Raw genomic sequence first — 144,179 nt, forward strand, 5'->3', positions numbered from 1 at the left:
CACCAGCAGGGGGGCCCCGATATCGCGAGTGGCTCGCACCTCTTAAAGGCAGTCTGCACCTCTTATTTGCACAATATAAGATACGGGTCCGCACGGAGTCTGAACGGAGATCAGACGTCGTACACACAAAACACAGATGCAGGTCCCGTCCCTATGTGTACAAACTGTTGAGTTATTTTAAAACATTGACTAAAGGTTGCGCACTACTAAATCCCACATCGTCCAATCTGCACGCTAGACCTCACCAATGTGCTGATCTGAGTTTGTATCAGGCCTGTGAGAGAATGTGCAGCAAGGTTCTCTGATGATGGACTAGAGGCCTTGATGCAAGAGGTGGACAGAAGGAGGGGCATGCTTTATCCACATTGTGGGGGGCAAGACTCCCTCCAGACATATGCTCCCGAGGCAGTAGGGGACGAAGTCAATGTCAGGCGCATAGCACCACAAACATGGATGCAGTGCAGGAAGAAGTTCAATGCTTTGACGCGAGTGGTCAAGGTGGGTGAAATCAACTGTCAACTGTCATCTCCTACCAACTGCACCACTAGCAACATCTACTGCTCCACGCACTACACCCCCCATCACCCACATACCAACAAACTCTTTCAATCAGTACTTAACTCTTCCAATCAGTTGCTTCCTCTCATCCTCACATATTACCACTGTTGTAGGCCGCACACCCACAAGTCACAGGTCACGCACACTGGCAGCTATTCAACCATGACAGCCACATCACCCATACATCTTGCAGGACACTCACCGACACAAGTCCCGTTCTCTTGCAGGAGAAGGCGGCGCATAACAGAAGGCAGCAAGTGGCAGTGGCTCCATGGAACATGAACCTGCTGTCCTCTCTCAGGATGACAGCAATCCTGTCCCACCCCTGCCACTCTGCCAGTGCCCTTGCTGTTGTCTGTCAGCTAGCCAGCCCACTCTCTGTAGAGTATTGAAACTTTATTATAGGAAGATAGGAACACGAGTAGGCCACTTAGTCCCGCGAGCCTGTTCCGCCATTCAGTGAGATCATGGCTGATCTGTGACCTAACTCCATGTACCCGCCTTAGCCCCATATCCCTTAATACCTTAGGTTAACAAAATTCGATCAATCTCAGATTTAAAATTAACAATTGAGCTAACATCAACTGCCATTTGTGGAACAGAGTTCCAAACTTCCACCCCCCTTTGCGTGTAGAAGTGTTTCCTAACTTCACTCCTGAAAGCCCTGGCTCCAATTTTTAGGCTATGTCCCCTAGTCCTAGTATTCAAGTACAGGAAACCTCCAAAAACAAGTACGAATACATTAGCAGCCAGAAGCAATAATCTAGCAACTAACCTGTGACTCCTGCATGATCCCTTTAAATAGCCCTGGTTGGGGGAGGTCCTCCATGCCATTTAAGACCTGTTCAGCTGCGCGAGGTTAAGACAGTGTGTTGGCTGGAGTGTTGAGTTCCAAAATCGCATCCGTCCCTTTAAATCAGCGTTGCACACTGATCTACCGCATATTCTCCCTGCTTTACATGGTGCCGGCGTTTGTTAACCGTGCGTGTGCAAATACCTTTACCAAGATGGCGTCTGGCGCACGTCATGCTAGAAGTGTGCGTATGTATTCCCGTTGCCATTTTGGGTCCTTAGAAGTCCGCATCGCGCCTACAAAACGGCTATTGCGCAACCCAATTTAGCCCCTGTATTGTTTAAGGTTATATTTTGTTATCTGGAAATGTCAGTTACTTAAATGGTATTAAACCTGTTGACAGTTCTGGCTTACATTAGTCAAGAAAACACATGTGATTGATCAAAGAGATAAAACTCACTTGTCTTTTTTGACACAGGTCAAAGTTTTTTAAAAGTGCAGTTTTATGAAGAAATGTTATTTTAATTCTATAGAATATTTTTGAACCTTATATTTTAACCAGTTACGTCAGGAGCTACATATTTTGTTAAAACTAAGTTTGTATTAATATACTATAATCATTTTTAAACAAGCTCGTTATTAGGATTTTTTTAAATAAAGTAGCACCTGTTACAAACAACGATAAAGCTTTGGTATCTTGATACAGTGACATGAGTTGAAAACCTAGTCATGTCTGATTGATATATATATATATGTGTATATAAAGGACTATTAATTTCATGAAAGAAATGCTTTGCAAAAGTGTAACCACTTGAATAAGTGACATAAATCATTGAAATACATCATCACATCATTTATATGTGGTCTGATTGTGTTGAAAATGATGCACATGTGCTGTGACTTTCTTCTCAAATGCAATAAAAAAATTCGCTAAACATTTTTGCATTAAGACAGTGCTTATTTAACAAAAACAACAGAAAGACAATCAATCACTGGCATAGCCCCAAAAGGTGGCTGTCCTTACTTCAAAGGTGGCCTAATGTCCTAACTTTCAGGCCAGGCAGAGCTCTTTCTGTGCCAAAGGAAGTTTTATGCCTAGATTTTTTAAAAAAAATAACAGTCACAGAGGACAGTAAGGGCCTAGAAAGAAAGTGGTCCTGGCCACCACTATGCTCCATCGGTGACTTGCTGTCACTGCTATCCCTAATATTGACAGGCCTGTCAACGGGTGGCTGCATCCAAATTTATGGATGAGTAAAACGTTCTCATCAGATGGCAAGGTGAGGGATGCTGCTAGAAAAGGTTCTGGTTTTCACTTCATACGGTATTCTCCAAGATTCCAGGCATTCCTTTGGATAGTCAGAGAATGCCCATACCATGGAATTTTTTTCACCTGCAGAAACAGCTGTTTTCCCAGGCCATTAGGCAGGATACCTTACACTAGATAAACTCAGGGTTCTCACTCTGCTACCTTGTAATTCTCAAGAAGATTGGGGGTGTCATTTTTTAAAAAAGGTGATTAGAGCAAAGAAATGGGTAACACAACAGAATACAATGATTCTTCTCTGCCTTCATCAGTAGAGCAGGACATACTTGGTACACCAATTAAAATTTCATATTTCCACCAAATTATAGGCTAGTAATTCTTAATATATTCTTACACTGTAGAACAATTACGTTCGTCGTGATTCTGTACTAGGCGGTCTTAGTGATGGAGAGGATATGGGATCAGAAGCTTAGCTCAAGGTAAAATAGGATGCTGAAGTCACAAAACAGTTTGGATCAGCCTGAGACAGTGGCTGGGGAAGGGGATGGAATCGGTGGTTAGGGAACGGAGTTTGTGGCTTATATATAAAGCTTAATCTATTTGGTCTCAAATCAGCACCTAGTGTGTTCACAGTGCTGTTCTGCAATGGCAGCCTCCCTTGGGGTATTTCACTCGACAATTCTACCTCTGTCTAGTTGATTTATTTAAACTTTTCTCAAGCCACAGATAGCTGTCCAACAGGTTCTGATTTCCCAAGGAGACTGGGCTTCCTCATAAATCAAGAAAAGTCACTGCAGAATCTGCCCTTCATTTTCGCCCAACTTCCAAATAACCTTAGGCATTGTGTGGCAATGAGAAATACTGTACTTATGATCTGTGGCGAGTTATCTGCCTTTTTTTCATTCAGTTGAACAAAAATGTAAATTGTGTATTTCTGTGGGGCACAGGGGTTAAACTTTGAAAGTCAACAGTAACGTAATCAGTGTTACATTCAGTGCCATCAGCAGAACCTAATAACATTATTGAGTGCACCGGCATTTTAATTACTAATAAGGTGAAGAAAAAAGTTGCTGGTGAATTACATTTAGATACTTTATTTCCTTTGGGAATAAACTGATTTACTTGTAACTGAGAAAAAAAACAGCAGCCATTTCACTTCACTTTTGTTTTTTAATAGGTCACAGCTCATGCAAAAAGTAGGATTCACAACTGTTCTGAAGGTTAATAATTTTATTTAATTAATTGGCTTGTTCTGGACATATTACAGCACCATTGTTCATGGTTAAGGCATCTAATACTCAACTAAACAGAGCTAAGTACAGAGAACCTAAAGAAAACAAAGGCTGCTATTAGATCAGAACTTAAGATATGAGGGTTGTCCTATGAGGAAAGATTGAGTAGAATGGGCCTATACTCTCTGGAGTTTAGAAGAATGAGAGGTGATCTCATTGAAACATATAAGATTCTAACAGGGCCTGACAGGGTCGATGCTGAGAGGTTGTTTCCCCTGGCTGGAGAGTCTAGAACTAGGGGGCATAGTCTCAGAATAAGGGGTTGGCCATTTAGGACTGAGATAAGGAGGAATTTCTTCATTCAGAGGGTTGTGAATCTTTGGAATTCTCTACTTCAGAGGACTGTGGATGCTCTCAGCCGTTGAGTATATTCAAGGCTGAGATCGATAGATTTTTGGACTCTAGGAGAATCAAGGGATATGGGGATCGGGTGGGAAAGTGAAGTTGAGGTCGAAGTTCAGCCATGATCTTATTGAATGGCGAAGCAGGCTCGAGGGGGCGTATGGCCTACTCCCACTTCTATTTCTTATGTTCTTAAAGATGCTTGAGGGTATCATTAGGGATGTAATATATGACTACTTGGATAGGGAGGGATATATTGGGGGCACCAAACACGGCTTCCAAAACAGGTCACGTCTAACAAATTTGATGATATTTTTTTGAAGATGTCACCAAGGTGGTGGATGAGGAAAGCCCAGTAGACATTATCTGGTTAGACTTCCAAAAAGCGTTTGACAAGGTACCGCACAAGAGGCTCCTCTACAAGATCGAAGCCTTTGGTATTAGTGGTAATTTATTGAGCTGGATTGAGAACTGGCTGGAAGGCTGTAGGCAGAAAATAGTTATAGACTGATCTGGATCTCCTTGGAGACCGGTCACCAGTGGTGTCCCACAGCGATCGGTGTTGCGACCGTTGCTCTTTACTATTTTTATTAATGATCGAGATGTGGGTGTTGGAGGCACGATCTGCAAATTTGCAGGTGATACCAAGATCCGTGCGAGTGTCAGGACTGTAGACGATACTCGACTGCTTCAGGCGGATCTTGAGGTGTTGGGGGACTGGGCTCCTGACTGGCAAATGATGTTTAATTTGGAGAAGTGCAGTGTTATGCGTTTGGGCAGGACAAATGCTCAACATACATGCACCCTTCAGAGAACAGCATTAAAGCAGGTGCAGAGATCTGGGCCTTCTAATGCGTAGATCTCTAAAGGTACATAAGCGATGGCTGGAGCAAATAGGGTGTTGGGGTGCATTTATAGGACAATTGACTGTAAGATGAAGCAGATGCTCCTATTTCTTATGTTCTTATGTTCAGACTATTTTATCCTTGTACAAGATCTTGGTCAGGCCTCAGTTAGAATACTGTGTCCAGTTTTGGTCTCCTCACATGGTGGGTGATATTGAGGCTTTGGAAAGGGTGCAGAGGAGGGCCACTAGACTAATTCCCAGTTTAAAGCATCTTAGTTATCAAGGTAGGATAAAAGAGCTGGGACTCTACACTGTAGAGAAGCGTAGACTTAGGAGTGATTTGATCGAGGTTTATAAGATGATGAAAGGAATAGATTGTGCTCCAGTTAACACTTTGTTCCAATTAAATACATTAGGGAGGACCAGGGGTCACAATTTTAAGTTGTACAAGGCCAGATCTGGGTTCGTTGTCAGGAGGTGGTTCTTTTCCCATTGAATAGTGGACCTCTAGAACAGGCTGCCGGCTCGTGCGGTGGATGCTGATTCGCTGAATTCCTTCAAGCGAGAGCCGGACCTGTTTCTGGCTGGGGCAGAGATCACCTCTTACAAAAGGCAGGTAACGTAATCCATGGAATTATCCGGGCCAGAGTGATCTCCTGGACTAGTTTCGATTGCCAAAGGGGTTGGAGAGGAATTTCCCAGATTTTTCCCCCCCAAATTGGCCTGGGTTTTTATCTGTTTTTTTCGTGTCTCCCAGGAGATCACGTGATGTGGGATGGGGAGTGTATATATTGTGATACACAAGGTATCATGATTGTGTGGGACAGGCTGGATGGACCAGAGGGTCTTTTCCTGTCCATCATTGTTCATCTGTTTGGAAATGATTTGTTTTGCCAGAAAAGGTTTTAGAAAATATGTAGATTCTAATGTGAGCTAGGGGTGTAGGTTATAAGTGAAAGTAGTTCGTTGTAAAGGTTGCTATAGGAGCTATCACAGGCTGATAACTACCCTGACAACCCTTACAAAGCTGCAATATGCTGATAAGTGACAAAGGGGAGCAATTAGTCAAGGTTCACACTCTTACTAACTGTCCAGTGACCTCTGCTGGCAATACTTGTTTATCCAAATCGTGTGAATAAAGGCTGTGATGAAACTGGCGAGCCAATAACATTTGTGTCATATAAATGCCAGGTAATGACTGCCTCTACAAGAGAAAGCCCATCCTCCCCTTGATCGTCAATGGCACCACTATCGAATTCCACCCCCCTCCCATACTAACCCCCTAGGGGTCACCATTGAATAGAATTGAACTGGACCAGCCATATCAACACCAAAAGCAGGACAGAGGCGGGATACTCTGTGCAGTGTGGATTACCTACTGACCCCTCAAAGCCTCTCCACCATCTACGAGGCTCAAGTTGGGAATGTGCTGGAATACTCACCACTGATCTACAGGATGCACTGCAGCAACTCGCCAGTTACTTTGACAGAACCTCCGTCCCCTGCAACCTGCAAGAGTAGCAATGTTGTGGGTACACCACCACATCCACATTCACCTCCAAATCACACACCATCCTGACTTCAGCGCATGTCGCCGTTGCTTCATTGCCGCTGGGTCAGGATCCTGGAATTCCTAATGGTATTACAGCCATTAGAACGGCTGTAATACAAGGAGAAAGCCCACCACCGCCTTCTCAGAGCAACTAGGGATGGCCAAGAACAAATTTTTTAAAAGCCTGCCATCATTTGGTGTCTAGAACACTTACAGAGAGTGACCACTTGAATGAATTACTGAAGGGCTACCTGCACCCATACTCTTTGCCTTCAGGAGAGTAGGGCTGGAGGGAGAAAATTAAAATGACAAAGATTGTTTTGCATGCTTTTGTTCTGAGTGTGACTGTTATCTTTTCTCTTGGATAATGCTTTGTGACATGGAGTTGTTACTGGTGGGGTGAACTTCAGCTTGGCTACTTTCAGGCTGAAGTGGTTAAACTTCAACACAACTGGCTATGATGAGAAATTGTTCGGGTAGCTTGTGTGGAGGAAATCTCAGCACAGATAGCGTGGAGGGGGAATCACCAAAAGTAGTGATCATGGAAGGCTAATCAGATTGGTAGTGGTTTTTTTTACACTTAACATGTTGCCTGTACAAAATGATATGAGGAGACACTGTTTGTCCGACATCCTGCACTGGATGAGCAAAAATTTCCTCCAACTAGATATTGGGAAGACCGAAGCCATTGTCTTCGGTGCCCGCCACAAACTCAGTCCCATACCCACCGACTCCATCCCTCTCCCTGGCTACTCTCTGAGGCTGAACCAGACCATTCACAACCTTGGCATCCTATTTGACACTGTAGGACTGTTTTGTGTAAGCGGAGGGGGGAGGCTGGCGTTGGTTGTGGTCATTCCAGGCGGTCTGAGTACTTTACCATCTTCAGTTTGCAGATCTCCTTATGAGAACCTATTGGGTATGAGTGACTCCCTGGCATCACGAGCAGCCAGGTGTGCTGCTGCTCTGCCGATGGATTGCCTGTCGTTGTCCTCCTCCTCGTCTTCAATGTTGCTGGCAGATGCAAATGCTTCATGAGAGCATGGGACCTCATCCATCTGTAACCCTCTCTGTTGAGCGATGTTGTGCAAGATGCGACATACGACTATTATTCTATACACCCTCGCTGGTGAGTACTGAAGGGCTCCCCCAAATTGATCCAGGCACCTGAAGCACATCTTGAGCATTCCAATGGCTTGTTCAGTGACAGACCTGATGGTGATGTGACTGTCGTTGTACCGCTGCTGTGCCTTGTTGGTGAGGTTTCTCAGAGGTGTCATGAGCCACGTCTGCAGGGGTTTATCCCTTGTCTCCAAGCAGCCAGCCCTTAAGCCTGCCTTGTGCGTGGAAGAGGGCCGGGATGTTGGACTCGCGCAAAATGAAGGAATCATGACAGCTGCCAGGGAATTTGGCACACACCTGCAGAAACCTCTTCCAGTGGTCACAAACCAGCTGCGCATTAATGGAGTGATATCCCTTTCAGTTGATGAACAGTCCTGGCTCGGGGGAGTGGGACTAGCCAGTGCAGGCTCGATGGGCCGAATGGCCTCCTTCTGTGCCGTAACCATTCTATAATTCTATGTGCAGGTCCTCGGATTGCTACATGCTTGCAATCAATTGCACCCTGCACCCATGGAAAGCCAGCCAGAGAATGGAAACCCACTGCCTTTTTGGTCTGGCTGATGTTATCGCAGGGGAAGTTAACGTAGTCGGATGCCATGGCAAAGAAGCCGTCCATGACCTGTTGTATACACTTATGTGCAGACGACTGAGAGATCCAGGTGATGTCACTGGTGGCGCCCTGGAAGGACTTGGAGGCGAAGAAATTGAGGGTAGTGGTTACTTTGAGTGCGACAGGCAATGTGTGGCCACCAGGCCCAGCCAGGAGCAGCTCCGCATGAAGGTGGTCTGTGAACACCCAGCGACTCAAACTGAGCCTTCGTAGGCACTGCTCCTCAGAGAGATCCAGGAAGCTCGGCCTCTGTCTGTAGACCCTCTCATATGGGTAGTGCCTCCTGTGACCTCAGCCCCTCTGTTGTTCCCCTCTCTGCTCTTCTCCAAGTCCTTGTGGCGCACCTCTGTCTTGTGGACCTGCAACTCCCAGAACTGCACGTCTTGCCTGCCGTGGATGGTGATGTGCCCCCTCCTCAGATGTACTGTGGAATAAATCCATCCTGATGTTGTCAGTTTGAGGGTGTCCAAAATGTAGGTGAATATGTGTGAACACAAGAATTCTTAGTGTGAACAAAGAAACCTCAGTCTAAACACAAAGAACTCCCAGCCAAAGGTTTGTCTGAGAGAACTGATTGCCCTGCTGCAAAAACTCACCTTTTCTTCACATGTGTCAATCGCTGCTTTAAAGGTCCAAATGAGGGCCGGCTGGAACTTGCCTCCCTTTCCATGGCGTGTTTCAGATGCCACGGGAGATATATTCAGAAGCAGTTAAAATGGCTTGCGTAGGTCAAACCACAAAATGTTAACATCTTTAAGTACTTTAAGCAGGTCAGTTTTAAGTGCCGGTGGGACTTCCGGGTTTCAGAAGCGCGCGTGCACCCAGACGCATCTGGGTCAAACCCGGAAGTCAGCGGGTTGGATGCTCCTGCTCCGAAATCGGAGAATTTTCACTTCCAACCCGCCTGTTCTTCAGGGTTAAAATTTACCCCTGGTAGATAACAGGTAATTACATAGAGCATGTATTTTTCATTTTTTTGTTCCAATTTTCTCTCCTCCTCTTTTGAAAACGCTGTCTCTAGCTTGATATGTTTCCATGATGCCAAAGCCCTCAAGTCACCAGATTGATACAGATAAGGAAAGCCTTTCAACATATCTTAGCTTATCCATGCAGAAAGACTCAATAGTTTCCCCATCATGGCATCTAACTGCTTCTAGAATGCACCTTCACTGGTCTACAGAAAGGCCATTTCCATCTATTGATTACTCTTTTTGTATGAGGAAGAATTTCCTGGCATCAACCCTAAATTTGCTTTTTATTGAACCTATGCTCCCTTGTCCTCTGTTCTAAACAGTTTAGTTTGAAGTAATGTTCAGGATCCTCCTTTTCGATACCATTTACTGTATTATATACCTATATATGATCACCTCTCAGTTGACTCCTTTCCAGGCTGGAAAGTCTAAGTTTCTCTAGACTTTCATCGTAACTCAACCCTCTGAAGCTAGGGATCAGTCTTGTGGCAATTCTCTAAAATATCGCCAGGGATTAAATGTGTCTCCCTTGTATCTCTGAACACAGAACTCAAGGTGCGATCTGACCAGATCACTATAGTACTTGACCACAACTTCCTCCATTTGCCATCTAATGTTTTGGCTATATGGTTCAGCATTCCAATTTCTTTGCTGATTGCTTCTTCATAATGATGTTCTGGTCAGTATGACTTAGTGCTATACCAGGCTACACCTTTACCCACAAGGCCGTCAGAGTGATATGTCATTATTTAAAGACATTATCATAATTGGAACTTTATTTGAAGATTAAATTTTGCTACACCAATTTATATTTAAGATGGCAAACTGCATCATTTATGCAATCTTCAAAATGCACATAATGGTTTCGATTTGTAAATGAAAAAAGTTAAGGACTCTTTTGGTTTCAATATATTTGATATGCTTAGGATTTATGAGAATTCGTACAACAAAACAATATGCATCATATTAGTGTTGTAAATCTTTTCACTGATAAGGATTCTAAAGAAAACGGGGGGAAAATTGGATAAGGGTCTGTTTCGGGTGGTGGTAGCGCGATGCGACGAGCTTACCACCCCGCGCCCGACGGACCCTACGCAGGTAGGACGCAAGTTTGAACTCACCAGAGGATTTACCTGCAATCAGCCTTCATTTCCAAACCTTGCACATGGAATCAATGCAGTTTGCACTTTCCACCACCAGAGGGAGCTCCATCTCTTAAAGGGAGGATGATTCTTAGAAATCTCTTAAAGGTAGCTGGTACCTGTTATTTGCTGAAAATAACAGTCTACTATGCGCACGGAGTCTGAACGGAGATCAGACATCGCACACGTAAAGCACAGTTGCAGATCCCACCCCGATGTTTACACACTGATGAGTTATGTTAAAACATTGAATAAAGGTAGCACATCCTCCAATCTGCACGCCAGACCTCACCAATCTGCCAGTCTGAGTTGGTACTAGGTCTGCGAGAGTGCATGCACCAAGGTTCTCTGCTGATGCACAAGAGACCTCGGGTGCAAGCGGTGGACAGAAGGAGGGACATCCTATATCCGCAGGGGGGGAAGCAAGAGGCCCTCCAGACGTATAATCAAAAGGCAGTGGGAGGCAGCAGGGGACAAAGTCAATGCCAGGCACACGGCATCATGAACGTGGATGCAGTGCAGGAAGAAGTTCAGTGCTTTGACATGAGTGGTCAAGGTGAGTGAGGTCAACTGTCAAGTGGCGTCTCCTACCAACTGCAACACGCACTACAAACCCCATCCCCCACATACCAACAAACTCTTTCCATCAGTACTCAACTCTTCCAATCAGATGCTTCCTCTCACCCTTACACATTACCACTATTTCAAGCTGCCCACCCACAATTCACAGGCCACACACACTGGCAGCTATTCAACCATGACAGGCACATCACCCAGACACACGTCCCGCTTTCTTGCAGGAGAAGGTGACGCATATCAAGAGGCAGCAAGTGGCCGTGGCATTTAGCCCCTCGAGCCTGTTCCACCATTCAATGAGATCATGGTAGACCTGTGACCTAACTCCATATACCCGTCTTAGCCCCATGTCCCTTAATACCCTTGGTTCACAGAAATCTATCAATCTCAGATTTAATATTCACAAGTGAGCTAGCATCAACTGCCGTCTGTAGAAGAGCATTCCAAACGTCTCCCACCCTTTGCATGTAGAAACATTTCCTAACTTCACTCCTTCACGTCCTGGCTCTAAATGTTAGGCTAAGTCCCCGTGTCCTAGTTTTGAAGTCTAGGAGACCTCCAAAAACAGTTACATACAAATGTCTTGGCAGCCAGAAGCAATAATCCTGCCACTAACCTGTGAATCCTGCATGGTCCCTTTAAATAGCACTGGTGGGGAGTCTGCCAGGCAGTCTAAGACACGTTCATATGATCGGGGTTAAGACCGTCCGTTGAGTTGTGCGTTAAGTCCCAAAATCACTTTAAATCAGCGTTGCACACTGAAGCCATTTTCTCCCTACTTTACATGATTCTAGTGTTTGTTATCTGCGCCTGCGCTAACTCCTATACCAAGATGGTGTCTGGCGCACGTCACGCAGGAAACATGCATGCTCATCCAAGGCGCCATCTTGGATGTCGGAGAGGCCGTGTAGCGCCGAAACAACGGGTGCTACACGGCCCAGTTTCGCGCCCAACATCTTCAATATATTAAATTCAGTTCATGAGGTGCACCACCCATTGAAAGTGCATTGAAATCTCCTATGTCAACATCTTGCTATGATAAGTATGATTATAGAAGTGTTCACATTTACTTACTTATGCCTTTAGGTGTTGCTATAATCGTTGGTTTTGATGTCAAAGGTGTGGTTTTCTCTGCCTGTCACATAATGGCAGTATGTCAAAATAGCCACTATTTTATATATGCGTTTTAAAAAATGCCTTCAGTCTGCACACAGCTGACTACTGGGTGCTGCCGTGGTGTGAATTTGACAACTTCCTCAGCTCCACGGCCGTTTTGTTTTTTTTCAATAACCTTGCGGAGTTTCAGCATAAAAGCTTTTGCTGGAGCTTTTCACTTTAATCTTATTTGTAAAATAGTACGCAGTTGCAACGGTTGTCAGAGCATACCACTCCGCCTCTCTAACTCTCCTCTTTCTTGCCAATTTGCTAATCTCCTGGGCCTTTCCCTAGACTAGCTCCTGAAAAATTATGTCTGCTGCATCCTGTTTTCCTTCTGCTCTGCTTCGCCACTTCTGCCAAGTATCATCTCCCTCTCAGGCGAGTCTCTCTCTCTCCTGCTCACGTCATCAGCATCTGCCCCGGTTAATGTGTGTTGTCTGGGCTTTTCACCTGCTCTGTTCATGGAGCCCACCACCAGTATGCTCTGCCCCACTCTGTGGTGGTCACTGAAGCCTATTATATAAAAAGATTTGCTGAATGCCGATAATCTTCAATTTAAACCCCATCTTCCTTCATTTTCCCCCATCTTCTCATTCTTCTCCATTTCTCTCATTCTGTCCCTCCTAGCTCCCCTCTCCCATTCTTCACACAGCTCTCCCTCTTCTCCATTTTTTCCCCAGTCCCCTTTTCCACTCTTCCCATTATTGCCCCTCATTTTTCTCCACCTCTCGCCCATTCTTCCCATTGTCTCCCTTTTCTCCCCTGAGCTCCTGCTCTCAATCTTTACCCACCATAGGAACAGGAGTAGGCCATTTAGCCCCTTGAGCCTGGTCCATCATTCAGTGAGATCATGGCTGATCTGTGACCTAACTCCATATACCTGCCTTAGCCCCATGTCCCTTAATACCCTTGGTTAACAAAAATCTATCAATCTCAGATTTAAAATTAACAATTGAGCTAGCATCAACTGCCGTTTGCACAAGAGAGTTCAAAACTTCTACCATCCTTTTGCGTGTAGAAGTGCTTCCTAACTTCGCTCCGGAAAGTCCTGGCTCCAATTTTTAGGCTATGTCCCCTAGTATAGGAGACCTCCAAATTTAGATACAAATGCTTCAGCAGCTAGAAGCAATAATCCAGGAACTAACCTGTAACTCCTGCATGATCCCTTTAAATTGCGCTGATGGGGGTTCTTCATGCTGTTTAAGACCTGGTCAGCTGTGCGAGGTTATGACAGTGCATTGGCTGGAGCATGAAGTTCCAAAATCGCATCTGTCCCTTTAAATCAGCGTTGCACACTGATCTACCGCATGTTCTCCCTACTTTACATGCTGCTGGCATTTGTGAAGTGCGCATGTGCAGCCACCTTCACCAAGATGGCGTCCTGTGCAAGTTACGTCGGAAGTGTGCGCGCGCATTCCGGACTCCATTTTCGGAGTTTAGGAGTCCGCGTAGCACCTATACGATGGGCACTACGCGGCCCAATTTAGCCCCCTATAACCCTCGAGGCCCTGTTTTTTAATTTAGCTCCTAGCTCCTGGTACTCTCTGAACAGGACCTCTTGCCTACTCTTTCCTATGTTGTTGGTCCCAACATGGACCACGACGACTGGATCCTACCCCTCCCTCTCCAGTATCCTTTCAAGCCGGTTTGAGATGTCCCTCACCCTGGCACCAGGTAGGCAACATACCCTGTGGGACTCTCGATCCTGCTTACAAAGGAAGCTATCTGTCCCCCTAATTATTGAATCCCCTACAACTACCACATCACGCTTCTTCTCCTCCTCCTTCTCCCTTTGGGCAGCCTCCTGCTCCAGGGTGCCATGGTCAGCATTCTGGCTGCCCTTCCGACAATCTTTTTCCTTATCCTCACAGGTAGCAAGTACATTGTACCTGTTGGATAGGCTCGTTCTCTATCTCACCTAAGTTCCCCTTACTCTGTACACTTTTGGTCACACCACCCCTGTTTTTTTTTATTCATTCATGGGATGTGGGCATTGTTGGCAAGGCCAGCATTTATTGCCCATCTCTAATTGCCCTTGAGAAGGTGGTGGTGAGCCGCCTTCTTGAACCGCTGCAGTCCGTGTGATGACGGTTCTCCCACAGTGCTGTTAGGTAGGGAGTTCCAGAATTTTGACCCAGCGACAATGAAGGAACGGCGATATATTTCCAAGTCGGGATGGTGTGTGACTTGGAGGGAAACGTGCAGGTGGTGGTGTTCCCATGTGCCTGCTGCCCTTGTCCTTCTCGGTGGTAGAGGTCGCGGGTTTAGGACCTGATCCTGTACCTCTCTACCGGGTGTGACCGAGGTCTAGAACAAACTGCCCAGATACTCCTCCCCCTCCCTTATGTGTCAGAGTATCTCCAACTCGCACTCCAGCTCAAAGACTGTGAGCTGGAGCGATTCGAGGCGGAGACATCTGCTGCAGATGTGTTCGCTCGGGACATTCTCGATGTCCACAAACTCCCACATACTGCAGTCCAGACACACAACCTGCTCTGCCATATCTTAGCCTATATTTATTTATAGATAATTACTTTTTAGCCTGTTTTGTTTTTATTTTGTTGATTTTAAAAGAAAAAATTAGCACCTCCTTCCCCCTCTACACCTAATTCCCACTCTCACCAAATTCTCAACTTCCCACTTGTTTTTTTTTATTCGTTCACGGGATGTGGGCGTCGCTGGCAAGGCCGGCATTTATTGCCCATCCCTAATTGCCCTCAAGAAGGTGGTGGTGAGCCGCCTTCTTGAACCGCTACAGTCCGTGTGGTTCACGATCCACTCTCTTCGCAGTGCGCTCCGTGCTTCAGCCTTCCCATCCACCCCCTCCTCCTTTCTCTTCCCCCCCCCCCCCCCCTGCCTTTCACATGCCCTTCTCTACTTTCCCCCTCCCACTCACTCCACTCTACCTGCCCTTTCTGGCCTCTGTTGTCACAGCCCCCCCCCCCCCCCCCCCCCCGGTCCTGGTCCTGATTAGTTAAACCTGTTTGACTTGCAAACTGCACTCGGTCTTGACTCCCAGTGTGCACCGTCACAAGAGATTGACTATTTAAAAATTGAATCTTTTCATACTTGATCCAGGTACAAAAACAAATATAGAACAGGATCTTCCTTGGCAAATCCAGTCAAAGAGACAGGTCCAAAAATTCAATTTAAAGCTCATTTTTTTATTGCTGAGAAACATAGATATAGAGCTCCCACAAGGTTGAAAGCTGATGCCAGGCTTGGGTCTTGAAAGCCTATAGACTGTTAGGAGTTAGTTATGTATGATGATCATATCAGAAAACTAGGGAAACCTGAGGATAGTGGAGCTGACGCTCTGTGGGGGGTTCAGTGATCTCACTCCATAACTCTGGCACAAACCCCCTGAGAAATGGCATGAATGAGTGGAAACGGCCGCCTCCCTGGGGGTTCTGTCAGTCTTCCGTCATACCTCCAAGAACCTCCGTGGAATTTTAGGGTCAGTATCCTTCAGTATGATTGCTCTTTCGTATAAAAGAACCAATCCTTTCAGTTTGGACATGTGTTTCTTTCAGCACCCACCCTTGGCCTTACAAATAGGACTTTCATAATATGTTTGCATGGCATCCTGAGTTATATACGCTGAGGCAGGTTTGAACTCCAAGAGGACTTTGTTTTCTATCAGTGTTTGTACTCTTGCTTACTTATGAAACTTAGATCAGTGTCTAATTATTTTTTTCCTTCTCTCACAGGTATCATTTTTGAAACTGGATTGATGGTAGTCATTACCGGATGGGAGAAGTGTTTGGATTAGGAATGACTACAGACTTCCTCATCGTGAATCAATTTAGAGGATGATTAAGAAAACTGGCTTAGAAAAGTACTGTTAAAAATATTTGAATTTGATATAACAAGCTGGTTGAACACGATTAATGGGAGAACTGTGATCTCAACACAATCATGGCTCACCAAGATAAAATGTAGATTTTGGCTTTACATCACGATGATCAGAAATCAATAAATCTTTTACTGGAATGAATCCCTGCAGTTTTGACGACAGTAGTCAAAAGTGCATCATCACAGCCTGAAACCTAGTAAAGCTGATTATTTAGGACTGTTTCTTACAATATATAGTATATGTTTTATATATCAACAGGGAAAGTGCAGCAAAACTGTATATTGTGATACGATATCAGCTGATGCTGTAATCCTTTAGGTCAGATGTCACCGTCAGCTGTGACCTTTCATCCCTGTCATATCACTTCATCCTCGCAGGCATATAACTTGGAAAATGAATTAAAATGTAATAAATTTACATTTAATAAAGTAACAGTATGATAAAGGTTTCAGTTGACAACCTGGAAGTTATCCAAATTCTCACAATGTCCAGTTTATAGAACAGATGTGTATTATTTAGCGGTCTACAGATTTATAGGAGTTACCTTGCAATATGGACAACCTGAAATGAACCATTTTAAGGCATAAAAGCCGATAGTATTAAACTGACTTTTTAGCTTTACAGACTTAATAATTGAGACTCAGTCATACAGGTTAAAGGGAATTCATATGTCCTGTTGTGAATAATTGTGCAAGATTTGGATGGTCGTCAGGTTTGTGCTTGTGAAAATCTAAACTTCAGAGTCAAATGTACATCATGCAGATTAGAAATGACTGTACGTCCAGTCTGCTTTCAGCTCAATTCTGGCGAATACCCCAGGCTGGGAAAGAGTTAAAGATGAAAGTATTCCTTTCAACACCAATTTTTAAAAGTGAGCTGTTACAAAGAACTGTGATTAACAGTCTTCTATTTTTTTTCTCTTGATTTTATGTGAATATTTCTGTTCATGTGATGTGTTGATTTCATTGTGGGTTGGGGGATTGAATTTACATCAGTAAATTATGGTTGTTTATCCATTAATTATGATGTTTTACATGTACCAGTTATTTCACCTCCCTTGCATTCGAGCTTTTATCAAAGACTTATTTGGCCTGGGGCACAGCCAGGGGATTGAGGTCCCCTACATCTCACCATACTCATCTTCAAGTCAACTTTCCAGGTGTATCTCAAGGCATGAAAGTAAACATTCCACATCAGTTTCCAAGAAAAAAAAGGAATTTTTAGCATATAATGTGTTTAATTTTCAATTTATAATAAATCAAACAATAATCAAAGCAATGTTACATATGAAAAGAAGGGTGGGAAAAGACCATCTGGTCCACAAAGCTTGCCCTATCCAGAAATGATGCAGCCACATAGAACAAGAAAAAAAATCTGTGGCCAATTTAGAAAAAACTCAAAGAAATTCCTCTCTGACCTCCTTAGACGATCAGGCTAGCTCCAGGAGACTGCAACAACTCCCTATTCCTAGATACCCCACAGTTTACCTTTTCTTACTTAAGATTTCTACCTCAGGAATTTGGCTAGCTCACTTTTGAAGGACTGCACGGGATCGATACTCACCATATGCTTTGGTAATCTGTCTGGAGGGCGATAACTCTGAAAATAAATACTTCTTAACATCTAACCTAACATTTTGCCTGTGTATTTTAAATGCATGACCCCTAGATCGCCAATCCCTATCTATCTCAAATAACCTATCCAACGGGACAGAATCTATTCCCTTCAGCATCTCTAATCCTGTGTTGCTCTGATGAAAATAGCTTCTGTTGCTCAAGGCTTTCCTAACAACTAGGTGCCTGAAATTGGGCATCATTTTGGTTACCCTTCTCCGCACCTTCAGCAGGGCTTTAATATTCACCACCCTGGGTCGGGACCAAAATATGACATAATACTCCCAAGTGCGGCCATACCAAGGTCTTGCACAGCCTAAGTATATTATCCTTAGATTTATATCGTATTGTCCTCGCAATACAATCTAAAACCCTACTTGCCTTCCCACCTTCAAGGATTTATCAACTATAACCCCAAGATTCATCTTCCGGTTACTCCTGTGTTGTATAAATATATCTGGAGTTGCCTTGATCCAAATTCATTGCATTTATTCACATTGAACGACAGCTATCGCACATGGACCTATTCCCTTACCTTCTCTAAATTGGCCTGTACACTATTTATATTTGATCTAAATTCCCAATAGCAATTTACACTTTTATGTCATCTGCAAAATTTTGAATGGTTCCATTAATGCTGTCATCCAAATCATTTATGGTGAACAACAATGGCCCCAACACAGCCCTTTGGAACTCCATTCGTGACCTGGTGCCACACAGATCTACTCCCATTGATTGCAACCTTTGTAAGCAGAGGGTTGTTACCAGTTACCTATCCAGCCTAATACCTGACCACCAATCCCATATGTTGCAGTCTTTTCCAATAATCTATATGGCACTTTATCAAGGGCTTTCTGGAAATCAAAGTATGTAACAACTACCAGATTGCCATCATTCACTAATTTGATAACTTCCTCAAATAACTCAATCAGGTAAGTGAGGCAGGACCTCACTAAAATATAGATTGATCTCTTCAAACCTTTAGTAAGAAATGGCAATGTAAATCTTATAACCCATCGCAATATTTTTTTGCCTGAAAATAAAACAGATCGCAGCATCAAAATAAATTGATTCAGTCAATTGAAAATGTGAACTGAAGGAGTGTTCACTATTGACATTGGATGCTGCGAGTGATAGAAATACACAAAACTTATGGGAATCATAAGCCTCTACAGTTTATGAAGGGTCAATAATTTATGAGCTGGTCTGTCATTCCCGTTGACAGCTAGCAAAGTCTCTGCTGCATGTTGCAATTCATGGTGAGAAATCCAAATCTGTTGTTAAACAATTCACCGATCCCACCTATAGGTCTGCCAACACTTGACAATGATACTGTTCAGAAAGTCTCTTCAGCTTTATCAGAGGACCTTATATGAAATCTGCTGTGACATCGATTTGATGCCCTATGTTGTTTCTCGAGCAATTCTGATGTTGCCTTATGATGATACAAAAAAATGGAAATCACTTTCTGTAGTAACTTGTTAACAGAGTTGAATCTCTAGTATTGTTTCAAATAACCATCAATACACGAGTTTCACGCTTTTTCATTTTGAGTAGAACTTTTTGTTCTTTATTACGAACAGAAAGTAGCTGCAAAGTATTCTTATTAAGTTGCCTTAGTGCATTTGCTGGAATCCACATTGAAGGGCCTCAGGGGTATCTGCTTAAGCCAACTGACAAGTTGTATTTATACTGTTAAATCTTTAGCTTTAGCATCATTAAAGTTATGTCCTATCAGAGTGAGAAAAGTTTATGCAACTGTTGAACTAATTGGAATAAATGCACTGCAGTTAATGCACAACATCTTATGAGATTCAAGTGTTAGGGAATGGATGTTCTTATAAGTTTATAAGTTATTCCACAAGATAATAGGGTTCAAAGGCATTTATTGGCTTTCATAGGAATTTAGCATACAATGATAACTATTATTACCAACAGTTACACATATACAATTATAACCATCACTGATAATAATTACACATATACTTGAGACACTTACGGTACAATGTACAAGAGAATTCACCACGACACAGGTTTCGAGCTCGAGGGGATCGGCAGGCCAAGCCTTTTAGAATTCTGAAGTATCTATTCTAACACCTCTCTTATACCTTTTACTCTAGCTGCGTGAGAAACCGCATGTCTCAAAGTATTACCTCATTCAATTAGCTGCAATAACTTCAGTTTTAACAACAATAATTCCCAATAATTTGACTCACTCCCTAATTTTCCAGATCTATGACAGGTGCCTTTTCAAGGCTAGAGTTAACAGAGACAGTTTTGTGTCCTCTTCTTATAAGCTAAAAAACTGATGGAATCCCTTTTACTAACTGAACATTGCTAACAGAAACTCACGTAAAAGCTAAAGTTAATATAAAGAATGTAACCGTTTCCTTACACAAGGAATGTGTAAAATATGGGATTATAATGTTGGGTGTAGTTTCTTCCAGATAGGCAGCATCTTGTGCATGGATTGGTATAAATCTTAATCTTTCAACTGAATTACCACTCTTTAACATTCTATGCAAAAAGATAGCTGGTTGATGTGAGACAGTTCGGGGGTAGAGTTGAATGGTATTTGTTATATTTCATGTACAGTGATGTCTTTATGGACATAAGCTGAATAAATTCAGGTTGAAATAAGGTGGCTGAGATCTCCTTTGCCATCATTTCCAAATTGAGCAATTAGCTCTGATATAATTGAATCAAATCAGTGGATAAGCAATGGGAATGTTCTATTTTTAGGTGAGCCTGTTTGTTTATCATCATCCTGAAAATGGTACAGTTGCTACAACACATTTATGATTTTCTCTCCAGAACTTAACATTCAGTATTGTATTGCTAAATAAGTAGAGACCTTTAAGATTGTTCTATTTTACAGATTTACTCCCAATAAATTCCTGGACTTTTCCAGGTTGATCGATCAATTAAAAAAAACAATTCCTGACTGATTCTAACCTGAAAAAAAACCCAAATGTGTCCTGCTCCTAGCAGATCCCAAAATGTGACATCGTCACCATGTTACATGATGGCGTAGACACACAATGTGGGCAATGACATCACTAGCACAATGCACACACATCCCAGCACTAACTTTCAGCGCCAGATTCTGGAAAGGAAATAGCTTCAGCTAAGTTCAGTCGGTCTGTTTGTTCATAGCCGTTTAATAAGCTCCTCTGTTACTACTGCTTATTTGGAGTAAAGCAGCTGAAAGCAGAAGCAAAGTGTGCTAAAAATTAACTTGAGGTCACCGTCAGCAGAAATGTGACCCATTGAATGAAAAAGTTAATGAGTGCATCAAGTGTATGGAATGGCAGGGGATCTAAACAGGGGAAGCAAATACCTTCGAAACAGGGAGATAATTTTTTTTAAATGTTTGTAAACAGTACGATTTAGGGCCTGTGAGCTGCAGGGCCCAGGGTGACCCGCTCCTTAGAGACCGTGCCTATTTAGATTGATAATTGCCCTGTTCCCATTTCAGGTTGCACTGAAAATGGCGAGAGGATTATTAATGCCAGTCAGGTGCAAAAAGCATTGTCTGATTGCACAGTTAGTACTTCGGAGGGTGGGGGGGGGGGGGTGGCGGGGGGGAGTTCAGAGTGGTGTCGGGATCCAGCACGAAGAATAGCAATGAAATGTCAGTTCAGTGAGGTAACTTACTCGGCTTAAAAAAAGCATTCTTCCCTTTCTGCTTGGTAACCTTTCATATTAAATCATGGAACTGTTGGAACTGCCATTGAGGCCCATAAAAGTAATGATTGTGAACTGTGTAAGTAATTGGGATGTCATTTAGCTTAACTGTGCTTATTAGTATCTTACTTGTTTTCTTGAGGGTTAGTGATGTTTAAAATAAAAACTGATTTTTACTAATTTTATCCAAATTTACCATGGTTTTTTTGGGCTCTGTTTTCCTCCTGTGATTTTCTCCCGGTTTTTGCTGTTAAAAATAAAAACTGAAAAACACCCAATTCCCCCATGTTTTTAAATCGGTAATAAAAACTGACTTTAAAGGTCCTCATCAAGAAGGCGCAATCAACAAATCCAGATGGTTGACCATACACAGCACACTACATCATTATGGCCGGGGCAGTTTACGTGTCCCTTGAGATAACTAATGACGTTCTGCCAGTTATTGATGCCTGTAGTGCTGAGTGCTCGACTTTTAGTGGAAAGCAGCTTGCAAACACAGCAATATGAGGAGCCAGTGCATAAGCCATTCTGTCGTCATGGTCACCCCATTTGCTTTCTTTCAAAAGAAGTGTGGCTTTTGTAGCCAACATCAATTTCAGCTTCGGGCTCAGTTAAAACACTGTCAGAAGATAGAGACTTATGTGGAGAACTGACGTCCACACCATCACTGGAAGCGGACGATCAGGAGGCGATGGTGGTCGTCGGCACTGTAGACAATGATAAGTTGTTCTCTGCTTTCAAACTTCTGTTTTGAAGCTCTTTGACAATTGAAGTTGTCTTTTTTTGCTGATTCTTGTGCTCTGCTGCTCCAGATTGTTTATACCGATACATGATTTCATGCATCGAATAGGACACCGAGGCCCACATTCCTCTGTTTGTGAAGCTATGAAAAAATATGTTGTGCATTAAGAGTAGTGGAACGACAGAAGTAGATGATAATAAATTAATTTCTTGTGTCCTTAACAGGTGTTAGAAAATCATGCACATGCCCATTGAACTTGTTATGGCCCTGTTAAAAGGTGATGAATCAGTACCTAGAATAACATTCCATACAGTTCACACCTGGTGCAAAAGGGAATTACAATCATGGAACAGTTGTGAGTAGGAGGAGAGCATTGATTGGTACCAGATTTTTCTGGCTGAGATCATGGAAGTAGCAGGATCTGGGATTGCAAAGAGCATACCAGACATGAGTCTCAGCAGGTACTAGCCGAGTGTAATAGAATCATCTACCTAGGAAGCAAGTGACTGCTCAATATATTCCTGCTGCTATATCAGTCTCCATTTGAAAGTAGGCCCACTATGCTAGATTCTTGGACTTTTGGAATCTTGTAGGGATAGATGGCTCATTAGCTGCTTCAGAAACCTCGAAAGACCATTATTGCAGATGTGTTATAGGCTGCGTTTTTATTGCTGCTTACGGATTCTCATTTCTCATAGTTGCCACTTGGGAATGCAGCATACTGTGGTGATTTCATTACGGACATGTTAAAAATGTAGAAAATACATTTTTGCACCCATTTTTTCCCCCCCAAATTCAGGTATGTCAGCTCCACAGTTTTTAAGGATGCTTACTTGCAACGGTACCGCAAATTTCACATGCAACCACTGGTAAAGGTCATGATAATGTGATGTACTGTATGACTCCTAAAACTCTTACGTGCATTATCGAATCTCTTGAGTATTTGAAAGTGAGACATGTCAACTTTCTATAGTTGGTTTGGGCCCTTCTTCCTATATCACCCTTAGCATGTGATTAGTTGGTCTGTGCATTAATCCAACACTGTTTAGCTAAGTAGTTTTTGCCAGCTGGGAGTGTTTCATATAACCAAGACTTACAGTTTAAACAAAAATGCAAGAAAAAGATATCAAAAGTTATTTTTTTAATATTTCTGTGGTGAGATTCAGTTTAAGGTACAGTGGAATTGTACAGCAGTATAGAGTTCTTTGCGCATGCTGAATAATTATTTTTTTTAACCAACTAGTTTATCTTTTCCTTAATAGAACACTCCTATCTTTATAAACTGCTTATCAAACCAAATCAGTGCATGATACAGTGTAAGACTTTTCAGTAATTAGTGAAAGAACACCTGAGTATTCAAAGAATATTTTATGTGGAATATGTCAAACATTAAGAAATAGCATTATTTACATATAAATTAAATTTACAGTATTCTGAGTTGCTTTCAGAATGTGTGAGAGTTGTGACTTGTGTCTGATAAATCTCAGCCTGTCACTTCCCTTTTTTCTTCAACCAGTAATCATGCTCCCATTTATACCGAGCCCTGTTTCAAAGGGGAGGGGGAGAAAAGCGCTGCATTATTGTCAACAGGTTTTAATCCATGTATTAAAATGAGTTTCCAAGACAGCATAATACAAAATAAAGTCTTCAGTCAGTTGTTTTTCAGCCATTGGTTCTCCTTGCCCTGTGGCGGTTACTCATGCTGGAGTTTTTTAAAAATTCATTCTTGGAATATGGGTGTCGCTAGCAAGGCCAGCATTTATTGCCTATCCCTAATTGCCTTTGAGAAGTTGGTGGGCCTTCTTGAACCGCTGCAATCTGTGTGGTGAAGGTACTCCCACAGTGCTGATGATAGGGATTTCCAAGATTTTGACCCAGCGTTGATAAAGGGATGGCGATATATGTCCAAGTTGGGATGGTGTATAATAGTTTGATAGATGGCGGCGATCTTTCTGTACTTCATCCAAGTGGCCGTTCTTCATGTGTAATCCAAGGTGGCGAACGTAGACCCAATATTCAACTACGGAGATCTGTAATAGCTGGTTCCAATTCTATTCTCCCTTGATGTCCATGTACACACTTCTAGCTACAGTTACTGGTTAGTGATGAAGAGTAGAAATTCCATTATTTTCCCACCTGTATCCCAGAGACACTGTGGCTAATCATAACGTCTCTCTGCTGCACTATGTAGAATCAGCAGTAACAAAGCACTGAGCACGGGAATTTTAGTGGTAAATCATGTGACGCATTTACCTAGTTGAGTGGATGCTGAAGCTCCTTTCAGTCCATTTTAGATTCAGGTCCAATTAATGAAGTTTCACAGTTTAGTAGTAGTCTGGGACAGTTGGTTAAAAGAAGTGACCCATTACCGTTTAGATCACTTGTGGCAGTTGACAACTGATTTAGTTTTCATGCATGCTTCAAATCTCTCACATTGCCGGGATGGGTATTAAATATAGCTGAATCTGCTAGGAAAAGACTTAATGAGAAACATTGAGAATTGCAGGACTGTTTTTGATAATGTGATGAATTCATTTTTAAAACTGGTGGATAGCACAAGTTAAAAAAAATTGTACTGTTCCCCTGCTGGAGTGTTGAAGATATATTAATTTAAAATCCTTATATATTATAAAAAATCTATTAAAATTTACTCTGACATTGACATACAACTCACACATTTCCCCTCCCCCTTGTGCACAGATTTTTTTTGCAAAATTCAGCAAATCACTTTCAAATTCATATGAACACTTGTACTGGTGGTATTGTTATTTGGCATCCTGCCAGACTTGCTTTGGGTATATTTTGGTGCTAAGGACACTGCGGTAGCAAAACAGCAGCTCAAATCTGTGGGAAACTTGATTAAACAGACAAAACCTTCATGTAAGAACTTAATCTTCCACTACCTGAGGTCATAGGGTAATTGTTCCATTGAATAATACAAATAATATAATGGAAGAGATGTTTTAAAGATCTGTTTAATGCAAAACTAAAAGAAACCAATGGGGGGAGGGGGTGGGTGGCATGCTTTAGAACAGCTATGCGTCACAGTAACTAAGCACAGCTGTAGAAGTGTGTTGAGAAGTTAGGGTTGCTAGAGAAACTACTACATAGCAGCCTGGAAACCATGATCTGTCCTGACATAGACACTGAGGCAGAAGGAAAGTCCAGTGATGAGGATCCTGTAGAAGTAGAAATAGTGTAATTAAAGAATTAATTCATTTTGTATGGTGTATGTTTCTTTGTAATGAATTTAATTTCTCATGTTTTAGAATAGAATAATGCATCATATTTAATTGGCGATGCAGTTAATTATATTTTCATTTAGAGGTAGTTACTTTCTAATGTTTTATCATGAATTAATTGCTATTTGTTTAATTTTCCTCAACATCCAGCATTCACTGGAAATACTGAGCAGCAGATAACTTCCTGCACTTTTCTTTAATGATGTAGCAACACACTGAGTAGAAAAAATCATCCTCACTAAAGCCCTGTATCGGTCCCTTTCTGCTCCTGATGGAAATTAGCTGCAGCGGTGGTCTCTATGCTGCTATTTGCATAAGGCACAACTGTGCTGCACACACACACACTAATTGAACATTGTGATACCAGATGGTTTGTAAAAGCAATGTCCCAGCATCAAGCAATCTCTCAAATGGTTCTGTTGTTTTTATTTGTTATGGTTCATTGACAATTCTGGAACAATGCAAAATGGATATAGTTATAGAAGGAAGAAAGAAAGAATTGCATTTATAAAGTACCTTTCACAACCTCAGGACCTCCCAAAGCGCTCTACAGCCAATAAAGTACTTTTTGAAGTGTAGTCACCGTTGTAGGAAATGGGCAGTCAATTTGCTCCAGGACACCGGGGAGAACTCCCCTGCTCTTCTTCAAATTGTGCCATGGGAACTTTTGCGTTCACCTGAGAGGGCAGATAGAGCCTCGGTTTAATGCCTCATCCAAAAGACGGCACCTCCGAGAGTGTAGCACTCCCTCAGTACTGCATTGGAGTGTCAGCCTAGATTTTGTGCTCAAGTCTTTGGAGTGGTAGGGCGTTGGGGAGAGTTATAGAACAAAGAGATCTAGGAGTACAGGTTCATAGCTCCTTGAAAGTGGAGTCACAGGTGGATAGGGTGGTGAAGAAGGCATTCAGCATGCTTGGTTTCATTGGTCAGAACATTGAATACAGGAGTTGGGATGTCTTGTTGAAGTTGTACAAGACATTAGTTAGGCCACACTTGGAGTACTGTGTACAGTTCTGGTCACCCTATTATAGAAAGGATATTATTAAACTAGAAAGAGTGCAGAAAAGATTTACTAGGATGCTACCGGGACTTGATGGTTTGACTTACAGGGAGAGGTTGGATAGACGGAGACTTTTTTCCCTGGAGAGTAGGAGGTTTAGGGGTGATCTTATAGAAGTCTATAAAATAATGAGGGGCATAGATAAGGTCGATAGTCAAAATCTTTTCCCAAAGGTAGGGGAGTCTATAACGAGGGGGCATAGATTTAAGGTGAGAGGGGAGAGATACAAAAGGGTCCAGAGGGGCAATTTTTTCACTCAAAGGGTGGTGAGTGTCTGGAACAAGCTGCCAGAGGCAGTAGTAGAGGCGGGTACAATTTTGTCTTTTAAAAAGCATTTGGACAGTTACATGGGTAAGATGGGTATAGAGGGATATGGGCCAAGTGCAGGCAATTGGGACTAGCTTAGTGGTATAAACTGGGCGACATGGACATGTTGGGCCGAAGGGCCTGTTTCCATGTTGTAAACTTCTATGATTCTATGGGACTTGAACCCACAACCTTCTGACTCAGAATCAAGAACTACTACCACTGAGGCATGGTTATCCTATATGTAAAGTTAGGCCAGTGACCGGTGTGATTTATAAGCAAGGCTGCTGATTTATGCTGACTAAGTCAAATTCTACTTTTAGTAAATGGGAAGATGGGATTTTTTTACTAATGTTTTGGAGTTAGAATTCCATGACTTCATCCATTTACAATTAGGGGCACTGGATTAAATGAGTCAAATTCTATTTTTATTATATGGGAGTCCAGGATTTTTACAGGTATTTTTGGATTAAATTCTACATTTCTCCCTATTTTTTCTGTGTAAACCATACATCAGTGGCCCTGCTTACCAGTTGGTTTTTATGTTACACAAAAAAATTAGATAATTAGAGGTTTGCTGTATGACATCGAATAGCATTTTGAATTTTAGCATCCAGTGATGTTAGGAATGGTGCCTGGAATTTCTGCGGGGCTTCTTCCGCCATAATTTCAGTGGAGGCTTGGTGGAAACCTTGGAGAAGCCGTTTATGTCATTTCATCGGGTTTCCACTGGTCTTCTGCCGAAGTTACGATAGAAGATCGGGGAACCCCCACAGGTACCTCGGGATACCTATCAGCTGAATGTGCAGCTCTTGCAGTTTGGCCACATTGGGATATATATTTGCAATGCTGGTGCTACAAAAGTTTCCTGGTTATAATACAAGACAGGAAAGGCAATATTATTTTCCCACTAAAGCTATAAAAATGGCTTATATTGACGTGATGCAGTGAGACCATTTATGATGCATTTATTAGAATCTATGGACTTGACTATTCATTCCCAAAAAGTGGATCTGCCGGTTTTCTTTAGCGCAGGGTCATGCTTACCAATGATACCAACTTCATTAAATTCAGTCCGAACCGGTTGGTTGAGGCCTGCACTCCCTCTGGAAGATCTTCTCCCAGTTGATTTATTCTCAGTTTTGGTCGTACAAGGAAATGGTATGAAGATCCGCAGAGATTCTCAAGTGCCACTTGTCAGTTTTACCAGCATTATTATGCACTGGTGCTGCATTCCTTCCAGAAATGTGAAACCTGTTCCAAACTGTATAGCAGGACCTGTCTTGAATGTCTGATTCACTGGAACAGAGGAAAGAATGAAAACTTTTTTAAAAAATCACTTTGAATCAAACATAATAACAGTCCTCCCAAACGATATTGAATTTCTTTATAAAAACAAAATACACAAAATGCGAGCAAGGAACTTGCGACATGTCACGCATCTGTAAGACATTTCGTGCTATCTCCACTGTAAATTTTAAACTAAAATACAAATGACCATTTCAATAACAAAAAAAGTCAAGCTTCACATGGAACTTTTTATTTTTGATTCTGATATTAGATAAGCTGGAAACTTTAACTCAATACTCTATGCACCCGTTAGCTCTAACTTATGAAAGCAATAAGTTAAAGATTTCTTAAGATTTTCCCCCCTCCTTTCATGCTGCAGTACAGTTTCACAAGTGCCCGTTAGCACCTCGTCTATGGCCAAGCCTTGTTTTGAGCAGGAATCCTGGCTAGTTTTCCTCGTCTCAGTCCAGGGATCTGAGCGCAACTATTGCTGTCCTGGTTGAGATCACGTAATTCAGTACAGGCCAAGCATCAAGCCTGAGACCTTCTGGTCTGTACGACTCACTATCCTCTCTTTAATGTCCCCTGCACCGTATGTAGCTTCCCGGGCAAGCCACTTGCTCCCAAGTCACTGGCACCGCGGCTCTATAGCTAGTGCGGATTAAAGCCTTATGATTTTTGTCCTCACCCTGTGAAGTGTATTCCCCAAGCTACTTTTTTCTAGGTAGTTTATACTGCATTTAGAATGAGTTCTAATGTTATTGCTAACGTAGATTGTGGCAGCATCTTTCAAACATCTTAAGCCATTTACAGAGTAATTAACGATTGTACTGTTGCCAGGGTCTATGCTCAAGAGGTATAATTCAAATGTGTTGTTTCTGTGTGATTTGTGCCTCATGCTCTACACTGGATACAACTAGTTTTAATGTATATATTATGACTGACTGTATATAGCTTCTGCTCGTGGCCTGGCGAGAAAGCATAATTGCAGGATTATGGATGTACAGTACATTAAACCGACAAAATATCACCATCAATAGAACATAACTTCATATAAAAATTCTTAGACCCTTTAATTTCAATGTTTTAAAAGCACCTTTGAAATATTTCCTGTATGTCTTTGCTTAACTGTTGACCAGCTTGTCTTTATAATAATTTTCACTGCTGGGATTGTATTCAAAAAATTGTGTGGAACTGTGGAAGTAGATTGTGTTGATAGTAAAAGGTGGTTAATTTGACAGATATTTCATACATCTTGGATGAGTATGGGAGTAGTTTGTAGTTGGTTCCTTAACTACTTGCTGCCAAACTCACATTACAGTAAATATAGAATTGCCTTCTGAATAATAGTGTTACACTAATTAATCAAAGAGCCAGCACAGGTACGATGGGCTGAATGGCCTCCTTCTGTGCTGTAAGATTCTATGATTCTATAATGTTGTCCTCAATGGGATAACCTCTGCCAAGGCTGTGCTCAGTTACCCCTACTGTTCTCATTAGTCAGACAGACACAAAGGGGTCGAATTTAGTCCCTGTTTTGAGGTTGGAAGGGGAGAGTAACAGACCAAAAATTGTGGTGCAGCACTTTCTATCCCATTTCTGCTGATATCCGGCCCACTGCAATTTTGGAGCATGCTGTAAAGCACTCTGGGATGTCCTGAGGTTGTGGAAAGCACAATATAAATAAAAGTATTTCTTTCTTTCTAGAGTGCTCAGGCTAAGAACTTCATACCTGCAGTTTAGTGAGGAGCAGTACATGAGGAGGCTCTAGAAAGTCTCCAGAATCACTGTCATGTGCTGCATGCTCCATAACTTTGCCTGGCAAGGGGGCCAACCCATCAAGCGACCTGCGTAGGAAGACATGGAGGCAGAAGAGCATGAAGAACAGAAAGACACAGAGCATGGCGTAGAACAGCTAGGCCCATCAAACTTGCCAGCTGCATAAATTCTTCAAGAGCAGGTTATCAGGGAACGTTTTGGCTAAATCATCCTTATTCCCCTGCACCAACAGTCTTTCCCAACATCAGTCCCAGCCCTTCTACATTCCTTATACTGCACTCAACCCAAACAGGAGCATAGGTATTTCTGTCAAATTACATTGTCTAATCAACAAATAGTCACCAAAAAAACTCTGCACATCTAAAGTTCCATTTAAAAAAGTGTTACTGATAATTAACAGAAACACATCCAAAAACTAATGATCACCCTGTTGCAAGCTGCTAGTGCCTGTCTTAAGTACTCTCCTACCTATTCTGGTGCTCCTACGAGGTGCTACCTCAGTGGTCTCAGCATGGGAAGTGGAAGGCCATTGCATCTCCAATGAGGACACTTGAGGTGGTCATGATCGGAGATCTCGAGAAGCTTGGATCTGAGAGGGCCTGGCTGCAGACTGCAGCATCTCGGCTACTGCCAAGGCAGTCTGACCCAGAAGGCTTTCTGGCACCAGGATGGGCATTGGTTGAGGGGATGGCGGGGGAGCTGTCATCCTGTGACAGTCTCTTCCCACAGCGCCACTGCCACTCATGGGGCTGCACCTCAGCGCGCGCATTGACCTGCGGGAGAGCAGACTGCAGGGGGCTGTGATGGTACTGAAGCCTCTATCCATGCTTTCTCACAAGCTTTGCAAGCTTGTGAATATGTTGGAGCTAAGAGCTTAAATAGCACCAGTCTGAATTTCAATCAGAGACCAGTGCCGGTGACACAGGCTCCTGAACTGAAGGCCCCGCTCCATGGTTGACTGCTTTGCCTCAATGCCATGTATAAGGACCTCACACAAGTGGACTCCTTCACATTGTCTGACATGCTGCAGAAACACCATGGCAGGTAGCAGATGCTGGTGCTCACATATCAATCTTCTTTTAAAGGCTGGGCCCTGGAGGGCCTGATCCGTACCCTCTAAGGCATAAATAGGACACGAGCTCGCACTTTGGAGAGCTGTGTCCTGTGCTGCACTTCTCCCGTGTCCTATCTCCTGCTCATCTGTGCTTGATGAATCACCCAGTGCAAATACTTGTAAATCAATTCCTACAGAACATGGGATGCTGAATTCTAAGCTAGTGCTTGTGAGGATTGGAGAGAGTGTCAGTGCAGCTTCCTGTTCCTTTGCTTCACTGATCCCGGGCCTGAACCTGGAAAGAGAAGAGAAGAGAGGAGCACTTATCGGCAAGGGAAAGCAGTAGTTGATGAGTGACCACTCAATGGAATACCAGGTCGTCATTCTGAGTATGTGAGGGAGAGTGTTTAGTCTCAAGAGAAAAAGAGGGGAAGGTGGCCTTCGGGTCGCTTCCTCCAGCCTCGTTATCTGCCACGCTTCGTGCCCACCCTTTGCCACCTCCTTCATTGGCATGAGAACCTGCATTGCTGGTAACCCTCCTCTGGTGCTGGTCATCTCCCTCTTGTGTGCTAGCCAGGTGAAGTCTCCAGGGTAGACTTTAACTTTCGCCACCGGATTCGCTGCCTCTTATTCAACCCACCCAATTTTCCTATCCATCAGTCGAGGTACATAACGGTTGGTTGATCCACAATGCCAAATTTATTGCTGGGTGTGAAAGTTAAAATCTACTCCTCCATTAGCTTACAATTACCCAACTCCCAAACATTAAAAGCATACACAGATATGAGCTCACAGCTCTATCTGATCAAGCCGTGTTTAGAGTGAATTACCCCTTGAAGAACAAGTTGCTGAGTGTAAGGGTATAGCAATATTTTGAGAAAGCACATGAAGCTGAGAGAAGTTCTGATAAACTTTGCCTTGCCTTCACCAACCTTCTGGATACCTGCTTGTCTTCAATGTCGCCATTTCCTACAGGCTGTCCTGTACCTCTGGCCAGAATTGAGAGAGCTTTCTCTTCCTGCGGACTCAGTGTCTCTCATTGTGGTGGTCCTCCACCGTTGGCATTTCTCTGGTATTTGTTGTAGGCCAGCTTTTCCTATGGAGGGAATGAAGTCAATGTTAGAGGCCTGCGAGTGGCATGGACAGTTTCCCCACGATGTTGATAATTGGAGGTGCCTTGTCCCTTTAAATGAAGCGTCTATGAAGATTAGCAGTAGCTAGTGAGGTAGGTAAGAGAATGGCTGGTGAGTATAGATGGTGTTTGAACGTTTTGAGAAGTTGCCTTTTGCATTAGTGAGTTCCCTCGGCACCCAAGTGGTGGAAGGGAAAGAGTATGAAAGGTCAGGAGGTGAGTGAAGGCTGCATTAGTGGTAGAGGATATGTGTGGCACAAGTGTCTTGACTTACCTTGGCCACCCCAATGAGGTTATTGAACCACTTTCTGCACAGTGGGGCAGTTCTTGGGGTGGTGGAGGTTGGACTTATTGCCTGTACCACTTCCTACCAGACAGCGCGTACCATTCTCTTACAGGGCTTCCTGCCCTAACTGCCCACGAGACGGATCCTTCTTACCCTGATAACTACCAACAGCACCTTCGCAGATGCATCTGAAAACCTAGGTGCCATACGTGTGACTGCTGTTCCTTCAGCCTTCTTGCAGTGCCTGGAGCTGTAAATGCAAGGTCCCTGTTTAACTAGCTGAAGCCTCTTAAAGACTGCACTAGATCTGTATTTCCCTCCCTCCCAGAGGCGGTAAGTCAATGAAGAGCAGTTTTCTGGTCTCCAAACCATGCTGCGTGACTATTGAGTGTTCTGGGAGGATACTGTGGCAGGTTAGCAGCGGTTTCACATTGGCGAGTGTTGTGATGACCCTGCCTCAAACCCCCCCAACAGGAGGAGAATCCAAGCCCTTGGGTCTTATGCGTGATGACAAAACGGTGGCTAGGGCATCAACTTCATCTAATGCTCGGCCTTCTAATTTGCCTCTCATTAAGTATTGGATTTTGTGCAGTAGAGAAACTGCCATCAATCACAGTGGGACAGATCAGATAGAAACTGCTGAACAAGCTGAATGCAAGCACAATAAAGTTGTAACACAGGATTTATATCCCCTAGAAACGTTTAAGGCTGCCAGGAGTTATTATGAAGCCTTGTGATAACTGTGTTTAGACTGCCAGTACTCTGGTATAAAGCGGGTGCTGTACCCAAGGCTCCTGGGCTGAATTTATCTGCCAGTTTTGTGCCAGGATACATTTATGACAAGGTATTCAGTGAAAAGTTTAATACTTATAACTTATTTACTCTGGGCGATTGCCATTCTGCTTCAGTACACAATGACAATCCTGCACTTTAAGAGAACCATTACGACTCAAAAATGCTTGGGGGAAGGTTAAAATTAAAGTTTCAAACAAAAATATGTTTGATTTAAAGTGCAGTAATACCACCAGCCAAAATGAAAGGTTTGTTTGACAAGTTTAAGAAACACAGCTAAGTGCCTTTATTTGACACGCATCAAACTTTTAACAGATTGTGTTTCTTTTAAGAAGTGCCTGCAGCCGTACCTTACTGCTGTAAGTATCCTCTGCTAGCTGAGATGCGGGTTATATTAGCTGAGCAGATGAACCTTTACAGTACCTATAAAGTCCACAATTCTTTTCATAGAATCATACAGCACAGAAGGAGGTAATTCGGCCCATTGTGCCTGTGCCGGCTCTTTGAAAGAGCTATCCAATTAGTCCCACTCCCCTGCTCTTTCCACATAGTCCTGCAAATTTTTCCTTTTCAAGTATATATCCAGTTCTCTTTTGAAAGTTACTACTGAATCTGCTTCTATCACCCTTTCAGGCAATGTATTCCAGGTCATAACAATTTGCTGAAAGTTACTAGTCCTGAAAGTTACTACTGAATCTGCTTCTATCACCCTTTCAGGCAATGTATTCCAGGTCATAACAATTTGCTCATATAAAAAAAATTCCTCATCTCCCCTTTAGTTCTTTGGCCAATTACCTTAAATGTGTGTACTTTTACCAACCTTCCTGCCAGTGGAAACAGTTTCTCCTTATTTACTGTATCAAAATCCTTCATAATTTTGAACACCTCTATTAAATCTCCCCTTAACCTTCTTTGATCTAAGGAGAACTGTCCCAACTTCTTCAGGGCCAGGTGATGACCTAAGCTGGGAACCATTTGGCTACCTGTGCAATAGTTGCATGAGGGGCAAAGGCACTTCTGCTTTCCAACATAAAATCAGCCATTTCCACACAGGTATGCTGTGTCGTATTTTTCCAGTCATTTTGTTACCTTTCTCTTTAGTACACTGGCACATCTATTTCTCGCTGACAATTTAGCATGGATCAGCTGGCTGTTGATTAGAACAAGAAGAGGCTTACAATGTTGCCAAGAAAAGTAGTAAGCCTGGGGATTGGGAGAGTTTTAGAAACCAGCAAAGGATGTCCAAAATTGATAAAGAGGGAGAAAATAGAATGAGAGTAAACTAGCAAGAAATATAAAAACAGATTGTAAGAGCTTCTACAATTATGTAAAACGGAAGAGAGTAGCGAAAGTAAACTTGAGTCCCATAGAGGCTGCGACGGGAGAAATTATAATGGGGAATAAGGAAATGGCAGAGACGTTAAACAAATATTTTGTATCTGTCTTCACAGTAGAAGACACAAAAAACACACCAGAAATAGTGGGGAACCAAGGGTCTAATGAGAGTGAGGAACTTAAAGTAATTAATCATAGAATCATAGAAAGTTACGGCACTGAAGGAGGCCATTCTGCCCATCGTGTCCATACCGGCTGAAAAATAGCTATACAGCTTAATCCCACTTTCCAGCACTTGGTCCATAGCCCTGTAGGTTACAGCACTTCAAGTGCATATCCAAGTACTTTTTAAATGTGATGAGAGTTTCTGCCTCCACCACCCTTTCAGGCAGTGAGTTACAGACCCCCACCACCCTCTGGGTGAAAACATTTCTCCTCAGCTCCCCTCTAATCCTTTTACCAATGACTTTAAATCCATGTCCCCTGGTCACTGACCCCTCTGCTAAAGGAAATAGGTCCTCCCTATCCACTCTATCTAGGCCCCTCATAATTTTATACATCTCAATTAAATCTCCCCTCAGCCTCCTTTGTTCCAAAGAAAACAACCCCTGCCTATCCAATCTTTTCTCATAGCTAATATTCTCCAGCCCTGGCAACATTCTCGTAAATCTCCTTTGTACCCTCTCTAGTGCAATCATATCTTTCCTGTAATGTGGTGACCAGAACTGTATGCAGTATTCAAGCTGTAGCCTAACTAGTGTTTATACAATTCTAGCATAACCTCCCTGCTTTTATATTCTATACCTCGACTATTAAAGGAAAGTATCCCATATGCCTTCTTAACCATCTTATCTACCTATCCTGCTACCTTCAGGGATCTGTGGACATGCACTCCAAGGTCCCTCTGTTCCTCTACACCTCTCAGTATCCTCCCATTTATTGTGTATTCCCTTGCCTTGTTTGCCCTCCCCAGATGCATTACTAATATTGGTAAAGAAAAAGTACTGGAGAAATTAATGGGACTAAAAGCCAACAAATCCCCTAGACCTGATGGTCTACATCGTGGGTTCTAAAAGAAATGGCTGCAGAGACTGTGGATGCATTGGTTGTGATCTTACAAAGTTCCCTAGATTCTAGAACGAACCCAGTGGATTGGAAGATAGCAAATGTAACACCAAAGAAAGGAGGGAGAGAGAAAACAGGGATCTACAGGCCAGTTAGCCTGACATCAGTCGTCGGGAAAATGCTGAAATCCATTATTAAGAAAATCATAATATGATTAGGCAGAGTCAACATGGTTTTATGAAAGGGAAATCTTGTTTGACAAATCTATTAGAGCTTTTTTGAGGATGTAACTAGCAGGGTAGATAAAGGGGAACCAGTGGATGTAGTATATTTAGATTTTCAAAAGGCATTTGATAAGGTGCCACACGAAAGGTTGTTACACAAGATAAGGGCTCATGGGGTTGGATAGAGGATTGGTTAATGACAGAAAACAGAGAGTAGGAATAAACGGGTCATTTTCAGGTTGGCAGGCTGTTACTAGTGGTGTGCCGCAAGGATCAGTGCTGGGGCCTCAGCTATTTACAATCTATATTATGACTTAGATGAAGGGACCAAATGTAATGTATCTACATTTGCTGACGATACGAAGCTAGCTGGGAAAGTAAGCTGTGAGGAGGACACAGAGTCTGCAAAGGGATATAGACAGGTTAAGTGGGTGGGCAGTCAACCACAAGTCACAGAAATTATTATAAAATATTAAAAACTACATTTCCCTGCACTCTATTGCACAAATTAAAACACATGAGGTAAGTTATGGCCTGCTTTATCCAAAGTAATTTTTCAATTCTAAATATAGCTTAAAATAATAATCTACTTTACAGTTTATTTTATGCTTCCTTCTTGGCTAGAAGTACAAAATATAATGTTCTGAGCAAAATTAATACAAATTATAATACCTTTCAAAATTTAGCAGAGAGGGAGATTACATATAGCAGGACTACCTACAGATATCGAATAAACAGCCTGTTCCGTCGGGCTGTGGGGTGGGTGAGGACCAAAAATCCCAAACTTAAAAGATTAAACTAACTTGCATCTTTCCTTCTTCACCAATCATTCGTGCAACAATACTTACTGTTGTTAAAGAAATCCTGCCTAAATGACATATTTAAATTCAGGACTTTTTATCGAGAATTCACTTTTAAAAAAAATTAATGGTATAATCCTTCCATGATTTCTCTCCTTTAAGTTAATCTTTTTTCTGCTCTTGTTTTTGTGTTCTCGCTCAGATACACACATGTACATGTAAGTAAAAGAGATTCAACTGAGACCACTTAGAAAACATTGCAAAATAAACATTCAATAGCAAAATTTCAGCACAGAAACAGATCATTTGACCCATCGAGTCTGTACTAGTGTTTTGCTCCACATGAGCCACCTCGTCTAAACGCATTAATGTGCTCTCACCCCGTCCTTTAATATTCCTATATTATAAGCAACTATCTAATTCTCAAGCAAGAACAATAGCTCATGACAGGGAATTGCAAATTCTAACAACCCTCTGTATGAAACAAAAGTTTCTAACCTCCCTTTTAATTCTTGTGATTATCTTAAATTTGTGCCATCTTGTCACTATGTTCTTAATCAATGCAAACAAATTATCACTATTTATCATATCATAACCCTTCATAATCTTGATGATCTCCATCAGGTCAACCCCTAATCTTCTCTATCAAAAAAGCCCCAACTTCTCAAGTTTCCCTTCATGACCATGACACCCTCATCCCTGGTTACACAAGTCACCCAAGAGCCTCAAAGATTAGATTTTAATTTTTTTTGGAACTTTACATGTTTTGATTGTATTTTATGAAGTTACACAGCGAAAGTGGACGACAAAAATATTATTTATCTCCATGCAGAAATGGTTCACGCAGAGACATTCATTTGAACAGAAATCACATAAGGATAGAGAAAATAAATATGTATTAAGCAAGCGCCCCCTAAATCACAGAATTCTAAAGGTTTTAGGTCAGCTTTACCAAAAACATTGTTCAGCCAGCACAGGAGGTTGTGACAAGCTGTTGTTTATCGTCGTTTATCACGCAGCACTGCAAGTAGTAAAACATGAAACATTTCTTTTTTTGTGAACCTAGTGAAAGCTGGTCAGAATGATTACCAGTGCTGCTCTTTACTCTGCTCTGATTTGCATAGGACAGGATCTGAATAATAGGAGCAGAGCAAGCAAAGGGCTTTTGTGAGGGAACTTAAAAGAAACCAGCAGTGAGAGTGATTTACAGGCCACATTTTACGTTGGAGAGTAAAAGAATAGCTGTCGGCACTGCATAGTGGACGTAAATATTTAATCAAAGGAAGCGGGCTGAAATAAAATGATTTGTAATGACTGAAGTGCTTTATACTGAAAGCTGAGAAGTGGGACGTGAAGAAGCGTTTGTTTGAATCTGGCTTCTGCTTTGCTTGTTCAGAGAGGTTGCAGTGAGCAGATAACCACCATGCCTGGCACTTGTTATGAAGAAACTAATACCATAAAGCCTATCGCATATATTCCATCTTCACATAGGTTTTCATGATCTATGAACCACTATAAGCTTGTGGCAACATTTAGTGCCCTACATAGAAGTTGCAATGCAACTTTTACTTTGGTGTGACATTTGGGACTAGTTTTTATTAATGCCGTATATAATTCGAACTACTCCTATGATTGCTCCCCTTTTTTAAAAAAAGTACATCATCACGTCACTCAGAAACATCCCAAAGTGCTTCGTTTAATTATTTGAAATGGAGCAACCATTGTTATTCAAGCACACAGCAAGATCTGACAAAGCAAAGAGATAAATGGCCAGGTAAACAGGGTAGATATGGAAGTCCATTCAGCTCTTAGTCTAGACACCCAGAAAGACCTTATACTACTCCCTCTGATCACATCACCCAAGTTTAGTTAGGTGATTCCAGAATTTTGCCTCCACTACCCTTCGCACAACTCCATTCCATGTGTTGATCACTCTTCGTGTGAGGAACTTCCTGACATCAGACCTAGATTTGCCTTGTACTAGTTTGAGCCTGTGTCTCTTGTCCTGCTGCCACAGTTTAGTTTGAAGTATATTCCAGATTCACCTTTCTTATACCATTTATTATTTTATACCACATGTCTACTGCAGCTATCAGTGTCAGACTGGTCATGTCAGAGTGAGCTAAGCTAATATTGGTATGTTGGAAAATTTTGGAAAGTCAGCAGTTGAAAAGAGAAAAGACAGATTTATTTCTCGTATTTGTACTTTGCTTCTTCTTATTGGTTTGTGGAGTCTGATTTAAAACAGATTGCAGATATCTTGGGTTTTAGTTATTTACCTTTATTGTCCACACTTTGTATCTTAAATTACTTGCTGGAGGAAAAAATGGCATTGGTGCTAATTGTAAAAAAAAAATGCTGTATCTTTATAAGCATTTGGATTAATCTTCATTATCTATTGATTCAGTACATTCAATAACCAGATCTGATTCTTGACATTTCTGTGTGGTGTTTATATTCTAAGAAGATTTTTTTTATCAATGTCCCATGAAATGTCATCAAAGGAAACCAACTGGCCAAGTTTGAATAGTGGAGGTGGAAGTGTAGATAAATATTGTGGTGATTTCATTTACTGTCTTTAGGGATCAGGGAGTAGTTATACAGAATTTAGTTCAGAAAAACCAAGTGTTCTGATTGACGATGAGAAGTAACGGGATTGATTGTATATAATCTGCATAAATTATGCGGAAATGAGTGAGCTTGTTGAGCCAAATGGACTTTATTGTTTCATACTTTCTTCGGGTAAATTTGTTCATCCTGTGTACCCAGCATAGAGCTGCACTCGAAGGGTCGGACAATCAACACTACAGTACTGTAGCAGTATCTCTGACTTGCAATCCCTTAGAGTGCAGCTCCCCATTGGAAATTTGGTATCAGTGAATTACCCTTTTATGTTATTCTGTTCTATTCTCCATCATGTTACAACCTTTCCAGAATCTCAGAACAGCATTAATATCAACAGTCTCTAACTGTATTTTCCAAATGGTCTTTGCCTCATAACATTATGCCATGGCACTCGCTTACTGACACACAAAGTATCTTGGGTTGTTGGAAGCCCTGAATCATCATGTAACTTGATCTTCTAATATACCAGCCACCGAGCAGTTATCAAATGTCAACAACTAATTAAAGGGATAATGATCCAAGAGCAAAATAATTTGCTAATTTATTGTGTGTGTGTATATATATATATATATATACTTTTTATTCGTTCATGGGATGTGGGCGTCGCTGGCAAGGGTAGCATTTATTGCCCATCCCTAATTGCCCTTGAGAAGGTGGTGGTGAGCCGCCTTCTTGAACCGCTGCAGTCCACGTGGTGAAGGTTCTCCCACAGTGCTGTTAGGAAGGGAGTTCCAGGATTTTGACCCAGCGACGATGAAGGAACGGCGATATATTTCCAAGTCGGGATGGTGTGTGACTTGGAGGGGAACGTGCAGGTGGTGTTGTTCCCATGTGCCTGCTGCCCTTGTCCTTCTAGGTGGTAGAGGTCGCGGGTTTGGGAGGTGCTGTCGAAGAAGTCTTGATGAGTCGCTGCAAATACTTTTAATTAGCAAATTAGCAAATACTTTTGCTCTTGGATCATTATCCCTTTAATTAGTTGTTGACTATATATATATAAAAATATATATATAAAATATAGTGTGTGTGTGTATTAATGAAAATACAAAACTCGTTTCGGTTCATAAGGAATCAGCTGATTTTAAAAAATGATCCCTACAGGGAAATCCTGGCTCAATGTGAATTACAGTGCAGTTAAAGCCATTCCACTGAATGCAGAGATAGTAGGTCAGATTTACTGCTTATTGTGATCCCTCCCTAAAATCTTACAGGGCAGGAATGGTACCCCCCTGACATCACTCGTGCCGATCCAGTCGTAATTTCCAGGGCCATCTTAATTGGAATAACTTGGACGATCTCCAGGTATTGTAAACGCTTCTGATTGGGAGCTCGCCGGTTGTGGCGGGGGTGGGGGGGGGGAAGGGATGGTGGGAATATACTGTCCTGCTGCAGGATTTAAAGGCCTGCAGCAGCTTAACGGGCTAGGCATCCTCAACATCATTTTGGCTACAGGAAAGTTGCTACTTGCTGTCCAAATGTCACAGAGGTCAGCTGCACCCATCTCCCCACTTTGCAGATTCTGATGTTGAACTATTGTGTCAGGAAATTAGGCTAAGGGGGATGGTGGCTTTGGAACTGAGAAAAGGAAGGCTAGAAGCAAGCGTTAATTGTAAGTGAACCATATGTATAACTCTAAATCTTCAGGAATCCTACCACTCTGTAAAGTTGCAGTGCCCTGTTACTCTGACCGTGGGGAAGTTGATCAAATGGTTCGTTCTAGCAAGAAATGCATCCATGACTTGCTTAATGCATCTGTGCACAGCTGACAGGCATGTGTTAGTAGTCTCTGCATTGGTGGCTTAGATTGTCTCCTCCTTTATCCCCTCCATCTTCTCCTTCTTTCACACTTCTACTCGCACCTCTCTCTACATCTCTTTCTACTTCTCTCTCCCCTCTCTCTCTTCCCTCTCTCCCTCTGCTCTTTCCCCATCCTTCCCTCCCCTTCTTTCCTCCTGTCTCCCCTACCCTTTCTTCTCCTGATTCCCCCATTCGCTTTCCCCACTTTATCCCAATTTCTCTTTTTCTCCTTTCTCCCCATCTCCTTCTCTCCATCTATCCCTCTCTGTCTATCTCTCATCCACCGTATGTCTCTTTCTCCGTTCCCTCTCACTACCCTTTTCCCATTAATGTTCAAGGCAGTTGTGACCTTACCAGCCACTGCTGGTGCATTGTCTAAGGTGGAGGTGGACTATAACAACAACAACTTGCATTTATATAGCATCTTTACCGTAGTAAAACGTCCCAAGTTGCTTCACAGGAGTGATTATCAGACAAACTTTGACACCGAGCCACATAAGGAGATATTAGGACAGGTGACCAAAAGTTTGGTCAAAGAAGTAGGTTTTAAGGAGCGTCATAAAGGAGGAGAGAGAGGTGGAGAGGTTTAGGGAGGGAATTCCAGAGCTTAGGGCCTAGGCATATGAAGGCACAGTCATCAGTTGAGGGGCGAAGGAAATCGGGGATGCACAAAAGGCCAGAATTGGAGGAACGCACAGTTCTCGTAGGATTGTTGAGGAGGTTACAAAGATAGGGAGGGATGAGGCCATGGAGAGATTTGAACACAAGGATAAGAATTTTAAATCTGAGGTATCGCTGGACCGGAGCCAATGTAGGTCAGCAAGCACAAGGGTGATGGGTGAACATTGACTTGGTGCGAGTTATGATATGGGCAGCAGAGCTGGGGATGAGCTGAAGTTTATGGAGGGTGGAAGGTGGGAGGCCGGCCAGGAGAGTATTGGAATAGTCGAGCCTGGAGGTAACAAAAGCATGGATAAGGGTTTCATCAACAAATAGGATGAGGCAGGGGCGGAGACGGGCAATATTACGGAGGATATTACTGTTGGATTTGCAGCAGATGGCATCATTCAGTGATAGCTTCCTTCTTAGAGAGTAGCCTCCACAAGCACTAGCAGTTGGGAGCTGACAATCAAGCCTAGTGAGACTGCTTTTATAACAAAATGCTGTGTGATAAATAATATTCCATCAAAGGAAAATCTAAAACTGTATTCCCATAAACCAGTTATAATGCATATTTTACATAAAGTTTTGCAACAATGTAAAATTTTCAGTCCAACTGGCAACTGCAGAATTAGGGACCCGAACTTCAGCTTCACACGAGCTACAGAACCACTGCAACCAACGCAAAGCACGTTTCCCAAATTTCAACTTTAAACTTTCAAATGTTCCCAGCAAGTCTGCAGAATTGCCTTTAAAGTTTTAAATGTTAGCATTAGCATTCCGATGCTGATTAGCATAGTACTGTGAATGTATTTAATTCTGCACATGTAATGCTTAGCTTTTCGCTGATTTTAGTGCGGTGCACAGCCAGCAGGACAACTTGGTGCTGCTGGTTCATACTGTTCTAATGGTACCCACATATTACAACACTTCTTGTGGCAGCCCCAACATCAGCTGTAACATTGCCTCTGGGGAGTAGAAAACTACTTCAAGAAGCCTTGAACTTCTCTGCTGCCACTGTTACCATGAAAAATGCCCCATAATGGAAAGCTGCTTCTACCTGAAGTGGCTGTACAATATAAAAGCAGGTAGCTAGCCCTCTCATATGATACCTGCAGTATAAAAAAGGAAAATCAGACAATCAGAAAACACACTGTTCAGATCTAAAGTTAATCTGCAAACTCATCAAGTACTGTGACATGTTGACACCGGGGTGTCTGAGATCATTGTTAACAAAACGGCCCTTAGTGTATACAAACAAATGCGATTGTGTGTTGACAGATCTGGTTATCAACAAATCAATGCTTGAGTGCTTCAGCTGAATATACAAATGATCAAGTTGTCCTCTGTTTATGCATAATTAAAAGAGTCACACTAACATGTAAAACAGAGGATAACTTCATCTTTATAAGTACAGCTGAAAGCTTTGGACTGAGATGTTTATTCTCAAAGTTAATTGTCAGTAAATATTCTAATTTATTCCATAAATTATTGTTCTAGTTAATAAAAATGAGGCTGGGGAACTAGATCACTGGGGTGTAGTAAAGCTGTATGTGAGAGGCCACCACAAAATTGTTTTGGAGCCCCTTTTTCAGGGGCTGTAAAGGATTTGATCACTGGCACCTGTAAACACTGGGCAGGAGTCAATACTCAGGGCAGTGTCCTAGACCCAACCATCTTCAGCTGCTTCATCAATGACCGCCCCTCCATCATAAGGTCAGAAATGGGGATGTTCGCTGATGATTGCACAGTGTTCAGTTCCATTCGCAACCCCTCAAATAATGAAGCAGTCCGTGCCCACATGCAGCAAGACCTGGACAACATCCAGGCTTGGGCTCATAAGTGGCAAGTAACATTCGCGCTAGGCAATGACCACCTCCCCTTGACATTCAACGGCATTACCATCGCCGAATCCCCCACCATCAACATCTTGAGGGTCACCATTGACCAGAAACTTAACTGAACCAGCCACATAAATACTGTGGCTACAAGAGCAGGTCAGAGGCTGGGTATTCTGTGGCGAGTGACTCACCTCCTGACTCCCCAAAGCCTTTCCACCATCTACAAGGCACAAATCAGGAGTGTGATGGAATACTCTCCACTTGCCTGGATGAGTGCAGCTCCAACAACACTCAAGAAGCTTGACACCATTCAGGACAAAGCAGCCCGCTTGATTGGCACCCCATCCACCACCCTAAACATTCACTCCCTTCACCACCGGCGCACTGTGGCTGCAGTGTGTACCATCCACAGGATGCACTGTAGCAACTCGCCAAGGCTTCTTCGACAGCACCTCCCAAACCCGCAACCCCTATCCCCTAGAAGGACAAGGGCAGCAGGCACATGGGAACAACACCACCTGCACGTTCCCCTCCAAGCCACACAACATCCCGACTTGGAAATATATCGCCGTTCTTTCATCGTCGCTGGGTTAAAATCCTGGAACTCCCTTCCTAACAGCACTGTGGGAGAACCTTCACCACACGGACTGCAGTGGTTCAAGAAGGCGGCTCACTACCTCCTTCTCAAGGGCAATTAGGGATGGGCAATAAATGCTGACCTCACCAGCGACGCCCACGTCACATGAACGAATTTTTAAAAAATGCCGGGGAGAAGCTGCAGATGATCCACATGCTAAAAGAGATTGAAACTGTCCTGCTACTGAAGGGGAGAAATGGCAGGGGCAGGTTGACGAAGCAGAAGGCCTCCATTCTAGGAGGTCCTCCAGTGAAGAGCAATACCAGAGTAGGTTGGACAGAGGTTCCTGAAAGAGTCTTGCCAGCGCTCTGATCTTGGGAGCAGGTGAGGCAGAGATTTGCTATTGCCCGAAAGGTTGCCACGGTATTCGTCCTCACACTTCGCTACTTTTACAACCTCACCTTACGATGCACGTTAAAATCACTTAACTATAAGCTTGGTGCAACATCACTGGCAACTGTTCGCCTATTTTCCAAATGCATAAGTATGCCCACCTTTGAGCAGGGCACTCTGTTGTTGTGATGGCAATACCTGGCCCATTTAAATGTGGCATGCAACAAACACCAAGCTGCCTACACAAGGCACCAGCATGCTACATGTTCTCAGACTCACATAAAGTAGCTGTTGAGCAGGGCACCTGGGTGACAAACCTCTCAGAATGAAGAATCCATCTGCTTGCAGGAGAAGGCAGCAAATAACAAGTGGCAGCATGCAAATCAGAGGGGATCAACTCACCTAAGATCTTTGACTCCTTATGAGAGGGCACGGGAGATTCTCAGCCTGGAGGTAATAGAGGGAGTGGGGGTGGGGGTGGGCGAAATCGGAGGCCTCCCTCAAGCTAATGGTTATTATCATTATTTGCTTTTAATTGTTTATTTCCTTACTCGCTCACTTATTCACTTCTTTACATACAGGCCTACAGTGCAGTGCTGCAGAATAACACACTAGAATATCTTGCTATGTACACTCTGTTTGAAGTATGTTTTATTATCAGTATTATAAGATTTGTTCTTCTACTCCTCTAGATTCCCAAGAGGAGGAGATGTCAAAGTCCAGTGTCTGGCCTCAACTGAGCACCTCATAGTTATCCGTGTCACTCATTTCTATAGTGCCAAGCACCAACGCAGATAGACCCACTCCTTGGGGGCCACTTTGTTAGCTGTTGAGCATTGGTGAAACACGGCGCATCAGCGAAAAGGAACAAATACAAGTGGATTTGAAGGAGTAGAAACCTGCTGACTGACTGGGTATTAGACCACACGGGATCTGCCTACAAATGCAGTCTGGTAACTCAGCGTCAGCAATTCATGTGATTATTTGAGTTTGGGCCACCTATGGAGAAGCCCACAAGTTGCATCGGTTCAGCACTGCGTGACCATTTCATTGAACTGTGGACCACCATGCCTGGAGCCTCAGGAGCAGAGTCCTCCTTGTCCCTAAGCTTAGGCATATCTTCCGTAACAAATGTTCTGACTTGGGCTATCGAGACTTTGGGCTCCAATCTTGTCTGGATTCGTCATGTTGTGGAATCAGATTGTTGTCGGCAACAACCTCACTGCTGACCACACAGATCTCTGGCCATGCTGAGGGAGTGCCCAGGAGCATGAGAATGGCAGAAGTCTGCACCAACGTTCAGTATCGCCCATCCTCCCCACTCCAATCACTGCAGATATGTTGGATAACATACAGGCCCAAGTAGCCACTGCAGCAGTACCCATGGGATCTGTAATTGCAGTGCCATATACTGACCTGCACAAAGAGGTATTAAACCATCTTCTTTCTCTGGAGACAGACACTGACATACCGTAGCCATCTACCTCACCTCTTCCTCTCGCTTGGCAAACGCAGAAAAGGAGCACATAATTAAGAAGCAGTAGGCCCACACCAAACACTCTTCCTTTTCATGATCCATGACAAAGGACCGTTACAGGATGAGGCTATATAAGGCACAACAGACCTCAATAATCTGGGATACCTTGTCCCCCACTGATGTGTCTTCCTAATGTGTTGAGATATCTTCGCCTTGATTTCAGCATCCCAATGGCCTGCTCCAAAGACCCTGGTAGCTGCATATGCCTCATGGTATGGTCTCTGTGTGTGTCGAAGGATTCATGAGCCAGGGCTCCAGTGAACAGCCTTGGTCCCCTAGCAGCCATCCACGGGGAAAGTAACAAAATCCCTGGAATGCTTTGTAAATTGGCTGGGCTCTATAATTGGTGGGCGATCTGTCACATTGCACCCAGGAGGTGATGGTGTTTAAAACATTATCAGTTCACCAATACTCTGGTATATGTCCCATTGATGTTCAATCCAGATATTGATGGTGGGGGGGGGTAGTCTTGACAATACATAAGGATGCACTTTCTCACTTGTACAATAAATTGCTTCTCACACAACTCACAACACATTGAGAGGCAGGTATTACAAATTGGATAGCCAGGTGGTGAAGGATAGTATACAAGAGCCTGGTCTTCAGTTGCTTCCAAGCCTTTATTCACAGAGATCAACATCACACACACTCTAGATAAGCTCTCTTATAAATGAATACAAGAGAGTCCACAATTGATATGCACCACCTGAATACAATTAACACTAATTGATATAAATCACATGGATACAATTAACAGAAGGGGCAGGCTGACACAGGAGATTGGAGCTTATCCTCAGCTCCCAGCACCAAGAGAAATGATCCAACATCCCCAGAAAAGATACGATAGCCCCGGGTGCCTGTATCCAAACATCTTCTCCTCTCTCCCATTGCCAACCTGATCCTGAAGCATGTAAAACTACTGTAGCAATATGCACACTTAAGCTGACAGATTCCAAATGTATTGTCTTGTCAAAGCCATGCAAAGCAGATATATGACTGCGCCAATAAGCAAACCAGTGAACGAGTTTAAAAAATAATTACCTGGAAATTATCATTGGCAAATTAGTAGATGAATGCCTAATACATTTACACAGCCTTCCTCTGAATGCTATTGTAATGCAGGTATTAACTGAGTTATTTTAAATAGATTAACACCTCCGCTGAAATTGTGGATGAAGGAATGCCATATGGACACTTGGGGCTCGATTTTCGCACCCCTGAGCGGGTGCGTTCGTAGCGGGGGGGCTGCGAAAACCGGGGATTCCCAGGGCGGGTCCGGAGCCCGGCTCCAACCCGCCCACTTCCGGGTTCCCCAGTGACGTGCTGACATGTGCGCGCAGCCCCCGCATGTGGGACTTCCGCCAGCAATTAAAGCCGGCGGGGTGCCACTTAAAGTAATTAACCAGGTACTTCAGGTCGTTTACAGATCTGATTGACCTGTTATTTTACTAGGGGTGGGATTTTCAAGTCAACTGGGACTGTTTCCCGTACTGGGTGAAACACTCCCAGTTGAAATGGACGTGTTTCAGCCATCAGCCTGTGGGAGCTGAAAAGGTCCATTTGACAGGTTGGGTGGGGGGGGGGGAGACCCTCACGCATTGCAGGAGGCCATTCTGTTACTTTGGACAAAGTTTGGCCTCCACCACCCTCCTCCTAACAATAAAATTCACCAACTTGCACATTTCCCCGGTGTCCAGACACATTTACCTACCGTGTGGACCCCCTCAAATGTACATATTCCGGATGGGGGCCGCCGTAGCTGCAGTCATGACCTCCTCGGAGGGCAAAGAGCATCACCAGCCTCGCCGGCCACACTGTCCACCTCTGACACGTGGAGCTCCACAACACAGTGCTGTGACACATCCACCTGCACAGCAGGAGGGAGGGCAACCGCAGAGAGAGATGCGTCACAGAAGGCACTACCCTCGCCACAGGGTCTGCAGACCGAGGTTCAGCTTCCTGGAACTCTCTGAGCAGCAGCGCACACGGAGGCTCAGAGTCACTCGACATGTAGTCGTGGAGATCTGCAGCCTCCTTCATGCCGAGCTGCTCCCGGCTGGCCTGAGCACCATCTCCTTACCTGTCGCTGTCAAAGTCACCACTGCCCTCAACAACTTCTCCTTCGCATCCTTCCAGGGTGCCACCGGGGACATCGCCGACGTCTCTCAGTCGTCTGCACAAAAGAGCCCTGCAAATACACCTACACCCACTCTGCAGTGACACAATGGGTGGCATCAGTTGTGGGTCTTCATAGTGATCCTCAGGAAAGGGCATTATTGCACAAACCAGACAAGATTCGCAAAGACGTGGCAGTAGTGGTGCCAATATAATTTGTGATGTGAGTTGATCAGAAATTAAATATAAGTAAAAACTATGACAAACCCTCAAACACCCTTGTGCATCCCCTTCATGCTCACGACACGTTTGTCTTACGTTTCCTACTACACATATGTGATGCATGCCCTGTGGCTGCAGCACAGGTAGCGGCAGGCTGGGTGAGGCTGACCGTGAAAGAGATGCATGAGAGGGTGAGTATGAGATGGAGCCATGAGATTGTATGATGATTAGGTTGAGTGGTAGTGGTGGGATGAGTACCGGCGAGGTGAGTAAGTGCAGGTAAGATGAGGATAAGCTTTGAGTGGGTGTGAGGAATGATGTGATAGAGTAGTGTTGGCAGTGCAGAAGGAGATGTGGGGTGGGGGCGGTGATGTGGCAGACAGAGTGTAGGGGAATGAATAAGTGTACTCACTTCAGCTGACTTACTGAAGTCATTGAAGCGCCTCCTGCACTGTATGCAGGTGCGCAATATGTTGGTGGTGCAGGTGACCTCCTCTGCCACCTCGAGCCAGGCCTTCTTGATGGCAGGGGCAGGCCACTTCCTCCCGCCCTCCGGGGGGAAGATCTCTGTCCTCCCCCTCCTCCTCACCCCATCCAGTAGGACCTGGAGTGAGGCATCATTAAACCTGGGAGCAGCCTTCCCCCTGGGCTGCTCCATGCTGTAATTTTTCCTATTTTCTGCAGCATCAGTCAGTGGAGGACTGCCCCTTTAAATAGGGCTCCTCCAGCTGACAGCCTATGATGGGCCTGCGCAGTCTGCACGCTGCACAGCTTTCCAGCGCGAAACCCGGAAGCAAAGGTAAGTACCTTCAATGAAGCTGCGATTGCGTGTGGAGCACCCCGATTTCACCGGGCGCGTTACCCACGCGCCCAGTCAACCCCCCGCTGCCCTCCTAATATCGGGCCCTTGGTCTCAATTTTCCTTCATTATGCCATCCAATGTCAGGCAGCACAGTCGAGGAAAATTGGGTCGGGAGGCCTTTTTTTTGTTTCAAAAATATACTTTATTCATAAAATTTGTAACGATACATACAATACAGTTGCCATATCACATTTTAAATGTTGACAGTACAGATTATACAATTTGCAAGATACATAAAGTACTGTGCAAATATGATTCAAACAATATATCGTACATGATCATTACAGTTCATGACACTCTAGGGTGCCTCATTGCATTACAATCAATACTGCTTTTTGATTACAGGTACATTACATTTCATTACATTAATTTGTCATTTTACATTCTGCCTGAGGGTTTTTTTCCTGATTCCAGCCCCTCGGTATACAATGGCGAGAGGGCTCTAAACGGTGGCCTTTTCCCACAGAGCCTTTGAGGTGGCCGCACCCAGCTTCAATGAGTTCCTCAGCACGTAGTCCTGGACCTTGGAATGTGCCAGTCTGCAACACTCGGTCGAGGACAGCTCCTTGCACTGGAAGACCAGCAAGTTTCGGGCAGATCAAAGGGTGTCTTTCACCGAGTTTATATCTATCTCCTTCTTGAATACATCTAATGACTTGGCCTCCACTGTCTTCTGTGGTAGAGAATTCCACAGGTTCACCACCCTCTGAGTGAAGAAATTTCCCCTCATCTCGGTTCTAAATGGCATACCCCGTATCCTGAGACTGTGACCCCTGGATCTGGACTCCCCAGCCATCGGGAACATCCTCCCTGCATCTAGTCTGTCTAGTCCCGTTAGAATTTTATATGTTTCGATGAGATCACCTCTCATTCTTCTAAACTCTAATGAATATAAGAACATAAGAACATAAGAAATAGGAGCAGGAGTAGGCCAATCAGCCCCTCGAGCCTGCTCCGCCATTCAATAAGATCATGGCTGATCTGATCCTAACCTCAAATCTAAATTCATGTCCAATTTCCTGCCTGCTCCCTGTAACCCCTAATTCCCTTTACTTCTAGGAAACTGTCTATTTCTGTTTTAAATTTATTTAATGATGTAGCTTCCACAGCTTCCTGGGGCAGCAAATTCCACAGACCTACTACCCTCTGAGTGAAGAAGTTTCTCCTCATCTCAGTTTTGAAAGAGCAGCCCCTTATTCTAAGATTATGCCCCCTAGTTCTAGTTTCACCCATCCTTGGGAACATCCTTACCGCATCCACCCGATCAAGCCCCTTCACAATCTTATATGTTTCAATAAGGTCGTCTCTCATTCTTCTGAACTCCAATGAGTAGAGTCCCAATCTACTGAACCTCTCCTCATATGTCCACCCCCTCATCCCCGGGATTAACCGAGTGAACCTTCTTTGTACTGCCTCGAGAGCAAGTATGTCTTTTCTTAAATATGGACACCAAAACTGTATGCAGTATTCCAGGTGCAGTCTCACCAATACCTTATATAACTGCAGCAATACCTCCCTGTTTTTATATTCTATCCCCCGAGCAATAAAAGCCAACATTCCGTTGGCCTTCTTGATCACCTGCTGCACCTGCATACTAACTTTTTGATTTTCTTGCACGAGGACCCCCAGATCCCTTTGTACTGCAGTACTTTCCAGTTTCTTGCCATTAAGATAATAACTTGCTCTCTGATTTTTCCTGCCAAAGTGCATAACCTCACAATATAGGCCTAGTCGACCCAATCTCTCCTCATATGTCAGTCCTGCCATCCCAGGAATCAGTCTGGTAAACCTTCAGTGCTTCGGTGCACTCCCTCCATTGGCAAGGACATCCTTCCTCAGATAAGGAGACCAAAACTGCACACAATACTCCAGATGTGGTCTCACCAAGGCCCTGTATAACTGCAGTAAGACATCCCTGCTCCTGTACTCAAATCCTCTTGCAATGAAGGCCAACATCCATGTACAGGGAGGCCTTGACCTGGGTGCCTCCGTTGCCTAGGATCATCACCCGTCTTATGCCCACATCCTTCCTGATGGACTCGGCAAAGGGTTCGATGCAACACATGAACAAGACGGAGGAGAAAGGACAGCCCTGCCTGACTCCAGATTTGATCGGAAAGCTTTCCAAATCTCCACCCCAACTAGATATTCTTCTCCCTGCCCCAGTAGAGAAGGGAGCCAGCCACCCATTTACCGTCCCGCCACATGTAAATGATGGTAGGAAGGTAAAGCCCAGCAACTTGGCACCTCTCCCTTTCCTCAGGCCTGAAAACTTACCTGTTTTGAGAGTTTGACTCAATCTACCTTTCTTCGAGGTTCTTTTGCCCCCTTTAAATGGGCTCTTTTGTCCTGGTGCTGGAGGAGGGAAATCGAGTCCTTTAAGCGTTCAGTCACCAATATCACCATCACTAATTTTAGGCTAATTTGTTTGTGCCAGATTGTTAGTGTCTGCAAACGATGTGTGTCGGGACCACTACAGACAGTGCTTGAAACCAAATTATTTTAGACTGTAATGTTAGAGAAATATGGACAACGGCGCGTTAAGAAAGCAAAAATTGAAAGAAGACAATTGCCTTTGGAATCACGGAATGATATTGAAGCAGAGGTCAAGCATGTGGGTCAGGTTGTCCTGTTGATGTGAGGTTGTTTATATAAATAGTAAGTATTAGTGGCCTGCAGCATACTGATTAAGTGTCAAGGTCGCAGATTTCTTGTTGAATACACTAGAGAGTGCTGGTATTTATTGCTATTCTACTACATTTAAAAAATATATATTTTGACAGGAATAATTGATTTCCTCGGCAATTGACTTGACAGTAGAAGTATTAGTTTTGGACACACTGTTGAATTGCAAAGAGAGAGAGCATCTATTGAAGACAATACAATGGAAACTGAAGTGTAATAGTACGAGTGAATGAGCTCACTCCAGGAAAGGATCAAACATATTGAGGATGCCAGAGTGGCTGCCAGTGAAATCCTAGGTAGGAAAGTAATTCAATACATAGGTTCAGATAATACCATGAACTGTGAGAAACAAGCTCTAGCAAATTCTTCATTAGCTGAACTCTAAGATTGGTTTACTGCCTGGAATCCAAGATCATGGTTACCATCTCATTCAGCTCCTTGACTTGGCAATAATATTTGATTTACAATGCAGCAAACAAGTAGCGAAGGTAGCTCAAAGTTGACAAAAGAATGGAAATTCTCAAGAAAGTTTGGCTCTTCACATCACCATTAGCAATGCCAGTCGTCTAAAAATCCTGCATTCCCTCAGCAACCACCACCCCCCGCAACTCCCCAGTTACTGAATATTGTAGCCAAATTTGCAAGCTGTTGGGAAGACGCATCTTTTACTCTTGGACTCAATGAGCTCGATTTTGCTGTGAGCGGCGAACGAACGATGCCCGCCATTCGTTAAATTTGGACTTGCCCGTAGCCCTTTCATGGGCTTTTGCACTTCAAGTTCCTCTCATTGGGTTCTGAGTCCAGCGCAGCGCCCTCTACAGGGCATCTGGGACCTGCGTGAACGGGGCAAGCAACTGTGTATCCCCTTAACCAATCAGATTGAAGCACTGATAATAAGCAGCACAGAGTCTGAACCAGGAAGTGTTAGAATAGTGAATTCAATGTTGAATCGGGTACAGAAAGTGAAATAAAGAGAGGGTAAGAAATATTGAATTAAAAGACAGGTAAAAGAGACAGAAAGAAAAAGTAAAAAAATAAAAATTTCAATTTTTTTTAAATGTCCAACAACAATTAAAATCTGATGGAATGAGAGTCCACACTTGTATAAGTTAATTTTCAGTGCCAGAGAGGTTGTTTGGCAGCAATTAAGTTTGCTTGGACTTAAAAAACTTGATATACCTTTTTTTGCTGAGATTACTTTGTTTCAATCAGGCCAGTGCAGGAACTTCATACTGTTGCATTAATTTTAACGATGAATCAGCCGGTGAGATGCAGTTCTCGCAAAGCTTACAGAGGAGCAGGTCATCTGGTAGAGGAACTTCTGGATTTCCGCATTTTACTGCGTCTGTGTGATCACCGGAAGTTGCTCTACCAGATGCACAGAAATAACGGTGGGCGCTGTTAGCCTTGCCGTTATTTTCAGAGCAAAATCCAGCCCATCGTAGTTCAAAGCCATGCAGGCCAGTAAATTTGAGATAGATGCCCTGCTCTATGCTAGAATCCATACCCTACAACATCAGATAGATGTGGATGGGTTGTCAGGATGTGCAAGGTTATGACTAGAGTGGTTCCTAGTGCTTAAGGTGAAGTTTGAACATTTGGTAAACTAAGGTCATGAGGATACAAGCTGTTAATAAGACTTCAATACAAATTGAGAGGATGTGGATGGTTTTACATATCTGGGAAGTGAACTACGATTGGATGGAAACCGATGATGGGGAAGATTGTGTCTTGGAAAAGCAGTAGTCATTTGCAAGAAGTTGGGAAGCTATGGAGTTCTGAAGAACTAATGGTGAAGTCAATGACTGGAATATCCAATAGCATTGTAATCAGTGTACGTCTGTGTGGTACAGAGTGCTAAAAAAATGTTTGAAGGAAGTTGGAGAAATTCTGAAGGTTCATTGTCCTTTCATCTCCAGGACCAATGAGGCAGTTAGAGTACAGGATTTCCCACAGATCGAAATCACAAATGGACTTCAGAATCTAGGCAAGGTGCACACAAAGGTTGCAAAAACTCCATTTGGAGCTGCCAGAGTTGAAACTATACATGGAGCTTGTGAGTATAAATTCACTGTTAAGAGTGTTGGAAGTTGCTCCACTTAAGATGTGATCTGGACTCTTTAAATAAACACCTAAACCCCAATTTTAACTCGGGATAAGGGGGCGTACACGGGCCATCGGGTCAAGCGTCAAGCTCACCCCAGCTCGCCAATGTGAGGCCCAGGCCACTTTAACCTCCTCTTTTTTTTTGCCAGAATGCAAACAAAGGGTTCCTTTAAAAATCTTACCTCCGTCCTTGATTGCAGTTGAAGACAGCCCCAAGTGCTGTTCTCCTGGCCTCCAGTAGGCCTTCTCAGTCTTGGCGCCCATAGTTGCTGCCTAGACTGGACCAGGCATCGACCTCGCTGAAAACCTGTTAAAATGTTGTTGGGGATCTGAGTGACATCATCACACCCCAAATTTTGAATTTCAATTACACCCTCGCTTGCCTGGGGCGAAGGCCTGACATGCTGCTGAAACACGCTGGTTAAAATGGTGAGCAGGGAGAGGTCAGCTTGGACATGGTGAGTAGCAGGCTGTCACAATTTTAACCCCCCGCACACCCCGTTCTCATTGGGCATGGGTGGTTAGAATTGGCTCTTTGGTAATCAGAGGAGAACTGTCCCCCAGATGAACCTATAAAACACCTAGCAAGTTGTCAACAGTCCTCACATTTTGATTATGGCATTTGTATAGTTAGGCCTTGATTATACTGTCAATCACAGATCAGCGCACTTTGAATTTCCAATGTAACCTGGTCAGCAGTTTTTTCATTCTCGGGCTGCAAATATCATTACAAGGCCGGCATTTATTACCCATCTCTAGTTGCCCTGAGAAGGTGGTGATTGATATGTATGGTACTTGCATATTGTTAACTCAACACTAGATGGCCCCTTGATGGGAGTAAGCACCATGTAGCATTTGCACTCTCTCGTATCCTTTTGTTATTCGTTGATGGAAGATTCTAGAGGATCTGAATTAAAAGCACTTTGTTATTCCACACCAATTTGAGTGTTTATATGGAATGTCTTAGCAGGAAAGTTCAAAGTCAACCATATTGGTGATGGTGTCACATATCGAACAGACTGGGTGAGGATGGCAGGCTTTCTTTCCTAAAGGACAGTGGTGAAAAAGTTGTGTTTTTTTAATGACAGTCCTACAGCTTCATGGACACTTTTACTGATACCAACTTTTTATGTTGCGATTTTTAAAAAGAAACAATTCAAATTGCTGTGATGGGATTTGAATTCGCCTTGATTACTAGTTTAGGTCTCTAGATTTCTAATCTAGGTCTCTGGATTACTAGTCCAGTGATATAACCACTACACTACTGTAATTGACAGTAATGATGCTACCAAGAAATCGACAGTAAACTGGTTGCAGTTTGAGCCAGGTGGTAGGTGGTGGAGATTATAAGAGGATGTTTTATAAAAAGAATAGAACTCATCAAAATGTGAGTGACAGTGTGCAATGTCAGCAAGATTCAAGAGCAACTTGGAAATTGGATAAATGCTTGAAGGGGAGAAAATTGCAGGGCTATGAGGAAAGAGCAGGGGAGTGGGTCTAATTGGACAGCTCTTTCATAGAGCCAGCATAGGCATGATGGCTGAATGGCCTCCTTCTATACTGTAAGATTCTATGAAGTTGTGAATATCATCAAAGTTAGAATTTATTCTAGAATCCATCTGTGCTTATTTTTGGAAGTTAAACATTTGAATTGTAGAGCCTGGTATTTATGGGACACATTTATTGTTCTAAAGTTTGGCTATTTTTAGTGCTGTGATGCAATTTTATCAAAATAGCAGGGTAAAGGATCAAGATTTCTATCAAAGTCCTTTTTTTAATAAATTTTTCAAAGGATGGTGGACACCTGCAAAAGTTTGCCAGACAGCTGTTTCACCGTGAGACCCAAACTGTGTTCACCCTGGAGCTTCATCTGCAAGAGAATGATGCTGGCAGGAAAAATGGGCTGGATCAATAGAAATGATCTGTAATCATTAAATATCATGAGTTACAACAGTAACTGATTGCAGTTCTCTATTCCTTTGCATCCTGTATGTGCTGGGGCATAGCTGAAGGGATTTTATTTTACACCTGCCGCAAATATACCTCACGCTACCAAAGAAGAGCCATTGGATCAAAGTATTCTTCCCACTGCTTTATCTCTGTGTTTGTAATGCCTCAGCTGCTTTCTAAACTGCCTGAAACAGTTTTTTTTAAAGCAGGATGTTGCAGTTAGCTTTAATAAAGTGGAGTGTTGATAATTCTGGCCCACCACAGAAACCGCTTGTTTGTGTAATTGTCCATTTTTGTAAACGGTATTGATATGATGTATCATTTGACCTGGGACATGGACAAGAAAAAATTGATTACTGTTTGAAAATGTTGCAGGTTGAAATTCAGCTGATTGTATCCTCTTGAGATCCTCCATCACATAATGTGATGCTAATTAATCAAATCCTGATGTTAATTAATCAAGCCCTATCTATCTCAACAGTGTCAAATCAGCATTTCTATTACGGTTCAGACAACTCACTTGAGGTTGAAAGAAACCGTCATCCATCTTGTATCCAAAGGATTTTCTCTAAAGTGCAAAAAAAACTCTTTAAACATCAGCGCAAAAATGGAAGTTTAACTGAAGAGTCAGATTGGTGATTTGACTCCCCCCTGTGAATGGTTTCACATTATCTTCTGCTATGTGCAAGTTGATTTATTGCTTCCGGTGCAGACTGTGTGATGGGAACGTATATGGGGAATTTGGGCATGTGAGCATTTGTATATCTGATCTGCACTGCAGCAAACCAGTAGTGAAGAGGGCTGAAAAGCTGGCAAAAGAGTGGAAATCCTCAAAAAGGATTGGTCCTATTTATCACCTTTGGTATGTATTCCTGTTACGCAAAGCTCTGCATCAGGAGAGTTAAATTGTAGAATTTACCTCCGTGAATATATGAAAACCAAGGATAGGAATTGACCAGCTGGTCCACTGAGTGTGTCCTATATTGTCATGGTGTAATCTCTGCGCACCATGACCCCCCGCCCCGCCCCCTCAGTCCACTAGTCATGCAATCTCCTGGGAGAAGCAAAAAAACATTAGTCCAATTTAGGAAAAAAAAACTCTGGGACACTCCTCTTTGTGGTGCTTGTCGTCCTCCTCCTCCTCCACTATTTTCTGCCCAAGTGGTGGTAAGGGCTGGTCTCTCAGAAGAGTGAAGTTATGCAGCATGCAGTAGACTAGTACAAATTGGGAAGCATGGTCAGGCGTCTACTGCAGAGTTCCTCCCGAACAGTGTAGGCAGCGGAAGTAATGCTCGAACACGCCGATGATCTGCTCAATGAGATTTCTTCTGGCGGCATGGCTCTCATTGTAGGCCAGCTCTGTCTGTGTCTGGTTTCCTGACGGGAGTCATGAGCCATGTGTGGAGGCTAGACCTGTTTATGTTTTTTCATCTTCTTGTAGACACCCATTTACTGAATTGTCAGAATTGGATGACCCTCATTTGACATTTCACATGTTGGCATCTCTACAACTGGGAGGAGTTACAGTAACTAGAGGATCAGATATGTTTGTTCCAGTTGTTCTGCCCAGAACTCAATCCATAAAATCTCAAGTGAAAATGTTTACCATCGCAAAACAAAAACATTCAAGCCTTTTTTTATATTGCAAGCGATAGGAACCCTTGTCAGATAGTCTAGCTCCAATCAATCAAGTGATTTAAAGCTGCCTGTGAAAATAGTGAGTGAGTTGGGGCAGGGTTTACTTAGTTTGTCCTCATTATGGTTATATACAGCTATCCAAAATAGACTGGTGAAAAATCAATCCAAAGAAAGAAAGTCATGCATTTATATAGCGGCTTACAACAACTACAACAACTTGCAATTATATAGCGCCTTTAACACAGTAAAACGTCCCAAGGCACTTCACAGGAGCATTATCAAACAAAATGTGACACCGAGCCATGCAAGGACAAATTAGTTCAGGTGACTGTCAAAGAGGTAGGTTTTAAGGAGTGTCTTAAAGGAGTAGAGAGGTTTAGAGAGGGAATTCCAGAGCTTGGGGCCTAAGCAGCTGAAATCACGGCCACCAATGGTGGAGCGATTAAAATCGACGATGCGCATGAAACAAGAATTGGAGGCGTGCAGAGATCTCGGAGGGTTGTAGGGCTGGAGGAGTTTACAGAGATCGGGGGGTGTGGTGAGGCCATGGAGTGATTTGAAAACAAGGATGAGGATTTTAAAATCAAGGCATTGTCAACGTAGGTCAGCGAGCACAGGGGTGATGGGTGAACAGGACTTGGTGCAAGTTAGGATATGGGCAGCAGAGTTTTGGATACGATCAAGTATATGGAGGGTGGAAGATGGGAGGCCGGCCAGGAGAGCATTGGAAAAGTCGAGCCTAGAGGTAACAAAGGCCTGGATGAGGGTTTCAGCAGTGGATGAGCTGAGACGGACGATGTTACAGAGGTAGAAGGAGGCAGTCTTGGTGATGGAGCGGATATGCGGTGTGAAGCTCATCTCAGGGTCAAATAGGACGCCAAGATTAAAAATTGTCTGGTTTAGCCTCAGACAGTGGCCAGGGAGAGGGATGGAGTCGGGGGTCAGGAAACGGAGACAATGGCTTCGGTCTTCCCAGTATTTAGTTGGAGGAAATGTCTGCTTGCGGACAAGCAGTGTGACAAATCAGAGACAGTGGAGGGGTCGAGAAAGGTGGTGGTGAGGTAGAGCTGGATGTTGTCAGCGTACATGTGGAATCTGACATTGTGTTTTCAGATGATGTCGCCAAGGGACAGCATGTAGATGAGAAATAGAAGGGAGCTAAGGATAGATCCTTGGGGGACTCCAGAGATAACGGAACGGGAAGAGAAGCCATTACAGGTGATTCTCTGGCTATGACTGGATAAATAGGAATGGAACTAGACGAGCGCAGTCCCACCCAGCTGGACGTCAGAGGAGAGGCGTTGGAGGAGGATGGTGTGGTCAACCGTGTCAAAGGTTGCAGACAGGTCGAGAAGGATGAGGAAGGATAGTTTACCACGGTCACAGTCACATAGGATGTCATTTGTGATTTTGATAAGGGCTTTTTCAATACAGTGGCAGGGACGTCGCAAAGTGCTTTACAGCCAATGAAGTACTTTTGAAGTGGAGTCACTGTTTAAATAGGAACAGGAGCAGGCCATTCAGTCCCTCGAGCCTGTTCTGCCATTCAATGAGATCATGGCTGATCTGTATCCTAACTCCATCCACCTGCCTTGGTTCCATATCCCTTAATACCCTGGACTAGCAAAAATCTATCGCTCTCAGATTTAAAATTATTAATTAAGCTAGCATCTACTGCTTTTTGCGGGAGAAAGTTCCACACTTCTACCACCCTTTGAGTGAAGAAGTGTTTCCTAACTTCTCTCCTGAATGGCCTGGCTCTGATTTTAAGGTTATGTCCCCTTGCTCTAGACTCCCCCACCAACAGAAAAAGTTTCTCTCGATCTACCCTATCAATTCCTTTCAAAATTTTAAAAACTGCCATCAAATCACCCCTTAACCTTCTATATTTCAGGGAATACAAGCCTAGTTTATGTAATCTCTCCTCATAATCTAACCCTTGGAGCCCTGTAACATTCTGGTGAATCTGCGCTGCACTTCATCCAAGGCCAATATATCCTTTATAAGGTGTGGTGCCCAGAACTCTACCCAGTACTCCAGACGTGGTCTAACCAGGGCTTTGTATAGCTGTAGCAAAACTTCCTTCCCTTTAACATTTTGATTATTTTTTGTACCTGACTACTACATTTTAGTGATCTGTGTACATGAACCCCTAAATCGCTTTGGACTTCCACTGTTCCTAGCTTTTCACCATTTAAAAATACTCGGATCAATCCTTTTTTGGTCCAAAATGGATGACCTCACACTTACCTGTGTTGAAATCCATTTGCCACAGTTTTGCCCACTCACTTAATCTATCAATGTCTCTTTGTAATTTTATGCTCCCATCTACACTACTTACTATGTCACCAATCTTTGTGTCATTGGCAAACTTGGATATCTGGGTCTCTATTAATGACTCATAACAAAATATATAGTGAATAGTTGAGGCCCCAGCACAGATTCTTGTGGGACACCACGGGGCTGATTTTTGGATGACGGAGCGGGTGCATTGGCGCGGTGGGGGGGGGGCGCGTCAAATGGCAGAAATCTGGAGCGGGTTTGGAGCCCGGCTCCAACCCACTGACTTCTGGGTTCCCCAGTGAAGCGTTCGGGCGCGCACGCACCTCCCGAATGCGGGACTCCCACCGGCAATTAAAGCCGACGGGATGATGATTTACACAGATAGTCAGATAGTTGAGTTACTTGAGAGACCTCATTGAGTGGACATTTTGGCAGGGGTGCAATTTTGAAGGACCCTCAGCGTGTTCCCATGCTGTGGGAAACACTCCCTGTTGTAGCAGATATGTTTCAGCCAGCAGCCAGTGGGAAATGCAAAGGATTTTTTGACAGGTGGGGGGGAAACTTCATTTATTGCAACAGGGCACTCTGTCACTTCAGACCTTTGTCTTTTCACTCAAAATTCTTAATTCACACCCAAAACTCTGCTGTGCAAACACATTTACCTGCTTTGAGGACCCCCTCAAACTCACACCGTCAGGATGGGGGCGCCATTGCGGCATTCATCACTTCATCCGAGTACGAGCAATGTCACCAGCCTCGCCAGGCACGCCGTCCACCTCCACCACGTGGAGCTCCACAAAACAGTGCTGCACCACAGGCACCTGCACAACAGCACGGAGGGCAACAACAGAGAGAGAGGCACTACCCTCGCCACAGGGTCTACAGATCGAGGCTCAACTTCCTGGACCTCTCTGAGGAGCAGTGCACATGGAAGCTCAGAGTCAGTCGCCAGGTAGTCGCGGACATCTGCAGCCTCCTTCATGCTGAGCTGCTCCTGGCTGACCCGAGCAGCATCTCCTTACCTGTTGCTGTCAAAATTAGCACTGCCCTCAACTTCTTCGCCTTCGGATCGTTCCAGGGTGCCACCGGGGACATGGCCGGGGTCCCTCAGTCGTCTGCACACAAGTGCATAAGGCAGGTCACCGATGGCTTGTTTCACAGCAACAGCGTCATCAGGTCTACAATTGAGCGTGCTATAGGGTTGCTCAAGATGCACTTCAGGTGCCTTGATCATTCTGGGGGAGCACTTCAATACACACCAGACAGAGTGGGATGCATTGTAGTCGTGTGTTGTGCCCTGCACAACAGAGAGGGGTGTCACTGGAGAAGGCCCCATCCACATCTGCCACCCATATTGGGGAGGAGGATGAGGATGAGGAGGAGGATGAGGAGGAGGAGCAACCCATGGACAGAACAGCGGCTCACCTGGCTGCTCGTGAGGCCAGGGAGTCACTGATGTGTAAACGATTCTTCTAACATCAGACAGTGTGAAGAGTCCAGTCTTCACCACCTGGACAGAGCAGTGGCCACACCAGCACCCACTCCCACCCCCCCCCCCCCCCCCCCGCCCCCTGCACAAATCAGTCCTGCAACTACACATACACCCGCTATAGGGTGACCCAATGGGTGGCATCAAGTGTGGAGGTTCATGGTGAACCTCATGAAAGGGCCTTATTACACAAGCCAGCCAAGAATGACCAAGACGTGGCAATAGTGGTGACAATAATAATATTTAATGTGCAATTAACAAAAAGCAAATATAAATAAAAAACATATCAAACTGTCAAACACCCTTGTGCATCCCCTTCGTGTTCACAAAACCTTTGCCTTACCCTTCCTACTACTCTTATGTGGTGCTTCCCCTGTGGCTATGGCAGAGGTAGTGGCAGGTTGCTGTTGTTCATGCCCTGACCGATTAGATGCTTTGGGCCGACGCCCTCTGGGTTTCAGTGCCGGTGAGGGCCCCTCCAAAGACTGCTCCACCTGCACATGTGCAGGGGCAGACTCGGCCACCTGGAGAGGGGGCAGCATTGCGGGTACTGGTTGAGAGGGGGGTAACGGGTGAGACGTGGGAGTGCTTTGAGTGGCGTCTCCACTTCCATGTCCCCTTTCGCCATCATCCCTCTCCTGGGCTAGGCCCACATCACTCCTACCACCCTGCTGGATGACAGTTTGGAGGACATGTGTGAAGCCTTGTAAGGCCAGTGCTGGAGTATCTGCCTGCCTGTTTAAGGTGGCAGAATATTGTTCACCCTGAGTCCGAACGGCCGTTGTCAGGGCCTGAATGGCCTCATTTATGAGCCGTGCTTGAAGCTCCGTGGAGGCTAGCCATCCCTCCATCGCAGATATTCCCGCACGTACCCGCGACACTATCTCAGAGATGCCCTCACGTCCCTGTGACAGTATCTCAGAGATGCCCTCCCTTACCTGTGCCACCATTCCACTCATGCAGGAGTTGGACTCCTCCATCCTCTGCGTGATTGTGGAGAGTGCATGTGGAACTTGTTCCAGTACCTCGCAAATGTGCTGCTGCCCCTCGATCATTCTCCTTTTCATAGATGGCCCCCAGAGTTCAGCATCTGTGTCCAGCTGAGCAGAGCCTGGAGAAGAGTGCTCCCACCGATGCAGACTCTCCAAAGCTGCCCCTGCCACCAGTGTCTGCTCGTGCTTATGTATGTGGTGACTTACCATGTGCGACTCCAATTAAATGAGGACGGGGACCCACTGAGGTGTGTGTATCTGCGCTGGTGGATGGCTCGCTCAGATGTGACCGTGCCCCCTCAGAGACCGGCAGGTCCTCTGAGGAATTGCCATCTGCCGTCACAGCGGTCACTGAAGGCCCTATAAGAGAATGGAAGGCAATATTAAGCATGATGACAGATGTTGAGGTGCTGAAGATGGCAAGGCATGTTAACATCAATTGATATTGTGAGTGCTGAATGTTAAAGTTCTGTCACCAGCCGTTTGTCAGGTGCCAGTCTCAGCATCCCCAACGAACAGGCACTCGAGGGTGCGGCTCAGTTCCAGAGCCTCCTGCTCCACGTCTGTGAGGACGATCAGATGTTGCAGCCCCCACTCCAGTCCTCGCTCTCTCCCATGCATTCTGGGCTCTCTTCTCCTATAAGGGGAGAAAGTAGAGAGGTGTGAGTGCCAACCGCTGAATGCATTGGTTTGGGTGAGGCTGACCATGAAAGAGATGCATCAGAGGGTGAGTATGAGACAGAACAAGACACTGTATGAGGATTGGGTTGAGTGGTAGTGGTGGGATGTGTACTGGGGAGATGAGGAAGTGGTGAGTAAGTGCAGGTAAGTTGAGGATGAGCTTTGAGTGGGCGTGAGGAGTGATATCATAGAGTAGTGTTGGCAGTGCAGAATGAGTCGTGGGGTGGGGGCAGTGATGTGGAAGACGGAGTGTAGGAGAATGAGTAAGTGTGCTCACTTTGGCTGACCTGGTTAGGTCATTAAAGCGCTTCCTGCACTGTATCCAGGTGAGGGAGATGTTAGCTGCTGCTGGTGACCTCCTCTACCACCTCGAGCCAGGCCTTGGTGGCAGAGGCAGGTCACTTCCTCCCGTCCGCCGGGTAAAATACATCCCTCCTCCTTCTTACCCCATCCAGTAGCACCTGGAGTGAGGCATCACTGAATCTTGGAGCAGCCTTTCCCCTGGGCTGCCCCATTGTGTAATTTTGGGTGTTTGCCATTGGAGGACTGCCCCTTTAAATAGGGCTCCTCCAGCTGACAGCCTGTGATGCGGCGCGCAGTCTGCCCGCTGCGCAGGTTTCCTTCGGGCAACCTGGAAGCCGCGTTAAGTGGCTCCAATTTACCTGTGATGGGTGGGGAACGGACGGATTGTACTGGGTGGGTTACCCACATGCCCAATCGCCCCCCCCCAGCTGCCATCCTGTAATATCGGGGCCTATGAGTCACTTCCTTCCAATTCGATCATCCCTACTCTCTGTCTTCTACTGCCTAACCAATCTCCTAACCAGGTCAATAATTTACATAATTTGCAATTATTCCATGAGCATTAATTTTAGCTAACAGTCTCTTATGTGGAACCTTATCACATGCCTTCTGGAAGTCCATATAAACTACATCCACAGACTGAGTCACATCCCTGTCTACTACTTTAGTTACTTCCCAAGAAAGTCAAATGTAGGAAAAGCGGCAGCCAATTTGTGCACAGCACAAGCTCCCACAAACAGCAGTGAAATAAGTAACCAAATAATATGTTTTTAGGTGTAGGTTGAGGGATAAATGTTGGCCGGCCAGGAAACCGGGAGAATTCCTCTGCTCTTCGAATAATGCCGTGGGATCTTTTACGTCCATCTGAGGTGTTTAACGGCTCATCCGAAAGGCAGCACTTCTAACAGTGCAGCACTCCCTCGGTACTGCACTTAAGTGCCAGCCTAGATTATGTGCTCAAGACCTGGAATGGGAATTGAATTTACGACCTTCTGACTCAGATGAGATTGCTACCACTGAGACAATGCTGATTACTTTTAGGTGCAGTAACTGTATTCTATTGGAGGCAGTTCTTTAGTATAAATGGATTATAGCCTATGCTATAACAGATGTGAGAGTTCTTGTTGCTGTATGATTCTCTGGAATAGATATCCCCCACTGTGATAAACAAACATTTAAAATGTAAAATTAGAAAATAATGATAGAAAAACAGATGGTGTTAATCTGTCTGTTAATAGCTTGTGTTTATTGTGGGCTGTTTGATTTATCTTTGTGGCCCTGGTTGTAATCTTTTCACTGCCAAAATACATGGTTTGTAATAATATTTTCAATTTTGTTCCAGTCAGATTGCTGGGATAGATATTCCATGGCAGGAGTTCATTTCTCTGTTCCTAAGGTGTAACGAACAGCCTTGGCTCAGTGGTAGCAATATTGCCTCTGAGTCAGAAGGTTGTGGATTCGAGCCCAACTCCAGAAACTTGAGCACGTATTCTAAGATGATACTTCAGTGTAGCACTGAGGGAGTGCTACACTGTCGGAGGTGCCATCTTTCAGATGAGGTGTTAAACCAGGCCCTGTCTGCTTTCTCGAGTGGACATAAAAGATCCCATGGCACTTTTGAAGAAGAGCAGAGGAGTTTCCCGGTCAACATTTTTGCCTCAACCAACATCACTAGGAAAACAGATTAACTGGTCATTTATCTCATTGCTGTTTGTGGGACCTTGCTGTGTGCAAATTGGTGCTGTGTTTCCTACATTACAACAGTGACTATACTTCAAAAGTACTTCATTGGCTGGAAAGCACTTTGGGATGTCCTGATGTCGTGAAAGGTGTTATATAAATGTTCTTTCTTTCTTCATTATGAAGTTTATGCAAGGTGAAATATATAGCATGTAAAGCTTAGTCCAGGTTAGGCGAACACAACCAGACATTCACATTCCTCGACCGTATCCTTAAAAGGGCATCACAGTACAAAGAGCATCAATGCACCATGTCAAATTGTGAAATTTAATTCAATAAATCTAGTAATTTGTGGACTAGCACAAGAAAAAATAACCATGACATCTGCCAGATTATCATTCAGGGAAGGCAAGCCACCCCTACCCAATCTGGCCTACATATGATTCCAATTCACACCACATGCCCTCTGAAGTGGACTAGCAAACCACTTAGTTGTATAAAAAGGAAGTTGGCCATTACCTTCTCAGTCCAGCTAGAAATGGGCAATTAATACAATCTTGTTATTGTTGGCTACATCTTGAGAATAAATAAAAAGGAATCGGTCAATTCAGCACAGACCAAGGATCAGACCTGAGGCATTCCTGGTCCATGTGGCCCACAGCACGATCTGCATTTTCCACTGAGTCTAATTTAAATGTTTTAAAGTATTTTGTGCAGTTCCCTTTATAGCAATTTGTTTGGTAATAGTGCCTAGGGGCCTGTGTTTATATTGCAGGATGGATTCCTCAGCATGTCAAACAATAGAAAAGTAGTTGTATATGCTTTTATTCATGATTTGTGACTTGTTTCAGGGCCCATATCTTCTCCAATAGCTGGGGGAAGGTCTGCACAAGCCAATAAGTTTAAAACTGCTCGGTACACTGGTATGTGTAGGTAGAGCTGCGCAAGTTGCCAACAGCTGTACACATAACCATCTCCGCTTCCCACAGAAGGACAATTTGGCCCCAAGAATTTGTAACCCGCGGGCATTCACCGGAATGGCCGGAAACCAGGCTGGGATTCAATTCCGCTGGGTCCTAGGTTTGCCCCTGGAGTTTCCTCTTTGGCCTCGGTCTGTCTCAAACAGCCATCATTGGAAAGAGGGGTAGGGCCAGGGGCGGGACTTTCTAAGTCGGGAATTCCATGTCCTGGGCCATCAGTGGGACCCAGTGTAGCATCGGTGGAGATATGCTTGGTCAGACCAGGCGTGCCTCTCTGATAGCCAGTGGAAGTGGGGCGACCTGGGGGTTCAGGCTGAGATCATGGCCTGGAGCACCAAAGATTTACAACAACAATAACTTGCATTTATATAGCACCTTTAACGTAGTAAAACATCCCAAGGCGCTTCACAGGAACGTTATCAAACAAAATTTGACACTGAGTCACATAAGGAGATATTAGGACAGTGACCAAAAGCTTGGCCAAAGAGGTAGGTTTTAAGGAGCATCTTAAAGGAGGAGAGGTGGAGAGGCTTAGTGAGGGAATTCCAGAGCTCAGGACCTAGGCAATTGAAGGCCCAATGGTGAAGTGATGAAAATTGGGAATGTGCAAGAGGCCAGAATTGGATGAGGGGCAGAATGTTTCCCTTGTGTCTTGGGCAGGGAGTAGGCTGTTTGTTCTCACACCTGTTGAGACCAGGAACAAAGGACAGAAAATTATTTGAAAGATTAAGATAAAGATTTGAAAGCTAAACCCAACCCAGATGAGAGGTAGAAAGAAAACCTATGAATGCTGGAAATCTGAAACCAAAACAGAAAAGGCTGGAAATTCCCAGCCTCTGAAAGAGGGAACTTAGATGAAGGTTCACACCCAAGATGTTGAACTGCCTTTCCCCCTTTGAAAGGGTCAACCTACCTATTCAGCCATTTCTGTTATTACTCCACACAGAAGAGACCTGCTCAGGTGATGTCTGCAGTGGTTCCGTCCTGGATGTTGTTCCCAGTTAGTACTGGCTGAGGCTGCATTGTTTTACCCCTTTCATTTATATTACAGTACTGCCGCTGGAGGTAACTCTGTAATATAGTGAAGTTGGCAAACGTGCCTCTGGGAGCAGGCAACACCACTTCAAAATGTGCTTTCGTTTGGTTTCTCCAGAGGCCAAATATTCCAGCCAGCATCGGAAAATGGCTGCCACTAGGATGACCAAAGATGGACCCATCGCATGAGTCATCTGAACATGTCTCTTCTGGGCAGGAGATCTGACATGGCTGTGCCCAGAATGCTGCCTATCCATGGGGAAAAACTGGAATGTCTTCTCTCATGGAAGATGGAGAAATTAGAAGCAATTTTTGAAAAATACAGTTGTGGTTATGGGGTGTACATTATGCCTGCATTATTTCTCTCACCTTTTATATCACCTGTTTTCAAGTCACTTAACGCGTAAACTTGCTTTCTGTGATTGGTGTATCTGTTGGTTCTCTCCCCCTATTTCTCTCTATTTTCCCAACATTACTAAAATGCCTGTTTATCTCTTAGCCATCAGTCTGATGAAGGTACCCACTCGAAATATCATAACCTGTCTTTTGTCTTTACAGATGCTGACTAACCTGCTATGTATTTCTATCATTTGCTGCTTTTATTTCAGATTTCCTTTCTCTTTTACTCAATGTTCAAGTAGTTCCACCCAGTAGTATTGTTCTCTTTTAAACTTTTGCTTCTCGGCGATGCCTATCTCGAATTAATCTTCTCTCTGTACAAATCAGTTCTATACTGTTTATCTTCTGATTCAATTACTCTTGTCTAGTTTCTCCCTTCTGGCACCAGAATTTACTCTCTGAAGCTTAGCGTTTTGAGAATTCTGCTTTTCTCACTGCTAATCTCATCATTTCAGTGAAAATAACACTGTTCTTTGCATGTGGGAACACTTAACTGCCTTTACAATAAACACATTTGAAGAAAATGCCAGATCAGATTCCTTTGTTTATCCCTACAACTAGTGATCAGTTATTGCAATAGGAGTTTAAGTACTCAAATCAAAATTAAATGAGTTGTTATCCTGAGTGTAGTTCCTAGTGAAGAAATATTTCTCACTATATATTTTAATGGCAGCACATGTTTGTGCTGAACCTCTTCTACTTTTTATTTCACCTGGGTGAAAATATAGCCAAAACAGTAGAATACAATCCAGAGGAAGATATGGTCAAACTGAATAGTTCTCTAGTTAGACCACACCTTGAGCACTGTATCTGGTTCTGGTCACTGAGACACAAGGGAGACATTCGAGTCTGATGCAATTTTCAGTATGAGTGGTGGCCGATGTACAGTCGTCCCAGAACTAGCGAGCTGTGGCAGAGAGTTCACCGGCAGCATTTACATAAGGCCCAAACCAAAAATCCCGCCCATTTCAGGCAGACATCGAAGGTGTTTCCCCCTCCCCGCCCCCCTCTCCCCCCAAAGAATGATGCACACATGGAATGGACCTGCAGATAGAATAGTCACAGCAAAAACCCTGGAGCAACTTATGATTCAAAATTCCACTGGGAGTGCTGGATCATTCAATCATCCCTTATTGCAAGAATCCTTCAAGTGAAAAGCAGTTCTGTAATACCTGAACTCCAGGTAATGTGGGATCCAAATCAGTTATACTGTGGGGCCAACTCCATTGGGGCTGAAGACAAACAAGCTTACAAATGCGCAGTTAGTTGGAAATTGTGATTCATCACCTTGTTTCTTGCCATTGGACAACTCCGTGACATACATGAATCACAAAGAATACCATTCCACCAACTTCCAAATGATTTCGGACCACAACAATAAAATGGTGCAGTTGACTGCGAGGTACTCCAGCGGCAGCCACAGTGCCTTCATCTTGCACCAGTCCACGGTGCTAGGGCTGATGGCCGGCACGGACACGATGGGCCGAAGGGCCTCTATCCGTGCTGTATGACTCTATGACTCTATGACTCTATGAGTAAGCAGACCGAAAGGATAACTGCTGAGACACCAGAGTGACTCCTTGCCGCCCTGACTACTAACAGCAGCCAGGAACCCCCCACATCAAAGCAGAGAGGAAGTACAACGTGGCTCACACTTCCACCCAAATTCATGTGGAACATCTGGTCGGCATCTTGACCCAGCATGTCGGCCATCCGAACAGAACAGGTGGAATCCTGTTCTATATCCCCAAGAAAGTTTCCAAGATCATCTATGTCTGCTGTGTTTTGCATAATTTTGCAATTCTGAGAGAGGGGAACCCATTTACCTGGAGAGGTAGGAATGTGGACCAGCAGCTTTGGCAGCAGAGGAGGAAAAAGAAGAGAAGAAGGTAGAAGAATTGGCTGAGACTGATGCTGAAACCAAGCAGATAGGTGAATCAAACAGTGATTGACAGGACTTTCAGTTAACAGCAGCACTTGACCCTTTACATGAACAATCCGACAGTTCTCTCAGTGTTACACTGGCCCCATTCCAACATGCTGGGCTGAATCTTCACTGCCATTCTTGCGTGTTTGCCCCCAACACCAGCAGTCATTCTGGCAAACAAAATCTAAACAAAACATTCCATAGAAGGTGCAACCAGCTTACTTCCCTGCTCCATTTGTGTTAGTGTTTGTCTCCTCAGTGTTTACCGCTGGTGATTGTGTAGAGCGTGTGTCATTTATTTCCTAATCTCCTGCTCCTTCTATGTGCCTCCTCAGTGGGAGGAGCAAGTGCGGTGGCACAATGCTGGTTCTCAATGGGGGTCTTGTGACTCTCCTGTGGCAAATGCCCTGTTTCTGTTGAGTCGTGAGATGGCCCTGCCACTACTGCCAGCACTTTGATATCTGTGCTGGTTGGCTGCTCTTGTCTCCTAACTGCTACTATGGTTCCGTGTGGATCTGGTTGTCTTTTGTTCAGAAGAAGTTGTAGTGAACAATTACCTTGTTGGGTTGGCACAAAGCCACCAAGTTCTCCCTCACCCATCTCCTCAATGCCCTTCATACCAATTATTTGGAGCGCCTGCTCCTCATGTTGGTTCTGATAGCAGAGGTTAAATGGTCCACCACCAATACGGGTTCTCCCCCAAAAGGTGTGGGCAGCCCTCTGCTACAAATGAGAGCAAACAAATGGTTTCAAGGTTAGGATGTAATATGAGATGCAGTCATGCCCAGCCTATATCCCTCCTGGTGTGAGTAGGTAGCATGCAAGCTTAAGCAACCATAGTGAGTGGGTGAGAAAACATGCAGCGTTTTGTGAGTCCAAGAAAGCCTTGGTCTTCATCTGCCACCGTGTTTGCAGCTGCAGCTTCGCTGACACAGGGGTGAGCGGGTGTAAGATGTGTGGGCTTGGGCCAGTGTTTTGCAGGCTCCATTGCTAGTGTGGTACCAGGCTGTGGGCTGAATGCTTGGCGCATGCACGGCACTGGCATTCCTTGTTCTTCAGTGGGCACTATTTACTCAAGCCCACCTTGGCACTATTCATTAGTTCTGAGAATTTTTTGCAGACTGGCACCCATAACCTAGGGATGTGGCAGACTGCATTCACTCTGTTTGCCATTTCCTGTCATGTCTGCTGCATATTTGGAAGATACCCCTTTGCCTCAAAAATGATAACTTTCATCAGTACCACCACCTCCAGCTGTACCTCCAGGCTCTCTCTAGTGAAGGGAGGGGTTCTTGGGGCCACTCCAGCCATCCTCCTAAGCAGCTGTCTGCCTCCACCAAAACAGAGTCTGTCTTGCTTTAACTGCATCAGCCCTTTAAGTGCTGATACTCTTGAGATTCCCAATTCCCAGATGCTACAGTGCTCTCTGTACACATTAAAAACCCTGTCGGGTGCCTATTCTAATTATGTAATTGACATGACCCAAAGAATCCGGAGTGTCCCTGAGCGCTCGTCGTTTTTCCATTGGTCGGGGAATCGGCCCTATAAAATAAAGGATCAATAAGATTACACAGCAACTAAGATAAATTCAGTAGGAACATCACAACCAATCATTTCTTCAGCCAAAGTCTGTACACATGCATTTTCCAGCAGGGGTGACTTGACGGTGATCCTCCCTAACCCAGGCCATTTGCCACAAGCTAGCAATGTTGAGATCAACACAGACCGAGGATTGACGCCAAGACACCACCAACACCAAGTTGTGCAACTCCCTACTGTTTTCTACTCTCCTCTCCTGAAGTTGCTAGCTCGGTGGAGTGTGGTCTAACTCGGTGGAGTATGGTCCCACCAGTACCAGCCACCCTCTGGTAACTCACCCAAGTGGCTATTCAGGTGTGACCCTGAGCTGCAGTGTCAGTAGTCTGTTTGACTGGTGAGGGCATCACAGGTGATCCTCTTCTCACCCAACATCTACATCAAATATGCTTATCGACATATTTTAATTAGGATCCTGTTCTTGAGATTGCCTAAAATTATATATTTAATTTTAAAAAAAGTCATAGCTGGGCTTGATCAATCTGCTGTCATCTTTGATTTTCAGCAGCAATACCTCAAATGTGTAAACAGGGATTTCTGTATGGAAGAAATTTTAAAATCAAATTCAGCTCAAACATACATTTTCTTGTCTGGCAAATTAGAATTAATCACGAGTAGACTGCCTGTAATTGTTCTACATCTTTACCCCTGCTGTGGAAGTGATTTCAAGTCTCGCTCATTCAAGTGGCTTGTATTAACAGACTTTTACCATCTAGCTGATTTTGATCACAGGACTTAGTATAAACATTTGCTAATAAAGTTCTTAAAAATATAATTACCTCTGCTCTGACAAGGCACTTATATTTGAGCGTTGTGATTTTTTTAGGGTAAAAATATTTGAATTTTCCTTTTTTATTGTTGTTTTCTACTCTCCTCTCCTGAAGTTGCTAACTCGGTGGAGTGTGGTCTAACTCGGTGGAGTATGGTCCCACCAGTACCAGCCACCCTCTGGTAACTCATCCAAGTGGCTATTCAGGTGTGACCCTGAGCTGCAGTGTCAGTAGTCTGTTTGACTGGTGAGGGCATCACAGGTGATCCTCTCCTCACCCAACATCTACACACATGCATGTCCAGTAGCTGTCACTAGACAATGATCAGGAGTCAAAATTCCTGAGTGCCTTAGAGTTAATACTTGCGCAACTTAATGTACAAGTTAATGTGATGTGTTTTCTGCAATTCCCGGAAAATTGCTCACTGGCATTCCTGACTCTAATGAAAATTAATGCAATTTCCATTCTTAAGTTAAGCTTGTTTAAGTCCTTGAAAGAAGGCAATTATGGTTACCTCATGCAACATTGTACGGACTTTTACATCTTAATTTACAGATTAATAAGCAGGACCTCAAAGGTAGTAATCTCCGGATTACCCCCAGTGCCATGCGCTAGTGAGTACAGAAATAGGAGGATAGTGCAGATGAATACTTGGCTGGAGAAATGGTGCAGGAGGGAGGGCTTTAGATTCCTGAGGCATTGGGACCGGTTCTGGGGGAGGTGGGACCTGTACAAGCCAGACTGGTTGCACCTCAACAGGGCTGGGACCAATATCGTCACGGGGAGGTTTGCGAGTGCTGTTGGGGAGGATTTAAACTAGCTTGGCAGGGGAATGGGAACCTGAGCGTAGATTCAGAAGGGAGAGAAGCAGAGCTGAAAATGGAAGACAGAAAATTAGTAAGCGAGTTTGGAAAGCAGAGGAAACAAAGGCTAGAAAATAGACAACAAAGGATTTTGGCAGTGCTTAATGGTATATACTTCAATGCAAGGAGTCTAGTGAATAAGGCAGATGGGCTGAGGGCACAGATAGACACATGGAAGTACGATATGTTAGCTATCACTGAAACATGTTTCAAAGGGGCAGGAATGGCAGCTCAACATTCCTGGTTATCCCGTCTGAAAACCCTGTAGAGAGGGGGATAAAAATGGAGGGGGGGTTCGCAATATTGGTTAAAGAAACAATTACAGCTATGAGGAGGGATGATATGTTAGAAGGATCATCAAATGAGGCCATATGGGTTGAACTGAAGAACAAAAAAGGGGCAATCACACTGCTGGGAGTGTACTATAGACCCCCAAACAGTCAGACGGAGATAGAAGAGCGAATATGTAGGCAAATTTCTGAGAAGTGCAAAAACAATAGGGCAGTAATAGTAGGGGATTTCAATTACCCTAATATTAACTGGGATAGAATCAGTGTAAAAGGTATAGAGAGCGCAGAATTCTTAAAATGCATTCAGGAGACCTTTTTTAGCCAGTACGTAGCAAGCCCATCAAGACAGGGGGCAGTTCTGGACTTTGTTTTAGGGAATGAAGCTGGGAAGGTGGAAGGGGTATCAGTGGGAGAGCATTTTGGTGGTAGTGATCATAATTCAGTTAGATTTAGAGTAGTTATGGAAAAGGACAAAGACAGAGCAGGAGTTAAAGCTCTCAATTGGGGAAAGGCCAATTTTACTAAACTGAGAAATGATTTAGCAAAAGTGAACTAGAAACAGCTACTTGAAGGTAAATCAGTGTCAGAGCAGTGGGAGGTATTCAAGGAGGAGATAGTGAGGGTTCAGAGCAAATATGTTCCTACAAAGAAAAAGGATGGGACTCCCAAATCCAGAGCCCCCTAGATGTCATACAGGGTAGGATAAGGCAAAAAAGAAAAGCTTATGTCAGATACCGAGAGCTCAATACTCCAGGAAGCCTTGAAGAGTATAGAAAGTGCAGGATGAAATTAAAAAGGAAATTAGGAACGCAAAGAGAGGGCATGAAAAAATATTGGCAAGTAAAATCAAGGAAAACCCAAAGATGTTTTATAAATACATAAAGAGCAAGAAGATAACTAAGGAAAGAGTAGGGCGTATTAGAGACCAAAAAGGTATCCTGTGTGTGGAGGCAGAAGACATGGGTTTGGTTCTTAATGAATACTTTGCATGTCTTCACAAGAGAGGGGGATGATGCAGACATTGTAGTTAAGGAGGAAGAGTGTGAAATATTGGATGGGATAAACATAGTGAGAGAGGAAATATTAAGGGGTTTAGCATCTTTGAAAGTAAATAAATCACCAGGCCCGGATGAAATGTATCCCAGGCTGTTAAGAGAAGCAAGGGTGGAAATAGTGGAGGCTCTGACTATAATTTTCCAATCTTCTCTGGCTATAGGCATGGTGCCGGAGGACTGTAAATTTGTACCGTTGTTTAAAAAGGGAGAAAGGGATAGACTGAGTAATTACAGGCCAGTCAGCCTAACCTCGGTGGTGGGCAAATTATTGGAAAAAATTCTGAGGGACAGAATTAATTGTCATTTAGAAAGGCACAGATTAATCAAGGATAGTCAGCATGGATTTGTTAAACTTGACAAACTTGATTGAATTTTTTGAGGAGGTAACAAGGAGGGTCCGTGAGGGTAGTGCGTTTGACGTAATCTACATAGATTTTAGCAAGGCTTTTGACAAGGTACCACATGGCAGACTGGTCAGAAAAATAAAAGCCCATGGGATCCAAGGGAAAGTGGCAAGTTGGATCCAGAATTGGCTCAGTGGCAGAAAGCAAAGGGGAATGGTCAACAGTGTTTTTGTGACTGGAAGGCTGTTTCCAATGGGGTTCTACAGGGTTCAGTACTAGGTCCCTTGCTTTTTGTGGTATATATCAATGATTTAGACTTAAATGTAGGAGGCATGATTAAGAAGTTTGCAGGTGATACAGAAGTTGGCCGTATGGTTGATAGTGAGGAGGAAAGCTGTAGACTGCAGGAAGATATCAATGGACTGGTCAGGTGGGCAGAAAAGTGGCAAATGGAATTCAATCTGGAGAAGTGTGAGATAATGCATTTGGGGAGGGCAAATAAGGAAAGGGAATACACAATAAAGGGGAGGATACTGAAAAGTGTAGAGTAACAAAGGAACCTTGGAGTGCATGTCCACAGATCCCTGAAGGTAGCAGGACAGGTAGATAAGGTGGTTAAGAAGGCATATGGGATACTTTCCTTTATTAACCAAGGTATAGAATATAAGAGCAAGGAGGTTATGCTAGAACTGTATAAAACACTAGTTAGGCCACAGCTAGAGTACTGTGTACAGTTCTGGTCACCACATCACAGGAAAGATGTGATTGCACTAGAGAGGGTACAGAGTAGATTTATGAGGATGTTGCCGGGACTGGAGAATTTTAGCCATGGGGAAAGATTGGATAGGCTGGGGTTGTTTACTTTGGAACAGGGGAGGCTGAAGGGAGATTTAATTGAGGTGTATAAAATTATGAGGGGCCTTGATAGAGTGGATAGGAAGGACCTATTTCCCTTAGCAGAGGGGTCAATAACCAGGGAGCATAAATTTAAAGTAATTGGTAGAAGGATTAGAGTGGAGTTGAGGAGAATTTTTTTCACCCAGAGGGTGGTGGGGATCTGGAACTCACTGCCTGAAAGGGTGGTAAAGGCAAAAACCCTCATTGCATTTAAAAAGTACTTGGATGTGCACTTGAAGTGCCGCAACCTACAAGGCTACAGACCGAGAGCTGGAAAGTGGGATTAGGCTGGATAGCTCTTTTTCAGCTGGCACGGACATGATGGGCTGAATGGTCTCCTTCTGTGCCGTAAACTTCTATGATCTCCTATATTGAATATGTATCATGCCTGATATAACCTCCCAGAATATGACCATCAGAGTTGCCTCCTACTATGCCTTCTCTCAGCACAATTGTAAACAATTTTATAACACCAATTTATAGTCCAACAATTTTATTTGAAATTCACAAGCTTTCGGAGGCTTCCTCCTTCCTCAGGTGAATGTTGTGGAAATGAAATCCTCGAACCCTTCGCATTTATAAATCACAGAACAATACCTGGTGATTACAGATAGTCTTTCCAACTGCCCATTGCCACGGCAATCACAGTGTGCAGACAGAGAGGTGTTACCTAAAAGGCCACCGAATATACAAACCACCAAAAAAAACCAGAGAGAGAGAGAGAGGCAGAAACATAGAAAAGACAGCAAATGACCCGTTATATTAAAAACAGATAACATTTGTTCGCTGGTGGGGTTACCTCAGCACCACTGAGGTCTCCATTGCAGTTGCCAAGTGGTCAAGGGCACACTGCCTGGCGGACACTTGTTCATTCAGGCCATTAACCAAATTTTTGATGACTGCTTCTATCTGGGCGGAGAATGCCCCCAATCTAGCCACATTATCTTCCAGTTTGATGTACAGATTTCAGTAGCGGGCATATAGATTCATGTCTATGTAAAGCCCTTTGTTTGAAAACAAGCCTCATGGTTACTTAATCTTGAGGCAATTCATAAGGGCCATGTAGGGTATCTGCCTGGTATAAGCATAACCTTCTATGAACACTGCCAATGTCCCTTGCTCACCCATGCCTTATGCCTCACCTTATGACCCCTTCTCAAACTCAGTGTTAGCCTCTAGGGTGGGCATTTCTAGATTGGTGCTTGCGTCAACTGCAAACGTTGATTTAAAAAGCTCTGATACCATTCCTGGCTATAAGGGAGCAGTCTCTTAGCACGGTGGCTCTGCTTCCTTGTGTGATGGGTTGGTTTCCTGTTCCATGGGTTCTCATCTTTCTATAAGAGAAAAGATAGCATTTTGTTACTGGGCTGTTTAGGTTACCAATAATGCTGAAGTTCTGCCAAAACCTCTGTATTCCACAAGCTGAGACAATCGCTCCCAGATTATTCCGGAAATTGAGTTAAATTTTTGTCTTCACTGCACGGGCGGTAATGTGGCAAAGCGGATTCACAGTAATCTTTATTGCTTATGACATGTTAATTACTGTTACAGTATATATCTCTTTAAATATATATCTGTAGCACATGGGAATTTTAAGCCTGTCCTTATATAGATTCCATTTAAACTTCTCATTAATCTTCATTGTTTTCCTTTAATGTAAGACATGGAATAGTTCAATCGCTAATGTGATGTGAAGTAGTGTTGGATCAGTAGAATGGAGGAAGCAATCAGTGTCGGGTGCTGCATCCGAACCTGTCTATATACTTCCTTGCTTACCTTTGCATTTCTTCTAAGGTCAGACACTTCTCTCTGATTTCAATCCAAACGCAACAGGTTTGTGACACCCTGTTGACCCTCTCTGCAATCTTCTCTCATCTCAGTTTGCTAGTTGTCTATCCTTTGCCCAGTGGAGGCTAACTCACCACTCCTTCATTCCATCTACAAGATTCTGAAGGGCATCATCACTGAATTTCTGTGTCTTTTGTTCTCAACTCCGATTAATTGTGAACAAATTTGCTTAATGCACAACTAGATTTTGTAAATTGCATGTCGTATACCATTTAAGAGCCTGGTAACATTATTTTTTTTATTCATTAATGGGATGTGGGCATCGCTGGAGAGGCCAGCATTTATTGCCCATCCCTAATTACCCTTGAGAAGGTGGTGGTGAGCCGCCTTCTTGAACCTCTGCAGTCCGTGTGGTGAAGGTTCTCCCACAGTGCTGTTAGGAAGGGAGTTCCAGGATTTTGACCCAGCGACGATGAAGGAACGGCGATATATTTCCATGTCAGGATGGTGTGTGACTTGGAGGGGAACGTGCAGGTGGTGTTGTTCCCATGTGCCTGCTGCCCTTGTCCTTCTAGGTGGTAGAAGTCGTGGGTTTGGGAGGTGCTGTCGAAGAAGCCTTGGCGAGTTGCAGCAGTGCATCCTGTGGATGGTATACACTGCAGCCACAGTGCGCCGGTGGTGAAGGGAGTGAATGTTTAGGGTGGTGGATGGGGTGCCAGTCAAGCGGGCTGCTTTGTCCTGGATGGTGTCGAGCTTCTTGAGTGTTGTTGGAGCAGCACTCATCCAGGCAAGTGGAGAGTATTCCATCACACTCCTGACTTGTGCCTTGTAGATGGTGGAAAGGCTTTGGGGAGTCAGGAGGTGAGTCACTCACCACAGAATACCCAGCCTCTGACCTGCTCTTGTAGCCACAGTCTTTATATGGCTGGTCCAATTAAGTTTCTGGTCAATGGTGACCCCCAGGATGTTGATGGTGGGGGATTCGGCGATGGTAATGCCGTTGAATGTCAAGGGGAGGTGGTTAGACTCTCTCTTGTTGGAGATGGTCATTGCCTGGCACTTGTCTGGCACAAATGTTACTTGCCAGTTATCAGCCCAAGCCTGGATGTTGTCCAGGTCTTGCTGCACGCAGGCACGGACTGCTTCGTTATCTGAGGGGTTGCGAATGGAACTGAACACTGTGCAATCATCAGCGAACATCCCCATTTCTGACCTTATGATGGAGGGAAGGTCATTGATGGAGATGGTTGAGTCTAGGGAAGTGCCCTGAGGAACTCCTGCAGCAATGTCCTGGGGCTGAGATGATTGTCCTCCAACAACCACTACCACCTTCCTTTGTGCTAGTTATGACTCCAGCCACTGGAGAGTTTTCCCTCTGATTCCCATTGACTTCAATTTTACTAGGGCTCCTTGATGCCACACTTGGTCAAATGCTGCCTTGATGTCAAGGGCAGTCACTCTCACCTCACCTCTGGAATTCAGCTCTTTTGTCCATGTTTGGACCAAGGCTGTAATGAGGTCTGGAGCCGAGTGGTCCTGGCGGAACCCAAACTGAGCATCGGTGAGCAGGTTATTAGTGAGTAAGTGCCGCTTCATAGCACTGTCGATGACAACTTCCATCACTTTGCTGATGATTGAGAGTAGACTGATGGGGCGGTAATTGGTCGGATTGGATATATCCTGCTTTTTGTGGACAGGACATACCTGGGCAATTTTCCACATTGTCGGGTAGATGCCAGTGTTGTAGCTGTACTGGAACAGCTTGGCTAGAGGCGCAGCTAGTTCTGGAGCACAAGTCTTCAGCACTACAGCTGGGATGTTGTCGGGGCCCATAGCCTTTGCTGTATCCAGTGCACTCAGCCGTTTCTTGATATCACGTGGAGTGAATCGAATTGGCTGAAGACTGGCTTCTGTGATGGTGGTGATCTTGGGAGGAGGCCGAGATGGATCATCCACTCGGCACTTCTGGCTGAAGATGGTTGCAAATGCTTCAGCCTTGTCTTTTGCACTCACGTGCTGGACTCCGCCATCATTGAGGATGGGGATGTTTATAGAGCCTCCTCCTCCCATTAGTTGTTTAATTGTCCACCACCATTCACGACTGGATGTGGCAGGACTGCAGAGCTTTGATCTGATGGTTGTGAAGATCGCTTAGCTCTGTCTGTAGCATGTTGCCACCGCTGTTTACCATGCATTTAGTCCTGAGTTGTAGCTTCATCAGGTTGGCACTTCGTTTTTAGGTACGCCTGGTGCTGCTCCTGGCGTGCTCTTCTACACTCCTCCTTGAATCAGGGTTGATCCCCTGGCTTGTTGGTAATGGTAGAGTGAGGAATATGCCAGGCCATGACGTTACAGATTGTACTAGCATACAATTCTGCTGCTGATGGCCCACAGCGCCTCATGGATGCCCAGTTTTGAGCTGCTAGATCTGTTCTGAATCTTTCCCATTTAGCATGGTGGTAGTGCCACACAACACGTTGGATGGTGTCCTCAGTGTGAGGACGGGACTTTGTCTCCACGAGGACTGTGCAGTGGTCACTCCTACCAATATTGTCATGGACAGATGCATCTGTGACAGGTGGATTGGTGAGGACGAGATCAAGTAGGTGTTTCCCCTCGTGTTGGTTCGCTCACCACTTGCCGCAGGCCCAGTCTAGCAGCTATGTCCTTCAGGACTCGGCCAGCTCGGTCAGTGGTGGTGCTACCGAGCCACTCTTGGTGATGGACATTGAAGTCCTCCAACCAGAGTACATTCTGTGCCCTTGCTACCCTCAGTGCTTCCTCCAAGTGGTGCTCAACATGGAGCAGGACTGATTCATCAGCTGAGGGAGGGCGGTTGGTGGTAATCAGCAGGAGGTTTCCTTGCCCATGTTTGACCTGATGCCATGAGATTTCATGGGGTCCAGAGACAATGTTGAGGACTCCCATGACCACTCTCTCCTGACTGTATATCACTGTACCGCCACCTCTGGTCGGTCTATCCTGCCGGTGGGACAGACATACCCAGGGATGGTGATGGAAGAGTCTGGGACGTTGGCTGAAAGGTATGATTCTGTGAGTATGGCTATGTCAGGCTGTTGCTTGACTTGTCTGTGGGACAGCTCTCCCAATTTTGGCACAAGTTCCCATTTGTTCGTGAGGAGGACTTTGCAGGGTCGACTGGACTTGGTTTGCCTTTGTCGTGTCCGGTGCCTAGTGGTCCGTCCGGTTTTATTCTTCTTATGACTTTTTTTAGCGAGATTGTGCAACTGAGTGGCTTGCTAGGCCATTTCAGAGGGCAATTAAGAATCAACCACATTGCTGTGGGTCTGGAGTCACATATAGGCCAGACTGTTTAAGGACGGCAGGTTTCCTTCCCTAAAGGGGCATTACTGAACCAGATGGATTTTTACGATAATCCGGTAGTTTCATGGCTACCATTACAGATAGTAGATTTTTTAATTCCACATTTTATTTAATTAATTGAATTTAAATTCCCTAGCTGCCATGCTGGGATTTGAACTCATGACTCTGGATTGTTAGTCCAGTAACATAACCACTATGCTACCTTATGCAGATGCATTTTGATTGGTTTATTTGCTTTCATTGGGTACATACAGGCTTTTTCATATAGCTTAAGGAATCCTATCTTGTAAGAATTATTGTGCTGAAATTTAAGTAGTCTGCAAAATAATTAACACTCATTTAACGTAATTTGCTTCAAAAGAGAAATTTTAACCCATAAGAGTGGGAGCCATAGTTAATTTATTTTTCTCTTCCTTAGTTTGGAGTACTGAGGCCAATGGTAGCCCCTAGTGCTGTGCTGGTTGAAATCAGCTAATTTACAACAAGAACAACATCTTGCATTTATATAGCGCCTTTAATATAGAAAAACATCCCTCGGTGCTTCATGGAGGCATAATGAGACAAAAATGGATGTTAGGTGGGGTGAGCACAAGCTTGGTCAAAGAGGTGGCTTTTAAAGGAGGAGATGGAAGTGTAGAGGCGAAGGGGTTTAGGGAGGGAATTCCAGAATGTGAGGCCTAAGCGGCTAAAAACACAGCTACTAATCATGGGATGAAGGGAGTGAGGAATGCAGAAGAGGCCAGAATTGAAGGAATGGAGAGTTGTTGGGGGTAGAGGAGGCAATGGAGATGGAAAGGTGATGTCATGAAGGAATTTAAATACGAGGGATGACAATTTTAACTTGGAGGCATTTGTGACTTTGATTTGGGTGTTTTGATGCAGCAGAAGGGTGGAAACCTGATTGGAGAGATTCAAATATGGAGTTGTGGGAAAGATGGGCACGGAAATGGCAACACATTTAAGTGGTTTAGTATTGAGCAAGGATCAAATCTGAGATCAGCTTGCTTTGTAAGACTGTTTGACACTAAGTGGTACATTTACCCATGAAGGAAGAATTTCATCCATGGCCCACTCTGTGTTTTTAAAAAATAGTTTTCATAATTTCTAGCTCTCATTGGGAGCTTACAGGCTCTACTAGCAAACATGTATTCAGAAGTTATTTATCAGATAGAGTGCAATATTCCAATAAATTCTATCATTAAAGTAACATAGCAGAGTTATTTCTTCCCCTTCCTTTAGCCCACCTGCATTGAGCACCATTCCCTGTGCTCAGTGTGCTGGCAGCAACTGTGTCCAGTCTGCTGTTAATTCTGCTGCGTAATTGAGTACTAGGAGTTGTACGAGAGCAGCTCAAAGAAAGAACTTGCATTTATGTAGCACCTCCCAAGGTGCTTCACAGCCAATGAATTACTTTTGAAGTGTAGTCACTGTTTTAACGTGGGCAAACATGGCAGCTAATTTGCACACAGCAGGTCCCAGAGATTCATGGATAAATGTTAGCCAGGATAGGTCCCTGCTCGTCTTCAAATAATGCCATGGGATCTTTTACATCCACCTGACCAGGCAGACGGGTTTAATATCTCATCTGAAAGACAGCGCCTCCAACAATGCAACACTCCTTCAGTACTTCAGCACTGAAGTGTCAGTCCAGGTTTCATATTCATGTCCTTCAATGGGCTTTGCACCCACAACTTTCTGACTCAGAGGTGAGACTGCTACTACTGAGTCAAGCTAACACTTGATTAAGTCTTTTTTCTCCTCGATTTGTTCCTCTCTGTGGAAAAAGCCACCCTGCACTGTGCTAGTCACTGACCCAGAGAGTCCTGAGTCTGATTACAAATTCACCTCATTGGACACAAAGGCACGTTTCATCATTCTGTGGATCAGCACATTGATAGGTCAATGCATTTGGCCAGCAGAACACCCAATGGAGAGTGTTATTAAATTACTAGCAATCATCATGGCTGGAATTTTTCCTCAATTCGTAGTTAATCAGGAGGCGGCCCGATATCAGTCAAGTGGAAAATTGTGTTACAGTAACATTGGTCATGCGCAAAAATGGAGCATTGATTTTATATTTATCATTCCATCCAATTATTTCAGATAGCCTTTAGAAGAAATGTGTGGGGAAAAAAATGTATCAAATTTCATGTTAATCACTGAGGAAGAATAATGTTACATAAATAATGGTTTTATTCTGGCCAGCTGCTTTTCTGCATTTGGAAATTACACTGCTTGGTCATGCAAGTTTGCTCTTAACAAAATAAGAGGTGATTGATTGGGATTGTCATGAAATGTAATTGCAGTTCTACTGGAATAAATACTAGATTATAAAATATGACTGACCATTGCCATTATAAAACTACATTTTTCATTAGAAACTCTTTCATGCAACCCCATTTGATAAAGCTCAGTAATTTTTTTTTGCCATTTTCTCCCTTCCTTTCCTGATGGTGCTGACCCATACTGACGTACACGTCCATGGATGATGTCTACCCTCTGGTATCTCACCCAAGTGAGACATTTTTATTCATATAACGCCTTCTCACGTCCCTCAGAAACGTCTCAAAGCCCTGCTCTACTTCAAATAGTTGGATCGTTAATGCCCACCTGAACTGACAGAACAAGGGGGTGGGCCTCTGCTTGATGTCTCATCTGAAGGATGTGAAGTTTGAAGGAGTGGTCATCTTTTGTGTGTTTGCCCAGACAGTGAGTGTTGGCAGACAGTTTGATCATAGTGCGCATGACGGCTGAGTCTGATCAATGTCCTCGCCCAACGCCCACCCACAAACACTTTCCAGCTGCCCATTCTTTATTTGTAATTTAAATTAAGAAATGTTCTTTGGAGTGGTACCCCAGTGTGTGTAGTACAGAGTCGCCACAGACAGATTCACCAATATGGCAGTGATTCCCTCCACGCACTGAGTCACCAGTTTCAACAATGCCCAGCTTTTTTGGATAGGGAATGATGGGTAGAATAAAGGGATCTAAAAGGAAGTGCAATTAAAATTAGATTCTTTGATTCTGTGCATTTCTCCACTTCCATTTCTAAAATTTGCAGGAAAGTTTTCAGAGCGAAAGCACAATCCTTTGGAGGAGGTCAAAACATTCAAAACATAAGTGTGAATCTATGGGTGCGATTTTAACCCTACCAGATGTTGATTTAAAATGCTCTGATATCAGGGTCTGTTTTGTATTCCTGTCAAAAGGACAGTATGGAATCTAAAATGTAAATACAGTAGAGGGTTGATTTTTCTGAATGTACCACTCCAGGCAGGGAGCCTCGCCCGCTGGGAGAGCATATCAGGAAATCATGGGTGAGCTTTCCATAATTACTCTCCATTAGAATTAATGGATGGAAAATTGTGGGGAGTGTGCCCGTGATTATCTGATATCCATTCCTGTCAGCTGAGTCTCCCCACTGGGACCGCCCATTTATAAAATCGGCCCTTAGAAGCCTATCAATTAAAATGCTTGTTTAAAGAGAACATTTGTTGTGTCACATTGATCTGATTCATCCTGGTTGCTATAAATAAATGTCATAGGATGAGGGAACAGGGGTACTTTAATGTAGATTTAGGCATATTGACTGGAAATTGAAAGATAAGGGCTGTAAAATTTGTTATAAGTTAATACAAGTTTTTGTTAGAAGTCGGGAGTTCATGAGTAGAATTATGGGTGTAAATGAGTTGCTGGCTTATTGGGTAGATAAATAGTGTGGGATTTATAAACAACTGGTACCTTTTTGGGTTAAACTTGGCTGAAACAGGAGCAATGTGCTTCATCTCAACAGGTAGGATTGAGGATACTAGCTACTAATATAGAGGAAGGAATTAAAGTATTTTTTAGAACTATTCATGGAGGGGCAGATTTTAAATATGGATAAGCAAAGTTTGGGATTTGATCAAGGGAAAGACAAAATATTACAGAACTGAAAAAATGAACACAAGTAAATGAATATTGATTAGGGTTGAGGTCACAATCAGATCAGCCATGATCTTATCAAATGGCAGATCAGGCTGGAGGGGCCGATTGGCCTACTCCTCTCTTAATTCGTATATTCGTATGTAATATAAACAGGGTAAAGATAAAAGTGATTAACCTATATTTGAATGCTAGAAGCAATCGTAATGAGATGCTAAAGTTGGAAGCAGATGTATCTGCAGAAAATTGTGATATTAGAGGAACTGCAGAAACATGGAGTTCCCTATCGTATGAGGGACCTGCAGCAATGGTAATGGCTGTCCAAAAACAGCATAAACGAGACCCCCATTCCTGATGATCTGACGGGCTCCTGTGGCCATTCACTGTTTTAAGCCTCCTTGGCCTAGTTACCTGCACCTCTCCGAAACTCTGATATGATGAGGACCAAGAACCAAGGCTATTGGCAGCTTCTTTTGGTGTCTTCCCAAATTGTTGCCCAACCAGCATTCCCTGAGGAAAATTAGGCCAGAGATACCTTTAGGACCTTCCATGTGATATTCCGTGTCATTACAAAGCCTGTACATGTTGTAGGTGCAGGCACTCTGACCCCGCCCTCTTCCCCAGCACAAAGGAGAGTAATATCAGTGCCATAGTGTTACACTACATTAACCTTTACACGTCATGTGGAAAATGAACACCTTATTATGGTATGTAATACCCTGGAGATCTGTGGGATGCCCAACCTGTTCTGCTCCTTCAAAGTACCTTGGTGTCAGGCCAATGTATACAGGCTAAAACTATTAGTCAGATATATTTACAGTTTAAATATACATAGAAGCAGTGAGCTACAGCAGGATACTGAGAGTACAGTACTTAAAAAAATAAATTATAGAGTCAGTACCTAAGAGTTTAAAACACTTTTTGTAGAATGTATTTCTTACACAGCTTGTTAACCAATACGGCTTTTGGTTGAAACAGTCTTTGATCGACCTTTATTGTGCAATGATGTATGTGGATGACATTAATTTCCAGGACACACTCAGATTCAGATCACCAGAGAGAACTAAAGCCATGCACTGTGATTTGCCCCATGGGAATTCTTTCACATTAAAGCTAGTCTTTTAAAATCAAGGGTTACATCATGTGAGGTTGGGTGTTAATGTCCAGATATTACTGTGTTCATGCAAATATTTTAATAGTTGAGCAATCAGAGCAATTATTTTTGTCTATTCCATAGTCTATAAATCTGCAGTCGTCAACATTTCAAATCGTCTGTTTTTGATGCTTGCTCTTAATTGAAGTTGCTACTTTGCCAGATTTGGATAAATTGGAGTTAACGATCCTAAATTTCCATGGGCATCTCCCAATTTCCTATGGTAACTTTGTCGGGCAGTCGGTGAAACTCCAAGAGAAACGGTGTTAACGTCTTTATTTTTAGCTTTATGCCGTTTCTCTGAGGTTTCTGCATTGAAGAAATTCTAGGCGAACGTATAAAATATCTAGGGCCTGAACATCTGGGATGCCAAGCGCCTTGCGACATTTTATTACGTTAAAGGCACTATATGAATGCAAGTTGTTGTTGTTGAGATGCATCTGCCAGGAACCTGAGGCACTGACCCAGAAACAATGGGGCCCTGAATTTCTATAGCCCTTCAGCGTATTGCCACTTTAAGTCAGTCAGGGGTGGGGGGGGGAGGGGTGATGGAAGGCCCGGGAAATAGGCCTGAACCTGCTGGGGTCAGGGGGAGGTTCCCTAATCTGTATTTTTCTGGCAAGCACCAATGCCACAATGGACGAATCTTAGATGGGGAGGTGCCAGGACAAGTGGTGCTGGCAGCTGCTTCGAGGAGCAGATGCCACTGACACAGAAGAATAACATTTGTGGCCCATCAGCCCCTTCTTAATTTGAGGGAAATCTTCAGGGGTTCAGGCTGAATTCTAGGCATGGACCCCTAGACGGGCTCTATTTCTTCCGGCAGGTACACCTCCTGTCAACCAGCGAACTGGCCTGCTGCTGGATTGCGAGCAGGAGCTGAATTATCCCTCCAGCCTGGAATCCCTCCTCCTGACCATGCTCCCAGTGACACAGCTAACCTTGTGTGGGGCGGTTGGAGGATTTGCCCCAAACAAGGTCTCACGGAAACTGGCAGCGAAGGCTGGGAGGCAGAGTACCCAGCTCCCGGCCTATTTCCCGGGCCTTCCATCACCACCACCCCTCCCCCCACCCCCGGCTGACTTAAAGTGACAATGCGCTGGAAGGCCATAGAAATTCAGGGCCCCATTGCTTTTCGAAGGGTCAGCCAACGGTTCAAACTCCCCATTCTGCCGGATTTTGGGCCAATCTGCGACGGACAGGAGATGAGAATCGGGCAGGGAGCCATTTTGTTGGTTCCCAGCCACCCCGTGACACTTCTGTGATTTCAGTCAGTACTTGTGAAAGATAGTGTGGTTGAATTTCAATTGGGATGGGACGGACGGTGGGCAGAGAGGCCTGAACCATTTTCATGGAGGTTGGTGTGGGTGGGGCGGGGTGGGGTGGGAGCTGGAAATCTGGTGGCTTCTCCATGGAGCCCAGTCAGAAGTTAAATACAAAAAGGGGGCAGGCAATCCCTGGGGGAAGGGGAGCCATTGGTCGGCTGACAGTAGATGGGAAGATTTCTGTGGGGGCAGGGGGGAACAGTTTCTGCCCCGTTTTCAGAACAGCCTGTGGTGGTCCCTTTAAGGATCACTGGTTTGGATGCTCTACATCCAGCTCTGCCCACTGGTACCTGAAAATTACGTCGGGCGGTCCTACAACCGGGGTAGGATCCTCATTTAACTACTTAAATAAAGCTCCCACCTATTTTGAGGCCTCAAACGTGGAGTTGGGGGGGGGGCCTCGGGTACCATTTCAGGAGATTTCGAACAAAATCACTCCCGCTGTGTCCCACTGATGGGAACGTGTTGCGGGAGTACTGCAGAGATTAGTGCTTTTTAGTTTTTTTCTAATCTCCATAAATGATCTGGGTGCTGAAACCAATTGAGAAATTATTAAATTTGCAGATGACGCTGAAACAGGGAAAGCGATAACGTCAGAAGTTGCAGTGAAGATTTACCAATGGATCGAGATCAATTTTGCAATTGGACAGACAAACTGCAAATGAAATTTGAGCCGTGACGAATGTTAAAAGTATTGCAAATTAGGCAGAAATGTATGATCTAATTATTAAATGAACAGAACAAAATTAACACCGAGAACCTTAGAATGGAACCCGTGAGTAATAGTAGATTCATCATCGTTCTCAATGTTGGGACAATGCGGAGAATCACTGAAAAAAAGCCAGCAGAATGTTGGAATACCAGAAGACTAGATTACTAGTCTACAGAAGTTATGCTGAGGCTTTATAATGCACTGGTGAGACCAGCGCTGGGGCCCGAAAATCTGTGGGTTTTCTCTCCGGGCATAAACAGGGAATCACTGGGAACCTCTGCTGCTGACCCCGCCAAAATATGCGGGTTCAGGCGAAGGTTCTCAGGTTAGTATTTTACTGCCGCATCTTGGGCACCCGCCAGAGGGAGGGCACAGGACAAGCCGTACTGGGAAGCTACTCGTTTCTGTGCCAGCACCACCGACATAAAGAAACTCTTAAATGGATGCACTGACCCCTGTGCAAAGGGGCCGATTCGGCCACAAACCGGCCAGATTTCTATGAGGGTCCAGGCTTACGCTCGATGAGCTTCTAAAAACTCGTACCCCTCGAGATTGAGAAGGTTCAAAAGTGGGCACGACTTTCAGATTCGAGATTGAGCGGCAGTGATCCAGTGTTCCTTTCTCATAGAGTTATACAGCACGGATAGAGGCCCATCGTGTCAAGGGAAGCCCATCTATTCAAGGGAAGCTGTGAAACTAGTCATCCGTCCACCTATCGTCTCTGCAGAAATGATTCTATGGGGAATCACACCAAATCCAAGGAAATAATTTAGCTGTTGGTTGAATTCTGTAGGCAATGTAAATTAATTGCCTACAGGTACAAGAGTGGGACTATGTAGTAATGATAAGAGCACTGTTCTGGAAAGGAAATGACTCTTGACCATTGGAAAACTACATGAAGACTCTCCATAATTTCAGATGTTATCAAGAGCAGGGGAATTGGAACAATGGCGGTGGAATTGGTTGTGGCAGGTAGTGCAAAACTCAGGGCGGCGAGTCGGTAGCCCCTTTTACACGGTGCCTGATTTTCTTGTCTATTGACTTCATTGTCATATCTGATGACAACACATTTTGACTTCAAGGAATCTCTCGGAACATTTTAAACTGTGTTTGGAATCCAACGTTGAGAACAAAGAAATTGATGGTATCAGATACTCGACCTCACGAGCACAACTCTACTGAAATAGCCTACTACAACAAATCATAATTGTCCATGTTTACATATTAGCTGTCCTGTTCTAACCCCAAGAGAAGAATTAAAAGGCTATTGTGTACAAACTGTAAAGCGGCCAGCTGCCTCTATTATTTATGTGTTTGTATAAACAGAAATGCAATGCAATTCTAATTAAAAGGTAGGGTGTGTATGACCTGTTGTTGGAGGTATCAAACTACAGAAGGACGTGCTGTCTGCCATCGGTTTCCGTCTGAAAAGCATTTCTGTTTTGCAAAATAACTAATGTGATTAAAGATAATCAGCATAAGTCTGATTTTAAAAACTCAAGTGTGTGGGAATGCGATGAGCACAGAGTTTGGCCTTCAACACTGTTTTTATTGTAGTCCAGAGGCAAAATGCACCACCATCAGCAAACAGAAATAGCTGGTGTCACTAGTGTTTTTTTCTGATTACTGGGCAGCAATGCAGTTTTTATACAGCTTACACACTCCATGACATCAAGGAAAGTACTCGGCCAGAAATGTAAAGTCGTGACTGTGACCTTTGAGCATTGGTGCAGGCTTCACGTTGCTCTGAATGTACCTCGCAATGTAAATGGGGTTAATTCAGAGCGCCAGTGGCCTGTCATGCTGTTATGTTTCCTGGGTCTTTTCTACTCTTTTACTCTAGATTATCATAGAAAGGTTACAGCACAGAAGGAGGCCATTCGACCCATTGAGTCGCTGCCGGCTCTATGCACGAGCAATCCAGCTAGTCCCACTCCACCGCCCTATCCCTGTAGCCCTGCAAATTTTTTTCCTTTTAAGTACTTATCCAGTTCCCTTTTGAAGGCCATGATTGAATCTGCCTCCACCACCCCCTCGGGCAGTGTATTCCAGATCCTGTGTAAAAAATGATTATTTCCAGTCCCAACTTCCGAGAACTTCGAGACTGTCTGTCCTAACCTTGAGACCTAGCGACTGTAATCTTTTGATAACTTGACCTGGATAACGAAACAGAAAACCCGATTGGTCAATTATTTTTAGCTCCTGGACTTGTCCTGTGTCTTCATTGGATATCTCTCGTCTTCAGTGAGAGAGTGGAGAATGTCTTCAGAGCTCATTTTATGTTTAAAAACCATTAAGCAGATTTATTTATCAATTAAGTAAATGTTATATTGTAGTTATATTTTTACAGTAGAAATCGTTTCACCTAACCCCATCGAGTGGAACAATAAAAGCATCAAAACTGTGAAGTATTCAGCTAACTCTTTGTAAATAGCTTTTTTAAAAAAAACTTCTTACCACTGTGGAAGTCTGTATTAAATCTAAATGATCTTTAGATACAGGAATATCAAACTGACCGTTTCTTTTCTTAGAGATTTTCAAACTGACTCCCAGATTCACAGAGAGTCTTTTTTTTATATATATCCCAGCAAAGAGTTACCGGGGCTTCCTGTATTTTGAATAATTGACCACTCAAACTTTAAAAAGAGGTCAAGCATACACAATCTGAGCCAATCACGCAGCAATATTAAAGTTTGAATTATTCCCCTTTCAATCCCATAACTACCAAAATTTGCAGCATTATATCAGGTTAAGTTTGGTACAGGAATCTGAACTGTAGTGGTGTGTATTATGACTGGATTTAAAGGGACTGTCACCAAATCAAAATTAAACAAAAATTATTAATTTTTTGACACATTACTTCCCTCCTTTTGAACCTGATACTCATGTTGACACTGTGAGGATCATGACACTGTATCAGCTTTCCTGTTTTGGGAACCACAATGGTGTAGTATCATGTTGTAACCTTGCAGGGCAATTCTCCATTACATAGAATTACATAGAATTTTACAGCATAGAAACAGGCCATTTGGCCCAACTGGTGTTTATGCTCCACACGAGCCTCCTCCTCCTCCCCCTCCCTTACACACCTTTTTGCAACAGATGCAGAGTTTTGTCACAAGTTGACTGCATCCACACTAAGAGATCGTGGTCAGAACACACCATTAATACAGTTAAGTATGAATTTGCTGTAGTTCCTGTTGCACCCAGATGACATTTAAACATTCTTTTTTAATTGCAGAATTGGCCCTCTTGTTTTCACTGAAGAAGAAAAGACAATGAAACAGGTAAATGTTCCACATTCTAAAAATCCTGAAAGGCAAATATGATGTAAATGTAAGCAGGCTATTTGACAGAGCAGCTCAGTGGACGTATAACACAGACTTCTAGCAAAAGCAGTTCATACAGAATCAATTAATTCCTTCAAAAAGCAGCTGGATAAGTATCTGGTTAAGAGCAGGATTGGAAGTTATTGGTATAGTTGTCAACCATCCATGTTCAGAGTGGACAGCTTGCTTTTCTGACCCCCATATATATTGAAACCTGTATTTAAAAAATGGACACCTGCAAAAAGCAGACACTTATTGATAGACCCAAATAACTTACATGGTAAAATATACAACAGGCACTCTGAAACTACAGACATCCGCAATTTACAGACTCAGTGCACCAAGCCCTTTTACAACTTAAAACATGGGACAAAGCCTGTTGCAAAGCTGCTGTGCCTAGAACTTTCACTGAGTCGGGTTCACTGGCACTTCCCCTGGCAGCCCGCTTCCTTTCTGCCCCCAAATTCCCGCGAGGTCAGTGTATGTCGGTCAGTGCAAGGCGGCAGTGGGTTTTGTGAAAGAAACGGCTTTGTGGAATGGGGAGCTTGTTACCCAGCATGCATAGTGGCAGAGAAACCACTCTATCTCTGGGGATTGAATGCTTGCATGGCTCTATCCCAGGGATAGAACGGTTTCTCTTCTGCTATGGATAATGCATAAAGAACTCCCCATTCTATTGAAAATTTTTACAGTGCATACAATGTCCATTTTGAAAATATAATAATGGGTTTCACTGTACTCTGTTTGCTTCGTGGCTCCCTGGCTCTTTGATGACATCCGCTCCATAAAGTTCATAATTTGGTGATGTTGTGCATGTGTAGAAGTGACAAATTACGAACGTTATGGAGTGGTGATCAGTTAGAGCCAGAAATAGAGCCAGTTTGAGGAGCCACTACTTGAACAGAGCAGATGGGAGTTGACAGGTCATGATCAGAGTACATTTACCAGATCATGAAATACCCCCTCACACACCTACAAAAGTGGCTCTCATGAGATACCTTTCAAGTGTAGGAGCGCCTGTGTGAGCAAGTTAAAGATAAAATATTTCAAGAAGGATCAGCAGAACCTGAGAACCAATCCAGGTATGACAAGTAAAAGTCCGTTCTGACATAGTCACTGAAGAATCCACGCAACAGAGTGAAGCAGACTTCTTTTTGGAACAGAGGAGGTAATGGTGCATTGTAAGGCTAAGGGTCAAGGCAGGTTTAAGGGTAAGGAATGAGGTGTGTAAGGTGGTGGCAGTGAGAGTGAAGAGCAAGGGCATTAGGTTGATGTGAGTTTTGCAGGTAATGGCTGAAGTTTATGATGGAGGAGTGAAGCGTGAGGATGATGGTGTAATTGAGAAGGGAGGTGTTATAGTGTGGGTGAGAGATGGGTGGTGAGGCTAGAGTTGTGGATAAGGAAATTATGTTGAGGATATTTGACTGGACTATAAGAAGCATCGATCTGTACTGATTACAATAGCTTCTCTTAGACTACCAGGCTGCTATTTCCTGGTACTGTTTCTTATAAAGTACTGAATTAAGTAAGCACTGCTCATGAGTGACTTCATGTAGTTCTGTATCAGACCTACACCTGTGGCAGAACTCTTCGCCCTCTTAATGTTTCTGTGAGAAACGCTCTGTACATTAAAGGAATGTTGCTCCTTTTTAATGTGAGACCAGGGTTAGGGCTAGTTGGGCTCCAGTATCCTGTTCCCAGATCAGGTGGGAGAGCTAGGGATTACACTAATGAGAGTGCTTTCATTCAGAACAACAGCACCTCAGAGATCTACAGGTAATTCCTCCAGGTGCCTTCACAAGTGGAAGGAAAAGGAACAGTGCAGAGCCAGGCTGCAGATGAGCCAAAGACTCAGCGGCCTTGAGTAAAAGGCCAACTTTGCTTCCAGTGGCTCACAATATTTCTGAGAAGCAATCAACATCTCAGACTCCTAGTCCTCAGCCGGCACATGGACACAGTGTTAGAATATGCACCAGGAAAAATAGAAAAGTCACAAGGGGTGCAAAATCCCTCGTGAACTGAGCATTGGCGTCTTGCCTGATGCTGGTAATAACTGCAAACTGACTGATAAGGCAGAAGTCATGGGTCTTACCTTGCATTGAAACAGTGGCATAAAAGGTTAGTGAAGTGGTGACCTTCTCTGCTATTGGAAGGGCAGTCCTAGCTCTGGATCAGGTCTACAGTTACAGCTGCAACAGTGCACATAGCTCCTCCAGGGCTTCAAGACTGAAGTGTAACCTCCTAATGCATGATTCCAGAGAAGGATTCAGAATGGACTTGCTAGGTATGTAAATCTGCAATAGGACCTTTGCTGGTGGTGCCATTTGCTGTTCGTCATCGTCTTCTACCATGCTTTATGTGGGATATAAACCTGGTACATCTAGGTCCTACTTCAAATTCTTGCACCCCCCCACCCCACACACACACAAACCAACACCAATGCACCCTATCAGTGCCCATGAATTTCAGGGCCTAAATCTTTGGTTCCAGGTACACTCACATTAAGCAACTTTTGTTTTTCTCTGTTGTGGTGTAAGTGAGAGGGGAAATCAGTTACCTTAACCTGACCGTGATATATGTTTAAGAGGATCGTCCTTCTGGATGAAATTTCCAGTCTGTTAAAGGGATGTTTGGAAGAAGCAGCCACAGAAACCAAGGTGAAGAGCCAAGATGCACAGTGCAGGACATCACCAAAGCTGAAAAGAGTGAGAGACTGAATCTAACGTGTGGCATCAGTAAAGTCCTATATGATATGGGTGAAAACCTCAATCTTGGATCACGATTCCAACTAAAACTTTTCAGGACAGAGTTTTCCAACCTGGCACACTTGAAGCGTACGTATCCTGTCCAACCTCAGGATTGCTGGGATTTCATGCCCTAGGCCATTTGCTTGATGCTTCTCTTCATCAGATGTGAAACTGTTGAATCCAACAGATTTTCTTTGAAGATTCAGGACCTTCTACCAAGGGCCTGACCTTATCCTCCAAAGCTTGGGCTCACTGAAGTTAAAGTAAAAAGTACCTATTTACCTTGGGAAGGAACTAATCTGGTATTTGCTTTGCCCTTTTCATTTACAGTTTCCAGCAATAAAAACTTTAGGTGGATTAAAAATAAAACAAGATAATTGCACACAAATGCAATATAAAATGTGGCCATCAGGGCTCACCAATTACTTGTTCGAGGTTGGGTGTTCTTACTTATAATTTACTCCTCAAAATAATAGGGTTCGCAACATTAAATGTCAGATATTCACAGATTTATTAAGCATGCAATAATTATTATTATTGACAATAAATTGAACATACACTTAAGATTTGCGAGTTTTAGCCGGAGAATTCAAACACATTACAGTTCCGAGCTCAGTTTTACAGGTTGATCAGAACTTAATCGAATTCTAAAGTATCTCTTCCAACACCCATTTTTTATACCTATGTGACAATCCATATGTTTCTGCATTACCCAATACAATTCCATGTAAGGCGACTTTTAATGAGCTTCTTCCTTTGTCCTTTATCAATAATGTTATTTTTAATTCGTTATTTTTTGTTCGCAACTCAGTTGAAGATAAGTATTTGTGCTTCCGGGTTTCCCACGCACCAGGCAGCCAGATTGACAAGCTGGCTATCGGTCAGAAGTGAAAGAAGCCGCGAATCAGAGAGGAGGGATGGAGAGAGAGAGATTGTGGACTGTGGAAGAAATCCGGGGAGGGGCAGGGGGGGAACATGGACGACAGTGCGCATCCAAACGTGCCTGGGTCAAACCCAGAAGTGGCCGCATAGGAGCTGGGATGCAGCCCTGCTCTAAAAAGCTATTATTTTAACCTCCCACCCGTCCAACCCACCATTCTTGGGGGTTAAAATTACCCTCATGGTATTTCTCAGGCAGGTCCTTACTTTCAAGGTCTTCCTTCTAATGATTGAACAAAGGAAGTTTCTCTGGTTATGTAATCGCAGATGTTCTCTTCAACAGAACTTATTTTTAATTAGGTTTAATGTCTAAACTAACTATTGCTCTAAGGTTAGTCTTAATTCAACAATTCAGCGGTTACTGCATCGAAATTGACTTATACTTCCTCACTTAACAAGCAAAAGCTAAAGGTTACTATTACTACAATATAGAGAGAAATCAATTGCAGTATAACATTAGCAGACTTCAAGACAGTCTAATTAACCCAAGATAGCATGGCCATTGTTTTTCACCGTTATTGCTTGTGGAATAAATAGACTTAACATCCAATGTGCCTCAGTGAAAAAGGTTTACAGAAGGCCATAAGCATGTCATTAAGCAATTGCCTATTCTGTGTGGCATCAGATGACAAAAGGATTGATTCCCAGATCAGGAATAGACCTCACAGGGAGCATCGGTTAGGAAATCATGGGACCACAGCCTCTCATTTTCCATTATTAATTTAAATGGACAGAAAATCATCGCCCAATGTTAAAATTATCCCCCATGTGTATTAATTTTATTTACTAGCCTCCGGTGTAGCCAGTCCAGCTCTTTGTATGAAGTATTCCAATGTGGCATATAGATTGGTTCTGGTGGCAGTGTTGGTTTGCAGCACACCTTTCAACGTTCACATGTCACAGTGAAAGATACTTGTGTGCCTCATATAAAAGTGTGCCCTACAGCCCCTCTACAATAAGACAGTGTGGAGAAAAGGGGAAAAGGTTGACTCCATGTTTTACATGGTGCCTCTGTGGGGGGAGTGCACTCACAAACTGACCTCACCCATTGAAACTATGCCCCAATAGTAAAATAGTGAATGCAAAGATAGGTACATTTACTTCGGCACGTCTCCTGATACTACTACATTTTTTCCTCATTTGTTCCCAGCTCACATGGATCTGGAAAACTTTATTCACTCTCTTGGCTGCCTCCACTCAAACAGCTTTGAGCTCTGCTTTGACAAGAAGGTAGCTTTCAGCTCCAAAGAAGGCCACCCTACTTTGCTGCACCTCCTGCAGCAGTATCTTCAAGGCTTCCTTAGCAACAGAGGGAATTTTCCACCAGGTCTCTGCTACAGTTTTCTCCAGCAAGCACAACTATTGCCACAACAAAAACTACCCTCTCCTTTAATGGAGAATAACAGCACTTTAAGAGCTGCTGCATTTGGAACATAAGAAATAGGAGCAGGAGTAGGCCATACAGTCCCTCAAGCCTGCTCCGCCATTCAATAAGATCATGGCTGATCTTCGACCTCAACTCCACTTTCTCGCCCGATCCTCATATCCCTTGATTCCCTTAGAGTCTAAAAATCTATCGATCTCAGTCTTGAATATACTCAACGACTGAGCATCCACAGCCCACTGGGGTAGAGAATTCCAAAGATTCACAACCCTCTGAGTGAAGAAATTTCTCCTCATCTCAGTCCTAAATGCCCTACCTCTTATATTGAGACTATGTCTCCTAGATCTAGACTCTCCAACCAGGGGAGAGCCTCTCAGCATCTATCTTGTCAAGCTCCTCTTAGAATCTTTTATCTTTCAATGAGGTCACCTCTCATTCTTCTAAACAGTATAGGTCCATTCTACTCAATCTTTCCTCATAGGACAACCCTCTCATCTCAGGAATAAATCTAGTGAACCTTTGTTGCACCACCTCTAAGGCAAATATATTCTTACTTCGGTAAGGAGACCAAAACTGTACATGGTGTACCAGGTGTGGTCTCACCAATGCCCTGTACAATTGCAGCAAGACTTCCTTACTCTTGTACTCCAATCCCCTTGCAATAAAGGCAAAAATACTATTTGCCTTCCTAAATTGCTTGCTGTACCTACATGTTAACTTTTGGTATTTCATTTACGAGGACACCCAAATCCCTCTGAACACCAACATGTAATAGTTTCTCACCATTTAAAAAATATTCCGTTTTTCTATTTTTCCTACCAAAGTGAATAACCACACATTTCCCCACATTATACTCCATCTGCCACCTTCTTGCCCACTCACTTAACCTGTCCACATCCCTTTGCAGACTCCCACAGCTTGTTTTCCCACCTAACTTTGTATCGTCAGCAAACTTGGATACATTACACTCGGTCCCTTCATCTAAGTCATTAATATAGATTGTAAACAGCTGAGGCCCAAGCACTGATCCCTGCGGCACCTCATTAGTTACAACCTGCCAACCTGAAAATAACCTGTTTATTCCCACTCTCTGTTTCCTGTCAATTAACCAATCCTCAATCCATGCTAATATATTACTCCCCATCCCATGAGGCCTAATCTTGTGTAACAACCTCTTGTGTGGCACCTTATCGAATGCCTTTTGAAAATCCAAATATACTACATCCAGTGGTTCCCTCTTATTGACCCTGCTAGTTGCACCCCCAAAAAACTCTAATAGATTTGTCAAACACTATTTCCCTTTCATAAAACCGTGTTGACTCTGCCTAATCATATTATGATGTGAAATGCCCTGTTATTACGTCCTTAATAATAGAGTCTAGCATTTTCCCTACTATTGATGTCAGGCTAACTGGCCTATAGTTTCCTGTTTTCTCTCTCCCTCCTTTCTTGAATAGCGGGGTTACATTTACTACCTTCCAATCCACGGGGACCGTTCTCGAATCTAGAAAATTCTGGAAGATCAAATCCAATGCATCCACTATCTCTGCACCCACCTCTTTTAAAACCCTAGGATTTAGGCCATCAGGTCCAGGGGATTTGTTGGATTTTAGTCCCATTAATTTTTCCAGCACTTTTTCGTTAGTAATGTTAATTACTTTAAGTTCCTCACTCTCAATAGACCCTTGGTTCCCCACTATTTCTGGTATGTTTTTTGCATCTGTCTTCTACCTTCATATCTTTTAATCTAATTTACCATAGCCAATTCACCCCTCTTACCTACATAATTTGCCTTGTTTAAATTTAAACCCTAGAGTCAGACTTAACTACATCACTCTCAAACTCAATATGAAATTCTGTCATATTATGATCACTGTTCCCCCAGAGGATCCTTTGTTGTAAGATTACGAATTAATCCTGTCTCATTACATAATACTAGATCTAAAATAGCCTGTTCCCTAGTTGGTTCCTCAACATATTGTTCTAGAAAACTGTCTCGAATGCATTCCATAAACTTGTCCTCCAAACTACTTTTGCCAATTTGGTTTGCCCAGTCTATATGAAGGTTAAAGCCCCCATGATTATTGCATTACCCTTATTACATGCTCCTCTAATTTCCTGATTTCTACTTTATCCAACACTATAACTACTGATAGGGGGCCTATAAACTATTCCCACCAGTGTTTTCTGTTCTTGTTATTTCTTAGCTCCACTCATACTGATTCTACATCCTGCTTTCCTGAGCTAAGATCATTTCTCACTACTGTCTTTATCTCATTCTTTATTATCAAGGCTACTGCCCCCCACCCCCCACAACCGCCTTTTCCATTTTGCTTATCTATTCTAAAAGTCAAGTACCCTGGAATATTTAGTTCCCAACCTTGGTCACCCTGCAACCACGTCTCAGTAATGGCTACTGGATCAAACCCATTTATCCCTATTTGTGCCATTAATTCATCTATCTTGTTGCAAATGCTTACTGGATTCCCTACTCCCAGCCATCACGCTGCTGGCCAGGGTCGCTGCACCTGCTTTTCATGGAGGAAGAAATTTGGCAAGAACAGCTCTCATCATTCCTGGCACCTCCATCGCAAAATCTGTTACTTTGCTGTAGTGACTGTAGGAACATAGGAAGAACATAGGAACAGGAGTAGGCCATTCAGCCCCTCATGCCTGCTCCGCCATTTGATAAGATCATGGCTGATCTGTGATCTAACTCCATATACCTGCCTTTGGCCCATATCCCTTAATACCTTTGGTTGCCAAAAAGCTATCTATCTCACATTTAAATTTAGCAATTGAGCAAGTATCAATTGCCATTTGCGGAAGAGAGTTCCAAACTTCTACCACCCTTTGTGTGTAGAAATGTTTTCTAATCTCGCTCCTGAAAGGTCTGGCTCTAATTTTTAGACTGTGCCCCCTACTCCTAGAATCCCCAACCAGCGGAAATAGTTTCTCTCTATCCACCCTATCTGTTCCCCTTAATATCTTATAAACTTCGATCAGATCACCCCTTAACCTTCGAAACTCAAGAGAATACAACCCCAGTTTGTGTAATCTCTCCTCGTAACTTAACCCTTGAAGTCCGGGTATCATTCTAGTAAACCTACGCTGCAGTCCCTCCAGTGTCCTAGGCCCAACCATCTTCAGCTGCTTCATCAATGACCTTCCCTCCATCATAAGGTCAGAAATGGGGATGTTTGCTGATGACTGCACAGTGTTCAGTTCCATTCGCAACCCCTCAGATAATGAAGCAGTCCGAGCCTGCATGCAGCAAGACCTGTACAACATCCAGGCTTGGGCTGATAAGTGGCAAGTAACAGTCGCGCCAGATAAGTGCCAGGCAATGACCATCTCCAACAAGAGAGAGTCTAACCACCTCCCCTTGATATTCAACGGCATTACCATCGCCGAATCCCCCAACATCAACATCCTGGGGGTCACCATTGACCAGAAACTTAACTGGACCAGCCATATAAATACTGTGGCTACGAGAGCAGGTCAGAGGCTGGGTATTCTGCGGCGAGTGACTCACCTCCTGACTCCCCAAAGCCTTTCCACCATCTACAAGGCACAAGTCAGGCGTGTGATGGAATATTCTCCACTTGCCTGGATGAGTGCAGCTCCAACAACACTCAAGAAGCTCGACACCATCCAAGATAAAGCAGCCCGCTTGATTGGCACCCCATCCACCACCCTAAACATTCACTCCCTTCACCACCGGCGCACTGTGGCTGCAGTGTGCACCATCCACAGGATGCACTGCAGCAACTCGCCAAGGCTTCTTCGACAGCACCTCCCAAACCCGCGACCTCTACCACCTAGAAGGACAAGAGCAGCAGGCGCATGGGAACAACACCACCTGCACGTTCCCCTCCAAGTCACACACCATCCCGACTTGGAAATATATCGCCGTTCCTTCATTGTCGCTGGGTCAAAATCCTGGAACTCCCTTCCTAACAGCACTGTGGGAGAACCGTCACCACACGGACTGCAGCGGTTCAAGAAGGCAGCTCACCACCACCTTCTCGAGGGCAATTAGGGATGGGCAATAAATGCCGGCCTTGCCAGCGACGCCCACATCCCGTGAACGAATAAAAAAAAAACTCCCTCCAAGGCCAATATATCCTTCCGAAGGTGCGGTGCCCAGAACTGCTCACAGTACTCCAGGTGCGGTCTAACCAGGGTTTTGTATAGCTGCAGCATAACTTCTGCCCCCTTGTACTCTAGTCCTCTAGATATAAAGGCCAGCATTCCATTAGCCTTAATCGGACGGGATCGCTGCAGAGAGTAACGCAAAATGCAGGCGCTGAGATCTACCTCTACATCACCACGCTGACTGGGATTTCCCATCCCTGCACTTGCTAGGACTGTCCCAGCAAGTACTGCTGCTGGCCCCTCGCTCCCCGCCCACTGTCTGCAAACAGTAAGAGGACCAGCATCTCCAGCTGATTTCCCCTGTCTGCACCCACCGTTCGCAGGGCTGCCATTGGGAAGACGGTGGTAGGCCCGGGGAAGTGGCAGCAATAAGCCCGGGTTCCCCAGTGGAAGGAGAGGACCTTGGAGCAGCCTCCTCTCCCTCCATTCCAACCCCGGCGTGCCTTCGTGAATAGACCTTAATCTCTGCCGAGGCCGAGCAAGATGCCGATCTCCAGGGCACTTTTAATGCGTGTGCTGCTTGTTCCAGCAACAGTCCCACTGCCCAGGATTTTGAGGCTGAGCAATGGCCGGAATCACCAGTGGGGGCTTTCCATGACTGTGGGATGAACCCTGACCCAGGAAACTAGGTCAGGGTTCCAGCTGTGTCGGGAGGGGTGGATGGAAGTTCTGCACCGCTGGAACACCTCCACTGGGAGGAGAATCCCAGCGTGTAGCTCCAAATCTCCAACCGGCACACCCTGCAGGTGCAGCTCACTGCTGGCAGTGTAGGATCGCAGAATCACCCCTTTCATCTCTGTGAAATTCTGATGTCAGAGCTTGAAAATCAAGTTGCCAAAACTTTATGTAACGACCGCAACACTAAACAATTAATAGTAAGCCACACAGAAGGTGAAATATTCCTGCAAGTAGAAAGGTGGGGCGGAAAAGTGGGAAAGAAGTGGTGGAGATATATTAGTGGCAGCCGGCATTTACAGACTTCAAAGAAATGGCAAATTGACAATGTCAGTTATAAACCACAGCATCAGGTGTGAATACTACACCTGGACGATACCAAAGTGGGGTTTCTAAGGCTACGATTCAGCATCTCCAACAATCTTCAAAGCAGAGACCAGTCTGTATAATGTCTCAAAGGCTACGAAGGGGAGAAAATGGAAATAAAAATATACACTAGAACCTAAGTTTTCTAAGTATACACTGATAGCGAGGTCCCTTGTTGCCAGTGCATGCTTGAAAAATATGCCTTTGTGCATAAAATAAAAATAATGTGACCAGGCCAAGGTTTTTGTCAATAATGTGCAATCCCCGTCTCATCCAAAAGATGGCATCTCTGAGGTTTCACTTGGGCCAAAGGGCCTCCTTCACCAAGTTGATGGCTTGCCAGTAGCAGCTGATATATGTCTCAATGTGCATCCCAGGGAACAACCCATAGAGCACAGCATCCTGTGTTACTGAGCTATTGGGATGAACCAGAACAGATACCAATGCATCTCTCTCCACACGAAGGGGCAGTCCATCAGCAGGTGGACAACAGGCATCATGGTGGCACTGAGATTCCAAGCCTAGATCATGTGCTCAAGTCTCTGGAGGGGGACTTGAACCCACAACTTTCTGATTCAGAGGTGAGAGTGCTACCATTATGCCAGGGCTGATACACATAGGAACATAGGAACAGGAGTAGGCCATTCAGCCCCTCGTGCCTGCTCCGCCATTTGATAAGATCATGGCTGATCTGTGATCTAACTCCATATACCTGCCTTTGGCCCATATCCCTTAATACCTTTGGTTGCCAAAAAGCTATCTATCTCACATTTAAATTTAGCAATTGAGCTAGTATCAATTGCCATTTGCGGAAGAGAGTTCCAAACTTCTACAACCCTTTGTGTGTAGAAATGTTTTCTAATCTCGCTCCTGAAAGGTCTGGCTCTAATTTTTAGACTGTGCCCCCTACTCCTAAAATCCCCAACCAGCGGAAATAGTTTCTCTCTATCCACCCTATCTGTTCCCCTTAATATCTTATAAACTTCAATCAGATCACCCTTTAACCTTCGAAACTCTAGAGAATACAACCCCAATTTGTGTAATCTCTCCTCGTAACTTAACCCTTGAAGTCCGGGTATCATTCTAGTAAACCTACGCTGCACTCCCTCCAAGGCCAATATGTCCTTCCGAAGGTGCGGTGCCCAGAACTGCTCACAGTACTCCAGGTGCGGTCTAACCAGGGTTTTGTATAGCTGCAGCATAACTTCTGCCCCCTTGTACTCTAGTCCTCTAGATATTAAGGCCAACATTCTATTTGCCTTCTTGATTATTTTCTGCACCTGTTCATGACACTTCAATGATCTATGTACCTGAACCCCTAAGTCCCTTTGGACATCCACTGTTTTTAACTTTTTACCATTTAGAAAGTACCCTGTTCTATCCTTTTTTGATCCAAAGTGGAAGACCTCACATTGAATTCCATTTGCCACAGTTTTGCCCATTCACCTAATCTATCAATATCCCTTTGTAATTTTATGTTTTCATCTACACTGCTTACATTTGTACTATTGTAGAAACTTCTTCAGTGTTCAACTACTTGGCAGTCTTGTTGTGGGTTGAACTGGATATCTACCAGATCAGTTGTCTATTTGCAGCAAACATTTATGCCCAAGCCCAGCATTTGATCTATAAACTTTAAACCGGGAGGAAGGAAAACAGAGTTAAGTCTCTGTGGAAACTGAAGATTCAAAGAGCAACTGCCTCTCTTTGTAAATGCAGCAACCATCATTGGGGTGTCACTTCACTTTAAATAGCATATTGCATGAATGTTTTGATACAGAATGGCTTTTCACACAAGTGTTCATGTTTGGCTTCATTGGCCTTTCTTATCTGATGTTCAATTCAGCTTTACACAAGTGGAAAGCTGACCGCTGGAAAGAGATTTCCTTTGTAGGGAGCCTTGTTTGTGTGCAGTGATAAGCAGTGTTTGGTGTATTACTCAACCAGTTCGAAAAACACACCCAATAGCAGCTTTTCTTTTCAAATTGCTGAACTGTGGTTTGTTTCCGATAACATGCTTGCAATTTAGAGTAATTATGTTAGAACCCACATGTTATTTCTATTGCCAAATATCATGGGACCAATTTTTCTCTTTGTCACACCCATAAAAAGGTACACAGAGGGTGTAAAAATAGGCAGACATCAGTTTTGCTGCATCTTCAGTTTGTATCTGACGCATATTTAGAATTATAGAGCCTTCCAGCCTAGGGTTGCCAGCTCTGGTTGGAGGCACTCCTGGAGGTTTGATCACATGATGTTCTGACCACATGACATCTAACCATGTGATGCCTGATCATGTGACATCCGATCACATCACTTCCGCAAATATAATTGCATTTACCTTTATAAAGGTTGAGCCCCGTGTACTTGAGTATCTTTGCTCATCGTTTCGCGCCAGCAGCTGTTGTGCGAGGTTCCAAGAACCAGGAGGCCAACCGTGAGCAGGCAAAGAGGGGAAGCCGAGGGCGGGCGGTGGGGGGGTGGGGAAGAGGGGAAGCCGAGGGCGGGCGGTGGGGGGGTGGGGAAGAGGGGAAGCCGAGGGCGGGCGGTGGGGGGGGGGGGGGGGAAGAGGGGAAGCCGAGGGCGGGCGGTGGGGGGGGGGGGGGGGGGGGGAAGAGGGGAAGCCGAGGGCGGGCGGGAAAGAAGGGAAGCCGAGGGCAGGGGGTGGGGGGGGAAGAGGGGAAGCTGAGGGAAACTGAGGGCAGAAGGAACTTTGATTCCACCAGTAACTAATGGTAACTCACTGAAATTGTACTGATAACTGATAGTAATACTGATAACACTCAGATTCCCCTCATAACCAACAGTAATAAAATAACTCACTGATAGTCTAATTGTAATAGGTGTAATGCCCCGATATCCGACCTGTAGCTAGTAGTAATCCCATAACCAGCTGATATTCACCCTGAAACCATAGCCAGAAATCCACAAGGTGCAGTTATGCTCCCCAGTTTTAATACGCCCCATCTCTCGCTATACCACCGTGGACTCTGGTTTCGTGTGAAGGTGACAGCTCTGGACTGGGCACCTCAAGTCAGAGCTGATCTGTACTTGGACTTCACATGTCATAACTGGCCAGTACAGACCAACCTGAACCAAACCGAGAGATCGCACAAAGGTCAGCAGGCTCAGTGTTAGGGGCACTTCGTCCTGAACTCAGCTCAGTGCCAACAGTCTCAATAAAGGAGAGTTTTCATAGAATTATTGAAATTACATCATGGGAGGAGGCCATTCGGCCCCCAGTGCTGGTGCTCTCTCCTGTAACCCTATTTCCCCCCCCCCCGATCCTTTTATATTCCTCCTTTTCAAATATGTATCCCCTTTCCTTTTTAAATGAAGTTTTAATCTCTACCTCAATAGCCACATGTGGTGAAGGATCCCACGGTCGAATAGCCCTCAGTTCAAGAACTTTCCTCCTTCCTTCTTCCTTGTTTTTTCCAGTGAGGATCCTTGGTTTCCATTCCCTAGTTCGCCATTTGCCCAGCAGTAGAAACAATCTTTTACTGTCTACCCACAGTGAGGTCCCCAGGTTTCATTTATCCCTTTACTGCCTGCTCATTTCTCAGTGCTGCACCCAGCTCTATACGAAATGCTGGTCCCCAAGCCCATCCCTACTCCCTTCTCTCCCCAGTCCCTTTCTTTCCCCAGTCCTGCCATCCCCTGATTTCCCATCCCCAGTCTAAAGAGAACACTAGGTTTTTCCAAAGGGCAGAATTTCCCAACATCCATGGCATCATTGATTGCACCCATGTAAGCCTTCATGCTCCTGCACACGAGTGATGCATTCATGAACCATACGGCCTACCACTTCATCAATGTGCAGCTTGCCTGCGACAATCGGCACAGCATCATTGTAGGTCAATGTCCCTTTTCCTGCAGCAGTCACAATGCCTTTATTTTACAGCCATGCAGCAAAGTAGGCTCCTAGGAGACCAAGGCTACACTCTGCAGCCCTGTGTCATGATGTTTCTACAGCAGCCATGTCAAACTGCCAAGCGTAGCTGCAATGAGATACATGCATCCTCGAGAGTCATCATTAAGCACACCCAAGGCATGGTGAAGCAAAGATTTCAATGCTTGGACAGATCAAGAAGCATAAGTGCTGGGATGTATCCGCTTGGGATCTTTGGTTCTAACCACACCAACATGCATGGGTTAGGGGATGATCCCTTCATTACCATGAATATAGCAGATACCCGGTCACTAGGGGCACATCTAGGCCATGCGCTTGCCTCCAGATGTGGGGTTGGTGTGGGGGAGGGGAATGCCAGGTGCCCTATGAAAAGAAAGCCAAAATACCCACAAGGTAGCCTTGATAAGGAGCTGCATTTAAATAAGTAAAAAATATTCAAACTTTTTTTCTTCAGGGATCAAGACCTGGACCTCCGTGTGGAGTCCACATCCTCTGGTTTCCCTCAGTGCACTGGCTGCCGATGATTGGCCTGGCCTGTGGATGTGGGAACTCCCGGTGCTGGGAGTACCTGTCCCCGGCCCTGCTCTCTTCCATACCACATTTTGTGCGGGCGGATGCTCCGTCTCTTGCAAGGCCCTGTGGAATCCCCGACTGAAGGCCGAAACCCGGCATATCTGGGTTCCAGCCTAATTTGGGAGCTTTATGGCGCATTCATGCCAGAGTAACCCTGAAAGTGCCACAAACCACAAGGATTGTGGATTTTCGGTTCCTTATTGAATAGCAGTTGTACTCTGAACACACCACAGGAATTCAGAAATCTGTCAGAGATCATGGCCTGGAAATTCTGACGTGGTGGAATTGCCGTCAGATGTCCAATATGGTGGCATTTCTTCCTGTCGCTGTGAGCAGCTAATTTTGGCTAAATCGGGCTGATTTTCTGGGATCAGGCTCGTGTGCATTTTGAGGGCAGGCATCCGAAGAGCATGTAGTGCCTGTCATCAGGCTTTTGCCACTGGGAGGGCAGAAAATCCAAAGCTGCTGCAGCATTTAAACTGCTGCAGTAGCTTAAAGAGGGAGGTCATGAAACATCAAAAGTTGAGTTATACCTGAAAGCGGGTCAAAAGTACAACTTCAGTATCCTGAGCTAAAAAAAAAGTCTCAGACTCGTCAGTAGAGGAATTACCAGCTTAAATAAGACAGCGGAAGGAGCAAATATTTGTGACAGAGCACAGACCCTCATTGAAAAGGAGTGTCCAGGTACAGTAGAAGGAGGAGGCCATGGTAGTTAGTACCATTTCCACCAGTCTCCGTACTGCAACACAGTGATGATCACCAGAGCAGCCAAGGTACTTCCAGGCCTATTGGCAGTGGATGTTCCCAACACAGAGGCCATGAGGACTGTCTTACCTTCTGGCATGAATGCTCAGACTGCTGTCGTTGAGGGCTGGGTTAGAACATAAGAACATAAGAAATAGGAGCAGGAGTAGGCCAATCGGCCCCTCGAGCCTGCTCCGGATTAGAAAGGGCTGTCTCTAGCAGCTTTGGAGCTTTGAAGACAGCCATCAGTCAGGACTTCAGTGATCTGATTGTTACCACAGATCAGTGGCCTAGAAGAGCCAGTGCCCAGTATTTGTGGCATGGCAGGAACCTACCTGCATGGTGCTGCTGTCTCTCAGGATAGCACCAAGGGGAAGCATAATAGGAAGATAAAGCAGGCCGAATTTTTAATTTCACAAAAAGCAAGAAAGTTGGCGTGTCGACTGACATTGGGGCTGTTCTTCCTCTTCCATCACAGACCACGAGTAATGTGGGCACTGCGCACCAGAAATGCGCTGTGCCCTGGGAAGAATGCCAGGATTTCCTGTAATCTCTCACTTAAATGAAGAGGGTGTATGTCAGGGGCTACTGGAGGTGCTCTATTGGATGTTATGAAGATCCTGAGATGAAATCTCAGCGCTGCTCGGACTTTAACAATAGCAGCAATATTAAAGGGGCAGGTCAAATGGAAACTCCATTGGAGAACTAAGAGACTGTCAATTTTGAAAGGGAATAAGGCACAATCTTTAGATTGAAAGCTTCTGATCAATTGTGATGAGTTTTTTAATTTATGCGTGTCAGACGCTGTAATTTGTATGCTGGTCGTCTTCATGTGTATTTGAAGATTTCCTCTGCTATGCGAACACTGGGAATGGCAGCAGCACCTCGAGCAGCATTCTGAGTGTCCCGGGGAGGGAGCTGATAAGAGAGCAGCACTGTGGTGCCCAAGCAGTAGGCGGAGGAACAGGGAAATCAAATGTAGGTATAAAGAATGTTGATGTGGGAATAGGAGGATGATGCAGGTTTGTCTGTGAGGCTTCTCGTTTTATTCCAGGTGGCATGGTCAGAATACCAGAAGTCTGCTCTATTCTGGTGACTGAATAGATCTCATAGTAGCCGTGCTCTCCTGGGGTGCTGAAAAAGCACACCAGTGTCAGCCATGATTGTAGAGAGTAAGCTTCACTGCCATGCAGCCACCCAAACACTTGACTTTGATAGAAGGAGCAGTGGAATTGTAGACTGTCTCAGCTGCCAAGAAAGGTTTTCATGATTTGGTGCTGGTCAGAAACAATTTGCACAATGAGTGAATGGAAGCCTTTCCTTTTGATGTAGTTAATGGTATTTTCAAAGGCAGTGTACTTGGTGCCATTTGGGTGAAATCTATGACTCCTTTTGGGAATCCTGCCACCTTGAAAAATTGAAATGCCCTCTCACACTGGTGCCAGGGACCCATGGAGAAGCTGATGAACAGGCTAGCTCTAGCAAACAAAGCACCTGTCACTTGCTGGATGCATCTGTGCGCAGCTGGTTGGCGGATGTTACAGATGTCCCCAGATGCAGTCCGAAGTGACCAAGTAACATAAAAAAACCAGGGTGGTGCGACTTTCACAGCCCACTGGCAGTGCAGTGCCAGTGGTTGAGATGGTCTGCAGCCCTGGTTCCAGAATATGGCATAACTCATGGAGAACGAGGCCTGTGATTAGGTGGGAGTAGGAGCACCTAGGTCTATATATCCTAGTGGGATAGTAACAATGGGTTCCACATGGCTCCTGTGCTGTCTCACCATCCCTGTGTTGCTCCCCCTCATCCTCCTCTTCATTCTCCAAACAACATAGATAATAGGGGTATTCTCAAAGGTAAAAATATTGACTGGAATTTTCTTGGAGCAGCTCCCTTTCTGCCTCCATAACTCCATGAAGTGCGGTGGAAACCCCATTTGCACACTAGCGAAGCTACAGCTGCTGCTGATGCCTGATAATCCACCCGTGAAACCTCACTGGGAGCATTGTGTAAATATTTAAATGAACTGGACTTGTGTTATGAGGCAAGGTCGGTTTTTAGCACCATTGGTGCAGCCAGAGCATGATGCTTCCTCGCAGTGGTCCCAGCGGTACTAGGCAGGGATCATATTATCATCCCCACTACTTTTAATCCTCAGTCATAAGAACATACAAAATAGGGAAGGAAGCCTGCCGCCCTTACCCGGTCTGGCCGATATGTGACTCCAGACCCACAGCAATGTGGTTGATTCTTAATTGCCCTCTGAAATGGCCTAGCAAGCCACTCAGTTGTAAAATCTCGCGACGAAAAGTCATAATAAGAATAAAACCGGACGGACCACCCGGCATCGGACCACTAGGCACCGGACACGACAACGGCAAAACACCAAGCCCAGTCGACCCTGCAAGGTCCTCCTTACTAACATCTGGGGACTTGTGCCAAAATTGGGAGAGCTGTCCCACAGACTAGTCAAGCAACAGCCTGACATAGCCATACTCACAGAATCATATCTTTCAGCCAACGTCCCAGACACTTCCATCACTATCCCTGGGTATGTCCTGTCCCACCGGCAGGACAGACCCACCAGAGGTGGCGGTACAGTGATATACAGTCAGGAGGGAGTGGCCCTGGGAGTCCTCAACATTGACTCTGGACCCCATGAAATCTCATGGCATCAGGTCAAACATGGGCAAGGAAACCTCCTGCTGATTACCACCTACCGTCCTCCCTCAGCTGATGAATCAGTCCTCCTCCATGTTGAACACCACTTGGAGGAAGCACTGAGGGTAGCAAGGGCACAAAATGTACTCTGGGTGGGGGACTTCAATGTCCATCACCAAGAGTGGCTCGGTAGCACCACTACTGACCGAGCTGGCCGAGTCCTGAAGGACATAGCTGCCAGACTGGGCCTGCGGCAGGTGGTGAGCGAACCAACACGAGGGAAAAACTTACTTGACCTCGTCCTCACCAATCTACCTGTCGCAAATGCATCTGTCCATGACAGTATTGGTAGGAGTGACCACCGCACAGTCCTCGTGGAGATGAAATCCCGTCTTCGCACTGAGGACACCATCCAACGTGTTGTGTGGCACTACCACCGTGCTAAATGGGATAGATTCAGAACAGATCTAGCAGCTCAAAACTGGGCATCCATGAGGCGCTGTGGGCCATCAGCAGCAGCAGAATTGTATTCCAGCACAATCTGTAACGTCATGGCCTGGCATATTCCTCACTCTACCATTACCAACAAGCCAGGGGATCAACCCTGGTTCAATGAGGAGTGTAGAAGAGCATGCCAGGAGCAGCACCAGGCGTACCTAAAAATGAGGTGCCAACCTAGTGAAGCTACAACTCAGGACTACATGCATGCTAAACAGCGGAAGCAACATGCTATAGACAGAGCTAAGCGATTCCACAACCAACGCATCAGATCAAAGCTCTGCAGTCCTGCCACATCCAGTCGTGAATGGTGGTGGACAATTAAACAACTAACGGGAGGAGGAGGCTCTGCCAACATCCCCATTCTCAATGATGGCGGAGTCCAGCACGTGAGTGCAAAAGACAAGGCTGAAGCGTTTGCAACCATCTTCAGCCAGAAGCGCCGAGTGGATAATCCATCTCAGCCTCCTCCCGATATCCCCACCATCACGGAAGCCAGTCTTCGGCCAATTCGATTCACTCCACGTGATATCAAGAAACGGCTGAGTGCACTGGATACAGCAAAGGCTATGGTTCCCGACAACATCCCAGCTGTAGTGCTGAAGACTTGTGCTCCAGAACTAGCTGCGCCTCTAGCCAAGCTGTTCCAGTACAGCTACAACACTGGCATCCACCCGACAATGTGGAAAATTGCCCAGGTATGTCCTGTCCACAAAAAGCAGGACAAATCCAATCCGGCCAAATACCGCCCCATCAGTCTACTCTCAATCATCAGCAAAGTGATGGAAGGTGTCGTCGACAGTGCTATCAAGCGGCACTTACTCACCAATAACCTGCTCACCGATGCTCAGTTTGGGTTCCGCCAGGACCACTCGGCTCCAGACCTCATTCCAGCCTTGGTCCAAACATGGACAAAAGAGCTGAATTCCAGAGGTGAGGTGAGAGTGACTGCCCTTGACATTTGACCGAGTGTGGCACCAAGGAGCCCGAGTAAAATTGAAGTCAATGGGAATCAGGGGGAAAACTCTCAAGTGGCTGGAGTCATACCTGGCACAAAGGAAGATGGTAGTGGTTGTTGGAGGCCAGTCATCTCAGCCGCAGGGCATTGCTGCAGGAGTTCCTCAGGGCAGTGTCCTTGGCCCAACCATCTTCAGCTGCTTCATCAATGACCTTCCCTCCATCATAAGGTCAGAAATGGGGATGTTCGCTGATGACTGCACAGTGTTCAGTTCCATTCGCAACCCCTCAGATAATGAAGCAGTCCGAGCCTGCATGCAGCAAGATCTGGACAACATCCAGGCTTGGGCTCACAAGTGGCAAGTAACATTCGCGCCAGATAAGTGCCAGGCAATGACCATCTCCAACAAGAGAGAGTCTAACCACCTCCCCTTGACATTCAACGGCATTACCATCGCCGAATCCCCCACCATCAACATCCTGGGGGTCACCATTGACCAGAAACTTAACTGGACCAGCCATATAAATACTGTGGCTACGAGAGCAGGTCAGAGGCTGGGTATTCTGCGGCGAGTGACTCACCTCCTGACTCCCCAAAGCCTTTCCACTATCTACAAGGCACAAGTCAGGAGTGTGATGGAATACTCTCCACTTGCCTGGATGAGTGCAGCTCCAATAACACTCAAGAAGCTCGACACCATCCAAGATAAAGCAGCCCGCTTGATTGGCACCCCATCCACCACCCTAAACATTCACTCCCTTCACCACCGGCGCACTGTGGCTGCAGTGTGCACCATCCACAGGATGCACTGCAGCAACTCGCCAAGGCTTCTTCGACAGCACCTCCCAAACCCGCGACCTCTACCACCTAGAAGGACAAGGGCAGCAGGCGCATGGGAACAACACCACCTGCACGTTCCCCTCCAAGTCTCACACCATCCCGACTTGGAAATATATCGCCGTTCCTTCATTGTCGCTGGGTCAAAATCCTGGAACTCCCTTCCTAACAGCATTGTGGGAGAACCGTCACCACATGGACTGCAGCGGTTCATGAAGGCGGCTCACCACCACCTTCTCGAGGGCAATTAGGGATGGGCAATAAATGCCAGCCTTGCCAGCGACGCCCACATCCGGTGAACGAATAAAAAAAAAGGAGCAGGAGTAGGCCATTCGGCCCCTCGAGCCTGCTCCGCCATTCAACAAGATCATGGCTGATCTTCTATCTCAATGCCATTTTCCTGCACCATCCCCATATCCCTTGATGCCTTTAATATCTAGAAATCTGTCGATCTCAGTTTTGAATGTGCTCAATGACTGAACATCTACAGCCCTCTGGGGTAGAGAATTCCAAAGATTCACCACCCTCTGAGCGAAGAAATTTCTCCTCATCTCAGTCCTAAATGGCCTACCCCTTATTCTGAGACTGTGACCCCTGGTTCTGGACTCCCCAGCTAGGGGAAACATCCTCGCTGCATCTACCCTGTCAAGCCCTGTAAGAATTTTGTATGTTTCAATGAGATCACCTCTCATTCTTCTAAACTCGAGTGAATACCGGCCGAGTCAACCCAATCTCTCCTCATCCCAGGAATCAGTCTGGTGAACCTTCGTTGCACTCCTTCTATGGCAAGTATATCCTTTCTTAGGTAAGGAGACCAAAATTGTACACAATACTCCAGGTGTGGTCTCACCAAGGCCCTATATAATTGCAGTAAGACATCTTTACTCCTGTACTCAAATCCCCTTGTAATAAAGGCCAACGTACCATTTGCCTTCCTAATTGCTTGCTGCACCTGCATGTTAGCTTTCAGTGGCTCATGTACAAGGACACCCAGGTCCCTTTGAACATCAACATTTCCCAATCTCTCACCATCTAAAAAATACTCTGTTTTTCCTATCAAAGTGGACAACTTCAAAATTTTCCACATTATATTCCACCTGCCATGTACTTACCCACTCACTTAGCCTGTCTATATCACCTTTAAGCCTCTTTGCATCCTCCTTACGACTCACATTCCCACCTAGTTTTGTGTTGTCAGCAAACTTGGAAATATTGCATTTGGTTCCCTCATCCAAATCATTGATATAGATTGTGAATAGCTGGGGCCCAAGCACTGATCCCTGTGGTACCCCACTAGTCACTGTCATACTTTAGCTTCCAAAAATAAACATAGGTATATATAGGCAGTTATGCTAAACCTTTATAAATTACTGCTTAGGCCCCAACTGGAGTATTGTGGCCAATTCTGGACACCACACTTTAGGAAGCATGTCAAGGCCTTGGAGAGAGCGCAGAGGAGGTTTACTAGAATGATACCAGTGATGAGGGACTTCAGTTACTTGGAGAAACTAGAGAAGCTGGGGTTGTTCTCCTTCGAGCAAATAATATTAAGGGGAAATTTAATAGAGGCATTCAAATCATGAAGGGTTTTGATAGAGTAAATAAGGAGAAACTGTTTCCAGTGGCAGAAAGGTCGGTAACCAGAGGACACAGGTTTAAGGTAATTGGCAAAAGAGTCAGAGCCGAGATGAGGAGAAATTTTTTTACGCAGCGAGTTGTAATGATCTGGAATGCACTGCCTGAAAGGGAAGCAGATTCAATAGTAACTTTCAAAAGGGAATTGGATAAATACTTGAAGGGAAGAAAATTGTAGGGCAATGGGGAAAGAGCAGGGGAGTGGGACTAATTGGATAGTTCTTTCAAAGAGCCGGCACAGGCACGATGTGCTGTAGGATTCTATGATTCTACGTATACTTAGTGGGTTGAATTTCTGCTGTAACTTTAGCAGAAGGGCCATAGAAGCACCAAAAAAATATGTAAATGGCACTTACACATTTTTCCAGAGTTTCGGTGAGTGTTCCGATGAAGTTACGGCAGACGATCGGGAGAACCCCCATGGAGATTCATCCCCAGTGTACCCTAACGTATTCTCCACTACATCCCTGTACAGAACGTACATTGTAGCTGAACATTAATAACAGTGAGCTGAAGAGATATGAGGAGTGGTAAATGTGAAGGGAAATGAAGGAATCATTTATCCTAACATTTGAATTTCTGGTATTAACATTGTCTAGTATGGTAAGTTGAAATAATTAGCTATGAATATATTAGCTACTCTTCTGAAGAGTGTGATTTCTGAGCTATTTTAGGATTCCATTATAAGCAAAGCGCTTTGATATTTTTAGCTGAATAGTGAGGAAGTCTTGTCTCTTATATGTCTATCAAAGTGTTATGTACAGTAGTAAATTAATTGGATTGTTCTTTAAAGATCCATTGTCATTGAACCTGTTCAGCGGTATCTAACAGATAGTCAGTTCGTGAATCTACTCCAGCCTTTTCCTGCCCCTATCCCCTAATGTTCCTTTCCTCTGAAGATACAAACCAGAAAATAAACCATAGTTGGCCAGGAATTACTATCAGCCGTGTTATTGTGTGAACGCTTAACGTGTTTATATCAAATTTCTTTCTCTGCTTTAATGGAGACATTTAACTCATTGGGGGTTAAATTGGTTAACCCCCAAAAAGAGGCACTGGGATCGCAGTGCGCGATTAACCCACGCCCGGACGTTGAGATGCAGGCAGCATGTAACATTTGTGCTGACTGCTATTTTACATGATTGCTGCATGCAGCCAGCACCACCTGCGCAGTTGAATGGCTGCACGCACCAGCAGGGGCCCCAGTTATCGCGAGTGGTTAGCACCACTTAAAGGCAGCCTGCACCTCTGAAAGTGGTGGTGCACTGTGCATTGTGGCTGCAGGAAGTGGTGGAAGTCAATGGTGAAGTGAACCTGTGCTGCAATATAGTGAAGAGTGGTGATGATGGGAACTCTGGATTTTTTAATGAACAACAACTTGGCTGCTCAAAGTTCGCGGGACTTTTTTTTTATATTTTCAAAATATAAGATACAGGTCTGAAAGGAGATCGGACATCGCACATGTAAAACGCAAATGCAGGTCCCGTCTTTATGTTTACGAACTATCGCGTTCTTTCAAAACATTGAGTAAAGGTTGCTCACAACTACATCCCACATCCTCCAATTTGCACACCAGACCCCACCAATCTGCCAATTTGAGTTTGTGACCTGTGAGAGGGCATGCACCAAGGTTCCCTGATGATGCACTAGAGGCCTTGGTGCTAGAGGTGGGCAGAAGGAGGGGCATCCTATATCTGCAGGGGGGTGGCAAGAGGCCCTCCAGATATATGCTCCCGAGGCAGTAGGGGACAAAGTCAATGCCAGGAGCATAGCACCACGAACATACATGCAGTGCAGGAAGAAGTGCAATCATTTGACATGAGTGGTCAAGGAGAGCAAGTTCACCTGTCAAGTGGCATCTCCTACCAACTGCACCACTAGCCGCATCCACTGCTCCATGCACTACACCCCCCCTCACCCACCTACCAACAAACTCTTTCATTCAGTACTCAACTCTTCCAATCAGATGCTTCCTCTCACCCTCACACGTTACCACCGTTGCAAGCCGTGCACTCACAGGTCACACACATGGGCAGCTATTCAGGCGCATCACCCAAACATCTTGCAGGACACTCACCGACACATATCCCACTTTCTTGCCGGAGAAGGTGGCGCTTAACAGGAGGCAGCAAGTGGCAATGGCTCCATGGAACATGAACCTGCTGCCCTCTCTCAGGATGACAGCATTCCTGCTCCTACCCCTGCCACTCTGCCAGTGCCCTTGCTGTTGCTTGTCAGCTAGCCAGCCCACTCCCTGCAGAGTATTGAAACTTTATTGTAGGAACATAAGAACAGGAGCAAGTCGTTTAGCCCCTCGAGCCACTTCCGCCATTCAATGAAATCATGGCTGATATGTGCCCTAACTCCATATACCTGCCTTAGCCCCATATCCCTTAATACCTTTTGGTTAACAAAAATTTATCAATCTCAGATTTAAAATTAACAATTGAGCTAGCATCAACTGCCATTTGCAGAAGAGAATTCCAAACTTCTACCACCTTTTTGCATGTAGAAGCATTTCCTAACTTCACTCCTGAAAGTCCTGGCTCTAATTTTTAGGCTATGTCCCTTAGTCCCAGTATTCAAGTATAGGAGACCTCCAAAAACAGGTACAAATGCATCAGCAGCCAGAAGCAATAATCCAGCAACTAACCTGTAACTCCTGCATGATCCCTTTAAATAGTGCTGGTGGGAGGATCCTCCATGCTGTTTAAGACCTGTTCAGCTGTGCGAGGTTAAGACAGTGGGTTGGCTGGAGTGTTGCGTTCCAAAATCGCATCTGTCCCTTTAAATCAGCATTGCACACTGATCTACCGCATAATCACCCTACTTTACATGCTGCCAGCGTTCGTTAAGTGCGCCTGCGCAAACGCCTTAACCAACATGGTGTCCTGCGTATGTCATGCCGGAAGTGTGTGCGCATCGCGGTCGCCATTTTCGGTGCTTAGGAGTCTGCGTAGCGCCTACACAACAGGCGCTGTGCGGCCCGATTTAGCCCCCATTGATTTTATTTTAAATGGGATAATGCCTTCGTTAAAATAGCGGAGAGAGGAATTTGATGTAAGCCCATTATACATTCATGCAATAACGTGACCAACAATAACTTCCAGGCTACGGTATTTCTCATTATAACACTGTACTTATTTCATAATTAAATCAAATTGGGCATTCTGAAATCTAAGAATTTTAAATGAGAATGAAAGAGTCTGATAGCTTCAAAGTAAGTCTGGCATTCATTATTCATCATTTAACATATATCTTTGTGTTTAGAATGGTTTCAAGAGACACTTCCTCTATTAAGATCCAAGTGAAATGCACTAAGTACCATACCATAAATCAGACCTTAACAACATTCCCTTGGAAATTTGTAACCCTCCCAGTGAAGCAAGAAGTATTCAAACACATACTAACAGATGGCAGAAATACTACAAAAGTGCAAAAGACAAGGCTGAAGCGTTTACAATCTTCAGCCAGAAGTGCCGAGTGGATGATTCATCTCGGCCTCCTCCCGATATCCCCACCATCATAGAAGCAGATCTTCAGCCAATTCGATTCACTCCACACGATATCAAGAAACGGCTGAATGCACTGGATACAGCAAAGGCTATGGGCCCTGACAACATCCCAGCTGTAGTGCTGAAGACTTGTGCTCCAGAACTAGCCGCACCTCCAGCCAAATTATTCCAGTACAGCTATAACACTGGCATCTACCCGACAATGTGGAAAATTGCCCAGGTATGTCCTGTCCACAAAAGGCAGGACAAATCCAATCCGGCCAATTACCGCCCCGTCAGTCTACTCTCAATCATCAGCAAAGTGATGGAAGGTGTCGTCGACAGTGCTATCAAGCGGCACTTACCTGCTCACCGATGCTCAGTTTGGGTTCCGCCAGGATCACTCGGCTCCAGACCTCATTACAGCCTTGGTCCAAACATGGAAAAAAGAGCTGAATTCCAGAGGTGAGGTGAGAGTGATTTCCCTTGACATCAAGGCAGCATTTGACCGAGTGTGACACCAAGGAGCCCTAGTAAAATTGAAGTCAATGGGAATCGGGGGGAAAACTCTCCACTGGCTGGAGTCATACCTAGCACAAAGGAAGATGGTAGTGGTTGCTGGAGGCTAATCATCTCAGCCCCAGGACATTGCTGCAGGAGTTCCTCAGGGCAGTGCCCTAGGCCCAACCATCTTCATCAGTGACCTTCCCTCCATCATAAGGTCAGAAATGGGGATGTTCGCTGATGATTGCACAGTATTCAGTTCCATTCGCAACCCCTCAGATAATGAAGCAGTCCGAGCCCGCATGCAGCAAGACCTGGACAACATCCAGGCTTAGGCTGATAAGTGGCAAGTAACATTTGCGCCAGACAAGTGCCAGGTAATGACCATCTCCAACAAGAGAGAGTCTAACCATCTCCCCATGACATTCAACGGCATTACCATCACCGAATCCCCCACCATCAACATCCTGGGGGTCACCACTGACCAGAAACTTAACTGGACCAGCCACGTAAATACTGTGGCTACAAGGGCAAAAGGGTAACTAGGGAGAGAGTAGGGCCTCTTAAGGATCAACAAGGTCATCTATGTGCGGAACCACAAGAGATGGGTGAGATCCTGAATGAATATTTCACATCGGTATTTACGGTTGAGAAAGGCATGGATGTTAGGGAACTTGGGGGAATAAATAGTGATGTCTTGAGGAGTGTACATATTACAGAGAGGGAGGTGCTGGAAGTCTTAACGCACATCAAGGTAGATAAATCTCCGGGACCTGATGAAATGTATCCCAGGACGTTATGGGAGGTTAGGGAGGAAATTGCGGGTCCCCTAGCAGAGATATTTGAATCATCCACCGCTACAGGTGAGGTGCCTGAAGATTGGAGGGTAGCAAATGTTGTGCCTTTGTTTAAGAAGGGCGGCAGGGAAAAGCCTGGGAACTACAGACCTGTGAGCCTGACATCTGTAGTGGGTAAGTTGTTAGAGGGTATTCTGAGGGACAGGATCTACAGGCATTTGGAGAGGCAGGGACTAATTAGGAACAGTCAGCATGGTTTTGTGAGAGGAAAATCATGTCTCACGAATTTGATTGAGTTTTTTGAAGGGGTAACCAAGAAGATAGATGAGGGCTGTGCAGTAGACGTGGTCTACATGGACTTCAGCAAAGCATTTGACAAGGTACCGCATGGTAGGTTGTTACATAAGGTTAAATCTCATGGGATCCAAGGTGAGGTAGCCAATTGGATACAAAATTGGCTTGACGACAGAAGACAGAGGGTGGTTGTAGAGGGTTGTTTTTCAAACTGGATGCCTGTGTCCAGCGGTGTGCCTCAGGGATCGGTGCTGGGTCCGCTGTTATTTGTTATTTATATTAATGATTTGGATGAGAATTTAGGAGGCATGGTTAGTAAGTTTGCAGATGACACCAAGATTGGTGGCATTGTGGACAGTGAAGAAGGTTATCTAGGATTGCAACGGGATCTTGATAAATTGGGCCAGTGGGCCGATGAATGGCAGATGGAGTTTAATTTAGATAAATGTGAGGTGATGCATTTTGGTAGATCGAATCGGGCCAGGACCTACTCCGTTAATGGTAGGGCGTTGGGGAGAGTTATAGAACAAAGAGATTTGGGAGTACAGATTCATAGCTCCTTGAAAGTGGAGTCACAGGTGGATAGGGTAGTGAAGAAGGCATTCAGCATGCTTGGTTTCATTGGTCAGAACATTGAATGCAGGAGTTGGGATGTCTTGTTGAAGTTGTACAGGGCATTGGTGAGGCCACACTTGGAGTACTGTGTACAGTTCTGGTCACCCTATTATAGAAAGGATATTATTAAACTAGAAAGAGTGCAGAAAAGATTTACTAGGATGCTACTGGGACTTGATGGTTTGACTTACAGGGAGAGGTTAGACAGACTGGGACTTTTTTCCCTGGAGAGCAGGAGGTTAAGGGGTGATCTTATCGAAGTCTATAAAATAATGAGGGGCATAGATAAGGTCGATAGTCAAAATCTTTTCCCAAAGGTAGGGGAGTCTATAACGAGGGGGCATAGATTTAAGGTGAGAGGGGAGAGATACAAAAGGGTCCAGAGGGGCAATTTTTTCACTCAAAGGGTGGTGAGTGTCTGGAACGAGCTGCCAGAGGCAGTAGTAGAGGCGGGTACAATTTTGTCTTTTAAAAAGCATTTGGACAGTTACATGGGTAAGATGGGTATGGAGGGATATGGGCCAAGTGCAGGCAATTGGGACTAGCTTAGTGGTATAAACTGGGTGACATGGACATGTTGGGCCGAAGGGCCTGTTTCCATGTTGTAACTTCTATGATTCTATGATTCTATGATAAGAGCAGGTCAGAGGCTGGGTATTCTGCAGCGAGTGACTCACCTCCTGACTCCCCAAAGCCTTTCCACCATCTACAAGGCACAAGTCAGGAGTGTGATGGAATAGTCTCCACTTGCCTGGATGAGTGCAGCTCCAACAACACTTAAAAAGCTCAACACCATCCAGGACAAAGCAGCCCGCTTGATTTGGACCCCATCCACCACCCTAAACATTCACTCCCTTCACCACCGGCACACCGTGGCTGCAGTGTGTACCATCCACAGGATGCACTGCAGCAACTTGACAGCAATTAGTGGAGAGGGGAGATCAATTTTGTGGGGGTCGAGTGCTGGTTACGAAATTGCTGTTGAGTTTCTCAGCGGACGACGTGCCTTGGCCTCTTCTGAGCCACTAACAACTATTACGTCCCGAAGAACTCCCTTCACCCAGCTGGTATACATCTGTTATACTGCGCTAAAGTCCCACTCACCTGTCATCCTTGGGCTGATTTACATTGGCTCCCAGTCCCCAATGCTTCAAATTTAAAATTCTCATTTTTGTGTTTAAATCCCATCATGGCCCTGCCCCTCCTTATTGCTGTAACCTCCTCCAGCCCTACAATCTCCCCCCCCCCCCCACCTACCCCCCAGTCCCTTTGTTCCTCTAATTCTGACATTGTGCATCCCCCTGATCGACCCCACCATTCCTGGTTATGCCTTGAGCCACCTAAGCCCCATGCTTTGGAATTCCCTCCTTAAACCTCTCCACCTCTCTACCTCCCTGTCCTCTTTTAAGATCCTCTTTAAAACCTACCTCTTTGACCAAGCTTTTGGCCACCTGTCCTAATATCTCCTTCATTGGCTTGGCGTCCATTGTTACCTACACCTCTGTTAAGCGCCTTGCAACTTTTTTCTCTATGTTAAAAGCGCTATATAAATGCATGTCGTTGTTGATGATGATAATAAGGTTGTCTGCAGGTCTATTTGCAATAGGTGTGGCATAGCTTTGGAACTGGCACTCTGCTAAACTGGAGCAGTTCACCTTTAAGAAATGCCTTGCATCCAAGCCAGAAAGTAAATAGTTTTTAATATCTAGTTTTAATAGGTGTGCTGACTGCATAGCTTGTGCATAGTGTAAACTTTGGGATTTTGCGAGATGGCCAGTTTGGCCTTCGTTTGTATAGTTTTCAAAGATGTAAAGAGGTCCTTGTACATTCTGAGCGAGAGCAAAGATCGTTAGTGGATAACCAGGTCCACTATTTTGGGCAGTGCATTATTGAAGTGGGTATCTGGCCAATTTATTTGTGCCCCAAATTCTGGACCCCACTTACCCATCTTATGCTGGAGAAGCCATTCCACTGATCAGAATTTCTACCCTGCATTGTCTATAAGCAAACAACTTCTTGACCTTTTCTTTGGGGACAAGAGCCAGAAAAGCCATGAATCATTTTCGACATAATGAGACCATGTTTTGGCGATATAATGATGTGTGCTGTTGTGATTTATGCCATTGCGTCGTGTGTTTGAAATGAAGAAAGATTTGCCAAAAAAACATTTTATTTAGGGAATCAATGCCCCTTTAAAATGAAGGGATAAGCCAGAACAAGCAGGCTGAATCCTATTTTCTGATGTTGGAAAACATGTTAGCAGCATGATATCAAACAGGCGATACTAGAGTGCACATTCTTTCAAAGAACAGCATCTTATACGAGACATGGATGAGATATCTGTAGTAAAAAAGCAGGGTGCACTGGGAAAATCTGAATTTAGATATGAGCATCCCAACTATCAGTGCAGTTCTTCACTGTTTCCCTTTGTCACGATATCCTCAATTCCTCTTATTACCACTTACTATAAATAAACAAAGCTCTGAAAATCTGCGGAAGGAGGGGAATCTGGCATAAGTGCAGCAATGGGCCTGCCAGGGACCTCCACTGTTGACCTGTCAATGCTTCTAGGGTCAGGGGTAGGGGTTTATGAGTAGCGGGCCTTTGACCAGTTGCGGCCATATCTGGGGTGACCCATGCCAAAATGGCAACATCTGGGAGCTGGAGCCTCAGAGGACCTGGCCGCAGACTGCAGCATTTCGGCTGCTGCCGGGGCAGTCTGGTTCAGCTGGCTTTCTGGCACTGTTGCGGGTATTGGTTGACAGGGTGGCACGGGAGCAGACGTGCTGACATTGTAAGAGAGAGCAACACATGCTGCTCCCGTTGTGCCACTGCCACTTCCACTCCCCCGGGGCTATAGCCCATTACTCCCACTGATTTGCGAGATAGTAGACTGTAGGAGAAGTGTGATGCATTGAAAGCCTCTATCTATGTGGTCCACCAGTCTCTCCAAGGTAGAGTACACGTTGGTGCCCAGAGTCTGGATGGCAGCCATTTGAGCTTCCACCAAAGCAACAAGGGCTCGTAACACAGGCTCCTGGTGTGAATGCCCAGCTGCAGCATCCCTGGAGGTGGCCACGCATGCCAAGGTAAACTGCAGAGTGTTGATTCCTGGCAGGATGCCACACAAGCTGGAAGCAGACTGCTCCATACATTCAGGCCTCCCAATACTTTGTATAATTGGTTGTATGGTGCAAGCAGTTTTCTCTTCCAGGCTGGGCCCCTCAAGTTTCTATCTCTGTTCTGCTTAGCAAAGCTGGGAGATAACCTCGTCCTCCAGTGAGTCATTTCCTGGGCTGTCCCTGCCACCACTACCTGCTCCTGCTCACTTGTGCTGGATGTTTCATCAAGTGCAGATCCCTCTAACCCACCCAAGGTGCCAATCTCTGTGCTGATGCTTGGGAGGAATGGAACGTATGACGCAGCGTCCTCAGGACGATTGTCCTCCTCCTTCTTCAGAGTCTTGCTGTTGAGAAAAGAGAAAAGGGGCAAGAGTTATAAATAAATGACACATGTATTCCATGAATGGTGTTGAAATAGCTGAGAATTAAGCCGAAAGGGGCCTATGAGTCTTAGTTTACCTAATGCAGAATAGCAAACAAAGCCAACTACATAGCCAAAACAGTAGAATACATGTCAGACGAAGCTCTGACGGTGCCTTGAGTACTGTGTTCAATTCTGCTCGCTAAGACAAAAGAGAGATATTCAAGTGCTGGAGGCAAAGAGGCTAACCTGTAGTGTCAGGGGCCCGAGTTATGAGGAAGGATAAGAGATACTTAGGCTTTTCCGCTTTGAAAGGAGGGGCTCAATTTTCAGACGTCCGAGACGGCGGGTTCGTGGCGGGGGGGGGCTCCGAAAATTGGGGATTCCCGGGGCGGGTCCGGAGCCCGGCTCCAACCCGCCCACTTCCAGGTTCCCCAGTGATGCGATTAGATGCGCGCAGCCCCCGCATGCGGGAATCAAATTAAAGCCGGCGGGATCCCACTTAAACCAATTAATTAGATAGTTCAGGTCGTTTGCGGATCTGATTTGTAGGATATTTTACTAGGGGTGGGATTTTCAACTCAACTGAGCATGTTTCCCGTACTGGGGGAAACACTCCCAGTTGAAATGGACGTGTTGCAGCCACCAGCCTGTGGCGGCTGCAAAGGTCATTTGACAGGGTTGGGGTGGTGGGGGAGACCCTCACTCATTGCAGGAGGCCACTCTGTCACTTTGGACAAAGTTTGGCCTTCACCACCCTCCTCCTAACACTAAAATTCACAAACTTGCAACCTCAACCCCAGTGTGCAGACACATTTACCTACCTTGCAGACCCCCTCAAACGTACATCTTCCGGATGGGGGCCGCCATAGCTGCAGTCTTGACCTCCTCGGAAGGCGAACAGCATCACCAGCCTCACCGGCCACGCCGTCCACCTCTGACACGTGGAGCTCCACAACACAGTGCTTTTGCACATCCATCTGCACAGCAGGAGGGAGAGCAACCGCAGAGAGAGATGCATCGCAGAAGGCACTACCCTCGCCACAGGGTCAACAGACCGAGGCTCAGCTTCCTGGATCTCTCTGAGCAGCAGTGCACACAGAGGCTCAGAGTCACTTGACATGTAGTCGTGGACATCTGCAGCCTCCTTCATGCCGAGCTGCTCCCGGCTGGCCCAAGCACCATCTTCTTACCTATCGCTGTCAAAGTCACCACTGCCCTCAACAACTTCTCCTCCGCATCCTTCCAGGGTGCCACCGGGGACATCGCCGACGTGTCTCAGTTGTTTGTACAAAAGAACCCTGCAAATACACCTACACCCACTCTGCAGTGACACAATGGGTGGCATCAGGTGTGGGACTTCATTGTGATCATCAGGAAAGGGCATTATTGCACAAACCAGACAAGATTCGCAAAGACGTGGCAGTAGTGGTGCCAATATGATATGTATTGTGAGTTGATCAGAAATTAAATATAAGTAAAAACCATGACAAACCCTCAAACACCCTTGTGCATCCCCTTCATGCTCACGACACGTTTGCCTTACGCTTCCTACTGCACATATGTGATGCATGCCCTGTGGCTGCAGCACAACTAGTGGCAGGTTGGGTGAGGCTGTCCGTGAAAGAGATGCATGAGAGGGTGAGTATGAGACGGACCCATGAGATTGTATTAGGATTGGGTTGAGTGGTAGTGGTGGGATGAGTACCGGCGAGGTGAGTAAGTGCAGGTAAGATGAGGATGAGGTTTGAGTGGGTGTGAGGAGTGATGTGATAGAGTAGTGTAGGCAGTGCAGAAGGAGATGTGGGGTGGGGGCGGTGATGTGGCAGACGGAGTGTAGGCGAATGAATAATTGTACTCACTTCGGCTGACCTACTTAGGTCATTGAAGCGCCTCCTGCACTGTATGCAGGTGCGTGATATGTTGGTAGTGCTGGTGACCTCCTCTGCCACCTCGAGCCAGGCCTTCGTGGTGGCAGAGGCAGGCCACTTCCTCCCGTCCTCTGGGGAGAATATCTGCCCTCACTCCTCCTCCTCACCCATCCAGTAGGACCTTGAGTGAGGCATCATTAAACCTGGGAGCAGCCTTCTCCCTGGGCTGCTCCATGCTGTAATTTTGGCTCCTTTCTGCAGCATCAGTCAGTGGAGGACTGCCCCTTTAAATAGGGCTCCTCCAGCTGACAGCCTATGATGCGAGTGCGCAGTCCGCCCGCTGCGCAGCTTTCCAGCGTGAAACCCGGAAGCGAAGGTAAGTACCTTCAACCAGGCTGCGATCGCGTGCGGAGCACCCCGATTTCACCGGGCGTTTTACTCACGCCCAGTCGACCCTCCGCTGCCAACCCGCCTCCCTCCTAAAATCGAGCCCGAGGTGTCTGACAAGTAATCATATAGAAGAACATAAGGAAGTTAAGTGAATGGAAAAGATAGATCTGGAATTACATGGAATTTTATAGCACAGAAACAGGCCATTCAGCCCAATTGGTCTATGCCATTGTTTATGCTCCACATGAGCCTCCTCCCACCCTTCTTCATCTAACCCTATCAGCATAACCTTCTATTCATTTCTCCCACAAGTGTTTATCTAGCTTCCCCTTAAATGCATCAATGCTAGTCACCTCAACTACTCCTTGTGGTAGCGAGTTCCATTCAATCAGTGTTGCATAATACAGTAGAACACAACTAGTGTTAAGAATCTGTTAAACAAATGCCTTCCTCTCACTGATGCACTTGCCCATTTTTGCTGACTTTTACTGGGGTAAAGTTCATCCCTTCAACTTAAATAGCAAGACTAGGACAAGAGAACATAGATTCAAACTAGTAAAAGGTAATTAAAGAACTGATGTCAGGAATTCTTCTTTACACAAAGACTGATCAACCTATGGAATAGAGTTTCAGGAAGATTAATGAAGGTAAAAATCCTGAGAATCTTTTAAGAAACAGTTGGATGCTGAAATGGGGGTTTGCGACACTGATATTACAGATCAATCAGGGGATACACACACTGACATTACAGATCAAATCAGGACTAATTCACTGACATTAAGAAAGAATAAACTTGCATTTAGTTCGCGCCTTTCATGTCCTCAGGGCATCCCAAAGTACTTTACAGCCAATGAATTACTTTTGAAATGTAGCTGCTATTGTTATGTATGAAAATGTAATAACCAATTTACACAAAGAGAGGTCCCACAAACACAATTGAGATGATTGACCAGCTGTTCTGTTTTTTGGTGCTGTTGGTTGAGGGATAAATATTGGCCAGTCCACTGGGAGAACTCCCCAGCTCTTCTTCAAATAATGCCATGAGGTTTTTTACAGACAGACAGGGCCTCGGTTTAACATCTCATTGGAAAGGGAGCACTTCTGACATTACAGTAGGAACATAGAAACAGGAGTAGGCCATTCAGCCCCTTGAGTCTGTTCCACCATTCAGTTAGATCATGGCTGATTTGTATCTTAACTCCATCTGCGCGCCTTGATTGGAGTCTGGAACTCACTGCCTGAAAGGGTTGTGGAGGCAGGAACCCTCACAACATTCAAGAAGCATTTGGATGAGCACTTGAAATGCCATAGCATACAAGGCTACGGACCAAATGCTGGAATATGGGATTGGAGTAGACAGGGCTGATGGCCGGCGCGGACACGATGGGCCGAAGGGCCTCTATCCGTGCTGTATAACTCTATGACTCTCTATGACTCTAACCCTTGGCTAGCAAAACTCTATCAATCTCAGTTTTGAAATTTTCAATTGACCTAGCCTCAACAGCTTTTTGGGGGAGAGAGTTCCAGATTTTCACTACCCTTTGTGTGAAGATGTGCTTCCTGACATTGCTCCTGAACGGCCTAGGTCTAATTTTAAGGTTATGCCCCATTGTTCTGGATTCTCCACCAGAAGAAATAGTTTCTCTCTATCTATGCTACCAAATCCTTTAATCATCTTAAACACACCAATTAGATCACCCCTTAATCTTCTATACTCAAGGAGATAAAAGCCTGGTCTATGCAACCTGTCCTCATAATTTCACCCTTTTAGGCCAGGTATCATTCTGGTGAATCTGCACTGCACCCCTTCCAAGGCCAATATATCCTTCCTGTGGTGCGCTGCCCAGAGCTGAGTGCAGTACTCTTAAATGTGGTCTAACCAGAGCTTTATATAACTGTAACATAACTTCCACCCTTTTGTATTCCAGCCCTCTTGAGATAAAGGCCAACATTCCATTAGCCTTTTAAATTATTTTTTGTACCTGTTCACTAGCTTTTAATAATTTCTGTACTTGGACCCCAAATCTCCCTGCTCTTCCAGAGTTCCTGGCTTCGGTGGAGTCCGTTTCCAGCTTGTGTGGTATCTGCAAACACCTGCTACCTCCTTCAAGAAGAGCTGCTCCCTACTGGACCTGGTGGCCATGCATTGCCCGTCGCTGTGAAAGTCACCACTGCCCTCAATTTCTTTGCCTCTGGCTCCTCCCAGTGCGCTAGCAGAAACACCTCCAGGGTCTCTAGTCAGTTGCACATAGATGTAGAAGGCAGGAAATAAATGGGTTGTTTGCCAGGGCATTGACTTATGAACTTCCCCAGCGACGACAATAGCCAGAATGAGCGGGCAGTGGGTTTTGCCTCTCTGGCTGGCTTTCCACATGTGCAGGGTGCCATCGATTGCACACAAGTGGCAATCTGAGGACCACCACATGAACCGGGAGTTTTTATCTACAGCAAGGGATTTCACTCCATCAATGTACAGCTGGTGTGCAACCACAAGAAGAGGTTCATGCAGATGTGTGCCACATTCCCTGGCATCTGTCATGATGCCTTTATACTGCAGCAGTCCAACATTCCAGACCTCTTCCTACCAGGAGACAGTCTTAACGGCTGGCTCATTGGAGACAAGGACAAGGACAAAAGCTACCCCCTTTAAACTTGGCTCATGACACCTGTGAGGAACCCCACCAATGAAGCGCAAGAGTGATACTACGAGAGCCACATGACCACCAGGTGTGTCATCGAGCAAGCCATCGGCATATTGAAGATGTGCTTCCGGTTCCTCGATAGGTCTGGAGGTGGCCTTCAGTACTCACCAGTGAGGGTTTCGAGAATCATAGTGGTGTGCTGCGTCCTACGCAACATTGCGCAGCAGAGAGGATTAGAGGTGGAGGACGACCAAGGTACTCGTCGATCATCTTCTGATGAGAACATTGAAGAAGAAGAGGAGGTGGAGGAGGAGGAGGAAGACGATGAGCAATATGATGATGGGGCACCCATCGTCAGACCAGCTGCATGTACTGCTGCACGGGATGCCCGGGACGCCCTAATAGCTCAGAGGTTCAGCTAATGACTCATACTGGAAAAAATAAAAAATGAAATCCTATGGCCCTCTCCCCTCCTTCGCACCAAACAGTCCTTCAACCAAGCACACATCCGATGCATGTCCCCCAATGGGTCTCATCATGTATTGACATTCATCATGAAGCAACTGAAAGGGCGAGTTGGGACTCAGGACTCAATAATGGGCAAGACGGGAAAGTGGTGCAAATCATTGAATTTTATGTGCCGTTATAAAGAAAGAAAACCAACAAACATAACATTTTGTCAAACACCCATGTTCATACCCTTGGTGAATTACAATTGCTTTCTCTTACACTTCCTACTGCTTCTACGTGGTACATCCCCTGTGGCTTCAGCAGAGGTAGAGGCAGGCTGCTCAGATCCCTGCTCTGACTGCTGAGATGCTCTTGGCCTATGACCTCTGGGTTTTAGAGCTAGTGAAGGCCGCACCAAAAACAGCTCCACTGCTCCTGTGCAGCGGCAGACTCAGCCATCGGGAGATGAAGCAGCAGGTGAAGGCCCTGGGTGACAACAGAAAGTGATATGAGTTAGTCCTGGCAAAGTAACAATCTTGACGACCACCATTCTCAGGCTTCTCATACTTCAGTCATTGATGAAATAAAGTCAGCATGTGTGTGTCAGAGATATTTTTAATTCTATCACCAAGCATCTGCGGGTTCCCAGTCTCTCCATCGCCGATTGACAGGGACGCAGATGTGCCACTTATCTCCATGGACTCCTCCTCTGCATCAGTGAGCTGCACTATTTATGGAGGACCACCTCCAGTCCTCTCCTCTCCTTTAAGTTTTGTGCTCGCTTCTCCTCCATGGGGAAAAAGAATAGACCTGTGAGTGACTGAAGGTCTCGTATTTATCCGATGGATGCAGTGCTTTCGGTGAGGGTGACTATCAGACAGATGCATCACATTGCATTAGAATTGGGGGGAGTGGCAGCGGTGGATGAATACATGGGGAGGTGAGGAAGTGCATAGAAAGTGAAGGATGGGTGCTCTTGAAACTTAAGTGGGTGTGAGGAGTGATGTGATGGAGTACACTTGGCAAGGCAGAAGGAGGGGTGGTGGGTGTGGGTGAATCAGCAACTGTACTCACTTTTCCTGACCTGGTTAGGTCGTTAAACCGCTTCCTGCATTGTATCCAAGACCGGGGCACAATGCTCCTGCTCCTCACCTCATCAGCCACCTCCAACCACACCTTCTTGCTGAGAGCAGCAGGTTTATTCCTCCCATTGCTGGGGAAAATTGTCACCCTTCTGTTCCTGACAGCACCCAGCAGTAAGTCAAGGGAAGGATCATTAAATCTGAGTGCTAGCCTTGCTCATCCTGAATCCATGTTCACTAACTCTCACCATCTCCTTCCAAAACGCACTAGCTCCTCCAAATTCCATTTTTGCATTGGCCCTTTAGAAACATAGAAAATAGGAGCAGGAGTAGGCCGTTCAGCCCTTCAAACCTGCTCTGCCATTCAGTATGATCATGGCTGATCCTCTATCTCAATACCATATTCCCGCTATCTCCCCATACTCCTTGATGCCTTTTGTGTCTAGAAATCTATCTAGCTCCTTCTTAAATATATTCAGTGACTTGGCCTCCACAGCCTTCTGTGGTAGAGAATTCCACAGGTTCACCACCCTCTGAGTGAAGAAATTTCTCCTCATCTCAGTCCTAAATGTCCTACCCCGTATCCTGAGACTGTGACCCCTCGTTCTGGACCCCTCAGCCAGGGGAAACATCCTCCCTGCATCCAGTCTGTCTAGCCCTGTCAGAATTTTATGTTTCAATGAGATCCCCTCTCATTCTTCTAAACTCGAGTGAATACAGGCCGAGTCGACCCAATCTCTCCTCATACAACAGTTCTGCCATCCCAGGAATCAGTGTGGTGAACCTTCGCTGCATTCCCTCTATGGTAAGGACATCCTTTTTTAGGTAAGGAGACCAAAACTGCACACAACACTCCAGGTGTGGTTTTAAATAGTCGATTTGAGATCACACTCGCTGTCACAGCTTGGAGACGCGAAACCTGGACGGAAAAATTTAATTAGACAATCAAGTTGAAATCTGGCTTTTGCGCACGCAATCCATCCCCCCCCCCCGCCACCCCAAACTTTGCTTGGAACCCGCCTTTGTTTTAATATCGGGACCATAGAGTACAAAAGCAAGAATGTTATGCTAAACCTTTATAAAACACTGGTTAGGCCCCAGCTGGAGTATTGTGTTCAATTCTGGGCACCACACTTTAGGAAGGATGTCAAGGCATTAGAAAGGGTGTAGAGGAGATTTACTAGAATGGTACCAGGGATGCGGGGCTTCAGTTACGTGGAGAGACTGGAGAAGCTGGGGTTGTTCTCCCTAGAGCACAGAAGGATAAGGGGAGATTTGATAGAGGTGTTCAAAATCCTGAAGGATTTTGATAGAGTCAATAAGGAGAAACTGTTTCCAGTGGCAGAAGGATTGGTAACCAGAGGGCACAGATTTAAGGTAATTGACAATAGAACCAGAGGCGAGATGAGGAGAAATTTTTTATGCAGCAAGTTGTGATGATCTAGAATGCCCTGCCTGAAAGGGTGGTGGAAGCAGATTCAATAATAACTTTCAGAAGGGCCTCATCCTGCGCTGTATCATTCTATGATTCAATGAATGTTTCCAGCTGCGGTGGCAGGGGCAGGAATCTGGAGGTAGGCCATCCCCGCCCCAATTCCCATAACTCTCTGACACTATAATAGTTGCAGGAAAATGAACCCGTGGTACGTAATCAGGAAAGCCCAGTGCAGCTTTATTTTCGCACTCCGTAGACCATGTAAATAGAGTATCTCTTTGAGTGAATGCAATTAGGGACTGTGCAATAATGGAATATTCTCTAATAAATTTTCAATAGTATCCTGCAATCCAAGAAACTGTCTGAAGTTTGACACCATCTTAGGTTGTGGAAACTCTCTTGCAGCTGTTACCTTAATGCCTTTAGGAGAAACAGTAGGGGTTTCTTCACGATCCCAATCCTTCCAGTGATGGGGGGGGAGGGGGTGTGGAGTGGGGGAGGTCACACTCACAGGAAGCACAGGTCGGTGAATTCAGGCTAAAAAATGCGTTCTCTGTGAGCATACTCCCCGCTGGAAGCATGGAATCATGTCTAATATGCCCAAACAAAGCTATTTTCTTTCTCAAGAATTGATATTTGTTTAGTTTTACATTTAGTCCTGCTTTCTGAATCTGGGAGAACACTTGCCACAGATCCTACCGGCAGCCCAGTACATAGGTGATGCCACAACAATGTTGTACAGGTACAGTACACAACAATTGCATATCAGACCAGCCAGCACCTTGTACACGTTAGAACATAATAGGAGCACTTCACAGCCCAAGTGGTAGTACCTTGAACTACAACAATACTCGGCGAGAGTAAAATGCAGTCTTAGACCTGCTGTCAGAATGTACAGCCACTGGCCGATATCCAAAAGCCCAGTCCAATGTGCTAACATACTTGACTTTTGTTAGAAAGCCTGAAGAGGCATCCTCTTGAGGCATCAGCTATTTGTCTTTACCACTCATTCCATTCAATCTTCTGAAATTGAAGCATAATTTAGCCTCCACAGATGGCTTTGGGAATGTGACCATGGGACGTAACGCAAAATCCAAAAGGTTTTGTGGAGAGAGAGGGAAAGAGAGATGGAAGGTGAAGTACTATTGCAGTTACTGACTTGTATCATTGTTACTGGTTATCATTAATTACACTCTGCTCGACACACACAGCTGTGTTTGGAGCTTTGTGTGGAAGAAGCTGAAGACGCTGGGAGTGAAATTCAAATTTGGCGAGTGTGCAAAGTGGAGAAGCGGATTGGCTGTCCGTTATACATCCACTTCTATGGAAAGGAAAATCGGGCGGGCGTATAACGGGCGGGGTGTATAACAGGCAGGGTGTATATCGGCGTGTGTATAACGGGCAGGATGTATAATGGGTTGGGTGTATAACGGTTGGGTATATAATGGACGAGTGTATATCGGCGTGTGTATAACGGGCGGGTGTATAACGGACGGGGTGTATAACAGGCAGGGTGTATATCGGCGTGTGTATAACGGCAGAGTGTATAATGGGTGGGGTGTATAACGGGTGAGTGTATATCGGCGTGTGTATAACGGGCAGGATGTATAACGGATGGGGTGTATAACGGGCAGGGTATATAACGGGCGGGCGTATAATGGGCGAGTGTATAACAGGTGGCCGATCTGCCAGCGCCCATTTTGCGCCCCTGCTGAAATTGAATTTCACCCCTGCTGTTATCTGGTGCCTACATGAGTCTTCACAAGAAGCAGGGAGATGCTTCTTCCTCACGTGCTGAGCAGAACGTAGCTACCTCACATGGCCAGAAAGGTTAAGAAAGTCATGCCAACTGTTAGAAAGCATCACTTTGCTGTAATACTTATACCTGAGAATAGAATAACTGAGATGCACCAAGCTACAGGAGTAGATGAAGATCTGAAATTGCAGAGAGCGACAATAAGCAAAGGCTGGCCTGAAAGAAGGAAAGTGCCAATTCAGGATGTTAAATTATTTGAATATTAGCGATGAACTTAGGATACAGGATGGATTGATAGTCAAAGGAAATTGAGCAGTTATACCCCTGGGTATCAGAGAAGCGATGATGTGCTGAGTTCACTCAATCAACTTCTGAATCCAAGGTTGTATTCAGAAAGCAATAGAAGTGATTTACTGGCCTCCGAATGAACAAAGACATAGAGGTGAGATACATGCCAGCAGTTTCAAGGTAAATAGCAAAAAGAGCTGCTTATTAACCACCAAATACCAGGAAGCGCTGGGATAAAATGGGGTGTGATCTGTTTGAAACAGATGGAAGAGACTACCTTATATATTACAACTATTATTCTGATTCCTTTGACTTACACAAGGGGGCTGAAAATCCTCGGCCTTTGTGACTGCAATCCAGATACGGCAGGACCCGGCCTGGCCCAGGAGTTCTTGTGAAGCCTTGTAAGGGTGGGGCTTCCGCCTGCCCCTTGCAAGGCTATTGGTGCAGAAGGGGGCCTGGCCAGGAATGGGACTCCCAGGTCCAGAGTTCCCATGGACATCGGCGGGCTGATGTGCTAAATAATAACAGGTATATTGGCCCATGCAATGGTGGAAATGGGGTCCAACTTGAGGAATTAGGCCCGGGACACAGTCTGGTCCCATAAAGAAGGAAGAATTCTCTTGGTAGGACCCTTGTGTTTTATTTCTGAGGGGAGTTCCCTGGCACCCCCAACTCCCGACTCAGCACCCTCCATCAGGAGTCCCAGCCTCCTGGGGCAGGTGGATGCCCACGATGTGCCCCTGATGGCTCGGGCACCCACCTGGGATATTTACACTGGGTGGTTTCTCCTTGACTCCACAAACTTTGATAGGGTCAGTGCCAGAGGACACCCCTGGATAATAGGCCAGTTCAGCAATAAATTTACCAAATAAGCTGACAAAAGAAAAATGGATACTTTTTGGTGGGTTCCTTTGGGCAGAGTTACAGCAGGGTCCAGTGGAAACCTCGATGAAATTCGAGCCCAGTGATGACACTGCCAATAGCTGTGAAGGTCACCACTGCCTTCATTTTTCATGCCATTGACTCCTTCCAGGCTAACGTTGGGAGCAGCAGCTGCATCAAGTAGGTCATAAATGCATTATTCAGAAGGGCTAATGACTTTATCACTTTCACCATCAAGCAAGAGCAGCAACAGAGAGGATAAGACAAATCTACAGAATTTCTACCTTTCCCAAAGTCCGGAGGATCATCACCTACAATTGTGCAGGGTTCCTCATGCACAATACTGTGCCCTAGATGATCTGAAAGGGATGTTTCAATCTCAGTGTGGACATGTTATGTGAACAGCAGCATTTAATCATGTAGGTCAATGCTTGCTTCCCATGTCTTCATATTTGGTTATCATCTGTGCCACCCTTATTTGAAGGAGAATGGAGAGTGGATTGGTGGCACCAGAAGACCATGGCACAGGACAGGTACATGTCTATCATGGAAAGAAGCAGAGTTCAGTGCAATGAAGCTCATGCTACAAGCACAATTTTGGAATCTTAAAGCAGAGTTTCACTTGTTAGGACTAATCAGAGGCAGCTTTACAGTACAGCTCCTTCCCACGCAATCCCCCACCTTCATAGTTTCCAGAATAATTATTATCTGTTGCATGTTCCATAACTTCACCCTCAACAAAGGCTTGATGACCAGGATGACAAAGCCATGGAGGTGTAAGTAGGTGAAAAACGCCAATGAGGAATTAGCAGTGGTACCATCAACACAGCAGGGAAGAGTGGTGGACCAGGAACTAATTCCAGATGGCTTCCAAAGAGTGTCACAGCCACCCCATTTCTTAAGGGCCAGATCACATCTGCCAAATAACCACGGCCAAACCACCTTGCTCTACACTTTCTTGTTCAGTTCTTCAGTTACCATCTATTGCCATCCTATACTGATCTCCTGCTATATTGTAACCTAAGACAAATATGAGGTTATTCCTTGATCCAGCGGTGATTGCATGGAGCACCTCATCAGAAATCACGGCTGTAAAATCACTGTCCACCCCCACATTTTCCCAAGATTCACTCCCTGCGAGCGCTGGTGCCTGCTGGGTGCTTTGTTTCAGATTTATGACACTGACCTGCCATTCATTCCAGATAATTCCCTTGTGGAAGGATTATGACCATAAGAGATAGGAACAGGAATAGGCCATTCGGCCCTCGAGCCTGCTCTGTCATTTAATGAGATCATGGCTGATCTGATTTTTACCTCAATTCCACTTTCCTGCCTTTTCCCCATATCCTTTGACTCCCTTGCTGATCAAAAATTTGTCTAACTCAGCCTCAAATGTATTTAATGACTCAGCCTCCACAGCTTTTTGGGGTAAAGAATTCCAAAGATTCACGACCGTCTGGTAGAAGAAATTCTTCCTTATTTCCATCTTAAACGGGCGACCCCTTATTCTGAGACTTTGCCCCCTAGTTTTAGATTCCCCCATGAGGGGTAACATCCTCTTAACATCTACCCTATCAAGTCCCCACAGAATCTTGTATGTTTCAATAAGATCTCCTCTCATTCTTCTAAACTCCAATGAATGTAGACCCAACCTGTTCAATCTTTCCTCAGAAGACAACCCTTCCATACCTGGAATCAACCGAGTGAACCTTCTCTGAACTGCCTCCAATGCAAGTATGTCCTTCCTTAAATAGGGGCATCAGAACTGTACGCAGTACTCCAGGTGTGGTCTCACTAGCACCCTGTACAGTTGTAGCATGACTTACCTGCTTTTATACTCCATCCCCCTAGAAATAAAGGCCAATATTCCGTTTGCCTTCCGGATTACCTGCTGCACCTGTATGTTGACTTTTTGTGTTTCATGTACGAGGACACCCAGATCCCTCTGTACCACAGCATTTTGTGGTATTTCTCCATTCAAATAATATTTTGCTTTTTTATTTTTCCTCCCAAAGTGGATGACTTCACATTTTCCCACATTATATTCCATCTGCCAATTTTTTGCCCATTCGCTTAACCTGTCAATATCCCTTTGCAGACACTTTGTGTCCTCATCGCGACTTACTTTTCCACCTATCTTTGTATCATCAGCAAATTTGGCCACAAGACACTCTGTTCCTTCATCCAAGTCAATGATATATATTGTAAATAGTTGAGGCCCCAGCACTGATCCCTGCAGCACCCCACTAGTTAGATTGCCATTTTCAAAATGACCCTTTTATCCCGACTCTTGGTTTTCTGTTATTTAGCCAATCCTCTACCCAATGCCAGTATATTACTCCCAACACCATGAGCTCTTGTCTTATGCAGTAATCTTTTATGTGGCACCTTTATCGAATGCCTTTTGGAAATCCAAATATACTGCATCCATTGGTTTCCCTTTATCCACCCTGCTCGTTATTTCCTCAAAGAACTCGAATAAATTTGTCAGACATGATTTCCCCTTCATAAAACCATGGTGACTCTCCTTGATTGTATTGAGTCTCCAAATGTCCTGCTACTACTTCCTTAATAATGGATTTTAGCATTTTCCCAAAGACAGTTGTGATTAAGTTGTGCTGGCTGTCTGCAGGGATTCGATGACAGCTTGCTGAGATTCTGGTGCCCTTAGAGTTCCATGGGCTATGTATTACTTGGGTTATGCAGGTGAGTAAGCCACGTCCTGGACTGTAGCAGTTGGTTATTGTTACCTACTTCAAGCTACCTCCACCCATGACTGGTCCACTAGATGCTTCTGGGACACTGGCATCAGTCCCTTGAATTGTATGCCTTTGCTCCCTAAACCCTTGTGGAAAGGGTTGCAGCTCCTGACATGTCAAACCGGCTTTTCTCAATTAGCTGTGCCTCAATCTACAGTCGGCTAGCTTTGCTCCTCCAATGCTATTTCAGATCTTTCACTGGGTCCTATTTAGGGGATTTAGTGCCACTCTCTTCTCAGCCAATTGCACCCAGAAAGTTGGGACTTTCCCAATGTGTGTGGCTCAGTATTCTATTAGCCAGCCAACTTAATCACTGAGTCACAGAGGAGCTCCCACTCCTAATGTTTAGTACAATATATAAATATCTTACTTAAAGATAAAAGTATAATCTCTGAAAAAATTTCCCATGAAATACATTCTGCAGTTACAAAGCCCTGGTTAGACCACACCTGGAGTACTATGTTCAGTTCTGGGCATCGCAGCTTAGGAAGGTTGCCTTGGAGGGAGTGCAGGCTCGATTTACCATAATGATACAAGGGTTAAATTACGAGGAAAGATTACACAATCGAGGATTACAGAAACTAGGGTTGTATTCCCCGGAAGTTAGAAGATTAGGGGGTGTTTTGATCGAAGTTTTCAAAATATTAAAGGGGAACTGATAGGGTAGATAGAGAGAAACTATTTCCACTGGTTGGGGAGTCTAGGACTAGGGGACATAGCCTAAAAATTAAAGCCAGGACTTTCAGGAGTGAAGTTAGGAAACACTTCTACATGCAAAGGGTGGTAGAAGTTTGGAACTCTCTTCCACAAACGGCGGTTGATGCTAGCTCAATTGTTAATTTTAAATCTGAGATTGATAGATTTTTGTTAACCAAAGGTATTAAGGGATTTGGGGCTAAGGTGGGTATATGAAGTTAGGTCACAGATCAACCATGATCTCGTTGAATGGCGGAACAGGCTTAAGGTATATATAATTATAAAATTTAGATACATATCTGTAGTTTGTTTCAAGCTGTGATTCAGTGACTAGGTTTGGATGACGTTGCAAACTACTTAAGGTTTACTCTCGTACTTTACCACATCATTTGAACTAGTAACATACTCCATGTATTCTATTATTTTCTATGAAACATGAAACAATTGCAAAGAGCCATGTTTCACAAAATCAAAGTTTGCAAATTGCATCCAACTGCAGCAATCCTGTAAATTACCATTTGGGAATTAATTGTGGAAAACAGATATTTTATTGTATATAAAATCTTCAGAAACAGAGACCAAATCGTCAACAATTTATGACTTGCTAAAGGTTTACTGTAATCAAGAACTAACTAAGAATTCTTTTTCTGATTTACATGCAAATGGATTTGATTATAACTTCAATGTTGCCAGTTCTAGCTCTTTTTTAATGAATTTATTATGTTGATTAGTGACAATAAATTTTAAATGGATAATGATGCCTCTGCTGCTACACTTCGACACTTCATAAATTCACTAAATTAGTATTATACCACAGCACAGCAAAGGCTAAATTAATCATTTTCACAGCAACATAAGCCACAAATAGAAGGATAAGAATCACTAATCTTAGAGAGGGAGTGCTGCTCTTTTTAGTAAAGGGACACTTAGTGAGGGGTCTTGTAATAGCTCAGTAGGTTTACTCAGTTCATTTCCCAATGTGCGTTAAGATAGCCGATCTCAGCTGGTAGCAGTTGGCTTTATCGTCTCTAGATTAGGGATAGGAAAATCGACCAGAGTTCCTACTTCTGATTGTTATTTAGCATTTCCTGCTGGAAGAACATTGGGTTTAGCTGTGAGGCCCTCTCTCCCTGGGTTGAATAAACTGCTGACACTCTCTATCAAGGCTCAAATTAGAAGAATGGAAATGTACCTCAGCAAATAGTCAGAATACTCAGGAGAAGAAAAGAGGGTGGAAAATTGGCTGAGAAAAATTGGTGGGATAAAGAGACTCTGCGAGCATTAGCTATTGTGTCTAATGGAGGACTTTTCTCCCAGCAGTTTAGAAATGGTAATAAACAAACATAGACCTTTTAAAGTCTGAAAAGGACTGATAATGTAAAGACAGCTTTCATTTTTTTCTCAAATTCTTTCAGCTTTGTGCTCGGATATGCTTGTAGGCAGCACATTAATTAGACTCTCTATGTACATTCCCTCAATTACAGCCCTTTTAGCACATTCAGGAAAGAGATATTTAATTAACTAAGTGTCAGTCAAATACTTTGGTTTAAACTGCTCTGTTCAACATAAAATTAGACTAGCTTGCCAGTAAAGAAATGATGCATTTTTCCTTCCAATTACTTTTGTTGCCTTTAAGAATTTTTTCCTTGTGATAAGGGCATTTAAAATAAATAGGAAACTATTTACAATCAAAAGTACCTTTGGTTCAAAGTCAGACTGATTAGATGAAAGCCCTTGTTTGCGGATATGGGTTGGATGTGAAATGATTTTGATTGACTCAACACTACGACAACAGCAACTTGCTTTTATCTAGTGCTTTCAGTAAATTAAAACGTTCCACGGCTTTTCACAGAGATGTGAGGAAAATGGATGCTGAGCCACAGGAGAAATTAGACGGGGTGGGCAAAAACTTGATTAAAAAGGGAGGTGGAGGGGTTTAAGAGAGGGAATTCCAGAGTGTGGGATTGGCAGAACGGCTCTCCACCTAATTTTTCTCTTCCCCCAACCCCTGCCAACTCCAACATTCCACTGGAGTTACACCAGGGAGCTGTCATTAACTCCAGAGGTAAATCTGCCCATTAATTTCACATTCGCTGTGCTTTCCATAGTTTTAACTGAAGAGGCACCAAAGATTAATCCTAGATAAGTTATTTATTGGACAGCCTTCATAGACCACAGTGAGGAAGAAGTCTGATGGGCAGTTGATCCAGCTCTATCAAATGTGGAATGAGGACTGGTGATGGGGGAGGGGGGAGCAGTTAGAGGCTTGGGGCAAGTTTCCAAATTCCAATTGGAAGTACCATAAATGCCCTGTCATAGCTTTATCAGTCTGGGGATTTTTGGGGTGGCAAGTAGGTAGATAAATATGTGTAATTCCTTGTGCTTTAGTAGAGGCTCACTGAAATTTTAGGGCGGCTGATACGCTATCAAGCATTATTGGGGCTGGTTTTGACATCATAATTACTTGTTATGGGGCCTCTGAATCAAAAGCCAAATCTACCAACCTCAAAATAAAAGCATAGTACTCATCCCTAATACACAGCAAACTTTAATATATTCATAAAGGACTGTCAGATTCATTGGCAGTTTGCATGGGCACTGATTGATTGAGTTTCTACACTATCTGTGTTTTTCTTGCTGGAATTTTGCTTCAAGGGAATTGAAACTGGGTCTTTATGGTCTGTATGGTTTAGCGTCAGACTGATAGGTGCCTTTACCCATTAGGCCAGGGGTGTCCACGCTCTTTGTGAGTGGCAAACTTGCAAACCATGGTGCCTTGGCACCACATATAAACTTTAAATCAATGTTCTGATTAACTTCCACATATCACAGACTGCGGATACTAACAGATCTTGGTGCTCTGATGTAGGATTTATCCACCAAGGAGGCAACAACACTAAAAAGAAGGTCTTTTCCAGTCTTTTTCAAAGCTGCAGTCTGCCAAAATTTAAACGTGACAAGCCAGTGAATAAGAAATATAGGCATAAATAAAACTGAGTTGCCTGGGCTTTGAGGACCAGATCACCAGGAATCAGGGTTTAGTTCAGTTTAGATACCCCTACTTAGCCAACAGAGGAGCTACAATGATTTTTTAAAAATATTATTTTCTTCCATTTTTTTTGGCTCCTGTAGTTTCACCCCACCAGGAACATTGTCCAAGCTTGAGACCTTCTCCCTACCTGCACCAGAGCCATTTTAGGAAATCCGAGGGATAATTATCCCCTTCAAGTTTTCCCCCTCCCCGTGGTGAAGTGCCTGGCTTTGGTTTAGCAGCTCCCTGCAGTGCCATAACGTAGACTGGGAACCTGCTGCATGTTGGTATCGTCTGCATGAATTCATGTTCCATCACTCTGGCACAGTGCTTTGAAATATCAACACGTTGCACAATCACGTCACCTCTACCCTGGGGGGTCTTAAACTTCTGTGGTGTTTTCAGATTTAGGAAACTGACTGTTCCTCTGAACGGCCTCAAATTCCACTCTGACTAATTTGCCTTCTGCTAGTGTTGGATATTATGTACTAGCAGATGCTCAGCATAGTATCTGATTAATTGCCACCCACTAGCCAATATTGCACCACCTAGTTTACCACTCCTGGTCTCAAATGAAAAGAAATTAAAGTAAAACCTATGAAACACACATTTTGTATTATTGTTTCTTAGTATGCTTGGTAATTTGTTATGAGGGTGCGTGCAAGTGCAGGGAGAAAGACAAAAATAATGGTTTTATGAAACTACACATTGTGTAGATAGAGACATCCCTTTGACTTAGATCAGTAATAAGAACATTAAAAATTATAGTATGAGAAAAGGCCATTTGGCCCAAGTCCTTTCCCCCCACAAACCATGTAAAATTTATATGTAAAATTATGCAATCTGCTCAATCTCCTGAGGGCGGCAACCAACTATAGAGTCATAGAGTCATAGAGTTAAACAGCACGGATAGAGGCCCTTCGGCCCATCGTGTCCGCGCCGGCCATCAAGCCCTGTCTACTCTAATCCCATTGAAAAGTTAGCTTCTGAGACAATAAAGTCTAAAATGTTTCTGCTCAACCCCTAAAGGGTACATAGGAACATCAACCATGCGAGCCTGTTCCACCATTCAGTTAGATCATGGCTGATCTGTGCCTCAACTCCATTTACCTGCCTTTGCTCCATATCCCTTGATAACCTTACTCAACAAAAATTGATCGATTTCAGTCTTCAAAATTTTAATTGACCCAACATCCACAGTCTTTTGGGGGAGAGTTCCAGATTACCACTAGCCTTTGTGTGAAAAAATGTTTCTTGACTTCACTCCTGACTGGACTCGCTCTAGTTTTAAGATTAAGCCCTCTTGTCCTGGATTCCCCCACTAGAGGAAATAGTTTCTCTGTATCTATCGTATTGAATCCTTTTATCATTTTAAACACCTTGATTTAGATCACCCCTCAACCTTCTAAACTCAAGGCAATACAAGCCAAGTTTATGCAACCTGTCCTCATAATTTAACCCTTTAAGCCCTGGTATCATTCTGGTAAATCTGTGCCGTACACTTTCAAGGCCAATATAGCTTTCCTGAGGTTCGGTGCCCAAAACTGAACGCAGTATCCAGATGGGGTCTGACCAAGGCTGTGTACAACTGAAACACCACTTCCTCTCTTTTGAATTCCTGCCCTTCGTAGCTCCTAGTCTCTCACCATTAAAAAAAAATTCCAATTTGTCGTTCCAAAGTGGATGACCTCTCATGTCTTCACCTTGACCTCCAGCTGCCATAGTTTTGCCCGCTCAATTAGTCTGTCTATGTCGCTACGTAACGACATCCTCCATCCACACAACTTATTGTGCCTCCTACCTTAGTGTCATCTGCAAACTTGGAATGAAACTCCCAGATATTAATCCATCCTTACACCCACTCTATTCAACTGTGACAAGTTGGATTGCACAAATGACTCATCCATGAATCCAGCAGCACAGGAACCATTGTGTTTGGTGGAACATTTAATCGTCTACAACAATCTTTATTCTTATAACCTTTAATAACAATCTTAACCAGATATTCAACCAGCTCTCTTATTAAAGGAAGTAATCAACTTAGCATTTATTGCTTTTGCTGGGAATTTTCCACATTTTCCATGAGCAAATGAAAAGTCCATATATCTCATGTCACGCTGGAGGCTTGTTAATTTTGTGCTTCTCTTCTCTCGTGCTGTGATCGAAACCCAAATTAAAGAATTATTTTAGTGCAAGCATTAATATTTAATTGTTTTATTATTTGCATCTACCATTATTTGAAATAAGTGGCCCCTTTTCATTCTCAATCTTTTCGCTGACGAAGACAAGTTCAGTTCTGTGAGTATCTTCATAATTTAGAGCCCTAATACCTGGAATTATGCTTCTAATTCTGTGAACGCTCCCTAATTTATGAATGTGATTTTTGGGTGCCCAAAACTGTACACAGAATTCCAAAAGGCCACCTCAATAAATTATGCAGGGTTAAAACAATCTGTTTTATCCCACATTCAAACACCCTGTCCGTGCCAATGTAACATTAATTTTTAGCACAAAGAAAGCATGACAGACTGCAAAATGTAGTAACAGTGAGTTGATTTTGCCAGGTTGTGCAGTGCTAGTGGTATACATTCTGATGCACTGCATCAGTCCCAGGATTCTCCTTTGCTCTTGTCACTCTGGGCTCATTGCTTTCATAGGCACCACCTATTATCACTTGTGCAGGGCTACATAATGCCACATAACTGCTGCTGACGTTAATGCTAACCCATTAGTGCCAGAAACAGTAGAGCATTTGCCTTGTGAGGTTTAAAGAGATGGGGGATGATTATTGGAGTTACATGAGCAGTTGGAAAACAGGGAGTCAAAAATCCTGCTTGCCCTTCCAATGATATTAAATTATTAAATTTCTAGTGATCCAGAAGTGGCTGCACCTGTGCCAAATCAAGAATGCTGCTGGTGAAGGCCATATCTTCACACTGCCTGCTGATCTGTCTAAGCATAGAAGAGGCTCTCATTGCTCCAAGTAACCATTCTTCACAGTGTTAGAAGACAATCATGAATGCAACTAGAAGTTTTGACCACAAAGCTTCCCCTGCAATAGTGGGAGGATTTATGAAAGATGCTGTTTCTTTGCCTATAGCCTGTAGAAGTGAGGTCTCCCTTTCAGATGCCCCCGGTGTTATTATGTACTCTCTTAGTACAGACAACCAGTGATCCATGGCAACACTCATGGAGGAAGACACTGTGTACCTGAGTGTTGGATTCTTCCATAATATCCAGCCCATGTTCCACTGTGTTAAATGACTCCTCAATGTATTTCTGGTGTTCTACCAGTCTGCATGTAGTCCCACTAAGATCTGTATCCCATATTAAGTCAGGGTACATCTCATACTGGGCTGTACTAGCTGACCTCTCATCAGTCTCCACCACTGCTATCCTCATACCAGTACTCACTGCTTCACCCTGTGCTTCCTCACTACATTAATATCTACATCTTCTGTACTGCATGTAACTATGCTGGTTGTGTCAAGTAGAGAGATAATGGTTGGTGCTCAGTTGTGAGGTGTCAGCTATGGCTCAGTGGTAACACTCTTGCCTCTGAGTCTGAAGGTTGTGGGTTCAAGTCTCACTCCATGGACTCTGGGGGTAATTTTAACCGCAAAGAATGGGTGGGTGATGGGAGGTTAAAGTAGCAGCTTTTTGAAGCGGCTCCAACACTCCCACTTCCTGGTTTAACCCAGGCACATTTGAATGCATACGTGCATCTGAAACCTGGAAGTCCCGTCCCCACTTAATGCCGGCGGGCAGATTGTTAAAGGGGCAATTTACCTCACTGAAATAGTTGAGGTGCTTAATTTTTGTGGATTCTAAGTCTGAAATCACTTTAACCTCATCCGCGAGGGTTTCCCATGGCTTCTTAATCTCGCAAGTGAAATGGAGGCGAGATTCATGCAGAAGTTGATTTGGCCCTTTAAACCTGTGATTGACACATCTGAATAAAGGCTGAAACATTGCTGCTGGTCTCTCAGTTCTCTCAGGCAAACGTTTGGCTGAGAGTTCTTCTAGTGTTGAGACTGAGAGTTTTTTGTTGAGACAGCTTTAGAAGGACTTTGCAGCCTCTCAAATTGACAAGATCAGGATTGAGGGGGGGGAGGCGCAATGAATGTATTCGAGGGGACATCTGAGGAGGAGGAAAATGAACATCCACGTTGTGCTGTGCACAAAACAGAGGTGGGCAGTGAGGACCTGGAGAATAGCAGAGAGGGGACCAACAGAGGGGCCGATGTCGCAGGAGGTACTACCCGCACGAGAGGGTAATTGGGCTGAGGCTGAGCTTCATAGAAAAAGAGAAACATAGAAAATAGGAGCAGGAGTAGGCCATTCGGCCCTTTGAGCCTGCTCCACCATTCAGTATGATCATGGCTGATCCTCTATCTCAATACCATATTCCTGCTTTCTCCCCATACCCCTTGATGCCTTTTGTGTCTAGAAATCTATCTAGCTCCTTCTTAAATATATTCAGTGACTTGGCCTCCACAGCCTTCTGTGGTAGAGAATTCCACAGGTTCAACACCCTCTGAGTGAAGAAATTTCTCCTCATCTCAGTCCTAAATGTCCTACCCCGTATCCTGAGACTGTGACCCCTCGTTCTGGACCCCCAGCCAGGGGAGACATCCTCCCTGCATCCTGTCTAGCCCTGTCAGAATTTTATATGTTTCAATGAGATCCCCTCTCATTCTTCTAAACTCGAGTGAATACAGGCCGAGTCTACCCAATCTCTCCTCATATGGCAGTCCTGCCATCCCAGGAATCAGTCTGGTTAACCTTCGCTGCACTCGCTCTATGGCAAGTATATCCTTTCTTAGGTAAGGAGACCAAAACTGCACACAATATTCCAGGTGTGGTCTCACCAAGACCCTGTATAACTGCAGTAATGTAAACAATCTTACAACACCAAGTTATAGTCCAACGGTTGGACTATAACTTGGTGTTGTAAGATT

General features: G+C 44.5%; 1 protein-coding gene and 1 long non-coding RNA gene across 4 annotated transcripts in view; both read left to right on the forward strand.

Moving 5' to 3' along the window:
* The window catches only part of ube3d (ubiquitin protein ligase E3D), a 228,799-nt gene extending 211,693 nt beyond the window's left edge, over positions 1–17,106 (forward strand). For all 3 annotated transcript variants that reach the window (XM_067984912.1, XM_067984916.1, XM_067984913.1), the window contains one exon: positions 15,941–17,106. In XM_067984912.1, coding sequence (XP_067841013.1) covers positions 15,941–15,953 — 13 coding nt within the window. In that variant the 3' untranslated portion in view covers positions 15,954–17,106. The remainder of the gene's footprint in view (positions 1–15,940) is intronic.
* A 36,741-nt stretch (positions 17,107–53,847) lies between these two features.
* Positions 53,848–116,166, forward strand: LOC137321478 (uncharacterized). The gene is made up of 3 exons (XR_010962829.1): positions 53,848–53,860; positions 90,571–90,616; positions 116,127–116,166. It is a non-coding gene; the product is annotated as an uncharacterized lncRNA (long non-coding RNA).
* Positions 116,167–144,179: the final 28,013 nt, after the last annotated feature.

This window comes from Heptranchias perlo, chromosome 5 (assembly GCF_035084215.1).
Source record: "Heptranchias perlo isolate sHepPer1 chromosome 5, sHepPer1.hap1, whole genome shotgun sequence".
NCBI classification, from domain to species: domain Eukaryota; kingdom Metazoa; phylum Chordata; class Chondrichthyes; order Hexanchiformes; family Hexanchidae; genus Heptranchias; species Heptranchias perlo.